At 40.0% G+C, this 144,179-nt stretch overlaps 2 protein-coding genes across 6 annotated transcripts; one reads left to right on the plus strand and one right to left on the minus strand.

The window, feature by feature from the left end:
• Nucleotides 1-15,643: 15,643 nt before the first annotated feature.
• Nucleotides 15,644-22,041, minus strand: TPBG (trophoblast glycoprotein). The gene is given in 4 exon segments (XM_068396408.1): nt 15,644-16,978; nt 17,391-17,486; nt 17,703-18,170; nt 22,022-22,041. Coding segments are annotated over 4 exon segments (1,902 nt in total). The 3' UTR covers nt 15,644-15,660.
• A 31,837-nt stretch (nt 22,042-53,878) lies between these two features.
• IBTK (inhibitor of Bruton tyrosine kinase) lies at nt 53,879-115,533 on the plus strand. Of its 5 annotated transcripts, none has more exons than XM_068408618.1 (29): nt 53,879-54,064; nt 62,233-62,897; nt 66,276-66,372; nt 67,799-67,923; nt 68,928-69,038; nt 70,285-70,455; nt 72,055-72,172; nt 73,991-74,171; nt 74,520-74,643; nt 76,917-77,094; nt 78,653-78,830; nt 79,674-80,270; nt 81,659-81,745; nt 82,700-82,782; nt 82,888-82,925; nt 84,636-84,732; nt 85,123-85,224; nt 86,207-86,324; nt 87,925-87,985; nt 88,705-88,832; nt 90,586-90,698; nt 91,329-91,477; nt 92,239-92,402; nt 94,211-94,303; nt 95,171-95,329; nt 101,887-102,039; nt 108,586-108,654; nt 108,778-108,910; nt 114,155-115,533. In XM_068408618.1, exons 2-29 carry the CDS (start codon nt 62,574-62,576, stop codon nt 114,278-114,280), a joined length of 4,077 nt encoding a protein of 1,358 aa, XP_068264719.1. In that variant the 5' UTR covers nt 53,879-54,064; nt 62,233-62,573; the 3' UTR covers nt 114,281-115,533. The 5 variants fall into 5 exon arrangements, with proteins under 5 accessions (XP_068264719.1, XP_068264736.1, XP_068264727.1 ...); XM_068408635.1 differs by having other exon boundaries at nt 95,174-95,329; XM_068408626.1 differs by having other exon boundaries at nt 78,656-78,830.
• Nucleotides 115,534-144,179: the final 28,646 nt, after the last annotated feature.

Below are 144,179 nucleotides of genomic sequence, written 5' to 3' on the forward strand. Positions count from 1 at the left end.
TTTAACATCTCCACCCTAAAATTTAATGCATGAGTGACTTAAAGATTGGAGAAGATTATCGCAGATGTAAGAATATTTTCAAGCTTAGAAGGCTCAAGTTTTTGAATCCATATTACTGAATTCCCAGCAAAGTGTGTTTTTTTTTTACTCTTGCTTTTTCAAACTTGTATTAGTTATATTGTAACTTTTGCCCTATGGCTGCTTTATCTTTGCTTTGATATCTTATTTGAAACAGTTAGTCTTTGAATCCATAGGCTGTTCATAAGACCAAAGGGAAAGGGTAGCTAGATTGTGATCCTCAGACTAAGTGAGGAGACAGTGAGCCATTATCAGGCAGCAATAAATTTCTCATTATGAATCTGAGTTTGTGATTTCTCTCTCCCCAGTATCAAACAAGACTAGCTTTGCTATTCTTCTTGGCTCTTTTGAGGGATGTAGTACTTTACCTTATATAAAACAGATTAATATTGAAACACATTCAAAATAACCAGTGGAAGGCAACTCATCACCCAACAAAAAAACAGTGCAGTAAGTGAAGAGCAGGGCTGCCCTAAGCTGCTCTGAAGTTCCTCTACTGCTGTGCCACTTTTTATTGAAAGGGACTGCAGTATCACATCCAAGTTCGGAGACTCTGGAGAAGAGACGTTAAGGTCTCCAAACTCAATTTCTTCAGTTAGAAGCATCGGCAGGGTAAAATCATGCTTGTTTGCATCTCTGCTAGATTTATGTAGTCTGAGGTAGAGCAGAAGCATTGCCTGATATTAAGGTTTCCTGTACTACGTCCTGCTCAGCCACCACAGCAAATCTTTCCTTGGGCATTTCCATCACTCCTGGGAAATAAGCAATGTCATCAGGGAGGGAGGTTTATCCTATTTTTTAAAATTATTGCATTGGCCTAATTGTAAGATATGATAATAAATCATACATTACTTCACAGGAAAGATGAATTCCATATTTTTTTTTTCATTTTTCCTGAAAAACACAATATATGGACCTTACGCTCCAGCAGCAGGTTTGCCTCACTCCTGCGGTGACTATAGAAGAGCGTTGGAGGGCATAAAAGGAAAAAACATGCTACACGGCTAATTGGCTCCATGTGGTACCCAAAGAGTGAGACTAATATTGTACGGGAAATCTCCCGCCATCCCACCAGCACCAGTCAGTCTCTGCTGCGACACTGGCAGTAGGGCTCCTCTGGACGGGGACCGGGTATTCCCACTGGTCTGAACCAGCCCTGTGCTGGGATCTGCAAACTTGTGGGGGGGAAATTAAAGGTGGATTTCTGAGTATAAAAGGACTCAGAATTAAAGGGTGGATGGGGAACTGTGGGTCTTCAGCCTACATTATAGGAGAACAGAATTAAATCTTTCTAGCTTTTTGTTGAGATTTTTCTGACCTAAATTCCCAGCAGTACCTAGTATCATCGTTTGTGTTTATGAGTATAAGAAATACCTTCTATGTTATTTTTTTAAGCTGAAGCAGTTCATTGTGCAGTGCACCTGCCAATGTCACTCCCTTGTTAGAAATGTGTAGGGGGACAGCGACAGGTGACACTAAATAAAGCTCTGTGCGTTTTTGCACTTGGAGTACCACATGCTCTTAGTTTCAATCACCATCTGCATCAGGAAACACATGAACTCGCTTCTTTTGTACACATTCAAATGGGTCATAAATTTTTATAGCCAAGTTTACTGAACTTTCTCATACAAACGCTGCAAACAGAATAACAAAGCACACCAGTTCATGTTTCAAAGGTGACTCACACCAGCTAGCAATTTATCATGGGATCTTTTGCCGGCCTATTTTTGGTCTGCTCGCAACGCTCACAACCTTACTGAAGACTCCCAGGTGTTCTGGCTCCGAGGTATGCGATATAGCAGGGATTGCCCTGAAATGAGTGAACGTGCTCATTAAAAATGATTTCTGGTACGAAACGGAGACAAGTGGCAGTTGGAACATCTCCTTGTTGTGACCCTTCTCCTCTCTGTGGAGGTAGAATGTGCAAACGTGGCCCAGAGTAACGATAACTTGTTCTTAGAAAGAATGAGCACGGGCTGGAGAAAGAGGAAGGGTTTTTGGTTTATGTATATTTTTGGTTTATGTTCAATGTATGTATCTAAGTATTTAACTTGCGTAACTGAAATTGCTTGATGATACTAAAAAAATTGCATTTGTGAGTACACAAAAGGAACGGCCGTTGGCTAATCAAATCAATAAAATGCAGCATCTCTGTGGGTGGATTAAAATGTAATTAAAATGGGATTTCTCTTTTGAAACTACTCCTTTTAAATACATGTCTTTAGATGGTAAAACTCAGCATAAATTGGGATGGGATATGAAAATCTCTCCTCAGGATGCCGGATTAAGAGGTGGAACTAAATGAAAATAATTACATTTTCTATTAGGCTTTTTTTTTTACTTTTACACTACGTTACTAGATTTCATTAACTTTTCCTAGCAAAATTAAATAAAGTGGACATCCTGTCATCTGTCACAGATTTCTGTACCAAGTAAGGAAATTCATGCATTGTATATGTTATTTAACTGTTTAAATAGAGATTTTACTGGCAAATAAACGAAAACAGATCTTTTCATGACTTCAAAGTATATCAGAGGTTCTAACTGCCTGCTTATGGGTCACCAGGCTCTGCACTTGAAACATGAGGCTTTGCCTGTCTGGTGGTTGCACTACTCAGTTTGAAACTCAGAGCAAGCTGCATATGATGGAGTTTTAAAAATATTTTTAACAATGTATCCTCCATTCCTGTTTTAAATAGGAATGACTGTTTCTACATATTTTATTGCTTTGAAATATTTTAGTTTGTAGCAATGACTGAGAAAGTCACTAACAAAAATCCCTAAAGCATGATAATTACTGCTAACTTTCTCTGCTTGCCCCTTTCTTCACAGTGTGTTTCTTCCAGTGAAGCATTCTGCAACAAAAAGGAAAAGCCGAAATTTCCTCTCTGGAAGGCTTTTAAAAGGTAGGTTATAAATGTTTTATATTGCATCTCAGGGTATTATGCTGTTTCCCCAGGAGGCCAAGTCTTCAATACGCAACTCTCAAAGCGCTGTAGGTTAGTTACCTGCTTCCTCATTTACTGTCTGCATGATCACAACGTTCCTTACACTAACCACGCAGTAATGAGTGGCAAGGAGAGTAACGTCTTCGGCTGTACGAACACCTCTCTCAGCGACTATTATATTTGCAAATGAAGTGATCTTTCTGCTACTGACATTTTTTTTACATCTTGTCGCTGATGATCAGCGTGAAGAGTCTTTACAGAGAACACACATTTCCATTCTTTTTCCATGGTTATTGTATTTTAAAAAGAAACAATTTTATAAACTAATGAACCTCCTCTTCTCCCTGAAGGTCTGTCTTTCCCCCTCTCTCTTTACAGACACAAGAATCCTAGCAGTTTTACACCAAAATGGCCAAGAATATTATGTATTGGTCAGGTATTAGAAGAAAATGATTTTAAAAATTTTTCTTCACTTTATTTTTTTTCTTAACATTCTACCTCTGGCTATACTAGGACTGACACCACAGCTCCTTCTTGAGCAAAAAGAGAACTTCAAGTGAGTGTATGGAGCTCTGAGTTTATGAGGTTCAACTTGCAGCATATCGTGACAACTTGCAGCATATCAGTCTGCACAGCACTACTGTTTTTTATTTTGCAGCAGCATTTGGATGCTCCTGACAAAGAATAGCAACCCAAGGTGCCAGGCAATGTGGAAATACAGAACATTGTTCCTAATGTATGTAGAACATCTACCTATTCCTACTTTACAATACTTTATTGTTGATTCATAAAGTTATCACCCAACCTCCACAAACTCATTTTTGCAGTATTCACAAGTTCTACTTTGCAGTATCCACCAGTAAAAACAAAGTTGCAGATGAAATCAGGGTATCTTGCCTTTTTCCTCCCTTTTTCAAAGACAGTCCTACGTTTTACTATTTTGTGCTACAAGGAAACTGGCAACTGATGGGCTAAAGAGAGCGCACGAGTGCCTTGTAAAAATTACACCATAGAACATTTTCCCTGTCACCGCTAGACCTCTGCCTCCCTGAGCAAATCTAAATTACCTCTGCCAGGAATGATTTATCCCCCAGGCTGAAGGAAATACCTCTGAAGCTCCTGTTCTCCTTGTTGGAGTGCCCCAGGTCACACCATGGGTCAGGCATTTTTGTGATTTTGGAATTAGGATGCAGTTCTAGTCCTCCCCTGTAATCAGTCTGGTTTGTGTCACTTTGTCTGTACAAAACAGCCACAAAGCCAGGATAACTGGCCACAAAAAGAGCACTGGCAGTGTAGAGAGACCCTCCAATATCCAAAACTGTTCTTTTGCCAGCCCAATGACAGTGCCATGGCCCCAGATGAAGGGAGGCCAAAGAGCAATTACACAATGTCCGACATGGCCTCCTTCACTCTGATGGCTCTTGAGAGTTGTGAGCTGTTGGCATAACGCAGAGGCCTCTCTACAGCCCAGCAAACGAGCAATCCAGGACAAACGCAACATCGGGTCTTAAGTCACCTTTCACAGAGGTGGCCTTGCTCCCCAACTGCAGCGGAGGATGGAGACCCTTTCATGTTACAGAAGTGGGATGCGACACTTGAACAATGCAGTAACCATACCGACACCCTCTCACAAAGTATAAACGCCTGCTCTCCTGTTGCCAAATTGCATTGTCTCTTGGTAATTATCTGTTGGGGTTTTGACAAGAAAATTGAAGAATATCCCAGTCCCTTGCTTTTCTTCTCTGAAGGCATACCATCAGAGACAGAGCTACACACATTAAGGAGAAAAAAAAAGTCTCAAAATATTGGCAGCATTCTTGTGCTGAAGAAGCAATAAAAACAAAGAGAAGGCAAGGGAGTATTTTGTGCTAAACTATTCACCCAGGATAGGCTTCTGTCTGACTGTTTTACAAGTTATGATTTCTAAAGCTACTCACAAGACTTCATAGATGCTAAAAATTGCCATGCTAACCTGCACTATAATTCCTGTTATCCGAAGTGTTTATTGCAAAACTTTACTGCAATAATTAGCCCTAAAACATTAGACTACTTCTTTTATCTAAAAAAAAACAGGGACCAAAATATAAATAGCTTTTAATTAGCATTATTTGTAAAAGCCTGCACATGAGATAAAACTGAAATATTAGTTTCCAGCAAGAAGTGCGTGTCCAGCCCCACCTGTATATAGGGAGCATGTGTTTTCATACATATATAAAATCTGTAAGAATTTTAAAATTTTAAAATGTATTATATAAATGTGCATGTGTATATATATATACACACATGTACATATACAAATCGAAAATGTATAAAATTAATTTTATTTTTTTGTGTCATTATGAGGTGAAAATATGAAGAATAAAACAGTATGGTGATGTTTCCCTTTGTCTTTTCAAGGTAGTGAGAGCAATTCACAAGATGACTAAGTTGCGTGCACATACATCTCCAGTTTACCTCGTATTCCTCATGCACTTAAACCACAAAGCTCAGATCAGCACATGCTAAATTTTGGCTGATGCAGAAAAGACATTAAAACCAACCCTGAGGTGCAAATATTGTGTGTCCGGGAAGGTAAGAGGATTAAATTCACGTCCTTTTAGCTGGAGGGGAGGACCCAACAAGGAGAGGGAGAGGGAGAGGGAGAGGGAGAGGGAGGAGAGGAGAGGAGAGGAGAGGAGAGGAGAGGAGAGGAGAGGAGAGGAGAGGAGAGGAGAGGAGAGGAGAGGAGAGGAGAGAGGAGCCCACAGGCTCTTAGGGCACTCACATTTGAGAGCTTTGTGCATGGTCTGGCCTCTCGCAAAAATCGATATGGTAGCAAACTCACAGAATGGGCCCAATGCAAAAGCGCAAACCTCATTTTGCTGTTGAAACACTTCGCCCTGAGAGCTGACTATATCATAACACCAAGGTTTCTGCTTGGAGCATTGCTCCTGTTACTAGGAGCAGTGGGGATGTCTGCAATGGTGTAACCTTAAGCAGGATGCTTAGGGAGGGACTTTATTTACTGTGATGTAGTTTAAAAACTTATTTAATTGGTAGGATCTTTACTTCTTATTTTTTCACTGTTTCTAAACAATAATTTTCCTATGGATTTCATCATGCTTCCAAATTTATGCACAGCTTATGTTCTACTTTCAAAGTAGAAGATTTTAAGACTATTATATTCCTTTGGAGAGTTGAACATTTAGGACTAAATTAAAGAGGAGAAAAATGTACCTAACATTTTCTCCTGAAACAGACAAAAGGCTTTTTGCACAGGAGACAAAACTTTCTCCAAGCAGCAGGCTTTCCAAAGGAACTTATTTGTCCAGGAATTAGGGAATATCACAAAGCTAATCAACCTTCTGCTTTAAGCACAAGGTGCTTTACCTTGCTTATGACTTCTCTCAGAAACATAAGGCAAGACGGTGCATACACTGTCCCTCAGCCACTGTACATGCTTCCCTTGGGAGGGAAGGAGAGAACAAGTGCATCACGCACAAGGCACAGAGTGCAGCGTAAAAATTCTGGGAAGAAAATGTATAGCACATTCTGGCATTGATATTTTCTGGTGACCTATATTAAACGTTGATGCATGAATTATCTGTGGCTCCAACAATGCAAAACCTAAATAACCTAAAATATAAACTTAAATAACCTGAAACTTCTGAAAGAAACCATACCTTCCTCTACTTCAGCATCACTAATGTTGCCACATCATTCTTCAGTGAGGGCAGAAAGGACTGTCGTCACAGGAGATTTTTGGCTCTGCCACATTTCTTTCTTAAACAGTTTGTTCTGTCAAAGATCCCTTTCTACTTCTCCCCTTCACATGGCAGAATAATGGAAAATTAGACTGGGAGGGTCCTCAGCAGCATTTCTATACTATTCATCGGTCTCTTTGTACTGAACACTGCCTCTGCAAATTTCTGTGTTTACAGTGTCTAATGTATAAGTAACAGTCTTGAAAGTATAATAATGAAGAAACATGTGAAGCCAATATATTTCTATGATCAAAATGTCTTGAATTCTCATTAATGAAATCAGTAACTATTATTACCTTGAGAGATAAGATTTTTGCCCATTAATTTGATTTACATTAACCAGTTGTTTGCTCCAATTTTCCTTCTAAACCACAGGGGAGACATACAGTTTTCTGTGAACTATTACACAACTCGTATACAAGCAAACCTAGAACTGCTGTGGTGGAGGTGGTGCTTCACACCTATATCCAAAACCTTTTGGATATCCTATATTCTATATCAACAGACAAATGATAAGGACAGTTTGTATAACTCTCTACAGTGACTAATACTCAGTTTTGAGTCTTCTCCTGCCAGTTAAAACAACGATTCTAGCTGGTGAAAGCACCAGTACCACCTACTCTAAGCAGGTGCACCACAGCATCATCTGTATGTGTTTGAAATAGGTCACATCAACTCACGTTACTCAGTGTCATTTTTCAAATCCTATCTGCTCTCTCTGTGATTTTGATCAGAAAAATTGCTAAAACTACAAAATCTAGAGAGCTTTATTAAGAACAACAGTAACCCCTACTGGATTGTGACTGTCTCCCTGGAAACCTACGAGATAAAACACCTTGTACTGCTTTGTGGAAAAGGCATAGCCTGCATAACTACGATGAAGAACAAGTTATTCCTCTGCTTGCAATAAATTTCAGTGTCATCATTTCCTGGGTTAAATTGGAAATCTTGCTGCATTTACACTCAAGCTTGCTGAAAGACATCTGTTCCTTGCAAATTCAAATTCAGAGCATTTTTTTGTATTGACAGATAAGTTACGAAACCAGGCTTACACCAGACAGTTTGTTTCTGTGTTAAAAACTACAAGCACTAGAACGTATTTCTTTATGTGCCTGAAAATAAGGGCCTTCACATATGATTAATAATCTACACAAATTACCATAATCTGCTGAGTGCATGTCCTAAACTCGTCCGAGTCCTCTTCAAGCATATTGGGGTGTGTGCAGGTCTGCAGGGAGGAGAACTCGGAGCAGAGGTACCATAAGCTATTGTAATAGAAATCTCTCGGTCTTTTTAAATAGCATATACACCAGTATCACAAATTCAGTATTCCAGTTCTTTCTGCATACGTAGTGTTTCTGACAAATGAAGAATATGTTAGCAGAGCTATTTTCAGTGGCATTTTACTATCCTGTCAGAAAAGTTCGAGCACTGTTTCTGCAAGTTTTTTTCTATATGATTGTCTCAAAGTAAGATCTCCTTTTTTGTTACTGGAAATTGGAATCAGAGAGTTCCTCTGGGCTACGAGAGAAGCTTTCTGGTATGCTGGAAAACTAAACAGAAAGGGACAAACAGGAAAAGAGAAAAGCTGAATGGAAGTCTAACAACAGATAGAACCTTATTAATTAATCTGCTTATTGATAGAAATTCAAGATTTGATTTTATGCATGACTTGTTTCATAGGAATTCTACATTTGCTTACCAACGTGAAGTAATCAAGCTTGGTCACAATAGAAGGGTGATGGAAAAAAGGTATCTGGATTATGGATGATTAAATAAGTGAGCTGGAGAAGAGGAAGGATATTCTGCAGACGGTGTTACAGATCTCAATGAATCTGAGAAACAACAGAGAGCGCAGACTGGGGAATTTCAAAAGCTCTTACAAGTATTTATATTCTCTCTCAAGTATATACTGGACACATGCCTTTTCACACTGAAAATATTTTTTTCCATGTTTAGTTCAATTCACCTTAAAAGAAAAACAGTGTCATTTTCCAAAAGGTGTTCAACAACTTTTGAAAACTGTGGCCATTTTGGAAAATCTTGGCCACTTAGCACCAGTTTGTGCTAACTTGATGCTAATGGCCACACCAGGTGTGCAGCAACATGAAGCATGCCTTAAGTGTTCTCAGAGGCATATCTACTCCATTTAGGCACTTAGGTCCCCTTTCCAATGTGTGGGAAAAAACAGACCCCTAAGCTAGTCAACAGAATGTACTGGAGATACCAGTGTGCCTCGGACTCCTCTTCAGTCTCCTGGTTTGACATTATATGTGTGTGTGTGTGTGTAATGCATATATGTATACATACAATAATAAATCTTGTTTTCTGATGCTTAAGAGCTCTTAGTCTCCTCTGAGCTAACAGAAGCACCCACCCCTGGGAAATATAAAAGCATTGAGGTAAAGCCACTGACTTAAATGGCTTCAGATCTATATGTATCTGCAGGATTCGGCTGCTGTTTGTTCATAAGCTGTTAAGGAGAATGAATGAAGACACCTACCAGAACACGACGACTGTCAATGTAGTAACTACTTCTTGTTTCCTTCTTCAAAACATGCTTAAATTGCTCAAATGCCCCAAAGTCGTGTCAGTTCATGACTGCTTACAGCATTGTTGCAATAAATGGTATTTTTCTTATTTTAATATTTCACTATCATTACTTGATGTTTTCACATTGCCAGCATGAAGTATACACCACATTCTGTTAAAACGTCTATCTGACATTTGATAATGTCAATTTGACAAATGAGTTCTTTATTGCATAAATGCCCATGATTTCACGTAAAGCTACCCTGGGATATGCTAGATAAAATTTCTACTAGAACAAATGGAATATGTGAAGTAGACTGTGAACAGATACTAAGACAGATCAGTCCTAAGATAAAATCTAGGACAGATCAAACCATCATGTGTAAAGCCAAACATCCTTCCATGTTAGGTGTCCTAAGAATGTGAAAAAAACTATTATAGCAAACAACTTTGACACAAGACTAACCAAGTTATCAGCTATGCTCCTGGGACAGCCCCAAAAAATCATTCCGTCCTATTAAAATTTCAGACGTCTGCACTAGCTATCTATGAGAAGATGAAATGTCATCCTTCCCTTTGAATTTCCAATCTAAATATTTGTATTTAAAAAGTTGTGAGAATAAAAGAGTTTGCCATCAGAATGCTTTTTTCTCTGGAATTCACCCTTCATTCTCTGTTTCAACAGTACTTTTCTTTAATAGTTCCCTCACAGTAAGAAAATTCACACCATCAGTAATAACAGTGCCTCTATATTTCATCATGTAAATATGTATTTGAAGACTTCAAAACACACAGTTTGAACTAGTCTTAAAAACATGAAAATCCATTACTGTTAAAATTTAGAATCGGCACTTAACTTGAAAACCAATACCACATGTCAAAAACCAAAAAGCTATCAAAATTATGTCCAAAAAAACACGAACAATTAAAACATAATCCCTTATATTCATTGACTGAATATCTTTCTAAAGAAGTTAATCAGGCTATCTAGATGGAAGTTGCTTTTTCACTATTCTATCATGCAAAGTCACAGCACAATCATCCACTTGAGCTATAAAGAACACAACCACACCTTTAGCAAAGACCTCTATAACTGTAAGGATTTACAGTTATTAAATCAACAGGGTGAACATATAACATTTATAAGCAATCTGGTAAATATTTTATTGTGTTTTTCTTCAGGAATAATTTTTAATTAAGAAACAAAACTTCAATCTGAAAAAGTTACAGCAGCTTCTTGCACATCTCAAATTTCTAGAACAGTGAAACATTCTAGAACATGAAATTTCTAACATTTCATCACTGTATGTACTCAGACAACACTGCTAATTTATTCAGATGCTTTCATGCATAATTACCAAAAACCACAAATCTGTTATTCTGTTAGTCTATCATCAGAAAGGAAAAGCTATCTAGTGAATACTTTGAAAAATATAAATAATTGCAAGTATTAAATTATTAACTGCAACCTGAATACACTGTCTGAAGTACCATTTTAATTTTCTTAATAGTTCCCTTTTTCTATTTAGGCTAACACTGGGAATGCAAAGCCTGATTTCAAGCTTTGCCTACACAACAGATGACTTCTGGCATAGCAAGGTTTTTCCAAGGATGGGACAACACGTAAATTGTAACACTGTTGAGAAAGCAAAAGCCCTTTTTAAGGACATACTTACACTGCAAACCTGTATTCTTACTTCTAAAAGCTTGGTGTGTTTTTTTCCAAGGTGGGAGAGGAGTGCTGTTAGGTTTACTGTATTAGTACAAAGTGCTACTTCTCTGCTACTGCTGTATCAACTCAGAGTATAGAGTACACTTACTTCTGTATGAGCAAAGGATCCTCTGCTCCCACATGGTTTATGTCTCTTTTTAAGCACTGTGAGATATCTAATAAATGTTACACTCCCCAAACGGACTGCTTGCTCTCTTCCTTGGTGGGCTTTCATTGTTTGATTTCAAGCCAAGATCTTTGCAACTAGTAAGCAGCACGTTTGCAAAAAAGAAGCATTAAGTTACAGGCCTGATCTAGTCATCATTAAATCAGCAGGCGCCGAATTAAATTCAGTCTTCTATTATATCCCACAAAAATCTCACAGGGGAAACACCTGCACTACAAATATTATAGGACATGACTCCACTTGTCAGCAAAATGTTTCTATTCATAGCAACAGGAAGAAATTAGAGCTGTATCCATAAAACATGACCAGAACGTAACAGACAATCACTCAGCAATTGTTCCTATTTCCAGCATTGTGATTTCCAGTGCTGACCCATTACAAAGGGGTTTCTCTGTTTCCTTTATAAGCTTGTCCCTTCAACCTTCTCCCACAGAACAGAAATGTCATTTGAAAGCTTGAAACCAAAATGTTTTTCTTACCAAATGCTATTTTCCTTCATCATATTCTGAGAATGAATGGGTCTTCTTGAACATTCAGCTGCTAAAGAGAAAGAAAAAGTGTACATCAAATTTTCATTCTGTCCACTTTGACAAAGGCTCTTTTTCATGTTAAGGCTTAAAGGGAAATGAAGACGACAAACCTCAAAATATAGGTGCAGTCGGACCAATTTATCTACCTGTGCAGATTCATGATACTCCTTTTAACGGATTTCTTGAGCAAATGAGGCGAAGAAGAAATTATACAGATGCACAAAGAGCAGAGTATACCACTGGGAAAATGCTGCTAGAGTAGTGAGAGTTGGGAATCCTAGCGCAGTCATATTTTGAATATTTTGCCATGCCTGTCTTCAGTGACATCTCAGTCAACAACCGAATACAGGTCTGAATAGACTGCTGCACTACCTGGCATGTCACTGGGGATTGTCACCAGTGCTTAAAAGGTAAATTACCCTGAATGAAAAGATTTAAAGCAGTTGTGCAAAACTGCAAATCACTTTCTGGATGTCAGCATTATTGGTAATGTTATGGCTTGCTGAGAACAAAAATAGTCGGATGATCTAATATAAAGCTACCCTGGATAAAGAAAGATTTGGGGAATTTTCTGTTTCTTACCTGGCAACAGGGCTTATCCAAAGTACTTTAGGAAAATATAGTAAAACTATGTCAATTCCTTGTGCTATTCTTGCAAGAAAATTTTAAGCTTATTACAACTAAAACTAGTTTTAAGAAAGCAGTTGAACCTTGGACAAACCATCCTTTCTGCTTCTTAGCTGCGCAGCCTTCCCTGAAGATTTGCCCACTACTTTAGTCTAGATGTTTTCTATGAAACATCAGTGACAACCATGTCATGCAAAAACTTTGGGGGTTTATGTATACAAAACACATTTTAGAGGCATTTAGTACTGCATGTGTTTTATTGGAGAATGAACGAATAAAACAGCCTTGCTAATTAAGCTGCTCTAGAAATGGTAATCAATTGAAATTTCAGGTGTCAAAGCAGAGTAAGATTATAAAAATGTGCTTCAGAAGAAGCCTTAATGTTATTTTAAATGTATACTTTTTAACCAAGTTCTGAAGCACTTTGAGAGCTACTTTTAAAATGTCTTCTAAGTACCACTGCTATTATTTTGTAACAGGAAAGGAAAACAAATTTCAAGCACCGTTTATGGAAGGGGATTTAAGATCAAATGCATTGTACAAAACACCAAAGCACTCACTGTTGGTCAGACACTGTAGGAGAACATTATTCAACACAATACTGACACATGCTAACTGTTACATCCTAATAAATACACATGTAAGCAAATGGCAAAAATTATTTTAAAGTAGCCATCACCAGGTCTCTAATAAAATTCTATTACAATGACTTTCTATGATACAAAAATAATAATAATCATCTTTAGAATAATAGGTGTAATACAACAGTTACACTTGCTCACTGTACAAATACTCAGTCCATTGGTGAGAGACTGCGATTAACGTCGTTGCCTATCCTTACACATCTCTATAAATGCATGGTTGTCACATTAACACATCACGGATAATTGCTTTTACTGTAGTTACTTTAAAGTATCTGTTAACAAAACCCAAGAAATTGCCCAAGAAATGGCCTGGTTTGTACATATTTTATCTATTATATTACAGGAGCATCTGAAGCAGGGATGATGTTCTACTTCTCTTGGCACTGTACAAATAAGTGTAAGTTGATAATCTCCGAAATGACCAATACAACAAAGCACGCTGCATAGCTATTGTAAATTCCAGCTTCTTACATAAACTATCTTATGTATACCAAGTATCAACAGTTTGCATAGTTGCACAGTAATAGTTATTCACACTGGGGTTTTTTTACATTATTCTTAAAACAAGGGCAGCTAACATTCAGACCAGCAGTCTGCTTTTTAAGGATCCACAAACTTAATTCATACGCTGTTAACCAGATATTGGTCATACATTTAAATTACAGCACAAGAAATAGGCTATCACTTAACTTGCACTAATTGTAAAATACACAGATTTATCAAAACATTAATTGTACTTAATTATTTTTTTACTTGAGGGCAAATGTACAAAACTACATTAAAAAAAATCACTGCTATTAAATAAAGCAAATTTAAAGCAATAGAAAATTAGTCTGAACCAACTTGTACTACTTGCTTTGTCTGAAGTTGCAAGGAGAGAAAAGCATTCGAATAATGCTGATGCCCAAAATAGATTATATTTCTTCTGATACTTTAAGGACTACTTTATATTTATGAGCTCTTACCAAAGGCATATATGTATGAGAAAACTGTCACTTTTGAAAGTGGAGGGAATTAACCAGTAATTCATAAAATTTTAGAGATGCTCAAGAGTTTCAAGTAAGAGTGACCATGAAAAAAGCTCCACAGATATACTGATAGATACCAATTCACATCACACTTTTACAGTTGGTGTACTTTTTTCATTAAGAATCTATAAATGGATTAGAAAAAGTGCATTAATTATTGGTGACCATTGGAAAGTTCTTGCTAACCTTTTCATATGTTATCAGAGTTGCATATTAAATGATGCATTTTTGAAGCTTTTCTTTGCATGCTTTATCTATTTACAAGAAAATGCATTCCCAAGCAAGTAATAAGCATGAGTAACATACAATACTGAAATGCACTTGTTATAAGCTTCAAGATAAATGTAAAGTTCCATCAAGTTACTCTATATAGATCACTACAGAACTCCACGAGTACCGAGAGCTTAAAATGAAACAGTAAGCACTTAATGTAATAAGTGCTGTTTTGATTTACCAGCCTGAAGCTCGCTGACTACATGACTGCGCTGCATTTAATTTAGTTCAGGACATGAAAGTGTGGGGTTTTTTTATTTACAATAAACAATTCCATTCAGGTAAAATTTTCTTTAGCTTACAAACTCCACAATTTAATTTGATTTTTTTCTTTTAATTTAGTAGAGAAGATCTTATGAAAATTCTATCAGCTTGTACCTTCGCAGCAAGGTGGAGCCTAGCATCTGTCTTGATGTTTTGCAGTTGTTTCGAGAGAGCAGACTGGGGGTTTTGTGCCAAGTGAAACTGCTCTCGTTGTTGATCGGTGTAATTCTCCTAACATATTTCACAAAATTGTCAAACATTTATGTCTCTAAGCTACATATTTGTATAAAATTTTATTCAGATTACTACTGTAGGGCTATTACTTCGGAGACTATAAAGCTATCCACGTTCTTAGATGTCCATACATTTCTCATCGAACAGCAAACTTCAACACAACTGTTCTCGTAAGACTGTTTATTGAATTTAACAGTTCAGATGGAGTTTAGATGCAGTCTGTATAAAAAAACCTCTCTTTTCACGTAAACTGCAATCAAAAATAACTTTACAAAATAGTAAGAGACTTACTGAGATCGTAAGTTTCCTAACATGTAAAACTATAAAGTATTTGTGCATGCTCACTATTCGATTTCCTTCTTTGTAACAGAGGAGTTGTTAAAAGGATTTTCTTTGTTTTTTTTAAATCTCAAGGTAGTCTATGAAATGGAACCGTCATCACAATTCAGATATACAAGATCAAAACTGGCACAGATGAACATAATTTTTTTTTTCCCAAAAAGTTGAGGCAGCTTTTGTTGAATGGTGTCTGCATCAGTAAATTTTTTATAAACTCTGGCGGCTTTGGAGCATCAGAGAGAATCCTTTTTTTGAGATCTTGAAAAAAAATTTCACACAAGTACAGAGACATAAGGAAGAAAAGAAGTAGCAGCTTGTTTCCTGCATACAGCCCAATGCCATGCACAGCTGCCCAGCGTCTCAAAACAAAACTGAATTTCACGTCACAGGGAGGCATATCCTCCTCATGTTACAAGCACGTCTGAGATTTCTCTGGGGAGAGGGAAGCAAGCACGAGAATAAAGCGTAAGTCTACTTTTCATGCATAGCTACTGTGCACTGCCCCACATCTGCGGCGCTTCGTCAGACATCCGAGTTGGAGCTGAGGTTTGTTAACCTGGGGTCTGCATTGATTTCGTACCTGTAGTGGTAGCCCTCCATGTGATCCCTACAGGCATCTCTGATGTTGTGCATCCACTTTTTGATTCCTTTTCGGTTCAAGTACAAAACTAGAAGGAAAATGGCCCCAATGAGAGCCAACACTATCCCTAGGAAGACGTACGAAGTCTGTAGCTGGGAAGGTACGTCTATGGGCACGGAGCAGTTCAGGTCTGAGCTGTTGATCTTTACCAGGGCTTTGCCCAGCATCTTGTCGGGGTAGGCGCAGGTCAGGGCTTCTTTGCCCTCCACCTGGTCAGTCTCCTTGAGCCAGGTCACCAGGTCCTCGATGGCACAGTCGCAGACCCAGGTGTTGCGGCCCAGGCCGATGCGCCGGAGGGCGTGCAGGCCACGGAACTGGGCCAGGGTGCCGTTCCTCAGCACGCCCAGCGAGTTGTCGCTGAGGTTGAGACTCTGCAGCTGGCCCAGGCCCTGGAAGGAGACGTTTCGCAGGCCCACCAGGGAGTTGTTGCTGAGGTCCAGCTGCCGCAGGGAGGGCAGGGCCGTGAACATGCCGGCGGGCAGCAGCAGCAGCCCGTTGTCGGCCAGCTCCAGGCGGCTGAGGTTGTGCAGGGCCCCAGACTGCAGCACGGCAGCCAGGCTGTGGAGGACGCTGTGGTTGCGCAGGGCCCCGCGGAGGGCGAGCTCCTCCAGCGGGCTACCGCCCTCCCCGAAGGCCTGCGGGCTGAGGGAGACCAGGGGGTTGCCGCTGAGGTCCAGCTGCCGCAGGGCGGGTAGGGCCGCGAGGGCGCCGGCCTCCACGGCCCGCAGGTGGTTGCCACTGAGGTTGAGGGCGCTGAGGTCGGGCAGGCGCTGGGCGGGGAAGGCGCCGGCGGGCAGGCGGGCCAGGCGGGTGCCGGTGATGAAGAGGTTGCGCACGTAGGACGGCAGGTCGGGCGGCACCGCCGTCAGGTTCCTGTTCACGCACTTCACCGTCTTGGCCGCCTCGAAGCACACGCAGAGGGTCAGGCAGCTGTCGGGCTGCTGCGCCCAGCCGCAGCCCAGCAAGACGTGCAGTAGCAGCCCCAGCCCCAGGCGGAGCGCGCCCCGTCCCGACATCGCGACGGCCCGGCCCGGCCCGGCCCCGCACACAACTTTCCCCTCCGGGCGCCTTCAACTCTGGGCGGTGCGGCGAGGCGTGGGGCGGCTCCCGCCGGGGCGCTACCCGCTCCGGGCAGCCCCTTCTCCGGGGGCAGGTGCTTCCCCTCCGGGGCTGGCTCCGCTCCGCTTCCCGCAGCGAGACCTGTGCCAGGGGAGGAAAGGGAGAGGGCAGCGGCGGGGCGGCGCGGCTCCGCTCGCCCGTGCCCACCCGGCTTCCCCCAGCCCCGCGCCGCGCCCCCCGCCCCCGACACGTGGCTCGCCCGGGCGGTCCCGGCCCCGAGGCCGCGCGGGGGAACCCGCCGAGGAACAAGTTTTCCCCCGCTTCCAGCTCACACCGCCTCCTCCCCACCCGCCCGGCGGCTCCGCTGGCGAGTGCGGAGAGGAGGGAAGGATCAAACCCGGCGTCCCCCACCGCGACCCGCAGCTCTCCGCCTGCCGCCCCCGCCCCGGGGCTCTCCCCTCCGCTCCACGACCGGTGCAAACTGCCGCCCGCAAAACCCACCGCGGAGCACAGCCGCGCCAAGCCCTGTCCGGTCCCTGTCCCCGTCGCTCACCTCCTGCCGTCGCTCCCGCCCCGCGTCCGGAGCAAACTCCGCCGGATCGAGCCGCCGACTCCGCGCCTACCCTCGCCGCGCTTGGCCCTGCCTCCGCTGACAGGAGAAACCAACCGCCGCCCCGGCCGGGGGGAGCCGCCGGCCGCGCCTGCCCCGAGGGGCGGCCCCGCCGCCTCCCGCGCCCCGCCCGCCTCCCGCCCACCGCCCCCGCGCCCCTGCTCCGCCGCCGCCGCTGGGAGGGTCAGCTCGGCTCCCCCCGGCGCCCCCTTCTCCCCTCGGCCCCCGGCCCAGGTGGTGCTGCCGGAGGCTCACCTTGCCGCCGAGCGGAGCCGCAGCCGAGGGGACGGGTGGTACGGTACGGTACGGTACGGCACGGCACGGCACGGCTCGGCTCGGCTCGGCGCAACTCCCGGCCGCCCTGGGAGGGGAGAGCCGGCGGCGAGAGCTGCCAGAGCCCCGTGCCCCGCTCCCCGTCTTTGCAGCGCCGTACCTATGTCTCGCCCCCATGCGGCGGCCGGGGCTGGGGGCGTCGCTCCGGAGCCTGGCTGTCGGGTGCCGGTTTCCGCAGTTTCCCCGATCGGCGCGCTCAGGCCGGCAGCATCGGGAAATCCCGAGGGGTTTCCGGGGCGGGGGGCGCCGTGCCGGCGGGGCCCGGGTGCGGGGCGAGGCGAGGGGGGTCCGCGGGCCCCGGCGGGTCTTGAAGTGGAGGTAGGGGCGAGACCGGCCGCTGCCCTAACCCCTCTATCCAGGGAAACAGTTTCGGGGAGGAGGAAGCAACACCTGCCACAAAATACCCCGAACAAGCTCCAAAACTAAAGGAAAAGAAACCCAAACCCGCCGCAATCTTTAGAGGTCCTAAGATAAATAATAATAATCATTAAAAAAAAAGGAGCTGCAAATTGACAGCTTAAGTCTGAGATTTATTTAATATGGTGAGGAAAAAGCCTAAATGTCTATGTGTACATAAAATATTCACCAGTTTCAGTAGCTATAGCTGTCCCAGAGCCACCCGGGCATGGCTGGAGAATCCAGGTGGTACAAATGCTGTTTTGTGGATTACTAACTTCCTTGGGTTACTCCACGGAGGGGGTATTTGAGGAAGAGGTGAATGTGGGAGCTATTATGGGAGCTGTATTGGGCTACTGGTCCTTATGAAGTGATTGAGATAGTTAAATAACATCTAATTAACGCAGAAGACATACCAGTATATTAAAATAACCAGTTTCAGCAATGTGAATCCAAGTGCTTTGGGTCTGTGATTCCTTTGGGCTTTCCTTACCCTTCTGATGACTGCTTACACAAGATTTCCTTCTCCCCGTATGTCAGAGTTATGTTCCTTCTGCTTTCCTGAACAACTAGGCTCCTTTTTTTTTAATAAAGTCAGGAGAAATCTTACAGCTGTCAAAAGCCACAGGGGAAATGAACAGATGAATCCTGTGTGAAGTCTTGAGAAAATCGGCCCCAGAATCTGAGGAATAATGAACTGAAACACTGATTTCTGTAGGATTGTTCTCCTCTCTCTGGCCTGACAGTCGTATTATGGTGCAGAGAAGTCTGTGGTAGGGGTGGCAGGCAGGGGCTGCCCAGCTGATAGACCAGCATGCTCTTTACATGAAGATTATGGAGAAAAGGAAATACGGAGTGGCTGATACAAGCGATACAAGTGAGATCTCGGACTCGAAAGCAGTTCCAGAAGTTTGGGAAGTTACTGCTTTGATGTTGAGACAGAAAAACAGTGGCACTATACTGCAGGCATTTTTAGTTTGTTAAAAGGTTCCAGATCCACATGCCTGTCTTAGTATAATGCTTAGAAAAGCAGATAGTTAAAGGTATACTGCATTTCTCCTAATCTATTAAAATTCTTTAAAAAAGTGAAAGGAAAAAATTGGCCTACTAGACAACAGTGAAATTCAGTGACCAGTAAGAGGCAGTTTCCAAAAGGAGTCGGCTTTTAAAATAGGTAACTGAAAATATTAACAAAAAAACTGAGATAAAGAATAGAAAAAATACTTCTTGAGCATATCCATAACTGTTTTTTTTTTTATAAAACATTTAGATACAACGTCATTTTTAATGGAATAATACAAGTAAGAGCAATCACACGGAACTGCTCATGGTGCTGATCAAAGTTGTCCTACTGGCTGCTGGCTCTCCGTGACTGTCTAGGTGGGTCCGTGCCTCTTGCCCTGCACAGCAGGCCAGCTCTTTGGGCAGGGAACATGGTTTTGTTCCACATTTGTGGAGTGCTCCCTGACAGGTGCTTGCGTGTGCTGCAATAATGCAAATAATAAATAACAAATATTTTCCTATTATTCCAGTAGTAAATTGCACCTGCTTAAGCTTGCAAGAGGAAGAAAAACACTTGTTAATCTGCTCTCTTCTTGTTTAAATAAAATAACTTTACTCAGAGGCATACTCCGAAAAGGAAACAGTACTTTCTGGTGAATACACTTCTACTGAGTGGATTTCCTGGACGTGTTTGCAATCTGTAGTAGTAAAATGAAGAAAAAAGAGCTGATGTATTTTCAGGTCAGTTTTGGTGTTTACGATTGATTGATTTGTGAATTTGCATTGCACAGCCCGTGGAATCTCATCTCATAGTTTTTTGCATAAATTTTATGCAAAACTTCTGACTGAGTTAAAATATAGTATTTGAAACCATATTGTCTTGGCTAAAGGACTGGCTAAACTGGAAGAGAATTTACCATAAGGAAACTGTTCCTGTGGCTGATATTCACAGAATCAACCAGGTTGGAAGAGACCTCAGGGATCATCGAGTCCAACCGTTGCCCTGACACCACCCTGTCAACTAGACCATGGCACTAAGTGCCATGTCCAGTCTTTTCTTAAACACATCCAGAGATGGTGACTCCACCACCTCCTTGGGCAGCCCATTCCAATGTCTAATAACCCTTTCTGAAAAGAAATTCTTCCTAATGTCCAACCTGAACCTCCCCTGGCGAAGCTTGAGGCTGTGTTGACTGAGAAGCTATTCCTACGGGTTGACTGAGAAGCTCACATTAAGAGTGAGGGTTGAGGCAATGCTTCAGTCTCTCGGTGGTTCTGCTGCTCCAGGCTGAGGCTGTGTGATGTGCTGGTCATCTGGTATCATGAAGGAAACTTCTGACCATCCTCCTCCAGAAGATTAAAGCTTGCTTCATGTGTCAGTGATGAGAACTGCTTGCTTTTGAAAATCAGTACCCCAGTATTTCAGCTCCCCCAAAGTGAAAATGTGACACCTACCTAAAGAAATGCAGAGAGTCATAGGGACAACCTGTGGTAACTACATTGCTTGATGTTTTTGGAGTCACTATACCCCTTTTAGGGCTCTCACCTCAGCAAGGAATAAAGTGGCATCTGTAGGTGCTCATGTCACTCCACTGTCCTTAGGAAAACCTGGAAGGTTATTTTAGACACTGAAATTTAAGGCTGTTAATTAATTGAGATGAATCCCATCCTAAATAATCTTCACAAAGCTGGATACTGAACAATGCTGGATGCCTTTCATGAGATTCTGAGTGACCTGACTCCAACTGATGTCCAAGGCGTTGGAATAGTGTGGAGTAGGACTCCATCCAATAGCTATCTTTTTTTTTTTTTAATTTTTTTTCTTTACTGACACTGAAACTTATGTTTCCTCTGTGAAATGTTTCTATGTTGTCTCAATATTGCATGAAGATTCTCAGCACTTCATAGGAAGTGGCCTTAGAAGGGTATTTATGATGTGTTAAAGATTATGCACCAAGTGAGCAGTAGCGCCGAGACCAGAATTCTTCTCTTTTATCAAAAATATCTTCCCACGAAAAGTGGAAGAACAAGCTGCAAGATCCATCTGCTTCCTCACATGGAGAGATCCAGCAGGTCCTCCAAAGGACACCTTCTGTTTCCCTTGGGACTCGGCTTCATCTGAACAAACACCATCGGAATTCTTAAAATGGTGCCATAAAAATACTCTAGGCAACAAAATGCTGCCTTGAATTCTTGTTTAAATGTTTTATTCAGCATTCACATGCTCACACCCATAAACATTCATGTTCTGGTTTTCTTTTTAAGTGCACTTAAACTTATGTATATAGTTATTCATTTTTATATAAATTGAAGCAATACAGAAGACAATCTTGAAGTAACTTATTTTTTAAACTTAGCACTTTGTTCCAGACACAAAGACACTCTGTCCAAATGATCCGCTGGTCTGTTCTGGTTTTCACTGTCTATATGATGAATGCAGGATAAATCCTATGATTGTCTATGCATCTACATGTAAATCACACAGCCATTAATTGCTATACAAGATAAGACCATGTTTCCATTTTCTTATATGCTATCCATTTTTATATTGAAATATCAAAAGTCAGTCTAATATGAAGAATGTTGATTTTTAATACCATGGAAACATATTCAGCTTTCCCAGTACTAACATAAAATGATTTTAGCTAAAAGTAACCTTTTATTTGGGCCTGTAAAACTACATTAACTGGGTATGTGTAATAATGCACTGTTGTAAGTTCTGGGGACTCCTGCATGCCTTAGGTGGAGACTGAAGGGACAATAGGAGGCAAAGTCCACCCACGTGAATATGAGCAACACTGAAAACTGGTGAAACTGTAAAGACAAGCTCTTTACGTGCTCACCTTGTTTCCAAAAAGTCCATCTCTACACCTGGTAGTGGTTTATTGTTAAAACCTGTTACTCAAATGAGAAGGAAATGATGGTGACTTCCTCCAGCGAAGCTGGCTACCAGAGCTGGGGTCAAGAATACACTGAGAACAACGACTTGGGAAGAGGACCTGCTGTACTCCAGGTGCTGCCGTTGTGTGCGCATCCCTCTGTCCGTACTCCAGCTCTGCATGCTCTGACATGTAGAGAATCTGGAACAGGAGCCAAGTTGAATAACTGCTTACAAGTTCATCAGAACATAACTGAGAATTTGACATGCTTAAACAGGTCAGGCTAAACTTTCAATCCTGCTTTTATTCTTTCCTTGCTCAGGAACGATGCGTGCCTTTTACTTTCAAACTGCCTTTGATAGATTGCTATATGGATTTTAAAATGGTATTTTTTCTTCATTAGTTTAATTTTAACAATCTAAGGTTTAGTTCTATGACCTAGACTAAGTTCCATGTAAATTCTACTTAGATTAGTGTAAATCACTACAGCCAGTAAAGCTCTTCCTTCTGCAAAATAAGCCTTCTGATTTTAGTCCTTTTTGAAGGACTAAAGGACCTGCCTTCTGATCACTCCTTATTCCTCTGATTCTCACTGTAGGGCGGCTTATGTGAGCAGGCTTCAGCTGGCGACTTTATATAGTGTTCGTGTCCACTTGGGATGTCCTTTCAAGGAGCAGCAATCTAGAAGTCCAATGGCAATGCTGGGAAGTCGGCAGAGCGGATTATCTGTTGGATTAGTGTTCCTCTCTGCAACAGTGACCTGCCTTGCTGCACACAGTCCCTCTCTGTGGACGCTGAACTCAAAATCCTGTTTTTTGGGCCAGCTTGCAATTTTGTCTTAGTTATAGTGTGTGGGGAAGGCACCTGGTTGGATCGAGGTGCTAGTTTTCAGCTGACATCTGCTACTGGTATCTAGGGGACTTTAAAAAGGTGGCATAGGTTAGGGCGGTCGCCTAGCTACGGTGAGGGAAAGGAAGGGAGAGCTGAAACACGTTGCTTTCCCTGCTGGCTCTGAAAAGCAGAAACCTAGATTTGCAGGGAATCTGGGCCAATGTGTTCCTCACGCTTCAGATGACAGTCCCACTCGTTCCTCACTCCGCAAGCTGTGCTGTGCCGAGGTTTCACAGCCGCTCGCGGTGCCAAGGGTGTTCCCTGGTTTGCCCTGCTTCCTCGGCGGGTAAGAGTGGCTGGCTTCAGCACGCAGGGCTGCGGGAACTCTAACAGCAGAGGACTGCAAGTTGGGAGTATTTCCATGGCAAGCCTTTTTCATGAAAACATGTTTACCTGTTGAAACTGAAAGTCTTTGTAGGGAAGAATTGAATTTGGTGAATTCCCATTTTAAAAAAAAAGGCATATAAAAGTCTCACCAGATTTGAGAACATATGGGGTTTGATTCTCCACTGTCTTACACATTGTGCCGTTGTTTACGATCTGACAAAGCAGACGTAAAATGCAGCCTCACTGCCTGGTTAGGATTTTTCTCCGCTTAGTTACAAGTACGATTGGATACACAAGATTAAAAAGCCTGGTGAATCAGGTCGCTGCTTCTTTTCCTCCATGATCATTGATCTTTTGTTACCTGCTTTTGACCACTGTGACACATGTAGGTTTATATAGTCCTCCTCTACTGAACTCTTCCTCTTTTGCTTTGCCTTCCCAGCCTTCTCCTGCTTTATCTCAAGTCTTTGTATCTTTCTGGGTTACTACATCCCAGGTGTTTTGAAAGGAATGTGCGTTTAGAAATTGGAAGGGGGTGGGAGGAACAGGGAGGACAGTGATTTTTTTTGTGAGGGTTGCACATTCTGTCAGCAAAGAAGGAAGATGATACTTTCCCTCCCCGTTAGCACTGGTGACTACACCTGAAATTCTGCATTCCATTCTGGCATCCTACAACTAGAAAAAATGACAAGAAAGAAGAAGAGAAAAAGAAAAGAGCAGTAAAAATGATTTGGAGACTAGATATGTACTGATTTATGTGGAAAGACTAAATTAACTTTAAAAAGGTATGGTTTGCCCAAGCAAAAGGCCACAGAAGATAACTGCTGTCTGAAAGCAGACTGTAAAACTGAGTGAAGGGGGGAGTTCATTATAGTAATTCAAGGTGGGTAAAGATAATGGGATAAAATGCAGAAAAGAAAAATGCATGCTTGGTATAAAAATATAAGCTTGCCTACACTATAGAACTGTCTCCTTAGTATACTATATTAGTGGTAGTTTACCGTACCTAGTTAAAGAAAGTACTTCAGAATTCATAGTAAGTTCCCTGTGCCGTAATCAGTTGAATAAACTAAAGATGACACGACTCTAATACATACTCATATTTCTGCCATGCTTGAAAAGAGTCTCAAAGACCACAATGGCAGATGGGTGTATGTAAATCTGTGTGTATAAAAGCCAAATATTCGGCTTTTCCTGATCGCTTCTTGTAGCTTTGGGAATCTCTTTCCCTTAGTTCATGGTTGTCAACCCTTAGGGGTTTTGTGCAATTTCTCACTGTTGCTTCAATACAAGAACCTCTCACTCAGGTCCAATCTTTGTATCCCTTGGAAGTCCACTATCTATCTATAAGTCCACTATGGTGAGAGATGGAAATGCAAAGGGAGTTAAGGGAGTGATTGAGTGTTTTGAAAGGAATGCACGTCCTTAGTTTTTCTTTTCTCTGTTGCCGTGACGTTGTGACCCAGAATCTCAAGGTCCTCTGCAATTATATGTAGAAGAAGAGTCTGTTCTGGAACTCTCTTTCTAATAAAATTAATGTCAGGATCGAAATACCTCAGCGTTCTCTGTCCAAGTTTGCATGCTTAAAAATATGCTAGTTTTAAAGATTTAATGCAATAATGGAGCATGGTGTGTGTCATCACCAGCTAGCCACTGAAAGTTAATGCTACTGGGCTTACCAAACTATTTTAGTATCCTTTATGGGTATTACTTGCATTTTACATTATAAAGTCTGCTATAATTATCAGCTTGATGTCATAAATGGTTTAAGGTCCACCCCATTAGGTTTATTATTCCTGAATATAAACTGTAAAGAACTTCAGTGCCAGAAAAAGAGCCAAAGTCTTGTTACGGCATTGGAGCAAAAGTCCACCTAGTCCAGCATTTTGTCTCTTATGGTGACCAACACAGGTTGCTGAAGAAAGACATTAAATTCCATACAAACATGAACACCCCAATATTTTTTTCCAACCTCCAGTGATTTGTGCGTGAGGGACTTCCCAAGCAAGAGCTCGAAAGACCATGAACATGAGTACTCTTAGCTGAAATTTTTCACTTCAAAGATTTCCCATCAAAAGAGTCTCCCTTCGTTGAAATATTCTTCTCCTTTAACCTGAAATTTCAAAACACAATTATGCATCCTTAATGTTGTGAATGTTTTTTAAACAAGTAAAACAGTTAAAAGTTCACAGCATCTCTTTTCATTTTCTAGCTATGAAAGATTTCAATCGTAGGAGACCAAAAGAACAGAAAAGATGGAAGTGAAGCAGCAGACCTAATTAAATCAGTTACACTCTGTGACCAAATAGAGGGAGAGACATGAAAATGAAGGGGGCAAAATTCTAAAATATTTATATTTGTGATTTCTGAACATAAGGAGAAACAGAAAGCATTTGATTTTTTTAAATCTATTTTTGATCTATCTTTCCGTACAATATAACTAACAGGTGACAAGAAAAAGTATTTGAATATTTTTCTGGGAGAAATTTTTTTTGACAAATTGTAGTTATGAAATTCTCTGGTCATCTGAATATATTTATTAAGAAATATTTATTAAAAATATTTATTGATTCAAAACTTCCTACTCTTAAAATTTAACAGATGCTCGAATGCTAAACATGTTAATTTTAGATTTTGATATATTTGTAATGCACTTCAGCACCACAGTGTATGCTTGATGTTGAATGAACTCTAGAAACACACTTGCACAATATAGGTCCTCCAAGTCTTGCAGATGAAGTGTTGGCTTGTTTCTGTGTTTTATTAGGGCCTCCCTGTGCCATATTCACAGAGCAAAATTGCCTTGAAGGCAATAAAATGGCTTTCTGAAGCTCCTGCCCTTATGGTGCAGATGACCTCCACGGAAATGCGGTATGGACATGGAGCACATTGAAGGGTCGTAGTACTGTCAGGGTGAACCATGTATACCTGCAGTTTATTTCATGGTGATTGAGGAGAGCAGAAACTAACTGAGACTGCTCTGATTCACATTTGGGACAGAACAGTCACAGCCTACAGCATAGACTAAGGCTATCGGTCCACATGTCTTTTCACTACTGTTCATACCCCAAAGAGGTAAAAGAAGAAAAAAGTAAAAGAAAGAACTGAAAAAATAGCTTCCAGTTGCTGATAACCTCAAGGCAGCACAAGCACACAGATATAGGGGTTCCCCTAAGTGGAAGAAACCTGATTCTACAAGTTACACACTTTTTTAAAAGACAGAATTAAAATGTTTTTGTTATGAGACGTTGAAACAAAAAAAGGACACATCACTTAAAACACAGCAGAGTGGGGAACAGGTGTCAGTGTCACAACTGCCAGCCTGACCAAGCCTCCAAAGGAGGTGATGCAAGACAATGAAACAGAGGTGTTCTTGCTGAGGCTTTTCTGCTTGAAGAGATTTATGACATGAAATTAGATCCAGGCTGGCAAAAGTTCTTTCTTTTACAACTAGGTTAACAGTTGGACCTGATGATCGTGAAGGTCTTTTCCAACCAAAACGATTCTATGATTCTATGATACTAAGTGGTATATTCTGAAGTTCAGGATGCTGTTACAAAGTAAATAAACAAGACATTTTAAAATTAATGTGGTGCCAGGGAAAATGGCCAGAAAGCAGTTGTTAAGATGGTTAAATGATCTTTAGGTCATACTGAAAAAAAAAAATCCCACTGAAGTTTTCAGTGCTGGATATGTTTTATTGCTTCTAATATAAATTCACTGATGATAGTTATTACTGTAACTGGGAACAGATCACACTGGGCTTGGAGGCCTTGGGTGCAATTAAGCTGGGTTAAATGATACTAGGCTGTGAGTGCTTTCTTGAATGGAAAACAGTTTCAGTATTTAATAGTAATTTTAATGTGAAAAAGCCAATTTTTAGTATTTGCAAAAATACAGAGGCATGGCTTGTCACATTTATATATTCCTAGTCCAATGAATAGGAACTGCGTAATACCTTGGCATTTTTGAGGCTGCAAGTAAAACTTTTTTTAAAATTTTACCATTCTACAGTGACAGAAAAGTAGCTTGCTCACTTTTTTGCACTTTCAGTATTTCATTTATTCCTTAAAGTCAACTTGTTCTTTCCAGCATGCTTAGACAAACTGCAAACTCATGTACCTTTACAGAACTGCTGCAAGCCAGGAAAGAGAACCAGACAAGACAGGAAAAAAAAAAGGGCAGGATGCATTCATTTGTTCTTCACTGTGTTTTCAACCGAAACTCAAAAAGTATTACAAAGATAGTCATCTATTGCTTTTACATAAAGTAGAGGTAACTTTTATATATGCCATCACAGCTGAATCTCCAGTCAGTTGGCATTTTGTCCAGCATCTAGTATCAGTTTGAAAAATGCCTTCACTTTGCCATTCTCACCTTGCCAAGTCACAGTTCAGAGTTGCAAGAGAACAAAGGCAAATTCAATAGCTGGAAAAATACAAGAAAAAAAGACTGGCCTTGGACAAGATTTCATTTAATGCTGCTAGGAGCTCTAGCGCTGGCTAGAACTGTTTCAAAAGCCTGTATTCTTCTGCTCTTCCTTCAGGAAATAATGTTAGCGTACCTCAAACCCAGTGGAGCCACCCAATGGAAAACTAACTATATAATGCACACGCTGCCAGATGCTGTTCTTTGTAGCTGTGGCTACAGATACAAGTATCTCAGTTAACCTGCTCTGAGATAATTCAGGTATCTTTAGCCTTACAGTGAAATCTACAGTAAAGATAAAGGCTCTGCTAAGTTTTGTCTTCAGAACAGACTGATATTAAGAAGCCCAAGTTTCCCAGTTTCTAAGTCTTTTTGATGTTTCTGAAAATTGTACCCATGTTGTAGCAAACCTACCAAAAAGCATGCCTGTTAGTTGGTATGTAATCTATATGGAGGGTATTGGCACTTGGGACAATAATGCACACATTAACATTAATGGCCATTCTTAGATGCTCTGTCCACTCTCCCCACCCCTTACTTTTTAAGAGCAAACATGATTGAAAATTGATGGAGAAAATGGTTTTGGAAAATAAATGACAAGCTGATTTTTAGCTGATCTTTAAGCATGCATACAAGATGTATGCTTTGGAAAATACTTAAGATACAGTCACACACTGATATTTCCAGAGCACATCCATCACTCTCATGGCACATGTCTTTTCAGACCTCTCCTTCATGAATACATCTCTATGATTTTGTGGATACTTAGAATCATTCAAAACATTCCTTTCTCCTATTTGAAGTTAATAAAGGGCTTCAGAAGAGACAGAGAATCAGACTTGTGTCTTCTGGAATCAATTAAGAACTTTAAGTGTCATTAACATCACTGAGGATCAACAGAGCCAAAAAACTTTCTTCATTACAGCAAAGAGAAAAAATGTTGACCATGTTGTCATGGACCTTTCTGGACAAGTCTTGTCTGTTTTAGTGAATTTATGACTGTGATCAAATACAGCTTGCAACCCTTTGCAAGCCCCGTTGACTGACTCTGAGGTTTCACAGACTGCCTGAGAAGCATGCAGCTCCTTGGGCAATTTGACAACCATAATGTGGCATCCATCACTTGCATCCCCTGAAAGCTCTGAGTGCCTCTCAGCTTCACACCAGGATGTTCAACTCGTTTTTTCTTCTGCTCCTTCACATACCTGCATGGCCATAAGTGACTCCCTAGCTTGTGTATGTGCTGTCTGTCCCATGAACAGTTTCTCAGATCACAGCTTGACTTGATTTTTACGCCCACATAGAGGTGCCTTGAATTACTTTTATTTTTCAGGCTGAACAAAGGGTTTGGTATTTCCAAGGATGCTTTTAAAATCACACTCCTTTTCAGTGACAGCATTTTACCACCTTCCAGGAGCACAGGATGACTGCCAGGACTACTGGCCACAGTTTCATGAGCCAAAGATTTTAGTGACTTGGTAGGCAGTAACAGTTCCACAAAGTCACATGGATCACTGAAGCTTGTGCTTTGCCTTAAGTCTCAGCACTTCATTCGGTGTCTCCTAAACCTCTTTGAAAAACCCAAATAAACCTCGTCTGTATGGTGCCTGCAGATGGAACATTACTTACTTACGTAGTTGCCCTGGATGGTGTGTGATTATTTTTAAAAAGTGTTGACCGGTGTAGAAAATAAGCCTGTGTAAGTAGAAAAGGAAAACATATGCTGAAAAACTCTTAAGAAAGGCTAGGACTGGCATTTTAACCAAGATGTGCATGAGAGAGACAATGCTGTAAAGTAGTGAAATCCACAGGTTATGTGACATTCTGCAGATGTTTTTAATGGGAGCAGAAGCTTTGGAGGAATGTTTTCATCTGATTACGCAATTACTTATGTTGCAGGCTCAGAATGAAATAGTTTTCCAATTCAGATAGGACAAAGTAATTCCCAGGTTTTATAGTTGCCATTTACACTGGTGTCCTGGTTTGGCCTAAACCAGGCCAATTTTCCTTTCAGTGATTTTTACTTTCAGCTAAGTCCCCTCTAGGTAACTGCACTTTTTGAAACTAACTGCATGTTTTGCAGACAGTGTCTGCTTCCAGGACTGATAACGCTCGAAGCTTGTAGTTATCGCTGAGGCACTGGTAGGGATGTTATGCAGAAAGGCCCTTGCTGTACTTAGTCTTAGAGAAACCAAGGTCACTGCTAAATTCCTCACTGCTTACGAGTGAAGAGCCGAAGGGGGGTCGCACCTGCAGGGGGGAGTGGACAGGACAGGTGACCCAAAATTGACCAAGGAAGGTATTCCATCCCATAGACGTCATTCTCAGTATAAAGCGGGGGGATCACGAGGGTCTCGCTCTCTTTCTGCTATGGCCGGTGTCCGAAGAGGACTCTGTCCATTTTCCTGCTGCCCCCGATCCCGATCCGTGCATTCCTGAATCCAGCTCTCGACCGTCGCCAGGCCCAGGCTGGGCCTTCCCGGAGCCTGCCCTGCAGTGCCGGTGGTGATGTGGCTGACTTCAGGGGAGCTCGATCTTGGTTTTGTATATATATTTGTATATATTTGATTATTTCTATTATTATTATTATTCTCTTTTTCATTATTATAGTTTATTAAAACTGTTTTAACTTTCCAACCCGGAAGTCTCTCTCCTTTTTCCCTTTTCCCTTTCCCTTTTGCGGGGGGGAGGGTTAACTGAGAGCATCTGCCACAGGTTTAATAGCCGGCCCAGCTTTAAACTGTGACAACTGGTAAAGATAAGGAACAGGAAAGCTAGAACAATCATTTTGTTGTCTCAAATCTTTTTCAGCTTTCTCAAAAGCATGTTAACTCTTCTCACTATTTCTTCCTCAGTTAAGCCCTGTTGTTTGTTTCCTTCAGGTTAATTGATCATAGGCTAATGAATAATTCATCAGTATATGAATTCAGATTCTGATTCTGTGTGAAGATGAATACCTTCATTCAGAAAAAAAAAAACCACTTTAAAAAACGCAAACCTTGTTGTGGTTCCAGGCATTTAATTTATTCATTGTAAGAAGCTAAATTCTCAAGTCAGGGCACTTTTTAGGACTTCTAACTATTCTTGGTTACAGAGATATTCTTGTCCCCAATACTCACAGTTGGTGCCTCTACAAGGTAAATTTATACTGTTTGCAGAGTCCTGATGAGTAGAATAGCACTACTTAAAAATGAAAGTTCTATGTATAATATCAAAATATCTCCCTTGGGAATAGGGTAAAAATGGAACTAGCATTTCTTGTTGTTGCCTAAATTTTCCTATTCAGTCTATAAGGCAAAAAAAATATATAAATTGGGTTACACTTATTAAATCTCATGTCTTACCTTGCCAAATGTAGTCTTAAAGAAGGTTTATTCATTGTTCAGGCAACGATTTTAATAGTGAAACATGAATGGGGAGAATGTATCCCATCATTACTTTTTAATGGCAGCTTCATCTTGGAGAAAAAAAATAAGTGCTGTAATTATTTAATCTAAAATAAAGATAATTTGTAGAAAGCAATAGTGAGTGTGTGAAAAGGTCAAATGTTGAGCTTCGAAAGAAAAGAGATCTAAATATGTCTAGCCATGTGTTAATTGTGTATAGTGGAGGTCTTTAGCTGGATGGGGAAGAGAACTAGTTTTTCATTCAGTTAATTAAAAAAGTAACCTTATCTCAAAGCTTGGAGTAGATTTAACAAATCATCCTTTCTTTGTTTGAATTATGTTTGCTAAAGGCTGAAACTTTTTTTAAGCAGATATGGCAAGTGAATTTTGTGGCTTGTTTACCTGCAGTAATAAAACATTTCTTGTTTTGGAAAACTAACCTGTCTTACATTTACACAATCAGGCTCATTTGTATTTCTGGATTAGTACAAAACTACTTTCTCATGAATGTATGCCGCCTCTGTGTAAATGAGCATGGGACCATGTATACCTCCGTCCTATGTGGAAGAGAGGAGATCCATACCAGAAAGCCTTTGCATGTGGATATCTTAGGCTGTAACCTCAGCCACTACACAGGTTCCTTCTTTTTGTACTAACAATTTCGTCACTGGCAGTAACATTTGCCTACCTGAAACTGGTCCTGATGCATGGAAATGTTGTTTTTTTCTATCTGTAAGTTACATTGGACTGTTCCACGCACTGTCAGACAGCTTTGGCAATTCATGAGGTGACCACACTCTGTAGGTTTTCAGTCAATCAGAACTTTTAATTTTATTGAAAATTCATCACTTATGTTGGCTTCTTTTGTTTCCTATATTGTTTGTTCCTTATTGACCTGCTGTAGCTGTTTTCATATCTTTTGCATACCAGATTGCTTTGACTGCGTTAATATGCTGAGACCCACTATTTTTATAGGAATGGAGTGTAATTTTTTTCTTTTTTTGCTATAAGCATGTCATATAAAATACCTGGCAGCTTGAGAAGCCCAGGGATGCATTATGTGGAGCAGAAGTAAAAAACCTGCTTTTGTTGCAATGGATGGAAATTATTTCAGGTGAAATGTTAAATGCAAATTATAGAATACATTATTTTGCTTACAAGATGGTTCTTGTATAAACACAATAATGTGAAAATAAGGAAAAGGATTATTCTGACAGCTTAAATAACTTGTTTAGTGTTTCTTTTTCAAAAGTTAATACCTTTGAATATTTTCCACTTCTGATGAGGCAGTTTTTATCATATTCTTTTTGCTAAAGTAGCATTTCCCCAACTTCAGATACGGCTCCTGTTACAGTTACGATAGACTTAATTATAGGAAGGGAATAACTCTGGTGGGTCAGAATGGATTTAAAATTACAGAAGCTGCTTGACTAAGTTTCAGTGCTGATCCTACACACAGCTCCATATGTTACATTTCCGTTCCTAGCTGAGTCACATGAAGTGAGTTGCACTCCAAAGTGGGAACCGTCTATACAGAGACCGAAAGACCAGCCCTATATTAGCATTTGTATCAATTGAAATATTTCTACTTGCCTGTTATTCAGTGTAAAAGTAACAGAAATCTAGATGCTTGGGATAATGTGGTGCTTATTTCTCACCCCATGAGAAAATCTTACTTTAGGAAAAGAGTGAATAAGAAAGGACTACAGGTACTGTTTTAAAAAAACCTCCATCCCACTGCTTCCTTCCTCTGGAAGGCACTGATTTCCATACCAGCTGGGTTAGGCTAGTGCTGAGCTTTTTTAATCCATTGCTGTCCCTTAGAAGTTTCTCTCTTACCTTTCTGGACTTTTCTGGGAGCCTGATTAAAGCTATTCACCAGATCGTGTTGCTTAGGTCATGCTATTTTATTACTGACGTAGTTCCTCTTTGGTACTTCGGTATGCTAAATGTGTCTACAACTTCCACGGCTCTCTGATACTCCCCTTATGGACAAAGTAGCTCTTCAGCTGTTAAAAAGCTGCTGTGACGTGTAAAGCATCCTGGAGATGTCCAATGCTTTTCTTTAACTCACCATAAAGAGCAGCCTCTAGACAATACAACAGATGCATTAAGTATTAATGTTTCAAGGTAATCAACAGATTTATGAACCCAGTTGAGTCAGTTTTTGTTATTAACAGTATTTCTCACAGGATAGCTTCAAAACTTACATTTTGAACAAGCTGACAGTGATAACCTTGTGCAAAATTTTTTTTTTCTTCTTTCATTTTTATCGAAATCCTTCATAAGGAGTATTGGGATTTATGTGTTTATCTTACTTTAGAGAATTAAAATGTTGATATAATTGGGCATAGGGGATAGATATAATGGGAAACAAAAAAAGTGTTCTGAGGTAAAACGGCTTGTGAAGGGATCATAGCTGTAGTACTTTGAGTCAGCCCCGTTTGGTTAGCTGCACGTAGAAAGTCTGACTAGCATTGGTGTATATGATTATATTATAAGCTGTATATATGTATGTCTGAACTATGCACAAACACTATAAATAGTGTTTGTGCACAGTATAAATTCATCGTGCTGCATGATTTTAGTACACATATTGGTAAAAAAAGACCAATTAGACATGTTACAGAGTCACAGACCTGAGCTTTTTCCAGCAGCTGTAGTCTTACAGGGAGGCTGTCATGTCCCCCAGGAGGCAAAGGACAGCAAAGGAACGCCTTCCTCTCTCCTCGCACAAGCAGCACGGGCAGCTGTTGATAGCCTGGCTTCCTTATTCAGAAGCATTAATCTTTTCAGTACTCCTCTTGCAGCATGAGAGATGCACTGGGAGTATTTTTTCTTGGACTGAGAGAAGAAATCTGCTCCCTACCAGTTTTTTCAGGTGCATGAGGCAGATGCCTAACGTTTCAGCTATATTGTTATAGGCATTGCTGTGCTTGCTGTCCATAGGCAAATACTGCTAAGTGCCATGTAAGAATGCTATAGAATGAATCAATGCTGTTTATTAGTGACTGAGCGCTTTGTTGAAGGTAACAGGATGACATTGGCTCATATGCTTTCAGGAAAAACTCCTGAAAGCATTTTTATGGACTTGCTTTTATTAGATACCTACATTTTGGGATCTGTGAAAAGCAATTCTAAATGAAGCATCCGGGATCACTGCAGAATACTTTTTTCTGCTTCCTTGACTGATGGGAGAATAATAGTTTTGTTTATCTTCTGCTATCCTAGGCAGCTAGTAATTCCTATTCTCCTTTTCTTGCTAGATTGTTTTTTCCTTCTGCAGGACAGATTGGAACCACAGACCTAATCTTCTCCTAATTTATATCCTATGCAGCCACTTACAGGTGCATGTACAGTGTCACCTTACCAAAATGGCAATGATTTACAAAGAGATAAATTAGAAGGTACAAGTAATATAAAGAGCAAGATAGGAGATAATAAAGTCCCAGGGAGAGAGAGAAACTATGCTTAAGTCTTATACCATCCAGACACGACTTTTTGTGAGTGCTTTTGAGTTTAAAATATCTGTAGGTGGTGAGGCATCTGAAGGTTCAGTGGCATATGCCATTTTTATGTGAGGAGCAGCTGAGTCCCAATTCAGAGATTTATTAGCTGTTAAAGGGAGATGCTCCTTAAGAGACTGGAGCAGACAGATTAAGCTTCTTGCTTTTCAGAAGCTGCCTTTATAAAAGAAGTTTTCTGTTATTTTCATTCTTTCCAGCCTTTCCTTTGCATAAAGTTATGCCAGCTTTGGTGTTTGGCTATGTGTGAGGACAGGGAAAATGCAGTTGTGCAAGGACGCTGCCAGTACTGGTAATACAGAGCTCTTCATCTGAAGGAATGAGAAAAAGCTGGCTGTAACCTGCTCAGGCTGAAAAAGGCTGAGCACAAAGCTTTAAGTCATATAAAAGCAGGCTGCAGAAAGAAAAGGACCCTGAGGACGGCTTGTAACAGCAATGTCCTACAGAGTAACCAGTGAATGATCACATTGACTACATGATACCATTAAACCCAATCTATTTGGACCTGTTTATTACAAAAATTGCATATTGTGTCTCATCCCTTTCACAGCTGTGCAACACCATTCACTTGAAAATTCCTTAGTGGGTCTCTAATCTCAGAATACCACCTCTGACTATCTTTTGCCCCAGCCTTGTTTTTACTGCTTTGGTGGAAGGATAGCATAATGCCACTTAGCATAAAATGTGCCTGCAATGGTAAGAACATAATAAAGGTTTCGTTGTGCTGCCATATAGCTGAGCCAAGACATAAGACAATGCTGAGGTGAGACATTGCTGCAAACTCTTTACTAAGGGAACTAAAAGGTAGACAAAAATAATTTCTCACAGGTCAGCTCATTAAGGATGCTACTGAAGTATGGGGAAAAACTGGCTCCTGAGTTACTTTTTTCCTTTCCTTTTCTCTTTTTTTTTTTTTTTTGGGGAACTGAACCAAATTTGCTTAATGAGCTTTGGCATGAAAAATGATATTTATTTCTTCCTTCCTACTATTTTCTATAAAAATAGAGCTGAGGGAGCAAGGAAGAGTACCTGGCAAACAAATGGGTATGTTCAGAGAGAAACGACCATTAGTGGGGAATAAAAAGTGGCAAAATAGCTCTTCCTACTCTCCCCAGTATGGCCCTCAAGAAAAAGCAAATGTCAGGGCACAGCGGGGCCAGGGGCCGGAGTGCAGAGGCTCCCCTGGGGCAGGCAGAGTCTCACAGCCGGGGATCCCACCACCCCAGACAGTGAACGGGCCTGGGGTTTTCTTAACCGCATCATCGGTGGGTGAACTGATACTCTGCACTTATAGCTGAGAGTTGCCTCTGGTCTTTTTTTTAATAAACATTTTCATCTGTGAATTTTTATTACCTAATCTTTTTCTGTACTATTTTGCAGGACAAAGAGTCTGTGCTCTTGGTGGTCCCTACTACATTTACACTGTTGTTATGCAAAGCAGCTGAAAAGGAATTAGTATTGTGAGCTGACTTGGAGCTTCCTGGCTGTCACAGTGATTCTGAAGTATTTTACCACTTATCTGGAAAATGTTACATACCTCTGCTAAAACATCCGTTTGTGGTCTGGGCAGTATTATGCTAGTGTTTCAGTGTTATTGCTGATAAGAAAGGTGTTGGAAGGATGCTGTGAGCTGTGTAACAGACTATGGTGGTGTTCACAATGTTTTATGCCTACGAAATTCCTGCCTCTCCATCCTTTCCTCTGCCCTAAACATTCATTTCCATGTCTGTGCTGCAGTTTGCTCAGTTGTGCTCAAGTAGGTTTGTGAGGTTCTGCTGAAAACAAGATCTGGTCTGATTTGGATTAAAAAGAGAGTATTTTTAAAATCCACATTACTTCAGGAGGTAGTGTAGATCCAGTGATGTGGGTCTACAATATCTTCACTGACCTGAGCAAATACTTACTGACTTGGTAAAAACTTAATCCAGTCCTGTATGTAATCTGTCCTCACAGGTTTATTCTGTTTAAAAAAGATTTTAAAAAGCATCAAGCTGATAAGACTGTTTTTCAATAAGCAGCAGCCACATATTCTGGAAGCAATTTACTGCTGACCAAACTCTCAAGCAGCAACAGCTAGGGAAGATGTATGCATGGTAAAAAAGACTTTTAAAAATGAAGAATGAATGAATGTCTCTGCATTTTTAATAACTTTTTGAATTTGAAACACTACAGGTGTTATTTCAGTTTTCAAAGTACTGAACATTCACTGAATTTCCACTTACACATTCTGAGCACAAGTCCTTTTATTTCCCTTCCAAATGATGCCAAATTAAACTAGGCTCATGTTTGCTCAAAATGGCATCGTAATTACAGCAGAATGTCACTATTTCTCAGTCGGCACTTCAGGTCATTCTCCCTGTTCTGCTAGCCTGCCTGAGCCTGGAAATGGTCCTGCTGCCTGCAGGTATCTTGGCAGGATCTGAGTAATATTTAGCACAAGGATAGCTGCTCAGATAACCACCGGACCAAACAAATGTGGGAGCATGTGGACACATTCTGCTTCAGAAGGAGAACTGCACATCACTGAGGGATGATTTCAGTTTTCGAGGCCTAGAAATAGGATTGCAAATTTGCTCTAGTCCCAATCACATAGCCGGATGGAGTCCTCCTACTCCAGACAATACCTTCAGCGTAATGAGACTTTTTATTTTCTTCCCTATTGGAAAAAGAAGGGGAAAGAATGGTCCAACTTATGGGCTCCTTTCTTTTTTTTCCTGGCTGTTGGTTTTTAACTGTCTTTCATGTGAGAAGGAACAGAGGTTTCTCAGATGAGCGAGGAAAGCATATATTCCCAGATAAGAGGACTTTGGCAAAACTAGGGAAGAACTAATATTTTTTCCTGGCGTGATTAAATAGAAATCTCACATGCCACCTTCTCTCTCTAATTTTAATTCTGTAATATTTGAATAGGCTTGTGATTAGGTGAAATAAATTCACTCTGTCTCTAAATAGTACCATAATAATTTTAAACAGCTAAATACAAAATGAACTCATTTACTTGCAATAGTCTGAAAAGATTTTTCCCTTGTTCTGCTTCAGGAAACTATATCATATTCGCTAGAAATGTTAGCTTCTTCAATTGCATTTTCCCCTCATGTTTTAAGAATAAAGCTTTTCAAAATGCTACTAACAAATATAACTTGCCATTTTTTAAACTTGTTTTTCCTGAGTACGTTTGGAGAGGCAGAATGGAAGGAGAACAAATGCGTCTCGACAGTGTCATCTAGTGGCAAAATACGTACGAGGCCCTTGAGAGAGCAGCAGCAGCTGCGCTGAGCTGGACAGCTAGCCAGCCCCTTTACACACTGATAATTGACTGATCCACAGATTTGTACCTTTTTGGGAGGCCTCCCTGGAGGCGACTTGAAGACTTTTTCCACCCAGAACAGATGAGGGAGTACTTCTAGCAGTTTGCACAGGAGATGATGAGGCCATCCGTGTTGCTCTGGAGGAAGACAACTTCCTTCCGTGTTGCTTCTGGATGACAACTTCCTTCTCCAAGTGACAGAGGAGCCGACGAGGAGAGGTGCCATGCTGGACCTTGTTCACACCAACAAGGAGGGACTGGTGGGGATGTGAAGCTCAAGGGTAGCCTTGGCTGCAGTGACCATGAAATGGTGGAGTTCAAGATCCATAGGGCAGCAAGAAGGGCACGCAGCCAGCCCACCACCCTGGATTTCAGGAGAGCAGACTTTGGCCTCTTCAGGCACCTGCTTGGGAAAGTCCCTTGGGATAAAGCCCTGGAGGGAAGAGGGGCCCAAGAAAGCTAGTTAGTATTCAAGGACCACCTCCTCCAGGCTCAGGAGCGATGCATCCTGACAAAGAGGAAGGCAGGCAAAAAGGCCAGAAGGCCTGCATGGATGAACAAGGAGTTCCTGGATAAACTCAGGCACAAGAAGGAAGCCTACAGAGGGGGGAAGCAAGGGCAGGTAGCCTGGGAGGAATACAAGGAAATTGTGCGAGAAGCCAGGGACCAGGTTAGGAAAGCTAAAGCCCTGACAGAATTAAATCTGGCCAGGGATGTCAAGGGCAACAAGAAATGCTTCTATAGGTATGTCAGTGATAAAAGGAAGAGTAGGGAAAATGTGGGCCCTCTCCGGAAGGAAATGGGAGACCTGGTTACCCAAGATATGGAGAAAGCTGAGGTACTCAAAGACTTTTTTGCCTCAGTCTTCACTGGCAAGAGCTCTAGCCTCACCACCCAAGTCGCAGAAGGCAGAGGCAGGGACTGGAAGGATGAACCACCCACTGTAGGAGAAGATCACGTGCGAGACCATCTAAGGAACCCGAAGGTGCACAAGTCCATGGGACCTGATGAGGTGCATCCACGGCTCCTGAGGGAACTGGCAGATGAAGTTGCTAAGCCGCTATCCATCATTTTTGAGAAGTTGTGGCAGTCTGGTGAAGTTCCCACTGACTGGAAAAGGGGAAACATAACCCCCATCTTCAAGAAGGGAAAAAAGGAAGACCCGGGGAACTACAGGCCAGTCAGTCTCACCTCTGTGCCTGGCAAGATCATGGAGCAGACCCTCTTGGAAACTATACTGAGGCACACAGAAATCAAGGAGGTGATTGGTGACAGCCAACATGGCTTCACTAAGGGCAAATCATGCCTGACAAATTTGGTGGCCTTCTATGACGGGGTTACAGCACTGGTGGATAGGAGAAGAGCAACTGATGTCATCTACCTGGACATGTGCAAAGCATTTGACACTGTCCCGCATGACATCCTTGTCTCTAAATTGGAGACATGGACTTGACGGATGGACCACTTGGTGGATAAGGAATTGGCTGGATGGTCGCACTCAAAGAGTTACAGTCAACGGCTCAATATCCAAGTGGACACCAGTGATGAGTGGTGTTTCTCAGGGGTCGGTATTGGGAGTGGTCCTGTTTAACATCTTTGTCAGCGACACGGACAGTGGGATTGAGCGCGCCCTCAGGAAGTTTGCCGACAACACCAAGCTGTGCGGTGTGGTCGACACGCTGGAGGGAAGGGATGCCATCCAGAGGGACCTTGACAGGCTTGAGAACTGGGCCTGTGTGAACCACATGAAGTACAAGGCCAAGTGCAAGGTCCTGCATGTGGATCGGGGCAATCCCAAGAACAAATACAGGCTGAGTGGAGAATGGATTGAGAGCAGCCCTGAGGAGAAGGACTTGGCGGGGATGGTTGATGAGAAGCTCAACATGAGCCGGCAATGTGCGCTTGCAGCCCAGAAGGCCAACTGTATCCTGGGCTGCATCAAAAGAAGCGTGGCCAGCAGGTTGAGGGAGGTGATACTGCCCCTTTACTCCACTCTCATGAGACCCCACCTGGAGTACTGCGTTCAGCTCTGGGGCCACTAACATAAGAAGGACATGGAGATGTTGGAGCGAGTCCAGAGGAGGGCCACGAAGATGATCAGAGGGCTGGAGCACCTCTCCTATGAAGACAGCCTGAGAGAGTTGGGGCTCTTCAGCCTGGAGAAGAGAAGGCTCCAGGGAGACCTCATAGCAGCCTTCCAGTATCTGAAGGGGGCCTGCAGGAAAGCAGGAGAGGGGCTTTTTACAAGGACAAATAGTGACAGGATGAGGGGGAATGGTTTTAAACTGAGAGAGGGTAGGTTTAGATTAGATATTAGGAAGAAATTCTTTCCTGTGAGGGTGGTGAGACACTGGAACAGGTTGCCCAGAGAAGTTGTGGCTGCCCCCTCCCTGGCTGCGTTTAAGGCCAGGTTGGATGGGGCTTTGAGCAACCTGGTCTAGTGGAAAGGTGTGCCTGCCTGTGGCAGGGGGGTTGGAACTAGATGATCTTTAAGGTCCCTTCCAACCCAAACCATTCTATTATTCTATGATTCTAAGAGGTCCATGCTTTTAGTTCAGTTGCTAAGAAAGATTTGCCCTTTGCACACCTAAAAATATTTCCTGTGTAGTGAAATCATAAAGGGAGATTGGTATCTTTCAAGAAAGAAGTGTTCCTTAAGCTAGCCTGACACAGAAAGTCAAATTACATGAGCATAAGGACTATGAATTTGTGCTTTGTGGGGAACTGGTATAGTGAGTGGAGAATGTTGTCTCAGTAAGCAAAGCTAACAGGAACAATTCAACAACCAGGATATTTTAAAAAAGACAAGATAGGAAAAAAAAAAATCACACAAACATACTTTTTATGTTTTTCAAATAGCTTCACTTTGCTTATGTTTGAGCTACTGTGCTCTGGTGTGTTCACTGCATTACAAAAATGCAGCCTACCAGTCATGAAGATGTAGATCATCATCTTCGATTCATCATTAGGCAGCGTGAGATGTATTCCCTTGGTCAGAACAGAAGAGAGGAGCATACCTGCAGACAGCACACGTGGTTGCCCAGCAGCACTGAGGAGTTGACAATGAATGTACGTATAGGAACTGGCTTGATCCTTGTGGGCAAACTTTTAGGAAAATGAGAAACAACCGTATGTGGCAGTGAGATACGCCACAGTTGGCCTCCCTTTTTTGGAGGTCTTAATCTCAGGCCCTAGAACCAGGTCATTGAATTAAGTGTCTATTTGGGAAAGCAAGCAGAGGTTCAATTCATGCTGTCTCACACATTTATGATCTTTTGGCCTACAGTTCTGTTAAAACACTCCTTTTTGCTTGCAGTCTGATACTGGGTGTGCACACTGCAGCAACCAGTGCTAGTAGACGAGACAGAAGTCCACTTCAGTTTTCATACCTGAAAGTAAAAAGATTAAATAATAAGAAACAATTACACCAAACTTGGAATTACTTTATCAAAATTTACAATCAGCAGAGTGTATGCAATCAATCAATCAAATATCATGCATCCTCCTTGTGAAACCAGAACAAATCATACAAATAATCATTTCCATCATGACTTCTAATCAACCACTTCACCTAATTTCTTTTTCAATAAGCATTGAAGAGCATATGAAAATGCAATTTTTATATAATGGAAAAATGCTCATAAATCTTCAGTAAACTAAAAGGCCATGGCCACAGTTCTATGGTGACAGGATAGAAAAACAGTGTGAAATAGCGTGCGTTCATGTCCATTAGAATCGCAGTTCATAGATATGCTGCTGCTTGGCTTTTGCTATTAGAATCCTTAGCAGAAACTCAGACAGATGTATCAAAGTTGCAAGAATTAAAGTTGAAAGCTATTAATCAAAAATTCCTGCCTGGAATTCAATGTACATATGCACAATCTTTTTAAAGTGGGCCCAAATGATAGCTGGGTAGGTCGGAAATATGTGAGAGGAAAAATTAACCTTTTTAAGGTTTATTTTTCCTCTACAATTTGGCATACCTTTGTTTTAAAAATTGTAGAAAAAGAAACTCTACTCATGCCTTTTATAGTTTCACTTGCATCTTCATACACCAAAGCAAAAGTGAATCTTAAATTGTAAGTACTGAACTAATTACCATTTCTAATACAGCCTTTCATTCATAGTTTTCAACACACTTTGGATAGCCAGAATCATAATTCCCCTATTTTGCAGGGGAGTCAGTGGTCAGACACAGGCTCATACAAGGGACAACTTAAAGGAGGTAAGTCAAATTCCTATTTTCAGCAGTCCTAGCAAAGGAGCTTATTCTGATTCTGCATGGAGACAGACCATGCTGGGAGTGAGGACGGATGAGTATTTTCCCCACTGCCTCACGCAGTATTCAGTGAGCCACTGGCATAGCTGAGACTGGCTCAAGAGAACTGCCTTGAGTCCTGAGCATGCACTCGACAAGCTCTGCGTGTGAAGAAAACTGCGGTGCTACAGTTTTTTGTTGCAGAACTACTCTGTGAAACCTGCGAGCTGTTAACCAAACAATACGGTGGGGTCGTCTGAGTGTCAGAAGCGTTTTTCGACTGTAGATGGCACTGCAAGGTAAGTGCAAAGGTGTATCTAGTAGCTGTGGAGATTGTATTCTCTTGAAGTTTTTTGTCTCCCAAACACTCTTAAATCAGTGTATGGGAGATTAAAAAACTCAAGAGAAGTTTTTAAAACCCAGAGAAAACCTAGAAGGTGAGGTAAGGCCAGAGGTGACCTGTCCAAAGTGACGTAAAGGGAAAGGCATGTGTCACGGTTTAAAGCTGGGCTGGCTATTAACCAGGTGGCAGATGCTCTCTGTTAACCCTCTCCCCCCCCCTAAGGGAAAGGGAAAAGGGAGAGAGACTTATGGGTTGGAAAGTTAAAACAGTTTTAATAAACTATAATAATGAAAAAGAGTATAATAACAATAATAATAGAAATAATCAAATATATACAAATATATACAAAACCAAGACTGAGAGCTTGGAAATCCTCCTCAGGCAGAGTTGCTCCCCCCAGCACAAGCAGACGGGAAAATGCAGTAGCTCCCCCCAGCACGAGCAGAGGGCAAAATGCAGTAGCTCCCCCTGCCATCACACCTGCAGGCTTTTAACTGGAGAATTGGCAAAGCTGGTACCAATCAGTGGGAGACAGGAGGGCCCCTCCCTCCTGGGCCCCACCTCCAGGAGGCAGTGGGTTAGTGATAAATAGGAAAGTGAGAATGACGTGTATGGGATGGAATACCTCGTTGGTCAATTCTGGGCCACCTGCCCCATCTGCTCCTCCCTGCAGGTGCGACACCCTTCGGCTCTTCACTCATAAGCAGTGAGGAATTTAGCAGTGACCTTGGTTTCTCTAAGACTAATTGGCCTGGTTTGGGCCAAACCAGGACATTCCACCCCTTATTCCATACCATTCACGTCATACTCAGATCACCACTACCTTTTCATTTTCAAATATATATATACATATCACTAGTTTATGATTCATCTTTATGCAAAAAGTTCATCAAGTTCATTTAGTTCAGGATTGTGGGTTTCCATCTGGCTAGCAGTCTCTCAGCAGTCTCTCTGGCTAGCAGTCTCTCTTTTGTCATGGTTCGTGCCCACGGGTTGCAGGTTAAAGATGTCAGACTCGAGGAGGTTACTGGGTGCCACTTGATGAAGCTAGTTCCGGTCTCATCACAACTGTCTTAACCTGAAAGACACTTATGCAGTAACAACGTACACTTCAGAATTAAGTAGTCTCACCCAGAATCAGATCACCTTCAGGGACACATCGGACTTCACCATCTTGCAACATCACCCACCAAGTACATCCAGGTCCCTGAGCAAAAGCAATCCCACGAATGGGTTTACCTTTGCCCGTTGCAGGAAGAATCCAGACAGTTTTTCCCAATAGATTCCTTTCATGCACCACAGGGACTTTATCTCCTTCTACTGTATGTAGAAGGTCTGACCGAGCAGGGCCAGCTCGATTGATAGATCCCCTGGTGTTAACTAACCAGGTAGCTTGTGCCAAATGCTTATCCCAGTTTTTAAAGGTTCCACCCCCCATTGCTTTCAGGGTAGTTTTTAACAGCCCATTATACCGTTCAATTTTCCCAGAGGCTGGTGCATGATAGGGGATGTGATATACCCATTCGATGCCATGCTCTTTGGCCCAGTTGTCTATGAGACTATTTTTGAAATGAGTCCCATTGTCCGACTCAATTCTCTCTGGTGTGCCATGTCGCCACAAGATTTGCTTTTCGAGGCCCAGAATAGTGTTCCGGGCAGTGGCATGGGGCACAGCGTATGTTTCCAACCATCCGGGGGTCGCTTCCACCATGGTAAGCACATAGCGTTTACCCTGGCGGGTTTGAGGGAGTGTGATATAGTCAATTTGCCAGGCCTCCCCATATTTATATTTCAACCACCGCCCCCCACACCAGAGAGGTTTTAACCGTTTGGCTTGCTTAATTGCGGCGCATGTTTCACAATCATGGATAACCTGTGCAATAGAGTCCATGGTTAAGTCCACCCCTCGGTCACGAGCCCATCTGTATGTTGCATCTCTCCCTTGATGACCTGAAGTGTCATGAGCCCACCGAGCTAAAAATAGTTCACCTTTGTGTTCCCAGTCCAAATCTATTTGGAACACTTTAGCAGCTTGATCCGCTTGTTGGTTGTTTCGATGTTCCTCAGTTGCCCGACTTTTAGGTACGTGAGCATCTACATGACGTACCTTCACGACTAGTTTCTCTAGCCAAGCAGCAATATCTTGCCACAATTCAGCAGCCCAAATAGGTTTACCTTTGCGCTGCCAGTTGCTTCGCTTCCACTGCTTTAACCACCCCCACAAGGCATTTGCCACCATCCATGAGTCAGTATAAAGATACAGCCTTGGCCACTCTTCTCGTTCAGCAATGTCTAAAGCCAGCTGGATGGCTTTTACCTCTGCGAATTGACTTGATTCACCTTGTCCTTCTGTGGCTTCTGTGACTCGTCGTATGGGACCCCATACAGCAGCTTTCCACTTCCGATTCTTTCCTACAAGACGGCAGGATCCATCGGTGAACAGGACATACTGCTTCTCATCCTCTGGTAATTCATTATATGGTGGGGCTTCTTCAGCACGTGTTACCTCCTTTTCTGGTGGCATTCCAAAGTCTTTGCCGTCTGGCCAGTCCATGATCACTTCTAAGATTCCTGGGCGATTAGGGTTTCCTATTCGAGCCCTCTGTGTAATTAATGCAATCCATTTACTCCACGTCGCATCAGTTGCATGATGGGTAGTGGGAACCTTACCCTTGAACATCCAGCCTAGTACTGGTAATCAAGGTGCTAGAAGAAGTTGTGCTTCAGTACCAATTACCTCTGAAGCAGCTCTAACTCCTTCATATGCTGCCAGTATCTCTTTTTCAGTTGGGGTGTAATTGGCCTCGGAGCCCTTGTATGCTCGACTCCAAAATCCTAGGGGTCGACCTTGAGTCTCCCCTGGTACTTTCTGCCAGAGGCTCCAGGTAGGACCATTGTCCCCAGCTGCAGTGTAGAGCACATTTTTAACATCTTGTCCCGTACAGACTGGTCCAAGGGCTACTGCATGCACAATCTCTTGTTTAATCTGTTCAAAAGCCTGTTGTTGTTCAGGGCCCCACTGAAAATCATTCTTCTTTCTGGTCACTTGATAAAGAGGGTGTACAATCTGGCTGTAATCTGGAATATGCATTCTCCAGAAACCCACAACGCCTAAGAAGGCTTGTGTTTCCTTTTTGTTAGTTGGTGGGGACATAGCTGTTATTTTGTTGATCACCTCTATCGGGATCTGGCGACGCCCATCTTGCCATTTAATCCTTAAAAACTGGATCTCCCGGGCAGGTACCTTGACCTTGCCTCTTTTTATGGCAAAACCAGCTTTCAGAAGAATTTGGATTATTTTCTCCCCTTTGTCAAAAACTTCTGCTGCTGTATCACCCCATACAATGATGTCATCAATGTATTGCAAATGTTCTGGAGCTCCACCCTTTTCTAGTGCAGTCTGGATCAGTCCATGGCAAATAGTAGGACTGTGTTTCCACCCCTGGGGCAGTCGATTCCAGGTGTACTGGATACCTCTCCAGGTAAAAGCAAACTGTGGCCTGCACTTTGGTGCCAAAGGAATGGAGAAAAATGCATTAGCAATGTCTATGGTGGCATACCACTTGGCTGCCTTTGACTCCAGTTCGTATTGAAGTTCTAGCATGTCTGGCACAGCAGCACTCAGCGGTGGCGTAACTTCATTTAGGCCACGATAGTCCACAGTTAATCTCCATTCTCCATCAGACTTTCGCACTGGCCATATAGGACTATTAAAGGGTGAGCGAGTCTTGCCAATCACTCCTTGATTTTCTAATTGTCTAATTAGTTTATGAATGGGGATCAGGGAGTCTCGATTGGTGCGATATTGTCGTCGGTGCACCGTGGTAGTAGCAATTGGCACCTGTTGTTCTTCAACCTTCAGCAACCCCACAACAGAAGGATCTTCTGAGAGGCCAGGCAAGGTAAACAGCTGTTTAATGTCCTCAGTCTCTACAGCTGCTATACCAAAGGCCCATCTATACCCTTTTGGGTCCTTAAAACACCCTCTCTTGAGGTAGTCTATGCCAAGGATGCACGGAGCATCTGGGCCAGTCACAATGGGGTGCTTTTTCCATTCATTTTTAGTTAGGCTCACTTCAGCCTCCAATACAGATAACACTTGAGATCCTCCTGTTACTCCTGAAATACTGACAGATTCTGCCCCTTTATGATCCGATGGCATTAGGGTACACTGTGCACCAGTGTCTACCAAGGCTCGATACCTTTGTGGTTTTGATGTGCCAGGCCATCGAATCCACACAGTCCAATAAACTCGGTTGTCCCTCTCCTCCACCTGGCTGGAGGCAGGGCCCCCCTAATTAAGGAATGGATTGGATGCAGTGGCTGTCGTGGGAGTGCTGAGAGTCTGAGTAGCTGCAGTGGCCATCTTGGGGGGTGTAGCAGCTGTGGTACAGGCTGCCGAGGTTTCAGTGGGTTTAGTGGCTGTAGTGGCAGTACACACTGTAGGATCTGAGGTGGCTGCATAACACCTACAACTGTCCCTGCACCGATATTTAATCTTATCCCACATCAGAAACACATTCAGGACAACCGAAAATAAAAACATGCCACCTAGACAGCACCATCCTAATTTCGCAAAATCTAGTGGAATCAGCTTGGCAGAAAAGGAGAAGGTGCTATTTCCCAAAGTAAAACTGGAAGTGTAATCATTAACAGAATCAGCTAAAGGACACCTGGAGTGTGCAGATGAAGTTGCTGCTACTGATTCGCGATTAAAGCTGCCCATCATTGTGTCATAGAGATAAGACATCGGAATATTAACTGCCCAGTTTATCACAGCATAAATCAGTATCAAACCCCATACCAAAACAATACATTTCGACCAGCGCCCACTGCTAAACTGCATGTAAACATTCATAAGAAGCAAGCAATAACACAGTGCCCACGGCAGGTAAGGCATCATTGCAATACTCAATTGTGAAAGAAACTCTATAAAAAGACAAGATAACACAGCATTCAAAAATGACATCACCATTTTCACTATCTGTTTTAATTTCCAACCCCTCGTAAATCTCAAAGGAAGAAATCTGATACTCTCTCAGCTGAGCTCTCCGGGTCTCCTCCCACCAGAGCCAGGATTCAACTTATCAGAGCAACCTGTTGGAGCTTCTCTCGAGCCCCACGTTGGGCACCAATTAAATCTGCCACCTGGTTAATAGCCAGGCCAGCTTTAAACCGTGCCAGGTGAGTGTGTCAGATGCCTTGTTCAGGGATAGCACCAACATAGCCCAAATAGCTGCATCCGGGCATGCAAGGACCAGAAAAAATCAGCTGTACTGTAAACTGGATGTTTACCCACTCTTTTCAAAAAGTTTTTAAAAATAACCTCTTTTTTGCTATTATCAGAACAAGGCAAGAAAGGCAGTTCCTCTCTGTTCCCACAAATTCAGAAGTGATACAGAGATCCTCCATGCCTCCTAACCACTGCGATCCTGCCTCTCCCCCTCTCGGAGACTGCCACACGACCGGCAGTGTCATTTGCAATGGCTATGGAGTCCGAGATGTGCACTGGCAAGTCCTTGGGAAACCCAAGAGAACATTCTTGATTCTCATGTCTTTCCATCCATCCTCGAGGCTGAGGGTAGCCTGCAGCCTTGAGCCGTCTATTCAGAAAGATCATGTTGGGAGGAAGATATGCAGGAAAGACAGACCACAAATTGTATTTCCTTGCTGCACTTATACAATAAACTCCCACAGAATAAGAAAATACTTTGTTTAAAATCATGTTCTTCTGCAAAATATTTAACATCATGACAGATAACATCCATTTTACATGTACTCCAGTTTCTGATTGTATTGAAGATTATATACTCCAGTCACTGCAAGTAGCCGTCCCTTGAACAGTTTCTGCACCTTATTGTCTTTTACTACCTAGGGTATGCAAATACCATTTTGTTTTATGTATGTTGTGCTCTTTTCCACAGGTTTTTGCAAAACTTTTTTTTTTTTTTAATATGGACAAAGGTGGCACAATGCTTTCTCCTCACATACACCTCATACCACTTGTGACAAACTATCCTTTCTAGGTATCTAGACTACAATAATAACAGAAGATATACCTTGTACATCAGAAATGCTCTCAAGGTCTAATTAGACAAGTTGGAAATCTTATAAGTTGAAGAAGAGATGTCATGGTATCTGACATGACACAGCTACATGTCAGTGTTCCCAGTCTCGCGAGATGAAGAACTTGCTTTGCTGAAGCCATGGTTTGTTGAGTGAAAGCTCCTGGGTGCTCACTGCATCTCTATTTCCCACTTCACCTTCACAAGGGAACTCTGAAATAGACTGAGCAGACTTCAGGGAGTCCCCATACTTCACCATCCTTTTCCATACTATTTGATCATTGGATGACTTCTCCACATTTTTCTTAGACAGTATTGGTACACTGAATTGAATAACCCAGTCTCCTTGAGTAAGAGGATAGGCTTTCTTAAAGTAAGATGCACATATTTTTTATAAATTTGGAGATACTTTACTGGTATAAAAATGCTTTATTTGAGGGTGTGGCTATCTGCTAAATAAATAGCAGTCTGGTTTTTTTGTAAGCCTTCCCTGCTAAGAGGTGTTACACTGAATCTTCCTCTGTTAGCTCTGTAATACAAATTTCCCAGTATTTTATATTCTTTTATTCAAGTTCATAAAAGAGAAAGATCATGAGGAACTTTTTTAGTATCAGCAGAAGGTAAGCCTGGAGCTGATTAATTTTTTCTTCAGCAGACAGTATTACTGCTGCCAATAAGAATTATTACTCAAGGCTCTAGAGGACACTGGTAATAATTAGGCCAGCTAAGGCACATAAATAGAAATGTGAAGGGGGAAATCTGTCACTCGACACTTAGTATAGCTGAAAAGGAAAAAAAGAATTATTTCATTTTTGATACATAGACTGAACTTATTGATTACTGGCTGATAAAAGTAATTACCATCGTTCTTCAACATTCAGAATCAATTTCAGAAATCTGTTATGAGATCATTACAGTGATAGCATAAAGTGCAGAGTACATTTTTTCCTTACTGTCGCTTCCACCTCCTCTAATACCTCCATTAGCCTGAGTCTGGTGCAGACAAGGCATGGCACTTTACCTCAATATTTCTGCAGCCCACTCTGGATGGTTGGATAGGATCCATTCATCACCAGAAACCTGCCTAATGGGGTAATGTCCTCCCTATAGCCTAGATTTATCTCCCCTAACCTTTAATGAGTATACATATTTGGAGCACAGTCAGTCTATAACCCTTCAACAGTCCTGAATGAACTGAGATGCGTACTAATACAAAAAAATACACCCTGTAGGCTAATTAAGCCGCTCAAAATTGATGTTCCTCCTCAAATTCTGAAGATGGGTAAGTATACTGGTTTTCCTTTTTAAGAGCTGCTCTTTCCATTTTTTGAGGGATTTCTGACTTAAAGTCTAGAGCTGCTATAAAAAGTGACAACGACACTCAGAGACAATTTTTTTTCCTGTAAGATAATTACATGTTTGTTTGTACTTCAGACCTTTTCACAATAGACTGAAAAAGACCATGAACAGTTCACAGAATCACAGAATCAATCAGGTTGGAAGAGACCTCTGGGATCACTGAGTCAAACCATTGCCCTGACACCACCCTGTCAACTAGACCATGGCACTAAGGGCCATGTCCAGTCTTTTCTTAAACACATCCAGAGATGGTCACTCCACCACCTCCCTGGGCAGCCCGTTCCAATGTCTAATGACCCTTTCTGAAAAGAAATGCTTCCTAATGTCTAACCTGAACCTCCCCTGGCGAAGCTTGAGGCTATGTCCTCTTGTCCTATCGCTAGTTGCCCAGGAGAAGAGGCCAACTCCCACTTCACTACAACCTCCCTTCAGGTAATTGTAGACTGCAATAAGGTCACCTCTGAGCCTCCTCTTCTCCAGGCTAAACAACCCCAGCTCCCTCAGCTGTTCCTCATAGGTCAGACCCTCCAGACCCTTCACCAGCTTGGTTGCCCTCCTCTGGACTCGCTCCAACACCTCAACACCTTTCTTGAAGTGCGGGGCCCAGAACTGTACACATTATTCAAGATGAGGCCTCACCAGTGCCGAGTATAGAGGGACAATCACTTCCCTAGACCGGCTGGCTACACTATTCCTAATAGAGGCCAGGATGCCATTGGCCTTCTTGGCCACCTGGCCACACTGCTGGCTCATGTTTAGCCGGCTGTCGATCAGCACCCCCAGGTCTCTTTCCACCGGGCCGCTTTCTGACCACTCTTCCCCGAGCCTGTAGAGCTGCATGGGGTTGTTGTGGCCAAAGTGTAAGACCCGGCACTTGTTCTTGTTGAACCTCATGCCGTTGGTCTCGGCCCATCTGTCTCACCTGTCCAGATCCCTCTGTAGGGCCTTCCTACCCTCCAGCAGATCGACACTGCCACCGAGGTTGGTGTCATCTGCAAATTTACTGAGGGTGCACTCAATCCCTACGTCTAGATCATCTATAAAGATATTGAACAGCACCGGCCCCAGAACTGAGCCCTGGGGAACACCGCTAGTGACCGGCCGTCAGTTGGACTTTGCCCCATTCACCACCACTCTCTGGGCTTGGCCATCCAGCCACTTTTTAACCCATCGAAGAGTCCACCCATCCAAGCCCCGGGCAGCCAGTTTGTCTAGGAGGATGCTGTGGGAGACAGTGTTGAATGCCTTGCTGAAGTCTAGATAGACTACATCCACAGCCCTGCCCTCATCTACTAAGCGGGTCACTTGGTCATAGAGGGAGATCAGGTTGGTCAAGCAGGACCTGCCTTTCATGAATCCATGTTGGCTGGCCCCGATGCCCCGATTGTCCTGCATGTGCCGTGTAATGGCACTCAGGATGATCTGTTCCATCACCTTGCACCGAGGTCAGGCTGACAGGCCTATAGTTCCCTGGATTATCCTTCCAACCCTTCTTGTAGATGGGCGTTACCTTTGCTAGTTTCCAGTCAGCTGGAACTTCTCCAGTTAACCAGGACTGCCGGTAGATAATAGAGAGTGGTTTGGCAAGTTCATTTGCCAGTTCCTTCATTACTCTGGGGTGAATCCCATCTGGGCCCATAGCCTTGTGGGTGTCCAATTGGCGCAGCAGTTCCTAACTGTCAGGCACGTACTACATGCTTCAGGAACTCACAAATCTGACTCTTGGACTACCGAATTAAAAAAGACTCTTCAGTGACTTGTTACTGGCTTTTCATCTCCACCGCCTGTAATTTCTTCTCAAAGGCTTAAAATAGTATATTTTTCTGCAACAACGTTGTAATTTTTCACTGGTAAACCAAAACCAAACCAAAACCAGTAATTTAAACAGAGGCTCCAGTTAACCTGTTCGAGCTATTTTTGTTTTATGTTACCTTATCACCTCAACATATTTCTGCAAATCAAACTATATCATCCTGATTCTGTTAATGGTATTCATTAGTTTGCTGCTTTTGCAGAGGCAGCACAAGATAGCAGGAATTTCTATTACTGATCTATGAGCTGAGGACAATTAGAAAAGCCTGAACAATAAACAATAAGTAAAGTAGTTAATGTCTTATTTTTCCACGAAAATATTAAAAGTCCTGCAAAGGAGGTCAAACTCTTGCATAGAAACCCATTGCTACAGCCTTTGGTTATTCTGTCAAGGTTTTGGCTGACCCGGACTCCATCAGGTCCTATTCAAGACTCAGTATTATTTTCCAACTTTTCTGTGTCCCTTGCTGTAGTTTTCTATTCTTTACAGCAGTATTTTGTATGAAAGACCTGTGGGGCAGTCCAGCTTCTTAGAAATTATTTTTCTCATATAGAATCTATTCATGTTGTTTTGGGCCTTGTTCTACTTTAAGCTTCTTGATCTTTCCACTGTGCTGTTGACTTCTTCAAACGATGCCTGTCCCAGCTATTCACTTGAATTCACTATTGTACAACAAAGCATTGTTTATGGCTGACTTCAGCTGTATTTGGATCTCCTTATCTTCCCAGATAGTCATTACTCTTCTTAGGCCAGCTGGCAGCACACTTGGAGCAAGGCCACCTCTGAGGTATGCTTATGAGTGAATCAGAAAGAAGACATCACAAGGAAAATAATACAGAAATTCATTTCACATAATATGCAGGGTAAGTTACAACGGTGAATGACTGTTGGCAAACCAAGCATTTAAACAGTGAAATACAGAAAGCAGATTGCACAATTTTAACTGGGTCAGATGGCATGGGTAAAAACGCTTCAGATTCACCTACATACAACTTCTACTCAGTCTTCCCAAACTGAACTGCTGCTGAAGAACATGCACAACTTTTTCAACTTCAAATGTTTTGTGGTTTAAAAAATAGGTTGTTTTAAAGTCTTTCAATGCTTGCACCACACAGGGGATAAAACTGTGGCTTTAAAGAAACACACAGATATTCTAGCCATTGGCATTAATATTAATACAACATTAATATACTTCCGTATTTTGGAAGAAGTAATGTGTGATTTTTTTACTCTGTATTTTATGTGAGGTACTGCTTGTCTTGGTTCCTAGCTTCCCACCGTAAAATGCTACACCCCAATCCCGTTACAGATTAATCTGTAATCTGTACCACCTATCACATCATCCAAGACATTAATTAAAAAGTAGAACTGAATTGAGCCCTCATGGATTTTACTTGAAACATACATCAAGTGAACCATAGGTAACTACAAGAGCAATTTTTCAAATCCTTGCACACGCGCCAAGTTTGGATACGCACACCAAGTTTGGTTATGAGGCTGCCCTCCAAGCTGGGCGTCAGAAGCCTCACAAAAAATCAAGCTGTATCATATAAATTAGGCCACTTCCTCTGTCAGAGAGAGAAATTACATTGGTTTAAGAACAACCTGCCTCGACACAGACCTCTCGATGCTTTCTCTCACTTCACTATTTTCTAGAGACCTGCAGGCTGATTATTTAACTATTTCCTTTCGAGTTCTCCTGGAGAGGGATGGCCTTGCCAGAAACCCGCCCTCCTTCTTCACAGCCAGGCACGCTGCTTCTCTCACGCAGACAGACAGAAAAAGGCACTGAAACTCCTCAGCCTTGTTCCCTTCACCTCCTCTCTCCCCGTTATTTCCAGCCCCTTTCCGCGCTCCCGACACAGCCCGCACTACCACGACCCACCCCCCGGCCGCCATTTTGGTTTAACCCTTGCACGCCGCGGGCGGGACAGGACGTCACGGCAGGCCCCGCCCTCAGACCCGCCCCCAGCCCCGCCCTCGCACCCCTCACGCCACCTGACCCAGCCTGTCAGTCAATCCGGGCTCCGCTGTGGGAGGCGGAGCCGAGGCTTCAGTCGCAGCCAATCGGCGTGCGAGGTGCGGCCAATCGACTGATTGCTTCTTCGGGGGTGAGGCAGCTGCTGTCCCTGGGCCCCGCTGTGAGCTGCTGGCACAGGCTGTCGCCGCCGCCGCCTGAGCTGTCGCGGTAGCCGCAGCAGCCTGGCCCTGCCCCTGCTCCTGCTCCGGTGTCACTGAGGATGAGCCCCCGCGCTGCCCAGCGCGCGTCCCACCCTGCCCGCCTGAGTCCATTCATCTAGCGACTGGTGAGGGGCGGGCCGCGACCTGCTGATGTGTCCGGAGCGGGAGCCGGGCCTGGGGGAGGGGCGGTGTCACGGCTGGCCCTGCCGGAGGGGACGGGGCGGGCCGGCGGGGGGCTGTGGGAACGGGGAGAGAGAGCCCTGAGCCAGGGAAGGTAAAGGGCAGCCGGCCACGTAGGATGGGAGAGGACCGGTTTCGAGGTGGAGGAAAAATGGCTCGGCCGCCTGCTTTGAAAGACTTTTCTGTCGCTCGTTGCTTCCGGGCTACGTGGACGAGTGTAGCGAGAATCAAAAGGGCCCCCTTCCCCCGCTGCCTGCCCCTGGCTGGTGGCTGGCTCTTTGAAACACTTCAGGCCTTCCCCCCCTTGACAGTGGCAGCAGCCTCTGCCAGGTTTGCTTAGCTGGGGTTCCCGAGAAGCCTGCCGTGTTTCTGGCCGCCTTGGTGATTCTTGTCTGCGGCTTTTGGTAGCTGCTCACAGCGTTGCTGGCTTTGAGCAGCAGTGTAAGCACCAGAGAGCTGAAATGTCATAGTTAGCTTAAAAGGATATTTCCGTTTAGTCTTCTTAGGGGCCAGCCTGATCTCTGAAATCCGGCCCGTTTTTTGCTGACGTGGTCACTGTAGTTGTCTGTCTTCGTGGAAACTGACCACGACTTGTGATTTACAAAAAAATACTAATCACCCAACAACATCTGATGTGGGTACTCTTTAATAATGTTGTACCAAAAGTTCAGAGTTCATTCAGAAGAGTTAGCTCTTCCTGATATTTGATGTAGTTATCTGGTATAGTTTTAAGTATCGTAAAATTCTGCAACATACTTGTGGTTCATTGTTCATGACTTATTTTTTGTTGAAACAAATAACCTGAACATCTAGAGCAAGGTCCCAGTGTATTGAGGAAAAGTGTGTAATTGCATTCAGTGTACTTCTGTGTATACCATTTTCTGTATTTTTTTTTAATGGTATTAAGTTATTGAACACAAGTAGTTTTGACTATTTCTAGGTAAGCCAAGCACAGTATTTCGCAGGTTACTGTTTAGGTACTTTGATTCCTGACTAGTAGATCCACTCTGATGTATTGTAGCTGAATTTAGCTACCAATGGTACTTTGGTGATTTTTTTAACAGACGTGTCTGCCTTTGGTAGTGCTTGTTAGCACTGTTAGGAGCAAATGGATTAGAGCTGCTGGATCACTGAATGTCTCATCCTGGTAAGGATTATGCTGTTGTTGCTGTGGAGGCGGAGGTTGCAGAAGAGGTTCTGGAGAGAACCTCTAAAGGTCACCTGTGCCAGGGGTGCACCTGTGCCAAGTGGTGGCACAGAGGCCCTGGCCCCGTAAATGAAGCAGTTTGTATCTGCCATGGCCCAGGGGACATAGCGGGCATGGTGGAACCTGATGTTTTTTAAAGCAAGTTGGATTTCATCCGTAGCTTTACTTTTAGGCAGGTCACATTTATTTAAAACTTGAACAGGTTGCTTGTCGTCTAGCCCATTGTGAGAGTACCTGTGTTTAGCCTCTTAGCATTCAAGTTATCATTTGAAGGTACTTCCTGATGTATAATCTTAATCTGTTATGAAATTTAAATAAATGACTACTTCTCCCACCATCGGGGTAAAATGGAGTAGAATTTTGATTTTTCTTCTTCATATAACAGCAGCCTTATTTGAAGGGTCTGTGTGGTCTATAGAAAATGCAGCTGAAGGAGAAAGTAGATCCAGTTTGCTCAGCGTGTACTGGCAGGTTGTTTTGTAAACCTTTTGAATCCTAGTTACTCTTTCCAGACTTTTCTTCTACTTGCTTACTTCTCTTAAAACTTGATATCTGAACTAGCGGTAGCACTCTACCTGGTGTTTTGTGTATTGAGAAGAGCAGAACCCTTGTTTTCTATGCCTTGTATTGCAATGCTCCTTTAACATAGTTGAGAAGAAACTGCTTTTTTAAAAAGACTCTATGTGGGAGCTTGACTGCCAAACCACTATAAGCTGCTGCATAGCTTAGATTTACTCTTTTTCCTTGTATATTCAATCACTTTCCCCCCATAAAATATATTGTATATTCCAATAATATTGTTCAAGGGGTTGAAAAGCCTAGATTTATGCCCAGACTTCAATAAATGTGCAGGGAGTTTCTGAAAAGGTTAAACTATCTGTGGATATGTAATCTTCTGAGTAGAAATTAGTAATCTAGCTGTTCTTTAAAGCCTTGGACAATGTGCTGCTTATAGCCGAAGGGTGTGTTTGCTGTTATTCATCTATGTTTCCTTGAGGATATGTTGCTTAATGCCAGTGCTACATTTATTTTATTACTACCCAGCTTCAGTTTGCTTGTAACATTTGTCAGATTCCAAACTAATAATGAAAATTATTAGTGAAAATTGCTTTTGGGTAATACTACAGTCAACAGAAAATCCTGGAAAATCAGTAACGTTATAGCAAATTCCCATGGCTTTAATTCTGTAAGCTGTAGATTTTTTTTTTTTTTTTTTTTTTTTGATTAGCTTACTAATCAGGTAGTCTGCATGGTGAAGTTTGTTTTGGGTACAAATATTTTCTGGATTTCCATGCTGTTATGGTTACAGGTCTTTTGTGATGTTATGAAACAAGTGTGAATGGACTGACTTGGAGGATATTATTAAATGTCAGCATGGTTGTTTAAAAAACAATCTCCCTTCCACTCCACCCTTTAAGAACTTGCAATACCCTTATAAGTATGGACTTAACCTTCCCAAACTGTATGATATTGCCAGTTATATTGCTCTTCATTTAGCAACTTACTATCAAAAGGAAAAGCAAATGAATTTTGCACCTTTCAAAAAGCCATATTATTTACACCTTTTTTTTTTTTTTTAAAGGAGGGATATTAGGATTGACAAGGAGAACTCTAGGCTTCTCTTATATGGAAAATAGAAACCATTGTTTAGTTCTGTTTTAGGAGAGCCAAATGCTAGGTAGTTTTTCACCAAGTGCACCCTAGATGCAACTGGTATTTAGAAAAAAATCAGTATGACTGAAAAAGACAGATTAAAAAAAAACAATAGAAAACCAGTGAATGGAATGAGGTTATGCCTATAGATAGATCAAATAAGGTCTTGAGGAATATGTTCTTAGTAAAGCAGCCTAAAGCTGGGTTTCAAGGCCTGTCACTTGAGTTACTTTAATGCAGTGCACATGGAAGATGCAAAACCAACAATCTGTCTTCAAGTGGCGCTGAATTCTATCTGAATCTCTTCTGTTTTCTCTTTCACTTCCATACGAGACCATTGCCTCTATTAAGATGAAGAAAACCACAACAGTAGCTACTAGCCACTGCCTTGGTACTGGTATCCACATCCATGTTAGCCAGATTTTGCTAGATCTAGTACTGAGTATAGGCTTTCATCAGGAAGAATCTGAAAGACCACAGATATGAATTCCGGTATCAAATGTTTGCCTCCCAGATTGGCAGTTTCAGTGTATGTTTCTGGCATCCAACCATGTGGTAAGGGTTGGTTGCTGTTTCTCTTCTGATAGCACCCTTGTACCTTTGAGCCAAGAGCACACAACCTCTGTGGAAATACTTTCTAGAAAAAAAAAAAAAAAGAAAATTGGGAATGTGTTGAGGGAGAACATGATTCTACAGATGTGGAAACGAACAGTCTGGTATTTTCCTTCATCTGGTAGCTTGTGATGCCTCTGTGCTAAATGTCAGTGTTCTAGGCATCACGAAAATTTGTGCTGAATATACTGTGCCTTCACTGGACTTGTCTTCTGAAAGACAGTGCCTAAGAAACGGATAAGTACTAAGAGGTCCTAAAGCTGGCTTAATTTTTATGAAATTTCATATTACCAGAATACAACTGAATATATATTTTTTTATCTATTCTGGGAAGCGTCTTGGTTAACAAAAATAGGTAGACAGAACTGCTGGACTTGAAGACCACTAACCCACAAGAAGTCCCTTGTAAGCAGCTTTGACATGCGGAGAGATTTCTGGAACTCCCCAGTGGGAAGCTTCTGGCAACTATGTTCATTTTTCCTGATGATTGAACAGTATCTCAAGATTTAACATCTGCCCTCTGCTGTTTGCAGGAAATGAAATCTACCATCATCACCCATAGTCACTATGGTATTTGTTAGCTTAGTCTTACAATGTGTAGAATCTTTCTTAGTTCAGTGGTCAAGAGAGGTGTGACAACTTTGGCTTTAGACTTTTTAGCAAAAAAAGTGCCAAATCTTTGCCTATTTGTAGTGAATTCTTGAAAGAAACAGAGATTTTTGAGGCAACCACAGTAGGCAGAGAGCTGCTTTTTCAGCTGTAGGAGTTCTGACTCCATAACAACAGATGACACATCTGACATACTCCTTGGAGGGTGTCTGACAGCTGTGGTGCAGTGGAGCTTTGCCTTCTCTGAGGAGAAGAGCCGAGTGAGAGAGCTCTACCTACTCACTTCCAGGAGGCAAGATACCACAAACACTTTCGTGCTAGTTAGGAATTGCTTCCAAGTTGGTTGTAATCTTTTCAGTTTTCCTGGGCTGTGGACATACGTAATAAGTGGCTCATGCCTCTAAGGGAAAATTTAGAAACCCTGCTGAAATAAAACATCTTCGGGATACTCTGAATACTGTTTCAATTCCTCAATTTTTTGTGACTTTTTTTTCTATAATTCAAATGTTAATTAGGAATCAGTTTTTAAAAAGAATTTGAATTCCAAATGATACCTGTTGTGTCATAAAAATGTTTAAAAGATGACAGTCTTATTTAGCTGTTTATGTCTTTCACTAATTACAGCATTAGGAAGACAGTGGTATTATAACATGAATATGATTAGCGCTGAGAAGCCTACAGAAATACCTGCAAATGAAAGTAGAGGCACGTAATGGAAAGGGCACCGTATTCTAGAAATTGAAATTGAAAGTTTAAAAAATGGTGGTGCTCTTCATATTTAATGCATATTTTAGATGCTGATCATTCAGCTGGGACTCCATATCCTAGAAGTAAGCATCTGGACAGCAATCACAAGTTTTTCACAGAGACAAGAGCATCAATTCACAATTATAAAGTTTTAAGGTTTCAGTTAAGAACCTACTTTATATTTAAAAAGTCAGATCTGATCATTAACACTTTTCAGATGTCGTAATAACATGACAGCGTGTGTTATTGGTGTGCCAGTCTATATTGTGGAGGGTTGAAAACTTGATCTACAGCCTTCTGTCCCGAAACTCAAGGTGTATGTATCAATGTACTAATATAGTATCTAGTGTTGTAATGTTTATAGTAGAGGAGTGCTGGGTTAGAATGACTTATAAAGAAATAATTTAGCAGAGTCAGATTTCACATAGCTGCAGTAAATGTCACCATAATGGAGTTAGTGTGAGGTAGGCAGGTTGTATTTCTAATAGCAGACTTTTTATTCTTTTAATGTATGGTTTGTTGTCCACAGTATTTTGGTGTTTGGGGAGGCTAGAGCTCAGGTGCTTTAAAGAAGTTTTTCTCTGGCCTCCCTGTTCCTTTCTTGTAAGGGCACAAGTTTCTTTGGAACCAGGATTTACTTTATTCTGAATAATTTTCTCATGCAATTCAGTGTCCTACTAGGTGTGTATCTGCACAAGGGAAGGTATGACATGGGGCATGGCAGGACTGCTTCCTTGGGTGGTGGTGTAATTTCATACCAGTTTACCTCACAGATTAGTCAACTTTATGACTCCCCTGACTAATTTGTTTTTATGTTCTTTTTATTTTTACTTTTCTTTCCTTGTAGCACTAATAGCAATGTCTTAAAGATGAATTATATTTAAGAAGTGCTTTATAAGACATATATAAAATTCATACTTCTTCCACAGCATAATTTTATTGCCTACTGGCGTATTGATGAAATGTGACAAATTGGTTTCAGGATAATAGCAGTTCTGATGTTTTTCCTATAGATCTCCAAGTACTTTTTTTTAAATTAGTACTATTTAGAAGGGTGTTTGATGCACTGGCAATCTGTGTCTGCTGATAGCAGTCACCTGTGACGTGTTGATTTCTTGCAGCAACAAGTCAGGCTGTGCTCTCAAAACTAGAGCTTTTTTTCGTGCTTGTGACAGTGATTCACTTTTCTTTATAGTCTGAGGCTTTAGAGAAAGTGAAAGAAGAGTTCACACAGGTGTAGGTTAAACTTCTTGTGTTACTGCAGAAGTTTGTATGTTGGTTGTGAAATGCCTTGTATAGTGAACTGAAGCTTGCTGTGACAAATGTAAGCTAAACAGTTGTGGTCAATTTTGGTCTCCGAAATATTTCTGAATGTTACTCCTGGTCAGGGATGAGGGACTAAATTGTAATGAATAAAAACTACTTTTTTTTTTTTTTTCCTTCATTTGCGTGCTGTTTTAAATTGTTTTGAAGGTACATACTGAAGAAGTCTTGATCTATAGATTTCCATTCCTAGTATTTGATCCCTTCTGAATGAGGTGGAAAAATAATTGTTGAAGGCTTTGTCATGAGATGTTTAAACGAATACTCTTGGATTAGAAATGTTTTTTTTTTTCTTGAAAGTTTAGATTCCATTATGAGTGTTCGCTTTAGACTGATTGCTTTTAGTTTGGTGAGAATCTTGATAATTCTTGAAATAGGAAGAGGACTGGGATTTCTGTTTTCTTTTCCAAACAAAGTGGTCTTTCCCTGACATGTCTTTGCAGACAGAGATATTAACAAAATATGGATATACATTCAGTGCCTGAAAAGCAATGGAAATGAAGCTCAGCAGGGTTTTTTGAGAGGAGTAGGGGGCAAGGAGTGGGGTGTGTGCATTTATAGTAACTGCTGAGCTGGAAAGAGCTGGTGGGGTTTTTTGTTTTTGTTGGGTTTTTTTTTGTCTCCCTAGAGGATTTGTTAACATTTTCAGTTTTATTTATTCAGCTTTCACGATGGCATTGTCCAGCTTCTTTTGGAATATTTTACTCATGGGTAGAGCAACTTTAAACTACAGTTTGCATAGCAAGCAAAAGCATCAAGAAGTGTAACACATTTTTGGGTACAACTTCACTCAGTTTGCAGCTTATGCTTGAAAAGATTGAAGCGTGAAGTTTTTGGGGACTGAATAGCAGTTCACATTAAGTTAGGCAGTGTATCAGTGATTTGTATAGTTCACTTTTTCTGTTTTAGATCAGTTTATGTGTGATTTTTATACTGCTGTCTGCACTTAGTGTACTGTAACCCTTTTAAATGCAACTGCAGGCATTTTATAGGCTAGATGAGTGTGTCTGTCAGGCCTTTTTTACTCTTGAGAAAGTGGGTGCCAGAGAAAGACGGATATGCTAAAGATAAGTATGCACAGATAAGGAGAAATGCTGTATGCCCAGACTGTAAATATATTTTAATGAAGAAGAATTTGTATCTTTGCTCCTTTTCCTCCTTCTTCGTCCTTTATCCCTTCCAACCTAGATCATCACTTCTTCCTGCCTGTTTCAGGAGCTTTAGACCTTAGTCCTGCATGAGAGCCAACAGCCTGAATTCACATCTCTTGTACGGGTTGCTTTTCTTCGCTCTGTTGCCATCCTTCTCACCGTTGTCGGTGGCTCTGGGTGTGGTGGAGAGGAGCCTTCCTATTGATTCTGCAGGAGAGAGTTAGTAGGGAAATGGGTAGGCATTCAGGCCAGGGAAGAGAAAGTGGGGCATAATCCTCTTTTTGCAGTGGCTAAGGGAAACTGTGGTGGTCCCACTCTCCTTCTGGGTGTGACTGACAAAGCTTCTGTTAGCCAAGGTGTACTCAACAGCTGTGGAGATTTTTTGGTGGGTGTTTTTTGGTTTGGTTTGGTTTTGTTTTTCTTTTATTTCAGTTCTTGCTTTCTGATCACAAAGTAATGATGTAATTAGACAGTAGACTATCAGGGTCCCAAGGACCCTGAAGCTGGGAAAGCAAACTCTTTTCTTTCTCTTCAGGTGACTTTTTTGGCTCTGGTTTACCATGTAGCCTTTAAGATTTATGTCAAAGAAAGGCAGGAGATGCCTTTGGGGCCTGGGGTGGGGAAGGAGTCATGGCTTTTTAAACTAACTGAATGCCTGAGTGTAAGCTCAGATGGCATGGGGCAGGTCAGTTAACCCTTGCCACATTACTCCTGTACTTGCAAGTGCTAGTTTGATATTAATTTAAATTGGTGCAAATGCTGGGGAAAATAACTTTTGTTTACTAATCTGTTCTAGTTTGTTCTTTTTCAGGTCTCCCTTGCAATTATGGAGTTCTAGAAGAATAAGGTAGTGTGGAGGGGGAATCCCCCTCTCCACACTTGAGGTAGTTCACTGTTGGAATTTTCTATGGACAAGAATATTTGTTATATAAGATGGTGAAATAAGACTTCTAAATATATATATTTATAATTATTTATTTGGATCAAGTGCCAAACATAGCAGTACAAAGATTTCTAATGGCAGCTCAATAAAACTGGATTTACATCCTTGGAATTACAAATTTTTAAGGCACTGTTGTGTACTGAATTGGAGTGCCTTGATATACTTAAGGGTTGTTACCCTTAAGGAGAGGAGCAGCTTTAGAAGTGAAGATGAGTTCTCTCATGCCAGACTGCACTTCAAAGTGTCGATCTCTACAGCATGCTTTGGATGTTATTTCTGTAGTAACCAGAGGAAGTGAAGGCCAGATCAAGGCCTTTCTCTCTTCTTACTGCTACAATGCTGCAACTATAAAGGATGCCTTTGGTAGAAACGTTATACATCTTGCTTCATCTTGTGGCAAAAAAGGTGTTCTAGACTGGTTGGCTGAGACCAAAGGAGTAGATCTCTTGGCGAAAGACAAAGAATCTGGATGGACAGCTTTGCACAGAAGTATATTTTATGGATACATTGATTGTGTTTTGTCATTGCTGAAGGTGAGTGATTTGAAACTGTGGTTTTCGTTGGTATCTACAATTTTTAGAGTTGCATTGGTTATGTAAAAGTGAGTTTTTAAACTTTACTGAAAGCCTCTTGAGGGTTTAGATCACAGTGCGTTGATTTACTTGGCAATTGTCTCTGTGTTCGTAAAAGATGTCTGCCTTTGCCCATGCAGAAATCAGCACTGAGTAAGGGTCCCTGGTTAATTGTGGACTTCCTTGAAGACTGGTTTGTGTGGATGATATCAGGGTCAGGACCTTAAAAGTCGAGAGTGATCAGACTAAAGATACTCTAAAAATAGACTCTTCAGTAATTATACCGATTAGTGTTTTTAGAAAACATAAAATAAGAAAAACTTAAGTGGAGTTATAATTAGAAATGAGTCTTACATTTGAGAGATAAACACTTCAAGATATGGAGCATTTTATTAAGCAAATTCCCATTTCATTCATGTTTTAACCAGGGCTTTTGCTCAGTCTCCCTCATTCCTTTCTTGCAATTGCTGTTTCTTCCCTACCAGTCAGAAAGTTGTGTATATTTTTGATTGCTCTTCTATTCCTCCTGTCCCAAGTATAGCAAAGGGAAGAGCTACATATGGTTGAGATATTCAAGGTCCCTTTAACTACATGAGAAAATGAAATATTTGTGGTTCAGGATTACTGAAAAGCAAACCTTTTAAGGCAGAGAATTTTCTATTTTGAGTTCAGCCTTTTTAAATAGCAGTGACTAGCCATTTGTAAGCATTAAACTCTCTGCTTTCAACAAGCAGTTTAAGCAAAATGGTTGTGGATCCAGCAGTTCCTAATTCTTGAAGTCTGGTAACTGTTAAATATGGATTTCATGTGCTGTACCCTTACATAGTGAGGAGGTTTTCATTAAACTTCACAAAGGTGGGTGTTTGTGTGAGAATTGTACATGATTCTGTTCTCTAGAAAACTGGGAACTGTGTATGTGATGTATGAAAAAGTATTCAGTCCTCTAGTGTGTGTTTCTATCTGTATCTTTGATAATTGCTTACAGGAGGCCTATACAGTTTTCCCCAGACGTATTTTACTTTTCTGTCAGTTGTGTAAATGAGTGAGGTTTTTCCGATAGCTAACTCTGCTGATATTCCATTAAGCAGCAGAATGAAACAGCTCATGGAGAGTGCTCTGCTTCCCAGTTCCTTAAGTGAAGTCTCTCTGCTGTACTGCATTATGGAAAGAATATGTTCTTAAGGTATTATAGCAACAACAGGAAGGGATTTAGAATAGAATTATGAAATAGCTGAGCTAGAAAAAGATCTCTGAAGATTGTCTAGTCCAACCCCTGTGCTCAAGCAAGGTCAGCTAGAGCAGGTTGCCCAGGACTGTGTCGAGTCGATTTTAAATGTCTCCAGGGACGGAGACTCAAACATCTCTGTTCCAATGTTTTAATATCAGTCCAGTAAAAATGTGTTTTAGGTTTAAACAGAATTCCTTATATTTCAATTTGTGCCCATTGCCACTTGTCCTGCCACTGGATATTACTGGGATCGCCACCCCCCGCCTCCAATCAGGTATTTATTATACATATTAATAAGATGTGTCCCCCACCTCTCCGAACCTTCTCCAGGCTAAACATCCCATCTCTCACAGCCTCTCCTTGTGTATCAGATGCCTCAGTCATCATTTTCATTGTCTTTTGCTGGACTTGCTCCTGTATGTCCATGTCTGTCTTGTACTGGGGAGTCCAGACCTGAACCCAGCACTCCAGCTGTGTCTTGCCGGTGCTGAGTAATGCCTGCTGGCAACACTCCCTCATGCAGCCCTCAATACTTCCGCCATTCTTAGCTGCGACGACACATTGCTGACTTGTGGTCAACTGGTTGTCCACCAGGAGCCCCAGGTCCTTTTCTGCCAAGCTGCTTTCCAGCCAGTCAGCCTCCAGCTGCGTTGGTACATTGGGCTGTTCCTCCCTAGGGCCAGGATTTGCATTTCCCTTTATTGAACTTCATGAGGTTTCTCTCAGCACATTGCTCCATCCTGTCAAGGTCCGTCTGAATGGCAGCACAACCCTTTAGCTTGTCAGCCACTCCTGGTCTTCTGTCATCATCAGCCTTGCTGAGGGTGCACTCTGTCCTATCATTCAGGTCATTAGTGAAGATGGTAAACAATACTGGCCCCCATAGCAACCCCTGGGGTACTGAACTAGTGCGGATGACAGACTTCTGTGGTGGGCTGGAGGCAGTCATGGCTTATTCTCAGACTGTATCAGACTGTATCATTTTGCCACTCAGCAACTGAGGTTTGTTTTCACAAATTCAGACCACATGAATATCACTGCAGCCTCTGTTCTGCTTCACATGACTTATGCAGCTGCCAAAGAGACGACTAACCAGGTACCTGTTAAATCATAAAAATAGGTCAATCTTACTGGTATATAATGAATTGATGCGAGCACTGTTGCTAGTAAGGTTCTCTTTATAATTTTGAGAATGTATGTTGTTCTCCTGGCTAGTGTTTTTCCAAATGAAGTTACAGGTTAAAATCTCTCCTGCAGATGTGGCTAGCTGTCCTTCTGTCATGCTTGAATGGATTGTGCTTCCTCATTTTTTGTATTTAATCTATTTACCTCTTAAGTGTGAAGTTCTGTAAGGTTTTCTTTTATATTAGCCAAGAGCTGTGGTACGTAGGTACAACCGTATTATCCATTAGGTTCTGCTTGGGGACATCTGCAGTTCTTCCCTTCAGTGATCTGATAGATGACACTTGACTTCCTTAAAACCAATGCTGGTGTAGCAGTACTTTTTTTGTATTCAGAAAACAGTGTTTGCAGAGAATATCTGCCTCTCTTGAAGTTCTAAAACAACGACCTGTTCAAGCTTCTGAAGCTTCCTTGCTGCTGTCTTGTCTGACTGTGTCCTCTTGCCCTTTCTTAGCAACTGTGAACCACTGTTCCCTGCTTCTTTTCAAAGCCATAGTAGGTTTTTTTTATCGTCTACTTCTCTAGCTTGCCACAACTGATTCTGTAAACATGCAGATATAAGAAAATATGTTCTTCAAAGCTGGTAAATGCATTTTTAGTAAATACTGCCCTTCCTAGATGGCAGTGCTTTATCTTCAAGTGTGTTTCCTTTGTGTTTCCCTGATTACATCTTATTACTTAATCAGTATTCATACAATAAAATCCTTGTTAATAGATCAACATGACGTGTACGTAATTGAACAGAACTGCACTGCTATTTTCAGATCTGCTTACAATTTACTTGAAAGAATCTGAAGATTTTCTTTTATCAATATTAAACTTCAATTAAAGAATTGTTTAGCTTCTTAAATGTTTATCTGGCATGCTTAAAGCTGTAGAGTTTAGTTTTAACTTCTGTTCTTCTCTTTCCCTCCTCTCCTCTCTTTCAGCATGGCGTTAGTCTGTATGTTCAGGATAAAGAAGGTTTATCAGCCCTGGATCTTGTGATGAAAGATAGGCCAATCCATGTGGTCTTCAAGAAAACTGGTAGGAAATCAAGTAGCTTAAATTATATTTTACAAGACGATATGTTTCAACAATGTATTAATGTATGTACCAGTGTAGACTATATTTTGTGTTTCTAGTTAGGACTGTATAAGTTATGAGATATCTGAAGATGTGGAGTCACTAACGTCATAAGACAGCAGGTGCAGAATCTTGGCAGTAGGCACAGGATGCACATGTGTAGAAAAAACGAAGGAATAATGATTGAGGTAAAACAAAAAAAAGGTGGAAGGAAAAAAAAAAAAGCAAGTGATATAATAGGTAACCCAAAGAGGTTGTGGAGACTCCAGCCTTGGAGATACTCAAAACCTGAGAGAACGTGGTCCTGGGCAGCCTGCTCTATCTGATCCTGCTTGAGCAGAGGTATTGGACTAGATGATCTCCAGAGGTGCCTTTCAGCCTCTACTATTCTGTGATTTTTCTCTGTTATCTGAATTCAATTTATCAGAGAGACTTCATTGTCTGTGCATTTGAGAGTAGTTTACATCACTTCTGTGTCTTTTGTGAAAAGAGGGGGAATGTATTCTTGAATCGTAAAAATATTTTTTTTAGGCAAGGCAGCTTGATATAAGCTAGTTACAGTCACTCTAAATGCAATTTCTCCAAATAGGAAATGAGTCTGTAAGAATAACTCTGAGCGCACAAGTTTTCCTTTGACAGGGGAGTAGTTTTTCATGTGGCTTTTATTTTTTATGCTGATTTATACTTTTCTGCCCCCTTCTTTCCCCTTTTCTCCATATCTCCAAGTTCAGTCTTGTTGCACAGTGAAATTTGTTCTTTTCATCTTGTTTCCAGTCATTTTAAGTATTTTTGGTTACACAAATCCTGAGTTTTGTTTTTTTTTTAATTATACCTTGTAAAATATGTTAAAATTCTTTAATCTTTTTAGTAGTAGCTCAACGCAATCAAATACACATTGGTTTCAATTTCTTACTCGTCAGAAAATGGTGTTCAGATATCACTGTAACTGAGAAGTTATTTAAAAAATGTAAAATATTAGTTTTTGGCCACACCTCTGATTTAAAACTGTTTATGGTTTTCATATATGACAGGATAACCTTTTTTTGGGAAAGGCTTATTACTGAATTGAAACAAAGCATGTCTAATCTAAGGTAGTAGTAGTTGTCTTTGGAAAACATAAGTAAATTTGCTGCTGAGGAATGCTTGCATATTCTACAACTAGAAAATATATATAAGTCATGTTGATCATCATCTGTATATTGATGTTAAAATAGTTTGTCATAGCACCTTACTTCTCATAAGAATAAAACTTTTAAAAGTTCAATTTTAGTTAAAAAACAGCTTTCCTCTTCAAATTTTAAATAGAAGCAGCAGGAGTTGATTTTCAAAGTCACTGTGTGTGAGATGGGTAAATTTACAAGCTGCAGAGAATTTGTTTTCATTGTAGATCCCACAGAAGTCTACACCTGGGGAAACAATATAAATTTTACTTTGGGTCATGGTGGCCAACAGGGTAAACATCATCCTGAATTGGTGGACCTTTTTCCTCGGAATGGCGTGTATATCAAACAGGTATTCTGAAAGTATTACATAGGCACGTTTCTCAGTGAACTTGGAGGGGTGTGTGTGTGGGAAAAACTATTGAAGATGTTATCAAGTTTTGAAAATTAGCATGAAAAAAAAAGTTGTGTCTGTGGTGTTTTTGTTGTCTTTGTTTTTGTTTCCCCTCTCTTCTTTCTTCATAGTTATTTCTCAGCAAACAGTTCCCATTGATCTGGCAAGTAGCTTAGAGCAGCTAAGCAGTACTAGAGTAGACCTGCTGTATTATATTCTTGCTGCTTCCCCCCACCCCCCATCACCCTCAATTAAATCATGGTTCTCTATTTTGGTGGGGAGAATGTTTTCTGCTGTTATTTACCTTGGATATATGGCTTGTATGTCATTAAATGAATTCAGAAGCATGATACTTCTGTAACTGTTTTGAGTTTCTGACCTGTTGTTCAACTCCCCTAATGAACTGAAGTGGGACAATGAATCTGTTTGATACATGTTGAATTAAAATTCTTCTTGTGTTGAAAGCAGCATGTGTTGTTAAGCACTCTTCCTGTAGCAGTAGTTTTGTCCCTAATAACTTCTTGGCACTTCAGTTTAGGAATTTTTTTAAAGTTTAAAGTACAACTTGAACAAGCATTCAGGGCAGACAATCTATGCTGTGGTCTTAATATGTTTCCTTCAGCTCTTCTGAGGCGATATTGTTGCCCTTAAAACTCAGTCTTTTGACCTTCTGTTAGCCTGTAGGGCCACACTTGAACTTACTTTAATAAATACTGTAGGTCTCTTCAAGTAGGTTAAAGCAGTACATAACAAATTTAAAGCAAATATTTTGTGTTCCCTGTGACTTGATTTGTCAGTCCTGTGCTTTAATACTAGTATCTTACTCGTATTTTCACGAACAGATCTTTATTAAAGCTGAACTTCTTCACGAAGTAGTTTTGGCAGGTGTTTTCAGATTATCCAAGAAAATTAATTTGTCCTATACTGCTTCCTCCCCACCTTTTTGCCCCTTTTTCTTTCAGGTGGTACTCTGCAAATTCCACTCTGTGTTCCTTTCCCACAAAGGTCAAGTATATACATGCGGGCATGGACAAGGAGGGCGCTTGGGTCATGGTGATGAACAAACATGCCTGGTATGCTATCTTATGCTATCTCATGTAGTTTAGCATGATATTTCTTTTATTTCAAACAGCAAGTCTAAGAAGTGAATTGGGAGTTTCTGTGAGTGTACTTTCAAAACCAATTTGCTGCTGATTTCAAACAAACCCCCTTGCTCCCCACCGAATAACAGAAAAAAAAAAAAACAAACCAACTCTCCAGTACTCCTAGTGAGGTGGCAGAGAGTAGAAGAATGTGCATTTAAATATATTTCAATTTAAGATAACTAGATACTGTGTTCAAACTTCTGTGTAATGGCCGAGTTGTTTTAAAGGCTAGATGATGTCAGATAAGTGGAAGCAAATGTTTTTTGACTGGGCTGGCTTCTTAAATAGGTTTGTAATGACATCTGATGAGTGTTAAGGCTGGCACAAAGGAGACAGCAGTACTGTGGAGCTGTAGTGGCATGAAAAGTGATGGTAGGGTTGCTTCTTACTAGACTTGCACAGCTATTAAGTGAAAACTCACCTTTCATTTTCATTTGAATAGTACATTGTTGCAATATGCAAAAACAAAATTTGAGAAGACTAAGATATGATGACAATACAATTCTTAGACTTCAGTATCTTACCCTGTGGACACTACTTGGTAGCGTGTGTTTAGTTTGCAGCACAATCATTTTTGAAAATTTCTGATATCAAATACCTGGTGGAACTTGATATTATGTTGCTGGATGTTATAGTGAAGACTGGAGCTCAATTCTTACCGCTTTTTAAGAAAAATTCATTTCTATGAAATTAGAAGTTTTTGCAAATTGCTGTTTTGAAATTGGGATGTTACCCAGTTGAATAAAGGAGAGTTCATGTTAGAGTGCATGAAGGGTCAAAGATATAGAACTGCTTCCTTATTCTGTGGAATTTTCTTAGGATTATCCTGTGTTGTGGAGGAAGGGAGAAATCTTTATCGCTCATGGTAATTTAAAAAGAAAAACAAAAGACGTAATAGTTAGTATTTGTCCAGCTGTCCTGAAGATACAGTTTCCAACCTAATTTCAGAGCAGGTAGTTTAAAAATCATCTCCCCTGATAGCAGAGGACGCATTTCAAATTAAAGTAGGTCATCTTCTTGCATTGGATGTGGTAATTATGTTAATGATTGTATTGTATGTACAAACGCATTTTCATATGTAGTTCAGTATTTGGTCATGACTTTCTGTTGGTGTAACTTCAGATTCATAGATGGCTGCTGGTTAATATAAAACTTTTCTTTTTCTTTTGTTCAGGTTCCAAGACTTGTGGAAGGCTTAGCTGGCCATCAGTGCTCACAGATAGCTGCAGCTAAGGATCATACTGTTGTTTTAACAGAAGATGGATATGTTTACACATTTGGCTTAAACACTTTCCATCAGCTGGGAATTCTTCCTCCTCCTACTAACTGCAGTGTTCCTAGACAGGTAAAAATAACATCAGTCAAAGCTTAGTTGTTTGTTTTTTTTTTAACAGAAAGTAAAATGTGAAGATTGTGGAAATAACTTTTAAACTTTCTCAGTACATTAAAGTCAAATATGAGTTCAGATATAATCTTGATTCTGTGTTATCGTACATCTCAATCTTAAATACTTAATGTATCCTATAAACATCTTAGTTTGTAACCTGAACTGTACTAAAGTTTGTAGTGCTAAATATGATACAAGGTACAATTGCCAAAACCCTTTCCTTCCCCAAATTTTTCTGTAGCTGAAATGATGTAAAAGTAATGGGTATGTATTACTTGAGATTCATGCTCTTTGTGTCTTTTGAATCACTGGATGATGGATCTCAGGGTTTGATGGTTGTATTCTTTGCTGGAAGCACTGTTGGTTCTGGAGTCACAAAGCTTTGGGAAGAATAGTGACAGGGAAGAGAGGGTATGGACATCAGCAACTGGACGGTATTTCTATGCTTAACCTATAACTTTTTCAATTTTTTTTTTCTTTTAAGTAAATAAGAGTTACATTACCTTTTATTGAAAAGAAGCTTCATCTAGAGTAGAACAACATTGCACTACCAGTGTTATAAAAGCAGGAAAGGATAATTGGCCAAAGTGCAACAGGATAGTGTTTTGGGGTACAATGGGATGCTCTTCAGTAGTGTAGCTAGCCGGTCTAGGGAAGTGATTGTCCCTCTATACTCGGCACTGGTGAGGCCACATCTTGAATACTGTGTACAGTTCTGGGCCCCGCACTTCAAGAAAGGTGTTGAGGTGTTGGAGCGAGTCCAGAGGAGGGCGACCAAGCTGGTGAAGGGTCTGGAGGGTCTGACCTACGAGGAACGGCTGAGGGAGCTGGGGTTGTTTAGCCTGGAGAAGAGGAGGCTCAGAGGTGACCTTATTGCAGTCTACAACTACCTGAAGGGAGGTTGTAGCGGAGTGGGAGTCGGCCTCTTCTTCCAGGCAACTAGCGATAGGACAAGAGGACATAGCCTCAAGCTTTGCCAGGGGAGGTTCAGGTTAGACATTAGGAAGCATTTCTTCTCAGAAAGGGTCATTAGACATTGGAATGGGCTGCCCAGGGAGGTGGTGGAGTCACCATCTCTGGATGTGTTTAAGAAAAGACTGGACATGGCACTTAGTGCCATGGTCTAGTTGACAGGGTGATGTCAAAGGGTTTGAATTGTGGAATTAGTAGTATAGTGTTCTGCAGTGTGTTTAGGGTATTAGGACTTACAAGCTGAAACTTTTTTGCTGACACTTCTGCAGCACTTGAGTCTTCTTTGGTTCTCTTATACATGTCCTGTGCAGTGGTGTTCAAGATCTTACACATAAAGATAGCCTAAGGAGTTTTGCTTCTGGTTCTGATTAGATAATGCAAAAAGTTTACTTCTTTTTGTCACTAGTGCAATAGTGCCCCACTTGACAAACTTCTGAAATAATCCTGACTTATTAGACTGTGTGTGGATCGATAGTAATGCTTCATTGTTAATGACTTTAGGAGTTAAATGTTGTCAGGAGTTTGTACATGTGAAATTCACCTGTTGCTGCTTAATATTAAGATGTACTTTGGATTTGTGCTTAGGTTCAGGCAAAAAACCTGAAAGGTAGAATGGTGATTGGAGTGGCTGCAGGCAGATTCCATACAGTGCTATGGACTAAGGAAGCAGTGTATACCATGGGGCTGAATGGCGGCCAACTAGGTAAGGTAGAATCGTTCTGAAAGTAAAACCCAGCCATTAAAAGATGTTATTTGTACTAAAGCTGTCATCTGCTTCTTACAGCAGAAGCCTAGTTAAAGCTTTCTCTTCTCTCCTTTCTCTCTTTTTTTTTTTTTAAAAAAAAAAAACCCAGTCTGATTACATCATCCCTTCACACTCCTTTTGAAGTATATTTTTCATTAGTGCCAGTCACTTTCACATTTTGAGGTGATGGGAGCTAGTCAGACCTAGCTCTGTTATTTGAACTCTTCTAATTCTTCACCTTTCATGTATCTTGTGTGGTTCTGCTACTGAAGACTTTCAGGAAACAGAATGTTGCTGTTTCTGTTGCAAATTACCCCAGGGCATGCTTGTCTCCTTCCAGCAGTCTGGCTGGTACTGCCCTTAATAAATTATAAACTACCATTCAGCTCTCCTGCCTATGTCCTTCTTTCACCATGCACTGTGAACATGCTACTGATAACTTTTTCCATACTAACTTTTTAAACTGAAATGCTTGTCTGTATGTAGAATTTTTTTCAACAGCGCCATGACCAGTATCTTCGCTTAATTCAGTAATTATTCTGAAGTGAAGAAAGAACCTAATAAAAATGTATTACCAACTATTGAATGTCTTGATTTGTTGTATGAATGGGATATTTTAATTGCTCTTATCTTTTTTAATAAACAGGTATTGCAATATTGGTTTGGATTTGCATTTCCGCAGTTCTATATCCGTGTGCAAACTAAACTGTTAGCTAGCTCTGGTACTTACAGTTAATCTGCATCAGTTCTGACATCAGGTTCAGACACTTTTTTGTGTTCCTATTTAGGATTGCAAAGGTATGTGAAAAAACTTGTCTTTGTCAGAGAAGTATCTTACTAATGAATATTTTTTTGTGTTTTTTTTTTTTTTTTTTTTTTTCATGTGCACCCATCATGTAAATTTCTGCGTGGTTGCTTGTGTTGTTGAGATTATTCTGGCATGCACATCACCCAGTGCAGTACCATCTGTGATATGGAGACAGTAATTAGATCCTCAGCAGTATAGCTGTGTCAGATGGGCACTGTCATAGACCTGTGGTAATAAACCTTGCCTCTTTAAGATGTTTGGGCACGGCACTACGCTGTAATGTGACGGGGTTGCTTCCAGCTTTAGAGGTAGCTCTGCTGCTTTGTTCCTGGATATTTGTACCTTGAATCCACTCTGTGGTGCAGATGTAAGCGCACACAGAGCAGGCTTATGTTATGGGTAAGATTCTTTTGTGTTAGGTTTCTTGATGCAGCAGAGCAGTAATGGCCTGACTATTTTATTTTTAATATGTTTTCAGAGACCTTACTTTAGAGCTCCAATCTTGTCTGTTCTTTCATGTAACTGCCCACCTTCATGCTTACATGCACTTACAGTAATTTGTAAGACAAGCTTGTTTGGTATCTTCCAATGGCTGAAATAATCTATAGTTTATGCCAATGTGATAGTATTTCTAGTGTCTTGAACTGTAATGTGATAATAAATGTTCTTTGGAGTCAAAGGCAGTACCACTGCAGAGTCTAACCACATTAAATAGCTTTCCCTGTAGAATATGCCTTACTTCATTTTTTGTGTATCAAATCTTGAATGTTTTCTGGTGTTAATGGTGAACTAACAAGTACGTGTGGTGGGTCTCTTATCTGTCTAATGGTTTTGAAGATGGATTATCTAACTACCTAAAAAATCTTTTAGAATTTAAAGGTTCTTCAAAGTAGTGTAGCAAAGTGTCCTTTAAATGCACAATGCGTGGAATGGCAAATAATGGTTTTGGGACGTGTTCTGTTTTCTAGGTTATCTGCTGGATCCTAATGGAGAAAAATGTGTAACTTCACCTCGCCAAGTTTCTGCTCTACACCATAAAGATATCTCTCTGTCCTTGGTCTCTGCAAGTGATGGCGCTACAGTATGCGTTACTGAAAGAGGAGATATTTATTTACTTGCAGACTATCAGTGCAAAAAGATGGCTTCGAAGTATGTGTTACTTTTCTAATTTATCATGAAGAAAAATAGGTGAAGATTTCACTGTAAATAAAATTTATTTATTAATTAATCGTTGTTACGATTTTGAATCAGTAATTTGGGGTCTGTGGATATGATGTGACTTACTTGAAAGCAAATCAAAAATTACAATCTACTAATAGTATTTTATTAGCAGTTATGTTAGTAGTACTGGTGGGGATAAATTAAAGTAATTTTTCAGTGTCACTACCTCAACTGTATTTTTTTACTGCTTCTCTAAATGAAAAAGGTAACTCTGTCGTAGGAGCAACATCAATACACAATGAAGAAACACTAATTTAACCTTTTGTGTTCTTTCAGACAGCTGAACCTTAAAAAAGTTCTTGTTAACGGGGGATGTTTGGAATATAAGGTAGATACCCAGAATCTCAAAGAAAGCGGGGGTCAGAAGATTTGCATTTTAGCACTGGATGAAGCTGGAAGAGTAAGTTGTGTCCCTAGAAATCATAATTACATAGCAAGCTGCACACCAATTAATCAAACTTTAAACATAAAAAATTGACAGGACAAAATCGTACATAGAAAATACCCAATTCATTTCTGTAGAGCTGCTAGTGATTTTTTTTTTTTTTTTTTTAAAGAGCTATGGGAAGACTACCAAAGTAATGTACAGTAGTTTATTTTTAAATCTATGAACATCTAATGGCCTTTCAGTGAAGGGGTAAACTCCTTTACTTTATATACATAAGTGGTTATGTAGCATACATGGTCTGGTCTTTTTTTTTTCCTCGGCTCTCTTCTCACCCCACCTACCCAGTCACCTTTACACCCTCCAGAAATAGTCTCAGAAGTAGTCTCTGGACTTCAAGTTTTAGAGCCTTTGCTGAAAAGCAGCTGTTCTGTAGGTGAGATGTCCCTTTTATTGTTGAAAAATTGCAGCTCAACCTGGTAAATGGCTTAGTATTTATAGTTAAGTGTAGACACTGTGTTGGCTTATAACTGGAATAATACGACAAATTTGTTGTTCTCTTCCATCATTGTTTCATAAGAGTAACAGTTTATAGAACCCTTCAAAAGCCCAGCCTTTTCTAGATCTGCTCACTGGGAGATCTAAACCTTCAGTGCCATCTAGTGGTGTGTACAAAAAGGTTTTGTTACTGAAATGCTGCCTTCTTCAAGAATGTTAGAAACTGAGCTTGCATATCAAAATCGGGAGCAGTGTGGGTGATTCCTTTCTTTCCTTGCATTTGACTGAATTATGTTTTGGGATGATCTTATCTGTTTATTAGCTCATTAGTTGTCTCAGAGATTATAAACTTCCAGTTCAGTATTTGTTCATGTGAGGTTTAGCCTCTAGCATCTGTAGTATTGTTAGTGCCCCTTCAACATCTTTGGGACACTGCTTTAGCGGTAAGAAACTACTTTGTCTTACTGCATCAGTAGAATTATGTCAACCTGCATTTGATATCTTTCCATGCTGAATACTGACAAATGCTGGGATCTTTAGTGCTTTTAGGCATTATAAATTATTGAGTAAGGAAAGGGATGGGATCTTAATACTTGTTTCCTGAATCAGCATTTCCTGGTCTGACTTGATTGTACCGTCTTTAAGAGAGTGCTGTTTAGCCTAGAAAAGAGAAGGCTCAAGGGGGATCTTAACAATGTATATAAGTACTTGAAGGGAAGATGTAAAGAAGATAGAGGCAGGCTCTTTTCAGTGATGCCCAGTGACAGAACCAGAGGCAGTGGTTGCAAACTGAAACAAAGGAGATTCTGTCTGAGTATCAGGAAGCACTTTTTCACTGTGAGGATGACAGAGCACTGGCACAGGTTGCCCATGGAGATTGTGGAGTCTCCATCCTTGGAGAAGCTGTCTGGACATGGTCCTGGGCAGCGGGCTCTGGGTGGCCCTGCTTGAGCAGGGGGTTGCACTAGATAATGTCCAGAGATCCCTTCCAACCTCAACCATTCTGTGATTCTGCAGGGCTCAAAACAGGGGAAAGGAAATAGGTTACTCAAATTCTTTTGTCCCCTCTGTAGTTATGTGTTAACAGACCTGTGCAGGCCCTTCAACGGGAGAAGACAAAAGCCCAACTGTAACACCACTAATGCCACATCTGGGCTTTACCTTGCATGGGATTGTTGCTTCATGCTCGCTTCTTTCAGACATCTACAGTGTATCTTGTTGGCGTCCTGCTGTGCATGCAGTTCTTCATATTTCTGTTGAATGTTTTGAAGTTTGTGTTGGTCATGATCTCCATTCGAAAACCTTGGCTGGCACAGAGAAACTTGAGATTTTTGTCAAACAATTAACAGGAAATGGTTTAAATTTTTGGTGTGCTAGCTTTGAATTTTGCTTGATTTATAAGCAAACTAGTTGACAAATCTGTAAATGAAGAACTAGCTTAAACTTATTTCTTGACTGGATGACACCTTTTGCTGTCCTTTTTGAAATGTCAGTAAAAACTGTCCTATAGGATACTGCTGTGAAGATGTTTAAATATTCAGAGAAGATTTTCAAATGCCATTCATGGGCAAACAGATCTTGATATCATCATAATTTTCTGTTTTTTTACTTGTGGGTTCTTTTGTATTAGATGTCATAACACTTTAGGATATAATTTTGAAGAATGTCTTTCTCCTTTTATATGTAACTTTGAGATGGCATGTTCTTGTGTTTAAAAAAGTAGTGTGTAATATGTAACTGCTTTGATATGATATGAAGATTTTCCCTTTCTCTGAAAAATGATATTATAGGTGTTTTGCTGGAAGTCATCTAACAACTCCATGAAGCAGTGTCGTTGGGTGTATGGCCGTCAAGTCTTCATGTCAGACGTTGCTTTAAATAGGAATGAAATAATGTTTGTCACACAGGATGGTGAAGCTTTTACAGGGAAGTGGCTGGAAGAAGGGAAAAAAATCTCTGAAAAGAAAGGTTAGCTGTGATTTTTTTTTTAATGGTTTTTAAGTACTTCAAGTCAATATAAAAATAATTGAATCTTTTTAGTCTCTAACAGTATTATGTGGTGAGTTCATTCCTTCCTCTGTGGCTAACAGTTGGTAGCATTGACCACTACTGTTCTCTTTCCTCAGTAATACTAAGATTTACTTGCTTTGCAGCCTTCAGTTAACCTTCAGGTGGAGATTTCCAGAAGAAAAGTACTTCTGAAGAGTAATAATATTGCAAGGGAGCAGTGTAATGATCTTCTCACATATTAGATGACCAGTCCTAAGAGACTGGCATTGAACAAAAGAAGGGGCTTGTACTTGCTTGCACTGCTAAGTCCGTGAAACCTTATGTTTCCCAGACCTTTATTTGGGCATAATACAGGGTTCAGAGCAATTTCTGCCTTGTTAACTTGGCTCATATTGCTGAGAGTAGGTCCTGATGGCTTTTTTTTTTTTTTCTGGGAAGGTAGCTGTCTACTATAGAACAAGATTTTAGTTGAAACAGTCAGCTCCGTTCATGTTGCATACTAGTTTTAACTCTGTTGCTACTTTCTTTTATTCTGCACATCATGTAGTAGTTCCCTCATTACAGAGGCACCAAACACATCTTTTAGCTCTGTCCTGGTGCTGGCATGTGTCTGTAGGCACTCTCTTCTTTGTGCTTTTTGCTGTTCTTTTTGTAGTTTTAGTATCTTCAAGGAAAATTTACAATCCAGACCTGTTAAGTGTCTGTTGATGTCTAGTTGATGTTCATCACTAATTTGTAATGAATGAACGCTTCTTGTTTTTTGAAAGGTTTTAGTGAGTGTGGTGAATGGTGTGCATGTATTCAGTTATACAGTTCTTGAAAAATAATCCAGTGTGAAGAGAATATCACTTTTTTTTCGATAGTATTTTGCTAGTTTGGGTATAATTTAAACAGATACAATATGAAGTCTGAAGGCAATTGTATTATATCTGCTGTAATTGATATGACGGGACAAGAAAGCAATCTTCAACTTCTGTATGTCGATGCACAGTTTGTTTATTCCACAAGAGGTTCTGTTGAATGTTAGATGGCGTGTTTTTCCTTATACGAAGAACTGGCAAAACAAAAAAATAAGAAGTTCAGGATAAGGACTCTCCTATATAGGAAGAAGTTCTTTACTGTGAGGGTAGCAAGACACTGGAACAGGTTGCCCAGAGAAGTTGTGGATGCCCCCTCCCTGGCAGTGTTTAAGGCCAGACTGGATGAGGCTTTGAGCAACCTAGTCTAGTGGAAAGGTGTCCCTGCCTGTGGCAGGGGGGCTGGAACTAAATGATCTTAAAGGTCCCTTCCAACCAAAACCATTCTATGATTCTATGATATGTAATGTAAAGTCTTATTCTTAAAACGTCTTCCTGCACTTCTGTTAAGCGAGCTGAAGTCTTCAGCATAATTTAGCCTTATTCAGTGACTACGTCAATGGACTTACAGAAGTCATAAATCTTGCCTTTTTGTTATATCAGTTGCATTCTAATTAGCTGGACCTTTCTGTGTTTTTTCCAATCTTTTTTTTTTTCAGCAGAACTTGTATCGAGCCTTCAGAATTCTTCATGTGATGTATCCTGTGAACATGATACAAACAGTGTGTATGAAAGAATTCGACTTCAGAAGCTTACTTTTGTCCACCGAGCTGTTAGTATTGCCACTGATCCTAACGGTTACAATTTTGCTGTTTTACAGACGGATCCTAAAACAAGGTATATTTAAAATATCAACAACTGTAATTTTTCTCTTTTTTTTGTGTGTGATTGCAATTAAATCATTCTGCTATTCAAAACCATTTTTTGGCTCATACAGAAGTAACAGTAAATGTGGTTATCCATACTGCTAGAGAATAGCACTTGTTAGTAAACAACTGTGTTGAAGTTACCCAAAGACCTCAGCTTTTATATTTGCGTAATTAGTATAGAAAATGTTGATGTTTTATCTAAAGTGTTTAAGGCAAGCATTTGCAATGTATTTCTTAACACACTCTGAGTTGTAAATACTGTAGAAATTCACCCCTTCAGTGATCACCAGTAATCAGCTTTTATTTAAAAGTGAAAAGCAGGTCTTTATTTGTTCGGAAAAAATGTTTAAAGTAGGAGGAGTAAGTAGAATACTGAACCATGCTCCTTGCACTCTCGTAATAGTTTCCAATATATCTGATAAATAAGTAAACACTAGCTTTTTTTTCTTACTGCTTTGGATTGTAATATGAAATACAGTAAACATTTCTATGTTTTCTTGTTGGAAAAATGATGAAGATAAGATAGTTCTGATAATACATGTTTACTGGCTACATTATAAACACAAAATACTGTATTTGATATTCTGAAGCTAGACAGATCTTACATATGTGGTTTAATTGCCTAAAAAACACATTATTAGTTCCTTTTGTAAAGAATAGGACAAGAAGTGTTGAGTAGTCCAGCAATGTAAGAAAAGGCCCAAACAAACCAAATGGAAACAACCTCACAGTCTTCATTAAACATACTATGTAAAATTTTATGGAGCTCGTAAATAGTGGGGTTTTTTTGATGGATTTCATTTTGTTCTAGTCTTTACGAAATTCCAAGTGTGTCATTGTCAAGTTTCGGAGAGGATTTTGGCAAACTGCTAGATGAAACAGATGAAATGGACAGCATCCATGATGTGACTTTTCAGATTGGCACAAGAACTTACCCCGTGCACAAATACATCTTGGCTGTACGCTCTGACTTCTTCAAGAAGCTGTTTGTTTCCAGTGACAACCAGCTAGACACTCCAGACGTCTACCGTAAAGATGAAGATGCTGTTGGATGTGATCTTTATGTAATAGAGAAAGTTCATCCCGACCTGTTTGCATACCTTCTGCAGTTCATATACACTGATACATGTGATCTTTTGACTCATGGTTATAAACCAAAAATTCCGCATAAAGGAAAATCAGAAGAATATCAAGATACTTTAATTTCTAACCTGAGCAAAATGAGTTTTGATGAAAATGTTAATGGAAAGTCTGCATTTGAGATTTATAGAAATAATCAAGTGCAAGTTATAAATGAAAAACAGAAGAGCAAATCTAAAAAAGGCAAAGTTGTTGGTGAAGAAGCTAACCTCATAAAAATGTTGCAAAGTGCTGCAAAGAAGTTTGGACTCAGCAATTTAAGTGGAAGGTAAGCGAAAAGAAATGCATTTATATTCTGGCAAGCTCTTCACGGAGTGTTTTTATGTAAGCTGATCTAACTTTTTTATTAAAGTAGAAGGCTACTTTAATAATAATTAAAATTATTATAATTAAACAATTATAATAATAATTAAACTTATTAAAGTAGAAGGCTAGTTGGGGTTGATAAATTTGCCTTTTTTTGCTTTGTTTGTTGTTCGCAAGTATAAAAGTTTACATCACAAACCATATCATCTCTTTAAAGCAATGTCAGTTTGTTCTTAAAAGAAAGCATGTATGACCTTTTTGAATGTCAGAAGCAGAATTCCGTAGCATGATTATATACTTGAAGCATCATTTTTCAATAGGCTTCTGTATGATGGAAATTGCAGTTGACCCTTGTTATGTCCTAGATTCTCTTGGACATTTGTATTTAAAATGTCCTGTGTATCTTTGAAGGCATGAGCTCTCTGAGACATCGGATGCAAATCATCTGACTTTCCAGAATGACTGTCATAAAACATTAATACTTACTTTGTTAGAGACAGCTGATCTAATTGAATTTTGTATTGATGAATTTCTATGCTGTCGTCCATAGTCTACCAGTTTTTCCATAGACAATAAACATATTTAGTATAAAACAACACAAAGCAAAGTTAAATTCTTGTTTAACTGATGCATTTTTAATGTTACATGGTGAAACTAATGGAATTGAGACCAAATGTCTCTGTAGAACTCTATTACTCAGTTTTGTTTTGTTTTGTTTTTTTTTCTGCATTTATCTTTTCCTTTCAAAGGAGGGAATGAGCTTTTTCAGGGCAGTTTTCTTCACTGTATTTTTCGCAAGCACTAAAATTAATCAGCAAAGATGTGAAGCTGCTCCTAAAACTGAGTTCCCAAGTAAAATTTCCATGTTTAAGCACTTTCCTTTTGAAAGTGTATTGCTTTGTAATCCACCAGCAGCACTCCTGTGTCTTTACCATCCCATTCACAAGCCTTCTTGATGAGTTAGGGTGCTAAAGAAGCGTTAAAGAAGTGTTGAAACATGCATCTCTTCCAAACCACTGTCTTTGCTCAGATAACTGGTAACAATATATATAACTCCTAGATTTTTGACCCTGTGGTGTTGGACTTTACTATAGCAGTGTAGCTTTCATCTGAGGTAATAAATAAGATAGCTAAGATGTGGAAAGAATGTCAGTTACATTTTACATCTGCAGTGAAGACTTTGAAGTAACAACTGCCCCTTTCTAGTTTTCTGTGATGAATGATTTTGATCCTTTTTCATATTCACAATATGAGCCCACTGAAGTGCTAGTACTTTGTGAAACTGTTGTTCTTAATGGTTTGAACTGTATACTAATTGTATTGCTTACTACTAATGTTAATGATTTGCAGGTTGGATGGAGTCAGGTTAGAAAATGGAAAAATTAACGTTGTCAACAAGAAGAATGGGAACAAACCAAAGTTAAATCAGAAGAAATGGTAAACTTTTTAAATCAAGCTTCCCCTTCCCCCACCATCTTCCTCTTATGTCATCTCTTTGCCTGTTAAGTGTAGGCTAAGGTTGATCAGCTGTATTTTAACTTCTGTTGTACACTTGTCTCTTTCACAGTAACTCATGTTTGGAAGTTCTCTGTAGATGCCTATAGACTGATCTATGAATTAGTAATCTGGGATAGATTATGTATGGTTTCTTTTTGCTGTACATTAATGTGTTCTGTGGATTAACTGTGTCATAGAATACTAATACCAGGAGAACAGAAATGTTGTGGGTTATCCAGTGAAAAGCAGTTTGACTTTTGCAAATATGCTTGCTGTGACAATAAGACTATATGGATTGGAAATAAGCAAATATGTAATATTTTTTCTAATTAAGAAAATCTCTGGAATATCTTTCAGTAGAAAAATTCCTTACACTTTTATCAAAGTGATGTTTGTTTTTTAATTCCATTGGTGTGACTGGGTTATTTATACCCAAAGGGTTGAATAGTCTACTTACATAATAAAAGCTACATTGCATAAAAGCAGTTTTTTCCCAGGATTTGGATTACTTCACCCTTAAAATGCATTGTCAAAGCTTATAGTAGCTACTAATGTAAAAGAAATAACTAACTTAGCATAGACCATTTAAGATTGACTAAAATTAGCCGTAATTAATTTATTTGGTCATAGCAGTTTTGAAACAGTAATTTACCATGTTTTGAAGGAAATAATTCAGATGGAATTTTGAGAGCTCAACTTCAGACAAAAAATTTCTCTCTTGAAACTATTGTGCCTGTACTTTTAGGTTCGTTTCATATGATATTATTGAAGTTTAGGTGTGTTTTATTTTAAAGGATAAATCCTAATTTGCTAAAGTAAGCATTTATTTGTAGAGTTTACAACTTGTAGCTATTCTGAATAGTCACAGTTCTGATCCTGTTAAATATCTTCTAGTTCATACCTCTCCGATGTGACCCTGAAATCTTTAGATGGAAAGGAATTCCCGTGTCATAAGTGTGTACTTTGTGCAAGACTTGGTATGTGTGTGTATTTATATATATATATATAAAAATACTTAAGTCGTGTTGTATTTTTTAACTGAAATTTTATTGCATCTTGAACTGAAATGCCTTTCTTTACAGATTATTTTCACAGCATGTTAAGCAGCTCATGGATTGAGGTAAGCTTGCCAATAAATGCGTGGTGGTATGTTTTGTTGCATTAAATAAGTGACAGATTTTCAGTTTTTCCTAGAGTAACATATCCTAAATACTGGGAAAAAGGAAAGGCTGGATTCTTGGATCCTGTTTGCAAGGAAAAAAACCCAACATTTTTGGTTACTCTACATTTGTACTATTGAGATTGTGTATTAAATGACAGTGATAAATGTGATACTTTAATTTCCTTTGATATATATTATTACTTTTGTTTTAGAGATTTATTTTGAGCTAGTTCATGGATTTATAAAAAGCTACTGGACTATTCTTACAGGATACTGCTTTGGATGAATTTTCATTGTTCTGTAAAAGATCTTACAATTTAAATAGTATGCAGTATGGAATAGCTTTTCATATGTACTGAGTGAAAGATACAGCGGAATCGAGAGTCAATGTGTAGAATCTCTAGTTGACTTTTACTGTTGATGAAATAGAGGATATCAAGGACTATTCCACTTAGTCAGCAGATGCTGCTTCCAGAGATGCAGATCTTTTATTTCTTTTGGTTACTCTTTGCTAGATGTGTGTCAATGCCGTCGTTGTTCCTGGACATCGTAATTTCACTAAATGCCTCTGTTTCAGTATGTGAATATTATTGACAATACTTGTTGAGAGGAAAGGTGTAAATGGAGAACCATTTTTCAGAGACCGAAAGCTGAAGCACTGTGGAAGAGTTTTCTCAGCTTTCATAGCTTTTTGGCAATATGTAAATCTAAGAACCTGGCAAAGTACTGGCAGTTCTCTTCTGCTGCATAACAGAACTTTACCTGTCCTCCAAGTTACTGTGCTGCCTTTTCCTCAGCTGTCACTGAGGAAACATATCTGAAACACTGTGAGAGAAGTGATTGATTTATTCTAAGTGTTGAATGTCCACTTGTATCATTGATTGCTATATCAGTTGTATGTAGTTAATAAATTATCATTTCGTAAGTAAATCTAAATATGTACTAAATTCATAAGTAAATATTTTGTGAATCAAGTACTCTAGATGTTGTATAAAAATCTTAATGTCTATAAGAAGGTTTTAAACTTCAGACGGGAAATATGTCAGTACCAGTAGCATGTTATAAAGCAAAAGAAATCTTTTAGCATGAAGCTTTGCTTCAGTACCACCTGAAATAAACCAAAGTTGTTAAGCAACGATGTCACGTAAACTTGAATGGTGACAATTACATGATTGAATGCCTAATGTTTGCTCATACAAAAGCTTTGCCTTAATGGTTAATATGGTTCTTCAAATGGAGGACCTTGTTTTCTGAGGGATTAACAGTAATGGCTACTTTTGTTTTATTCTTGCATGGGAATTTGTGATTTCACTAGATCTTTTGCCTTGAAAGGAAAGCAGTTCAGTACTGGCATAGGGGATTCCTGTAGTTCTGTTTTTAAACAATTATGGGTGAAGATGCTCAAACTGATGTAACACTGAACTGTTTCATGGGTATTTATTCAGAAGTTTGGGCAGATTTTAATTGCTCTGCTTCAATCAATTCTTAGTTGAAGACCTAGAACAGATTTTGTGCAAATGCTTAAATAATTGTTTGACTTTGAAAATGTGACCCTTAGTCCGAGTCATTTGCTAAATATAATTGCTGTCTTAATTTTGTATTTTATTCCAAGTAGTCAGCTTTTTTTACTCTTTGTTTTTTTTTTTTTTTAATCCTTTCGCCTTTTAGGCTTCCTGTTGTTCTGCTCTGGAAATGCCAATCCATTCTGACATACTACAGATAATTGTAGGTTACCTGTATACAGATGAAGCTCTTGCGATAAAAGGTGCCATTAATATATTTTCAACGCAACTGTAGCTCCTGTAATTTTTATATTTTTAAAATAGAAATTCAATACTTAATATGCTTCCGTTGAAGTTTTATGTAGAAAATCCAATTTTTTTGTGACTCTTGCTTTAGATTTTGAGGTGGTAGCTGTACCCCAGACCTTTTTGTACCTTTTCTTTAGTTTGACAAACTGCATTTTTCCTTTTCCCTCCTTCTCTTGCTTAAAAAAAATGACTGTGCTCTTCTAAGCTCTTCCTTGTGCTGTGAAAATCCCATGAAAATTTGCAAAGCTATTATATTTGTCCTTTGGTAAAATCTCATTGAAGCTGTGTGTGTTATAGTGGCTTTTGACTTTCCCCCAGTGTACGCTTGATGCTTTCTTTTCCAGATTCTCAAAACGTGGAATTCGTATGTAATGTTCTTGTGGTAGCAGACCAACTTCTTATATCCAGACTCAAAGAAATCTGTGAAGTAGCCATTGCAGAGAAACGTGAGTTCTTCCAATTCTATTATAAAGGGTTAGAGAATAAAAAAATGCCTTTTTTAGATGTTAATGTTTTTGTCTATTTCAGCACAGAATTATTTGCTTATATTCCTTTGCTCTGATTACCTTTTGCTGTTCGTTGCATAGCTGTTAACAGTTGTGTCTTTATGCTAACCTAGAACATCACCCAGACTAACCTTCCATTCCTTATGCATTGTTGTCATCATCTCATGGGCTCTAATAAAAGAAAAAACAAGTAAAAAAAGCAAAAAGCAAAAAAAAAAAACAACAACAAACAAACAAACCCAAAACCACTACAACAAATAAACCACACTTTTTATAAACCTTTATTTCATTGAATTCAAACTTCTTGTCTTTAAAACATGATGAAATGAATTCTATGTTTCTCTTTCTGTCCTTGTATTTAGTTCTACTAGTTCTTCTGTTGTTTGACACAGTGCTGTTTCTATGTGGCTATGAAGATCTGTCTCTTCTAGAGAACACTAAGTGTTGTATGCTGATTTCTTGTATGAAGCTAAGGAACAATTTTTGCTTGGCATTTCTTAGTGACTTCCATTTTTCTCACTCTCTCCCCCACCCCTTCACTCCCCCTTTTTTTTTTTCTTTCTGCCTGCTAAAGGGACATTTGGAGCTTTAAGAACTGTTTATGATGTACATGAAACTTGCTGTTTTTAACTTTCTTTTTCCCCTTTGTTTTGGACTGCTGGGTTTCAATATATTGAAACTGATAGGTTTGTAGGTAGGGCCTTTGTATTTCTGTGAAGCAGCCATTGCATTCAAGCTGCTACGAAGTTACGTGAAGCTTGCCGTAGTTTATGGCCATTTGAGCATTAGCATTTTTACTATAAATGCAGAAGTATATGATATATTTCAATAACTAGATCACACTGTGCAGTAAGTCTTAAAAACTGCTGCATTATATTGCAGCACGTTATCCGGTTTGGTTTGTTGTGTGTATTCTTTGCAGTTACTTTAAAGAACGCTGCCGAGCTGTTGGAGTTCTCAGCGATGTATAATGCTGAACAGTTAAAACTGTCCTGCTTGCAGTTCATAGGACTCAATATGGCAGCTTTGCTTGAAGCAAGGTAAGGAGGAATGCAAATGTATTCATGTACTAGCTGTTAAATATAAACATCCCGAAAAGGAAAAAGGGTTGGAAGAACTAATAGGAGCAGTTAAATGTTTTAATGCAACTGAATGCTGCTAGTTTAAAGGGAGGGTCATTTTTGCCAAACAGGGAGAGAGAAACTAGTTAGGTATCTGTACATACTGTACCAGTTCTGTAGTACAAAACCCTATGTTACAATCTGGCATGAAGAGCCTGAATTAAGGGAAAAACCTCTCTTGAATTCAGTGGGCTTTGACATTAGGCCTAATATTGTTTGGGGTTTTTTTAATTGTTTTTTTAAGATGCATAAAACTGCTGTGTTTTTTTGTTGTTTGTTTTTCTTTTCTTTTTTAACATGATAGTTACTATGCAAATTGAATTTATTTTAAGTAGGTTTATTATAGATGGTGCATTTTCCTGAGAGAATGGGCATGCCTTCTGGTAGTCTCTTTGGTTTAACTCTCTGCAGTGAGGGCTGGACAAATTAATTAATTACCCTTGCTTTCCACAGTGATTCAACTAGGGTTCTAAGAAGTTGAAGGTGTGTTCTGGCCTTCCTCCTCTTGGTGCTTTTGGACAGGGCTTCAAGTTGCCTTCACAGTACATATCATCTTCTCAGGGCAAGCCTTATCAGCACTGATCGAACTTCTTTTCTAGCAAAGACATAAAAAACTCCCAAAAAAAACAAACCAAAACGAAAAAACCTCATCTCTGTTATTGGTCCACTCTGTCCACTCCTAGCCTTTCTGCTATGCTTCCTTTTACCTGTAGAAGTTCTTAGAGATCTGAACCACTTGAGAATGCCAGCGTTTCATTGCTGTGTCACACAACTGCTCTGCTTGTATCACAGATACAGGAATCCATTCATATCACATCTTTATAAAGTGTAAACATTTTAACCTTTGATTTTGGAGAGGAGTAAAGATCTAATTCTCTTAAGTATTATTCTGAATTCAGATTTGTTTCATCCTAAGCCTGAAAAGGACATGCAACATTTTACTACAATTAAGACTGTATCTGCATTTTAGTGAAAATCTGACAATGTCATTACTGGGTAGCAAGACTTTTAATCTGAGACACCTGAGACAGACAGAACTTAGTCATGACAGCTTTGTGTGAGGAGAGCTGCTCACATGGGCAAGACAGTTGTATTGTATAAAGTTTCTTTCTGTAGTAGTATTTTTTGGCATAAATGTCAAGGGATGTTGTGCCTGAGTTTTATAGAAGAATTTGCATAGGCTTGGAGTATTAGATACATGTCAGGAAGACCTGAAAGTATGCAGAAATAGGTAAAGTAATGACCAGTTCACGGTAACTTAACTGTATAGGCCTATATTGGCTGTGGCCTTAAGTGAAGGTAGGCTATCTGGAAAGCCTGTGGGTTTAATCCTGCCTTACAACAAGGGCATTGACTAGTTTAGATTTTGTGTTCATTTTCTTCCTTCTGACTCTGTGGCCACCATGAATAGGTAATAATGGCTGTAGGTGAGATTAATCTAAAACATTAATTTGAATTTTTCATTAATATGATTTTTTTTTTTAAGCTGGTGAGATAAATTTGTTTTTATTTTTTTTAGGACTCTGGATGTCTTAAGTGATGAAGTTGTAAAGGATCTTTCTGTTTATTACAGGAAAATGGTAAGTTGTACAACTTGAGTGTAAGCTGATTAGGTTTAAAATGAGAACAGATGAGTAATAAATATATACCTGCAGGGTCTGTAGATGACAGGCTAAATGTGGAACATCTGACTCAAAAGCTAAGGTTAGCTGCTGCTCATGGAGCTCATATTTCATTTTTCAGTAGCTGCTGCTGCAACAGTATTGTGTCCTTTAATTATACACATTAAACACATTAATGTTCTGTCATTAACAATTATTGTGTGAAAAAACATTAGCAAAACCTATGGAAAAGAGCATCTGTTACTTAGAAGAAAGGAGAAGAAAGCAAATTAGACTTCTCCAGTGTAAAGTTCGGGGTGATCATATAGATCTTAAAAGCAGTAAGAAAAATAATGTTGAAGTTGAACTTTAATGCAAAGGGGAAGACCAAGACACATTATACCAGTATTCTTTAACTGTACAGTAGTAAAAGATGAATGTTTACAAAACCTTGAAGCATTTTTTTGTCAGGAGTTATAGGCAGCTGAAACATATGCATTCTGAGTCTGTCACTTAAAATAATTCTCCTGTCTTGCTTAAAGTTGTAGCTTCAGTTTATAAGCTGGTTAAATAATTAATTACTTGATCTGTAAAAGTTTTTTAAATGGCAGTCAGTTTTGGTGCTTTTACAAGAGATCATATATTTGCTAGCATACAACTTAAGATAAACTTAGTGTTAATGGCTTTTACAACTACAGATTCCAGCTATGGTCAGGAGAGTAATTACTCCATATCCAGATGGACCTGACATAAGTTCTTTTGAGCCTGAAGATGGAGAGAACTTTGTCTTTCTAAGGGAAGAAATGAACGCAGAACAGAATTCTCAGTAAGAATCTATTTTTCATTAACATTTTTAACTAGGGAAGCTGTATATATCGTATTTATCCTCCTTTGGATGGTGCCTGACTTCCTTTGGGTTCAGAACTGAAATATTAAGAAACGGGAGAAATGGACATTTCAAAAGTCTGTTCTCAGTTCCCTTAAATATTTTAAAATGTTACAGAACTGCAGTGGAGCACTTTTTTCAATTTGTAAGTACCATGTGAATAAAGGTAGCAAAACAAGCATTCACAGTAATGTTTGGGAGTTGTGCATGTGCTGAGATTACCTCTGTGTGTATGAGACCAACTGTGGAGTTCATTGAACTTCACTGAATTAGGAGAACTCAAAAGAGAAAAAAATAGACTTTAATGTACTATAGATCTGTTTGGAAATTTGTGATAATCTACATTTCTTAATATGAACAGAATTGTCATGCGAAATAAGTAGTTTTGTAGCATGAGTTTTTAATCTGTCATTTTGAAGTGGCTACTGTCTGGCTGTAGAATAACAAAACACGTGACCTGTGTTTAAGAGGTGTTAGAAAATGTGATCCAAACAGCTGTAGATCAAGTAGTTTGGCCTTGGTGATTTTGTGGACTTGTGGTATTCTGTCTTCGAACATCTGTTCTGAAGACAGAGGTGAGAGCAATAGAATCTGTAAAGTCTTGTTAGACTAACTTAATATGCTGCCTTTCTCTGACAAGCAAATAATAAAAGTACAACTGCTTTTTCTGGCAGTTTTTAAACTGGAGAAATTGACTATGACATCACAACTATGAAAAGCTAATTTGATAGGATAACATGCTTCCAAATAGTGAAATATGATGTCACTGAGCAGATGAGACGTCACCTGTGGTATTGTGTACTGTTTTGACTACTTGTGTCAAGAAAAGTTGTGCTAAATGAACTAGTACAGATAAGGACTAGTAGATCAAGGGAATTGAGAGACTATTTTATATTAGACTTCAAGCCTTTCAGTGTTTTTAAAGGCTAGACGGTAGTCTTTAGGGAATAGGGCAGTCCAAGGATTAAAAAAAAAACCCCAAACATTGTAAGGTTACAGTATTGATGCAGGAATGAATAAGTTCATATATAGTTAGGAAATAGCGTTACTATAGCTGTGACTCATACAATTCTGAATTGCTAGTAGTTTTGTTAAAATGAAAGATGCCTTTTATTTGATTCCCCTCTTCCTAATATTGAATATAGGAACACGTGACATTTTGGTAACATGACCATATACCTGCTTTATTGTAGAAGTAATATTATCTTGGTGGCAATATTTGTGTTGGGGAAAAATGAGACCAACTGTGGTGTTTATTGAACTTCACTAATTTAGGAGAAGTCAAGAGAGAAGAAAGTGGAGAACTGGATGTAGTTTGCTTTATGTCAGTTGCTGTGTAGCAGGTTTAATCTGACCTAGGTGGCAGTGCCAGCCTATGCAGCTGCTGTATCTTCCATTGTCTCAGTAGAAGACTTTGTGCTGTGTACTAGACCGGAAACCAGATCTAGATTGGAAAGAATTTTTTCTTTTCCTCCTGGATTTTTTGTCCCCCCAAATCGTTTACTAAATAGTTGTGCCAGTGCATAAGCAGAGCAGGAGCAAGCAGCTAATGACCGCTGGTGGGACCAGGTAGTACTGCTTGAAGTATAACCACTGCTGCAGACTGAAAAACTTGACATTAACACTGATAGTTCTGAGGCTCAATTTCTTTGGCTTTACTCCATCTTGGTGGGTTTTTTTTTGTTTTTAATAGGGAAGCCCTTTTCAAAAGAGCAAAAACTAAGGCAAAAAAGAAGCCACGAAAACGGTCCGACAGCTCTGGAGGATATAATCTATCGGATATTATTCAGAGTCCAGCCTCTACAGGTCAGTGGGAAAGGGGTTCCTTTCAGGTATAAAAATAGAACATAAAGTTTAATATGCAATGCCATATGATTTCTATACTTCAATAAGGAAATCTTGCAAAGATTATTTCTTTTCTAGTGAACACTGTAGTTGAATTTGAATAGTGAATTCTTAATCTTAAGTTTTGTTAGAAAGGATGTTTATCATATTAATCTTGTGCCCAAAGTTCAGATTCTGTAAAAGCATGTATTTTATCAAATAAGTTAATAGATGATTTCCCATGTGGTTTCAATAAGTGGAACATTTCTGCTAATGTGTTGTGTTTTTTTTTTTTTTTTCTGAAATATAACAAATAAATTAGTTAATGTTTATTGAAAAGATGGTAGAAGCATTCTTTTTCAACAGAAAAGTGTCAGTGTTACTTCCTAAAACTGTGTATTGTGAGATGGAGAAAGAAAATCTTATTCTGAAAAAGTATTTAAGATAGTCTTAAATTTGCTTATACTTATTACAGTCTAGTATACTGGACTAGGTAAACTTCTGGTTATTTTATATTCATCATATGGAGTTGGATAACTTTTTTCTTTTGTTAAGCATTGTTTAGTCTGTCTGCGTGATTTAATAGTTCTACTCTCCTTTCTTATTTCTTAGGCTCAGTAAAACTGGATAAAACTAACTCCATAGAATCACTTCCAGAGCTCTTAACATCTGACTCTGAAGGTAGTTATGCAGGAGTGGGTAGCCCCAGAGACTTGCAGTCCCCTGACTTCACAAAAGGATTTCATCCAGAGAGGACTGAGGTTGGATTTCTTTGTTCCTAGCAACTTATTTCTTTGTGTTTATCTAGTCCATCAAAGCAGAGCTTGTATTTTGGAGTGCTGCTGAGAAGCTGTTGTCCTTAAAATGGAGTGGGCAACTTTAAGTAGTTGTTGTTTGTCTCATAAAGCAAATAAAAACAAGTGTTCCTTATTAAGTCTTCTAAGGGTAATTTATTCATGTGGTACCATAAGAACAATTTTTATATGCTGTAGTGTTCAGAAAATTTCAAACTGAAAGAGCAATTATGTAAAGTCTTTATCTACTTCATTTAAAATGCAAATCAAATCTGAAGTTCAGAAGCCAAAAAAAAAAATTGGAAGCCAAAAAACTCCAGGAAAATCCTGCTGTTCTTCACTTGCTGTAGTTCGACAGATGTATGGTCCAGGATAACAGGCATAACTGGCAAAGAGAAATAAATTGAGAGAATTGTGCCTATGTTAAGTGTTAAAGCTTTAGAAGTGTACATCTCCGAGTGAATTTACCACTATCAAGATGCATAGTTAGACTTAAATGATTCAGGGTGAAGTGTGAAGCAAAAAAAAAAAAAAAAAAAAAAAAAAAAAGAAAAAAAAAGGTACAAATAGCAGGCTGATCAGGGATTCACTACATTATTGCTATTTTTGAGGTATCCTTTAAAATCTTTTCACTTATATGTCATTCAAGTTGTTTGTAGCATCACATTTTTTTCCTCAATGAAAAAATGTGAGAATATTTATTCAATATTTTTCTGTCTTTTTTTTAGATGAAGGACAAAGCATGCAGTCAGGGTATAAAACCCTCTCAACCTAGCAAGGAGATGAAGTCATACAAGGGATCATCAGCATTGACACAGTCTGTTCCACAGTCCGTTCCCAGTACCAAAAACAACTCCGCAAGCTCTCCCAATTGGGTAACAACCAGTTTCAGGTGGAGTAATACTTGTGGTGCCTACCTCACTTACACTCACTGTTCTATACATGGTAGTGAATGCTAATAATAGTCTATTCAGACTAAAAAGCAATCTGCTCTTCCAAATGATCATACATTACTTGACATGTGAATTAAAGAATTTGGTAGTTTAATAAAACTGGTACATATTTTAATTATTCTTTGAGAAAAGCAATTGCTAGATACTTTTTTTTTTAAGTGCTACTGGTCTGGACTTTTTTAGAAGGCCTGCTTGGTTAACACTTTTTAAAATACTTGGCAGTTTTTTGTAGAGTCAGACCATGCTTGAAGCCATTAGAAGCACCATTGTACTTTGACATTTTTTAGGCGTGCTTTTAGGCTTAAACGGTCTGTGAAAATCAACACCACAGGTTTAACTGATACTGTTAATAAAAAAATGATTATTAATTTTTTTCTGTAGTGCATATGAAAAAGGACGAGTAGTGTGATAAACTGAAGTTCTGTCTTGTCTGGTGTCCTGTCTCTGACAGCTGTCAATAAAGGTTGAATAGAGAAGAGTTTAAGGATTTAGGGAATCATATAGCGATAATTTCCCACAGTTTTCCCAGGCTCTCTTGGTTTGTGGCTGATGGGCTTTGTTAATACAGATGATACAGCTGTAGAAATTGGAAGCTGCAGCTCTGAAGTATGTAGCTTGGTGAGCAGGGTCCATTAGAAATCTGTGTTGTGTCTTGCTGTGTATTTCTGCAAGCCTAGTCTATGCAGAGAGGGTAACACACCCCACAGCCAACTCTTTGGTCTTTAGATTGGTTGACCTTTAGAAGGTAGACTTTCATCTGCTATCTTAGAGTTCTTTTCGAGCGTTTTTTTTAGAGGATTGCATGGAAAGGGAACAAATGAAACCATAGGTGTCTGTTGTAATGTCCCTGTGCCTTTATGGTTTTCCCTTGTACTCTTTCTTCACTTTTTCTAGTATTGCTGGTACGATGTCAAGAAAAAGCAGGCAGCACTGTTGTGTAGAATGTTTGAAGGATTAATACTGTAGTGTATCTGGCTGAACTACTGTGGAGGAGCAGTGACAACAGGGTTTGGTGTGATCTCCCAGTGGTTAATTCACTAGTTAGTCTATGGCAGTTGGGTTTCTGTCGGGAGAGACAGAGGGAGTGCTGCTTATATTTTTCAAAGCTTGTCCTTGAATCTAGTTGTGACACTGCTTAGTTTACAAATGCCTTTAAGTACATGGGTTTTAATTTTCAGTTTTATTTAAAGCTTGGAAATGTCTGGATTTAATTCATGTTCATTTCTGTGGAAGTTTAAAATCAGGTCATTTATGAAAAAGAAACTGATTCCTAAAGTTTGAGAATGTTATTGGTGTTTGTACAGAGCTCTAAGTTTGCAAAGAGTGTTCTGTTTGCCATGTGAAATAATTTTAATCCTGTTCTTCAAAGAAAGACCTAATTCAACCTTCATGAAAGAGCTGTGACCAATGCCTCTCTAAGACTTAGCATGAGCAGTTGACTGCTAAATAATTATCCTGAATTTAAGTGTCTAATTTTTTTAAAGTAATCATAGTTCACATCATCTTGTTTCATAGTATAGTGAGTCTTCAAAGTATTTTTATAGTGTGCTCTTAAATATGTATATATTTATAAAAGTTTTGTCAGAAACATTCTATTTGAGGTTTGCCATAATTGAGGAAATAGACATAAATTATACATCCGGTTACCAATCTTATGTATGATTTAGAGGATTTCAGTGAAGGCAGGAACAGTGGAATGTAAGTAAAAATGAGTGCCTTGTAAGGTAACTTTTTATTTTTCATTTAGCCCTGCCAGCCCTCCTGCTATGGATCTAAGAACCATCATGGAAATTGAAGAAAGTATGCAGAAATGTGGAACCATGCCAAAGGCAAATTCAGGGTTGGTAAAAAACCAAAATCTATAAAAGAAAAGTGTGATAGACCAGGCTGTTATGAATTTACTCAGTGGTTCAGGCAGTTTGGAGTTCAAAACAAGCAGGAGAAAAGTTGCCCTCTTTGTTTTTGAATGGCTTCGTTTACTTCAGTCTTAATATTGACAATTCTTCCTCAGACAGAAGCAAGAGTGGTTCTTGCTCAGAGAAGCATCCCAAAGACACAGGGAGATAAGTGTACATTTTCAGGAGGCAGTGAATTAAACCTAGTGTTTCTTGACTGGCGACATATGGAAGAAAACTGGAGATGACTTTCATGACCTTTGAAGTGTAGCATTCTCATAAGTAGACAGTAGTCCTGAAGCCTAGTAAAGGGTTGCTGGCTAGGTAGATTCAGAAGCTGTGAACAAAACAGCCAAGACTGAAGAATCCAAATAACTTAGAAAACTATTAAGAATAGAAAAAATGGTTATGTTGTATACATTTCTTATGCATGAATATTTTTGGTTTAAGGGAGCTAAGCTTCTGACAGTCTCTAAAAAGTCACAAAATTAGAAAATAGTCTTCATCTGGTGCTAGTCCATATCTTTTGGAGACTTGATTCCTACTCTACATGTTTTCATTTGTGACATCTTATGTGAAGAATGTTTTATTATGCTATTCTTTTCTTGTCACTCATGGTATTCATTGACCCTCCTTTTTCTCCCCAGCCATCCAACCCCTCCCTGCTACCTATACTCCCCTTTTGGCACTCTAGACAAAGTTATTTTGGTCTAGGAAGGAAGTATTTCTGAGTTTAATTTGCAAGATTAAAGGAGAGTCATCTCAAAGGACACTGATCTTACATCTTCTCTCTTTGCAATATCAATTCACAGCAGAATGGCGTCTCATGGAATCAAGCTTTCTCAGAAGCAAAGGAAAATGATTGCCCTGGCAGCAAAAGATAATGGATCAGTAACTAGAAGCATGGAGCCGACTACACTAATAACCACACCACTCCCACCTATGAAAGTTGCAAAACTAGGGAATGCATGGTATGTTATAAATCAAATACCACTTCTTTTTCTTTGGAGGGTTTTTACATTCAATAGTCTCTTAGAAGCAGTTTCTTTAATGAACAGAACCTAGGCCATTTTCATTTAAAAGACTAGCACTGAAGTATTTGTATCTACATTTGGTAGCAATCTAGAAATTAAAAAGGGGCAGGGAAATGCAGTGGTTGCAGTTTAACAGTTCTTTGAAATTTAGCTATAGTGAGTCAGAAGACTGCATCCCATCTGGTTCTTGCCTGTGTGTGATGTGGTATTTGCAGATGGTATCAATGTGAAGTATAGAAAAAGAAGGTTGAGCGCAAGCTCTGAAACTTAGGAAGAGGTTATTGAAAACCATTATGAGTGCTATTTTTTTCCTGTCAAAAACATAAAGAAAATTATTAGCCCTTCCTGGGGGAAAAGGGCTAGAATGACTTTGGAGTAGAGCAAAACCAGACTGAAATTAGAGATAACAAAGTTATCTAGGTGGCTTGGAGCTGGAGGGAGTGACAGATGCTGCTAAGAATTCTTATGGTGGAAGAATGCATAATGGGTTTAGAATGACTTAATGCTGATTACACACAATTTAAATGTTCAAGTTAGTATCACTGTATCGAATAGAAAAATGGTTTATGATCTGTTCAATGAACTATGTTTACAACAATGAATGTAATGAGGTGCTAGCCTGATTCATGCTTTGTTCTTCACATTTACAGCTGGTACTGGATGAAAGCATAAAGACATGACTGTAAAGTTGCAAGCTATGTAAATTTAATGTGTTTAATTACTACAGAATAAATACCTCTGTGTGTGCTCTTAACTTGAGGTAAATGTTGGGCAGTTCTCATTTCCCTGTTCAAGAAGGTCTAGACTTTTATTGCAGCTTGCTTTTGTACTGGTACCCTAGAAGAATTGTGAGGCAGTCTCCTCTCTATAGAGCTTACCTGTTTGTGCCTCAGTGGGAGCAAAGCTTGCTGCATACCCACCACAGTTACCCTGTTTTAAATGAAGTCTTTTTTAGACAATTCAGCTGTTTTAAGTGTTATTGTAGTAGTTTTCCTTTTGTATTGGATAGATTTCAAAGTGAAATAAGAGTCTGTCTTTCAAAGGATAGGTTTATTTTCCACAATTAGAGCTGTCTCCCTCTTGTGTCTTTTGGCTCTCTTTCATTTGATCTCTTATAAGAATTGGTTGCGCCTTTCAGAAATATGAGTAGTAAGCATCTGCTGGAATCTTTGCCTTTCTGCTATGCTCCTGTAAGTTCAAAACAGACATGTAGCCTGTTAGCTATTTAATGAGTGTATGGAGAGAAAATCACATCACTAGCTGGCTGAGGAAAAGGTAGGCTGCTTCCTGGCAGTAGTTGCTTCCTGAGAGGCGATCTGTGTCAAAAGGTTTAGGGTAATATATAGAACTGCTTGCTTCTCTGCTCCATTTCATGTATCTCATCTTTTTTTTTTTTTTTTTTTTTTTGATGGATGCTATTATGATCAGCATCTTGAGTTTGAAGTGCCTTTAGATTTATTTGAGATTCCATATAGGTCTGTTGGTATGCTATTATCTTAGTTTAAGGCCATAGTAATAACAGTAATATCCCAGAATATAACAATGGTAAAATAGAGCTGATGTTCAAAATATTTATCAGTCATGTACAGGAAAAACTGAGAGTATTTTGTAAACATCTCAAAATCCTGCGTTATAAATCAGATAATAATTGATTCTGAAATAATATTCTGCTTCCATTTATGACACCAGAACAAGCTTTGCTTCTCTAGTGGACACCATGCAGTACATTCAGCCTTACAGTTAAAGGGCTTTAGTATTTTACAGGGCCGGTCAAAGATCATGTCAGTCTGATCTGAGAGGGGCAGTTGTTTGGTGAATTCAAGGTAGTGTGGCATGAAGTGCCCTTCAAGAGTGATTCTGACAGTGATGGCTGGGATTCCTCCAAGGGTCAGTGAAAGTAGGGACAAGAAATCTTCTCTGTAGACATCATGGGTTGATTATAACTAAAGAATAGTTATATGCCATGCATTTCCAGTGTTCAGCTTACAAGCTATAGAGGTATGTTACTACAGTAGTTATTTACAAAAATGAACTGCCTAAGATGACCTGATCTTAAAAATATCCAGCAAGTGAATCTAAGAAAAGGTTGAATTCTTTTGTTTTGATTTATACAAGCAGGATTTAAATATCTGTCTTCTCAATTTGTCTTCAACCATGTACACCTAATACCAAAATTCAAGGTCTCATTTATTGCCCCAGCCCCAAAAAGTTATTCTGATAGAACATTGGGCAAAGCCCATGATTTTGTCTTAAAGAAATTGAATGAGTTGCTTTTTAGCTAAGGAGTCAGACTCGACCTGACCTCTGAACTGTAATTGGGACCTTCATGATAGAAGAAACAAGGTTTGCAAGATTTGTCTTCTGAATTCTAATGAGTGGATGAATTTCAGAATTCTTAACACTCTCCTCTCAAATGCTCCGAAGAACACGCTACCTGCTTTACACAGGTGATACTGCAGGTCAAGCAGCAAGTTAGTTATTTGGCTTAGCTACTGAACGTGTCACAGGGCACTTACAGCTCTGAGGCTTAAAATTTGCTAGGAGAGACTGACGGTTGAATCAGATGGTGACCAACACAGGAAATACTGAGTTATGCTATCCTTTATTACATTAAAAAATAAAAATCCATCTACTATTTCTAATCTTACTACTAATGTTATAATTATACATAAACACTATGTAACCTAACATCTACAATGATGATATATGCAGTCTTACATACACAAATCACACGGGCTCATTCACACACTAATTTATGCATTGTTACAAACCCACCACCTTTCTACCCCTCAGTGACTCTGCGTGGCAGCACCAGGGAAGCCACAGTACCGGCTGGGTGACTAAGAGGGGTGTCCATGCTGATGTGGGAGGACAGCTGCAGCTGGTAAGGGGTGCTGCTAATGAGGTGGACTGAGGCCTACATGATCCTTTTCCTCAGGCATTCAGGAAAGTCAGAGACCTTTCTGTGGTCAGTGATCACAAGTCTGTTTTCTCTGGAGTCTTGAAAGGAACTTTCCCAGACCTACCATGCCATGGCTTGGGCTGTTGTTAGAGGTCACTGGTGTAGCCATTTCATGAGTATTTTCCACCAGTAACCTTAAATGTCATCAGTTAATTTCCTTTTTTGTTTTACTAGCCATTTTCAAGCTGCAGTTTTATATACTTGGCTATGACAGACTTTGGGTGACAACGGAAGGGCCTATGAGAACTCCTTCTCAGGAGGATGTTTGTATAGGATGTGTGTCTTTCTCCAGCCTGGTCTTTCCCTTCTACCCTTCATACACAACTTTTAGGTACAACAAAGCCTCAAGCAGGTTTTGGAGGACATTGTGTTGCTTATCTAGTTCTCTGGGCTTATTCAGAAGAGTGGGGTTTTTTTGTTTTTATTCCTGAAGTCCTATTTTTCAGTGTGAGATAAATGGCTCTTAAGAAGTATTTGTACTGAATGACTTGAAGCATCTAGTTCATGTGCTTTAGTTAAATGATTTACTTCTTAATACAGGAAATAAGATATTAAGAAAAGCTCTGGTAAAAGGCATATAAAAATATAAGACATAACTTCCTTGGTCTGACATCTGAATAGTTTGACTATTTGTGCTATTCATCTACTCTCTGATAGATAATTCTTTGCCTATTGGATGTTATTTAATTTTAAACTACCAACTACCTATGAACTGTTCCTTGCATTTAAAAAGTAAGCATGGACTGATTTTTGAATATGCTTAGATAACTGTCTCTAGAAAATATATTGTGCTCTTAAGGTTCTGATGAAGCAGTTTTTGAAGTAGCTGGGCTCTACTATGTTACACAAACCATCTTACGTGGAAAGGCGGGGGTATTCTTCAGGAGGATGGAATCGTGGAATGCGTGGTCACCACGCATGATTCTGTACCTTCCTCTGACTGCTGATCTGGAAAATGCTGGTAGCTCAAGAATTCAAGCAAAGAACCAGTGGGAAGTATACGAATATTTAAAATTATGCTTAGCTGCTGGAAGAGAATTTGTTGAATAAACTTTAAGCTGCTTTAGGCAAGCCATCAATTATTTGATTGCCTCTGCTGGTTGTTCAAAGTATTTTTGTATGTGAGGTAGAATAGCAAGTGTTACTCATCTGCTCTAATATTATATTTGAAAAGTTATATTCTGTAAATTCACAATGGACTATTAGAGTACATTTGGCAACAGATTGAGCTTTCCACGCGCGCAATATAGTCAAAGCCATAGAACTTGTGTTCCAATGAAATCAGATATTCATCTTGGATGTGCATTGAGCACGCTTGCCAGAAGGGTGTGGGACCTTTCAGCTCTTTTTTGGTTGACTAAAAGACAGAGTCTATCATACACAATATCCTACGTTTTCCACCAAAAGAGACCTCCAGTTTCGTAGTTTTGGGGGGACTGAACCTGTGTTTCCTCCTTTGAAGAAAAATGGAAATGAGAAGGGGGAAAAAAACCCCCACACTAGTAATACTTTGAGAATATGTCATGCAGGAAGCTGGATGTTAACTTTGTTAGTACTCCAAGCCTACTTTGATCGAAGGACGGGGGTGGTGTTTATTTTTTTTTTTTTTTTTTTTTTTTTTTTAAGCTCAGGAGAGCCTATGGCTTTTCAAAAGTGAAGACATAAAGTTTGAAGTCTCTCTTGCAATTGTGTATTTTAATGTCTAGGTTGTCAGTTTATTGATATTCCAGTTTATACTGAAACATCAACAGCTGTTTTGGAACTTCATGCTTTGATTTTTTGCAGTTATAGCTTAGAGAAATATAGTCATATTCCACTTTTAAAAAACCGTATAAATTAGTTTTTCCAATTCTACAAATTGGATAGAAATGATAATGTATCGGGAGCACAAGCCGAAATTTAGAGTTGTTACTGTTAGGCAAATTTGCACCAGTTTAAGCCGAACCATTTTAAGACACTGGTAGTTGTTTTGGATAGGTTCACAAGCTGAGAATGATGCAGAGTTGGGTTTTTTCAGGGGTTGTTTTGGGGGTTTTTTTTGATGCTGTGTTGCAAGTGGGTCTGGTTGCAGTACAGAATTTTCATGAAAATGGGTAGGTTACGTGAATTGTTAGAAGAAGAAGCAGCTCGTGTGACAGCAGATCCCAAGGAAACCATTTGTCTGCGCAGTGTAATAAGTTGGGGGAAATTCTTGTCAAACACTTGCCCAGACTCTTGCGTGCCAGCTGGTAGTAGGAATAGAGGATGTGCAAAATGTCTCTGAGCCCCTGCATCTGGAGGTTCCCATTCTGCTTTCTATACCTCTGCACTGCTTACGCAATATTTAAGAAAAAAAAAAAAAAAGAGAGAGAGAGAAAGAAAAACGACAACAAAAAAAGTACAAATTTAAGCCCGGGTGGTCTAGCATGGGGTTCAGACATCATATATAACATTCAGATGCTTTTGTTGCAAGATTTCAGATACAATGTTGCAATGTTTGAATTCCCTCGTGTTATCTTAAATTGTATACCACATAGATGTAGTTTGAAAGTCTTTGGCTTCAAATGCTTCCATTCTTACGGTAACTGCACAAACAATTAGCATTGTATAGAAAGCTTGTTTTGCTTCAGTAGTGTTTATAATTGAACTCTTATTTCTTCGAGCAGATAATAAGCTGAGCTATTCTTCCAATATGTATTTTGTATATTTGACAATGAGTGGGACTGCTATGCTTAGTAAAGTTAAACGTAAGCAAATATATGAAGAATTAATTCCAAACTCTTGATGGGTAAAGGAAAGACTAATGGTAACTGCCTTGAATTCTGTAAATAAAAAGGCTTTTGGATCAGAAAGTGTTCAGAATAGCTATGATGCTAAATTGCTATACTTTCATACTGGTTTATTTTTGAAAGGTAATATGCAGGCTCTAGTTGAGGTAACTGCCCATTATACTTGGGCAAGTAAAAGAAAATTAAATATATCAGTTTTAAGAATTTCACTGTAGATTAAGTTATTTATAGAGCCTCCAGCAGGTATGAGTAACTCTTGGGGAAGGAAGGTCAGCTATACTTGACTTTCATGGTGGTAAACTAACAGTATTAGAATAAAAGTTGTAGAGCATTGTGTGATTTATGAGAACGTGTTTTCAAGGAATAATACCATTAGAAAAGGTACAGCTTGTCTAAGACAAGGTGTCTGAAAACAAAATTGCTTTTTAAGAGGATGAAGTAGGGGGGGAATAGATGGAGGGGTGGTTTATGGGTTTTGTTTTGGTTTGGTTTTTTTTCCCCCTTCTAATGAAATTTCCATACTACTAGCTTGTTCTGTTCTCATAGGTATTTATTTTCTGCTGTTTGCCTATTTGACCCAAAGTGACTTATTTTAGCAAATGGGGTCTAGCAGGCATAATGGTGAGAATCAAAAGCTAAGTAATATTGTATTTTTATTTTTCATAACTGAAAAGGCCCTCTTGCTATCTTAATCATGGAACGATATGGAGCCTTGGAAAGCACAAGTATAACAGGAGTTGATCTTTTTTTTTTTTTTTTTAAAGGTCATCTTCATTACATTCTGCTTTGCCAAAGTCATTCCGTGATCTTGTAATGGAAGAAGAAAAATGTATGAGTGCGAATAGTTCACCTGGTACTGGTATCAAAAGAGCTGGATATAAAGGAACTGAGGATTCATCAGTCCAAAACACCATAAGGTAAGGGAGTAGTCTTTTCATATTTGATCAACCATTATACAAGAACCACGATAACATGTTTAAATTCTGCTGAAATAAAAAAGGATAAAATTTTAATTTAAAAAAAAAAATCCTGTAAGCATTCTTTTAATGATTCTGTTAAAGGATTTTATGAATGGAATACTCATGAATAGGAAGCTTAAAGACTAAAGCGATTTAATGCCACTGGTAATATTTTGTTTGAGGTTCAAAGTGTTTGTGTCCATCTGTCTGGACATGTGTGTGTGTATGGGTATATATGGACATAAACACTCCAAACAAAATATGTGTGTGTGTACACATTTGTATATATATGTATGTATAAAAATGATAAAACTATATTTTCTAACTTCTGTAGAAAATTAGATATTCTTTAGCATTCAGATATGGCATGCATGAAACAAAGTTTGCTTAGAAGTATTTTTGTGTAAACACTGAGTGAACAAAATCAGTTTATTCAAACACAGTTCTGGCATTTCCTGATCTGAGTTTTCTTATAAGCTGACTTAATTGCTTAGGTGCAATTTTTCATGGGTTAAGAGGGCTTACTGAAATATTGATACATTGGTTATGTCTTATGTATTATAATTACTGGAGGACCACAATTCTAAGGACAAAAATAACTTGTTCCGAGGTGCACATGAATTATATGTCTAGTTATTAGACAGCGTTGCTCTTTGATCAAATTGTTTTAGCCACACATCCTCTTGCTACTTCCAATAAAACCTCTGTGTTGGGTTAAAATAACTGTCTAAGTGGAGGAAAGAAATCTCAGCCTTATTCCTGAAGGTCTGTATGACTGAGTTGCCCACCCACCTGCATCTCTTCCCCTTGTCATCAGTAACTTCGAATGCTATGCATTTCAAATATATTTGTGGGACAGAGGGCCTGAAAATCTTACACTGTCCCATCCACCATCTGGAAGCAGCGCAGGCCAGCTGTCCTGTGGTGGTAGGGGACTCAAGGGTGACAGCAGGACTGGCTGGGTGGTGGCCTCCCTGGCAAGGGCACAGCCCCACTGTGCCGGAGTGAGGTGAGCAGGGCAGGCTCTGTGACAGAGCCACGGTCAGTGAGTGCAGACCGTGGGGGGTGAGGCAGGGTTGAGGTCAAACCTGTAAGTCAAGTCAGGGTCAGGAACAGCAAGGCTGGGCTTGGGCATAGCTGCAGCATAGCTCAAGAAAGGCCTAAGACTGAGGGACTGAGCTTAAATGCAGCTCCTGAGTAAAGACAGGGAACCCCCATGACCCTTGGCACAGCTCTTCCTTACAGCTCAACTCTGTTCATAGCAGACTGACTTAAGTTTACACAGCTGCGCAGAGGGAGAAGAGTTTGCAGAGCCTGTTGGTGCACAGGGAGACCTGACACCCATTACCTTCCAGTTTTTCTTATGAACTCCTGTTCCATCCCCCTCCAAAAGCTTTCCCCTCCATAAGGAAAAGAAAGTTCTGCAGGGCCTCCCTCTTGGTTGCTCAGCTTGTGTAGAAACTGGTGTTTCCCTAGGACAGAGTAGTATGTGTCCTGTTGGTAGATAAAGAACAAAATGAGGGTCGAAATATAGGAACATTGTGTGTGGGATGGTGTTAGAGGAGAGAGGTAGCAGGGATTTGGAGAGTGTGTGTGACGGGTGGGCATTCTTCAGGAACAGAGGGATAAAGCTGAAGTTATTAGGGTGAGTGTAGATGTAGGGATACGAAGCCCAAATCTGCAGAAGAACAGGTATCATTAATTTAGTTGCTAGCAAAATAATAAAGCTTTTTGTCATATGGGAAATGGCAAGGGCTGGTGGAAGGGGATTTGCACTGGGTGCTATTATTAACTTTGTCACGCTTGCTCTGTGATCTTCTTAAAGTAATTTCTTTTCCTTTTGCCTTGCTCTATCTAGTCTGTGCAGTCTGGCCAGTCTGCACAGTCTCAAAGTGGATTATTTGAGCTGAATCCAAGCCTAATAAGTTAGCTGTCTAAAAATGATACATTAAGCTAGTGGGAGCCTAGACGACTAGATTAACTATAATCAGTTGGAAGACAGCACTTCCAGGGCTCTTTCAGGTGGTTTTGAACTGTGTCTGAAGATGATGATTTTTTTCTATTAGGTGTAAAGAGCCTAGGTGACTAGTTCATCCATCTGAAAGTTAGGAGTTGAGTTTCTGGTTTGAGGTAATTTTATTCTTTGACTGTACAGTTCCTGTCACAGTAGGCTCTGATTTTTGCCTGTAGCATTCAAGAGCTATTTCTGTGAAGCTTAATTATCCACACTCTTATCTCTTCCTTTTTAAGGAAAGGAAATTGCATGTGCGTAGCGCATAAGTAATCCTCATCTGTTGATGTCAGACTAACTGATGGGACACTGAAGATACGTGCGTGGCTACTGTTCCTGCTTTGTCTTTTTTCTTTGGATAAACTGTGCAGTAATTAAACTTGACAAGTTTGTCTCTGGATGAGTTTTTTTGGTGGTTGCATAAACACTCTTCCATATACTGTCACCTGCCAATTTATGCAACCCAGAAATTTTCTGTAGATGAACCATGTCATGAATGTGAAGATGTGAACTGGATTCAGTCCAGAGACAGATCAGCCCAAAAGCTGGGCTGTGTGGATGTGGCTGCGTTGTTTCCAGGGACAGCTCAGCCTTGGGAGTTATGCTGTACAGCTGTGCATGTGTAGCTCATAGTCCAAGCTAAAAACATAGACCTGACATGACTTAGCTTTGTTGTGGCAGCCTGGGTTGTCTTTGCTGTGTTACTCCAGGGAGCAGTGAAGAGTCTTAGTGGAAACAAGTCTTTGTGGCTTTGCGTGGGAATGGCCTAGTTCTGGCGTGGCTAATAATGAGCTAATAAGCAGTACATGACTCAAATAGTACAGCAGAACCCAAGAGATTCTGCAGGAGACCAGGCTTTGTGTTCCTTTTCTGAGAGCAGTCATTAGATCAGGGAGGCACCGGACCTGAACTGCCTTCAAATGAACAAATCCTTCAGAAACAGTGGGGAGCTGAGTGCTGGGACATCTTGGTGGCTATGCAGGAGTCATGGCAAGTTCAGCCAACTGAGTTAATCAGGTTGGTTCAGTACTGATGATACTTGGCTGGTTTGTTTCCATGCAGAACCACATACGTCTCTGCACCAGTCTTTAATTTTCAAGACTTCCAGGTTTCCAAGTTCTATATTTTTGAGGCTTTTTTTCCATTTTTCTGTATATGCTAGCTTCCCATTTCCCATCTGTTCCATTTCTCCTACTTATTTTGATGCCAGCTGAGGAATTAATCTAGCATGTTGAAATATCTGCAGTTGATTTAATATCTGGACTGGGTGTCTTGCTAGCAAGAAACACAGATGTATGTATGTACGAACAGCTTCAAAATATCTGAACTGCTTCCTACATTTTAAAGCCACATTTAAGTTGAGGGAGATGACACAGGTATTTAAACTTATCTTTTAATTGATCATTAGAGTGTACTGTGACACTGGAACTATTAATTCTAGTTTTTGGAAATTTCTGTTGGTTGTTGTTGGGGTTTGTTGGTTTGTTTATTTAGAAGTGTTACTGTGGAAAGAACTTTTTATCTGTACAGAAACAGATTTGTGAAGTATAACTACCTACTTGGATTCATGTATAGTAGTGCTGTGAGTTCTTTCGATTGTGAGTGGGAAGAAGAGCATAGCACTCAAATGGGCTGGATAGGTGTCGCTTACTGTCAAATGGGCAGGAAGGTGAGCATTATTAAGGCAGGTGGAAAAAGAGAAAAGGTTGAGAGATGACACCAGAATAAAGGCATCTAGTAAGTTGTACAAACATGCTCTTAATTAAACAAACCAGAAAACAAAAAAATGCCTTCATCTCCTCTTCTCCTTGCTTCCTCTTCTGATTTTTTCCTGCTTCTTATTATATCTTTCTTAAGTGCAGTAAAAGCTGGAAGGTGATTTATCCAGACTTCAGCTAAAAGCAGTCCCCTGCTGTTGAAATCATAGAATAATTTAGATTCTCTAGTTCAGTCTCTTGCTCAAAATAAGCCAAACTAGATCACGTTGCTCAGGATCTGGTCTGCTTGAGTTGTGACTGCTTCCAAGTATGAAGATATCCCAACCTTTCTGGACAACATGTTCCAGTGTATCATCCCCATAGTGGGATTTTTTTTTTTTTATCTTGTATCTAACTGGAATTTTCTATTTTGCAACTTGTGTATGTTGCATCTTATTCTATCACTGTGGACCTCTAGGAAGATTCTTGCTGCATTTTTTTCTAACCTAAGGCTAGGTAGTTGAAGACAGAAATGAGATCTCCCCTTTGCTGCCTTCTTTTAGGATTAACAAAACACAGTTCTTCCTCTTGTGTGCTCCTGCCCCTAATCTTGGTGGCCCTCCACTGGACTTGTTCCAGCCTGACAGCATCCTTCTTCTATTGAGGAGCCCAAAACTGGATATGATACTCTGTATGTAGACTAACAAGTACAGCATAGCGAGGAAGAATCACTTCCTTTGTCTGCCTGGACACACTCTTGCTAGTACAGCCCAGTACGCAGTATGTTAACTTAGTTATATTTCTTTTAGTTAAATTATTCTCTAAAATAATGATTAACCTAGCTGTGAAGTAACTAATTAGCTAGGTAGGAGAGGTAAAGAGAAACTTTAAAAAAAAAAAAAAAGGTTATGTGGCACTTGATTCAGTGTCTTACAGAATTCCCATGTTTGTTTATCACATTTATCTGGCATGACCCGATACCTTTTTAAATAAAATAGGATCTCTAACCTGTGATTTTTACCAAAGATAAAACAGGAAAAAAATTTACAAGATACTGATTTTCTGCCTTTTTTCCATTTTTAACTAGTCTCCAACACCTGTTGAAAAAGCATTGCATATTCATGGGGTCAAAATAAAGGAACTGCAGCTATATAGATACTCAGTCTGAAGAATGGTACAGCAGATCTGACCACTCGTGCCATGGAGCTGTTGTTTCGTGTGTCAGTTCTTTCAAAGCTCTGGAATAGTGGTTATCTGGAAATGTCCACTTTGGAGAATACCACACCTTCTTGGTTTCCTCTCCATACAGTGTACCACTGGCTGTCCTGACAGTGTCTGATGTGATCACCATTACTGAAAATGGGAGGGAAGGATCATCTTGACTAATATGAACTGTACTTTCCCGGTGGAAACACAGAAGCAGTATGACCTGGCAGAAAGTTTAGCTGCTGGGTTTGATTCAAGGGAGTGACACAGTAGAAAGCCTCTTTTGAAGTCCAGTGTTATGTCCTGGCAGCTGTTGCTGCAGGTATCTATGTATTTTTCCCTGAGCAGTTGAATTTGTGTTCATTCTGTTCTTTGAGTAGTTGGCTATTTGGTGGGCAAAATTCTGGTTTGTGACAGAAAGCTGGGCATGGTTCATTTAAATGCCACTTTTGATGACTGATGTTGCATTTCAGATTTTTTGAGATCTTGCCCTCATTGCTTAGCAGTAGGAATCATGGTTCTTATTGTCCTTGGAATTGTGTTCTGGGGAAGATATTCCAGGCAGAAAACTTAGCAGTTACTGGAATTCTTTTAGCTGTCTATAGATTTTTCCTGTTTTCCAAGAGTTTGTGGACACTTACAGAGGATTACCAAAGCCTTAAGGAAAATTGAGACTGATTTATTGAAATGCCAACACCCTTAGAGTTTTTTGCAATGCAACAGAATAATTCAAAAAAGTCTGCTAGCATTTCATAGTATGCTGTAACACTTTTTTAGAGTTCTGGAAATCACACAAGTTGCCAAAGATGGGTATTAAATAATGAGGATAGGTTCCTCTCTTCCTACTGATGTAGGATTTTTTCTGACAAATATCCTTTCTCTTAAGGCACACAGTATACCAAATGTGACTACTTTTTTTGAGAAGTTAGCATTTTGCAACTGAATAAAATATCTTCCTGTTGGGAACTCTATTGATATTTCAAGAATTTTTTTTTGTTTTCAATTCTGTTAATTCTAGTTTTATGCTATTCTTATGAATGTGGGAGGTGGTTGCAGGATATGTACTGAAAGTCCATAATTTCTGGGCTTACACTTGAGGAAATAATTTACTAGTGCTATTGTAGCACTGGTTCTTTTACATGAAATGCTTAATTTGAATACAGGACAGTTTTTGGGTGTTTTTGTGTGGGTTTTGTTTTTTTTTTTATCTTGAAGCCATATTCTTTTCATATGAATTGCAAACATTATAGACAATACCCTTAGTGCATAACTCAGTTGACTATTTCACATGTAAAAAAGCTTTTTTTTTTCTTTTTTTAAAAAAAAAGCACCTTTGTTCAAATGCTCAAATTAACAATGCCAGAATTAACACCCAACCCAAAAATCCATTAAATTCTGGTAGTCAGAAATGAGCATCAGGGTCTCTTCTAGTCACAGTATCAGACTTAAAGACAAATTCAGCATTATGTCCTAATGCTTTCTTCTGGAAAAACCCTACACATTTGTAGTTGCCTACTGTAAATTTGTACTTCACAGTATGATGTAGGAGAAAGCTCTGTCAGTGACTTTCACTCTCCCACCTTTTTCCAGGTGCACCACTAGAAGAAGCACAGGTCTGGAAGACCATGTTTTGGATTCTCCACAGCTGGAGAGTCATAAGTAAGTTTGTTAGTGGCTTAGATTCTGGAGCTTGTTTTCTGTATGTGTTGTGCTGACCTTGTTCTTGATGTTGCCTCATAATGTCATTTGTTTTGTTTGTTGTTTTTTTTTTTTTTTTTGCAGTCCTTGGTTAGCAGCATCACCAGCTAGCTCTCCTGTGATGGCACCTGTCATGTTTTCAGCTATTGTAGAGGAAGAGCTCCAGCAAGAAGCTGCTCTTATTAGGAGCAGAGAAAAACCTTTGGCTTTGATTCAGGTAAAAGTCCTGAGTTACTGTAGCTGTGAAGTAACACAGGGAGTTTCCAATGGCTGTTTCAGAGATCAGTTTTTAGAATTGATTATGTATTGGTACACTTAGTATCATTTACATAATGATATTAAATATAATTTAATAATAATGTCACATTGCCGTTTGATAAGGTAGGCCTATATTAAAGTCAAATTGACTACTGGGTCCATGAATGCATTCACAGCATCAGAGAGTGGTTGAGGTTGGAAGGAACCTCTGGAAATTGTCTAATCTAAACCCCTGCTCAGAGCAGGGTCAGTTAGAGCAGGTTGCTCAAAGCCATGTCCAAGCAGCTTTTGGATATCTGCAAGGATGGAGACTCCATGGTCTCTCTAGGAAACATGTTCTAGGGTCTAACTACTCTCACAGTAAAAAAGATTTTTATATTTAAATGCAATTTTCTGTATTTCAATCTATGCCCATTGCCTCTTCTCTTGTCACTGGGCACAACTGAGAACAGCATGGCTCAGTTGTCTTTATTCTCTCCCATCAGATGTTTATACACTTCAATAAGATCTCCCTAAGCCTTCTCTTCTCCACACTAAAGAACTGCAGTGTGCTCAGCGTCTCCTCATGTCAGACGCTCTAAGCTTTTAATAATTTTTGTGTCCCTTCACTGGACTGTCTCCAGTATGTCCATGTCTCTCTTGTACTGGGAAGTCCAGAAGTGCGCCAGCACTCCAAATGTGTCTCACCGGTGCTGAGTAGCAGGGAAGGATCACCTATCTCAGTCTGCTGGCAATGCTGTTCCTCATAGAGCACAGGAGGCTGTCACCCTTCTTTGCCACATGAGCACATTGCTGGCTAATAGTCAACTTGTCCACCAGGACCCTGGATCCTTTTATGCCAAGCTACTTTCCAGCCTGTGTACTCATGCTTGGGTTTATTCTTCCCAGGAGCTGGACTTAGCATTTCCCTTTGTTGAACTTCATGAGGTTCCTCTTAGCCCATTTCTCCAGTGTGTCTGGGTCCCTCTGAGTGGTGTCACGGTTTAAAGCTGGGCTGGCTATTAACCAGGTGGCAGATGCTCTCTGTTAATCCTCTCCCCCCCCACTAAGGGAAAGGGAAAGGGAAAAGGGAGAGAGACTTATGGGTTGGAAAGTTAAAACAGTTTTAATAAACTATAATAATGAAAAAGAGTATAATAACAATAATAATAGAAATAATCAAATATATACAAATATATACAAATATATACAAAGCCAAGACTGAGAGCTTGGAAATCCTCCTCAGGCAGAGTTGCTCCCCCCAGCACAGGCAGAGGGGAAAATGCAGTAGCTCCCCTGCCATCACACCTGCAGGCTTTTAACTGGAGAATTGGCAAAGCTGGTACCAATCAGTGGGAGACAGGAGGGCCCCTCCCTCCTGGGCCCCACCTCCAGGAGGCAGTGGGTTAGTGATAAATAGGAAAGTGAGAATGACATGTATGGGATGGAATACCTCGTTGGTCAATCTTGGGTCACCTGCCCTGTCTGCTCCTTCCTGCAGGTGCGACCCCCCCTTCGGCTCTTCACTCATAAGCAGTGAGGAATTTAGCAGTGACCTTGGTTTCTCTAAGACTAATTGGCCTGGTTTGGGCCAAACCAGGACATTCCACCCCTTATTCCATACCATTCACGTCATACTCAGATCACCACTACCTTTTCATTTTCAAATATATATACACATATCACTAGTTTATGATTCATCTCTATACAAAAAGTTCATTAAGTTCATTTGGTTCAGGATTGTGGGTTTCCATCTGGCTAGCAGTCTCTCAGCAGTCTCTCTGGCTAGCAGTCTCTCTTTTGTCATGGTTCGTGCCCACGGGTTGCAGGTTAAAGATGTCAGACTCGAGGAGGTTACTGGGTGCCACTTGATGAAGCTAGCTCCGGTCTCATCACCACTGTCTTAACCTGAAAGACACTTATGCAGCAACAACATACAGTTCAGAATTAAGTATTCTCACCCAGAATCAGATCACCTTCAGGGACACATCGGACTTCACCATCTTGCAACATCACCCACCAAGTACATCCAGGTCCCTGAGCAAAAGCAATCCCACGAATGGGTTTACCTTTGCCCGTTGCAGGAAGAATCCAGACAGTTTTTCCCAATAGATTCCTTTCATGCACCACAGGGACTTTATCTCCTTCTACTGTATGTAGAAGGTCTGACCGAGCAGGGCCAGCTCGATTGATAGATCCCCTGGTGTTAACTAACCAGGTAGCTTGTGCCAAATGTTTATCCCAGTTTTTAAAGGTTCCACCCCCCATTGCTTTCAGGGTAGTTTTTAACAGCCCATTATACCGTTCAATTTTCCCAGAGGCTGGTGCATGATAGGGGATGTGATATACCCATTCGATGCCATGCTCTTTGGCCCAGTTGTCTATGAGACTATTTTTGAAATGAGTCCCATTGTCCGACTCAGTTCTCTCTGGCGTGCCGTGTCGCCACAAGATTTGCTTTTCGAGGCCCAGAATAGTGTTCCGGGCAGTGGCATGGGGCACAGAGTATGTTTCCAACCATCCGTTGGTCGCCTCCACCATGGTAAGCACATAGCGTTTACCCTGGCAGGTTTGAGGGAGTGTGATGTAGTCAATTTGCCAGGCCTCCCCATATTTATATTTCAACCACCGCCCCCCATACCACAAAGGTTTTAACCGTTTGGCTTGCTTAATTGCGGCGCATGTTTCACAATCATGGATAACCTGTGCAATAGAGTCCATGGTTAAGTCCACCCCTCGGTCACGAGCCCATCTGTATGTTGCATCTCTCCCTTGATGACCTGAAGTGTCATGAGCCCACCGAGCTAAAAATAGTTCACCTTTGTGTTCCCAGTCCAAATCTATTTGGAACACTTTAGCAGCTTGATCCGCTTGTTGGTTGTTTCGATGTTCCTCAGTTGCCCGACTTTTAGGTACGTGAGCATCTACATGACGTACCTTCACGACTAGTTCCTCTAGCTGAGCAGCAATATCTTGCCACAATTCAGCAGCCCAAATAGGTTTACCTTTGCGCTGCCAGTTGCTTCGCTTCCACTGCTTTAACCACCCCCACAAGGCATTTGCTACCATCCATGAGTCAGTATAAAGATACAGCCTTGGCCACTTTTCTCGTTCAGCAATGTCTAAAGCCAGCTGGATGGCTTTTACTTCTGCAAATTGACTCGATTCACCTTGTCCTTCTGTGGCTTCTGTGACTCATCGTATGGGACTCCATACAGCAGCTTTCCACTTCCGATTCTTTCCTACAAGACGGCAGGATCCATCGGTGAACAGGACATACTGCTTCTCATCCTCTGGTAATTCATTATATGGTGGGGCTTCTTCAGCACGTGTTACCTCCTTTTCTGGTGGCATTCCAAAGTCTTTGCCTTCTGGCCAGTCCATGATCACTTCTAAGATTCCTGGGCGATTAGGGTCTCCTATTCGAGCCCTCTGTGTAATTAATGCAATCCATTTACTCCATGTAGCATCAATTGCATGATGGGTAGTGGGAACCTTACCCTTGAACATCCAGCCTAGTACTGGTAATCGAGGTGGCAGGAGAAGTTGTGCTTCAGTACCAATTACCTCTGAAGCAGCTCTAACTCCTTCATATGCTGCCAGTATCTCTTTTTCAGTTGGGGTGTAATTGGCCTCGGAGCCCTTGTATCCTCGACTCCAAAATCCTAGGGGTCGACCTTGAGTCTCCCCTGGTACTTTCTGCCAGAGGCTCCAGGTAGGACCATTGTCCCCAGCTGCAGTGTAGAGCACATTTTTAACATCTTGTCCCGTACAGACTGGTCCAAGGGCTACTGCATGCACAATCTCTTGTTTAATCTGTCATATCAGCCACTCCTTCCAATTTTGTATTGTCTGCAACCTTACTGCAGTCTGTCCCATCATGAGGGTAATCAATGAAGATGTTAAACAGTACTGGCCCTAGTCTCGGTATTGTTGCTGGTGACTGGCCTCTAGCTGAACTTTGTGTCACTGATCACAACCCTTTGAGATCAGCAGTTCAGCCAGTTTTCAGTCCGTCTCACTGTCCATTTGTATTGTCCGTACTTAAGTTTGTCCACTTAAGCTCTTATTCCATACTTAAGCTCTACCACTTTCCTAGGGATCAAGATGAGGGTGACTGGTAAGTAGTCACCCAGATCCTCCTTGCCCTTCTTGAAGGTAGGAATGACATTTGCTTCCTTCCAGTCCTCAGGAACCAATCCTTATCGCCACAACCTTTCAAAGATTTTGAGAGTGGGCTTGCAGTCATATTGGCCAGCTCTGATCTCAGGAGCCTGGGATTGCTAAAGGCTATCTTACCACTAAAGACCAAGATGAAGGCAGCTGTTAGTTCCCCAGCTTTTTCTATGTCCTTTGTCATTCAGCAGTGGGCCCATGTCATCTTTTTGCTACTTTAGAAGCCTTTTTTGTTGCCATTCATGTCCCTTGCCAGATTCAACTTCAGATGGGCTTTGACTTTTCTAATTCTGTTCCTGTGTGCTCAGACGGTATCTCTGTTTTCCTTCTGGGTCACCTTTTTCTGCTTCCACCTCTTGTATGCTTTCTTTTTGTTTGAGTTTTGTCAGGAGCTCTTTTTTCATCCATGCAGGCCTCCTGCCACTCTTGCTTGTCTTCCTGCTCGTTGGCATGGACTATTCTTGAGCTTGGAGGAGATGATCCTTAAAATCAACCAGCTGTCCTGGACCCCTTTTCTTTCCAGGGCCATATCCCATGTTTTTTTTTCCAAGCAGATCCCTGAACAGATTATAGTCTTCTCTTCTGAAGTCTTAGGTTGTTATCCTGCTATTTGTCTTGTTCCTACCTCTCGGGATGCTGAGCTCCACTATCTCATGGTCATTGCAGCCAAGGCTGCCCTCAGTCATCTCATCCCTGACCAGGACTTCTTTGTTTGTAAGTATGAGATCTAGCAGAGTATCTCCCTTCATCACCTCCTTGATCATCTGTGTTAGGAAGTTTTCACCAGTGCAAACCTCCTGGCGTGCTTGTGCCCCACTGTGTTGCCTTTCCAGCAGATATCAGGATGGTTCAAGCTTCCCCTGGGGAGCAGGGCCTGCAAACGTGAGGTTTCTTCAAGTTGTCTGAAGAAGGCTTCATCTCCTACTTCTTCCTGATTAGGAGGTCTGTAGCAGACATGAATTTAGGACCAGTAAAGCCAGTTCATAATCATGCTACTGATGTAAATGTAGATCTGACACTGACGTACGTGTTCTTTTTTCCCTTCCAGATCGAGGAGTGTGCAATTCAAGATTTATTAATCCACTATGAAGCTTTTAACAACCCTGATGAATTTGTCACTGTTGAAAGGGCTCCGCAGGGACCTATAGCAGCACCTATGTGGAACAAGCACTAATTCGTACTCTTCACAGTCCATGTTGCATGTCCACTTCAGAAGTTCTAATTCTTACTACAAGTAGAATGGGACTGGAAGAACAGGAATCATGTAATTTTTAACATCAGCATTAAAACACTGCACAGAATCACTAGGTATTTGTTAGAGAGAATGGAAATAATTTGTTCACTGTCCTTTAACCACAGTATATATTGTATGTATGTTTTGAGAGAATTTCTTTAACAAGACATATTATTAGTAATGTTACATGAAGCTATAGATTGGAAATGCATTTGCTAATCTTAAATTGTGACCTTTTTTTGTTAAATTCACAGGTGGCTGAAAAGCGAGTGCTTATTTTGTGATTTAATGTGGAATTGAATGTGCAGAATTATAAATCTTTAAAGTCTTGGGGGGCGATGTTCTTCAGAGCTTTCTGGTAAATTGGGGATATTGGTAAAAGTTTGTGCTTGAACTTCATATAAAAATACAGTTTGATAATGCAGTTTTCCTTAAGTTATGTGTGTAAGTACTGGTTCTCTGATTCTTGCGGCCAGTACTTTTTACTGTCATGCTCCACGATGAACCTCTATGCTGTACCTAAGTGCCCTGCCATTGACTGCTCTCAGTTCAGTTGTGCATGTATTTTCACTATTGTGAGGCTGACCTTTGAGCAGTCAGCTCTATTGTGAAGTAAAGCACACAGTTGAATAGAACGTGGTGGCACTTAATTAGCTCATCTATAGTTTATTCTGGTAAATATGGTACAGTTTTAGAACCACTGTGTTTAAGGTACAATTCACTTGAAGTGCTGAGGAAATAAAAGATCCATGTATTCATTGTTAAAGCTATAGGGATGAATGCTTGACTGTGGAATTTACAAACACTTAACCTTCAAAGATTATCATAGGTGGCTTTCAGTATTGTGTGTTCCAAAGCTCTGTGCCTGGTTTAAGCAAATTTATATATAAAAAAAGGCAAAAAAAAAAAAGTAGCCTTATCTGCAATATTCTGTCTAGTTTATCTGTTTATATAGGTGTGTTTGGACTTGTACTTTTTCAATCATGTCAGTACTCACGAACTCTGGAAAACTGGAATTGCAGAGAGCTACAGAAGATGAATGTAGAGAATTGATCACTGTGTGATAAAAGAGTTGAATCTTGAAAAAACCTATGTAGATATGCCTAATGGTTTCAGGTCAAGCTACACCAAAAAATCTCCCACAAAAATTGTAAACAAATGGCAATAAACCATAAAATCTTGATTTACACAAAGTTAGTATACTTTTATGTGCTGTCTGTATATAATCAACACTTTAGGTAACTACAGAGTAATCTAAAAGTATTTCTTTTATGTATTAAACAAGATCTGTAGGCGTTTTGAAGCTACATAGGCAAAGGAAGATGTAGCTTTTAATTCTGTTTTGAATTCTACTGGTGATTCATTCACTATACTGATGAGAATACTTGCATTAAGTGCGTTACTTGGTGCACTGCAAGGCCTTAGGGCTTGCTGAAACTATCCTTCTACATTAAAAGAAAGCTTATATACTGTGAGAAACAGCTATAAAAGCAGTGGGCCTTTCTACGTATGAACCCAAGTTGTTCTCAAATATAAAATTATTGTAAAGTTGCTAATTTGCATTTTGATTTTTTTTTTTTCCAAATTGATTAGAAAATGCTGTTTAAAATGTCATTCTCTTGTCATTATAAGAGGATTCATGCTTCCACAGTGCCACTTTTTTTTGACTACTTTTAAGTTCTGGGTTTATTGTCACAGTTTGTTTATGCATCATCACTTAATGCATAAGTGATGTACTTAATGCATAAGGTTGTACTTAATATTCACAAACAAAAGTGAGGAATGATCAGTGTACCACTCTTCTGAAATTGAGAACAGTTTTTAAACAGTTGTGTTATAACAGCGTAAGGTTAAGGCTAAAATGTGTCAGAAAGCTGTGTAAACTTAGAGATTTCATTTTTTTTTTAATCTTCCTTAAAACTTGGAAATTAACAGAGTTTAAAATGTCTGAAGCATACTTAAAAACTTGAAGTTATAGTGGAAATAGAAACAAAAGTTTCTAAATCCCTGGATCCACTCTGGGGTTAGCTTGTGGTACACATGAAAATACAAACAAAAATCCAGAACAAAGGCAGTTTCATCAACAGATGTATATGTCTTTCTGTGGAAGTGGAAAAAATTTAAATTTTCTTCAGTTGCATACTTTGCTTTGACCAAAAACTATCATTTCCCAGTATTAATGTGAGGTCAATCTATATTTTTTTGTATAGACCTGACAATTGCATCATCATTGAGATTGAAAGCAACCTCTAGAGATTGCCCAGTCCAACCCCTCCTGCTCAAGCAGGCTCAGCCAGAGCAGGTTGCTTAGGCCCTGTCTACTCAGGTTTTGAGTATCTCCAAGGACAGACTCCACAAGCTCTTTGGGCAACCTGTTCTAGTGCTTGACCATCCTCACGGTAAAAAGGCATTTTTATATTTAAACAGAATTTCCTGTATTTCAGTTTGTGCCCTTGCCTCTTGTCCTGTCACTGGGCACCACTGAGAAGAAATTGTCTCCATCTTCTTTCCTGCCCTTCCATGAGGTACTAACACACATTGTAAGATCCCCCTGAGCCTTCTCTTCTCCAGCCTGAACAGTCCCAGCTCTCTCAGCCTCTCCTTGTCTGTCAGTGCTCCAGTTATCTTTGTCATCCTTTGCTGGGCTATCCAGTATGTCCATGCTCAGCATGAGTGTCATTTTATCAGATGTCTTCTGGAAAATATTTAGGGGTATTTTAAGGGTTTTAAAGCCTAAGCAAGTCCGTTTTTGCATGTTTACTATATAATAGTAGATCAGTATTCATCTAGGGAAATGAGTTGAGACTTGCGACTCACTTCATTCAGTGGTAAGTGGGTATCCACTGGTTTTAATGATCTTTGGGAATGTGTCTATGGACATTACACTGGCTTTTTCTCTTAATGGATTTTCAGATGACCTCCTTCAAAATGCTGTCTTTTTTTTTTTTTTTTTTACAATCCTACTTTTTTTGTTTTGGTCTATTACAATTCCTAAGGCCAAAGAATATTAATAACTGTATAGGTAGATAGAAGTATAACTATTAATCTGGCTAGAGATCTTATACCTGTCAGCTGAGTGAATATTCATAGTTTGATTTCTTCTGCTTATCTTTCCCAGAAAAATAAAAGTCCCACAGGGACGTCTTTCTAGGTTACAATAGGGAAATAATACAGAAAGTGACTCTTCGAGCTCTTTTGACAGTGCTCAACTTGAGAAGTTCATTGATTGTTCTGCTATTGAAATCATGTTCTGCAGCCCCTTAGCAATCTGAACTTCCCTTGCCTGAAGAACTGCTTGCTCTAATGTAACGACAACTTAGAACAGAACACTAGATACTAGATCTTATTCTAAATATAAAGGTGTAAAAGATTCATATTGGAATAAAGTAACTTTAACCCTTAACCCTTGACTTGCATGACATCATCAGAGAATGGCAAGGTCTTTTTGAAGACCTTTGCAGTAACAGGAAACTGGTTAATGAAGGTATCAAATGATCTCAGAATGGATTCCACCCATTGTACTCTTAAGTCTGTAAAAATCCATCAAAGAGCCTGTTAGTTAAACTGAAGGGAAAATTCTTCCCTCTGACATCTAATGTGCTTGACCCTGGTCAAGTGAGATGTTCATGAGGCATCCAAAAGGGGAGTCCCTCCTGTCAAGGTTCTAGCTGTGGTAAACTTCAGAAATGCCGAGAGGGAAGGGACTAATTTTGTAGTGTTGTTTTAGGTGTCTAACCTTGAGAAAGAACTTATTAATTGTGGAAGACCAACAAATTCACACGCATACAATATATGTTTGAAATGAAAAAGGTTTTAGTAATGGAGCAGCAAAGGAATTCTCTGAGTTCAGGGAGTACCTCTAATGGCTTGTGTGAGGTTTTTCTTGGACAGGAGAGTGGTGTCTCACAGAAACTCTACCTAGACATTTTTTGCTTTCCAAGTGACTGTTTCCTGCACTATGGTGTATATTACGGCACCAGAAAAATACCATTTTTATAGCAGCTTTCAGATACCTGCATGGACTCATGCAGCACTAGGAGCCTCGAAGGCCTTGCCTGGAGGAAGGGAGTTGAGTGTGAAGAAATAAGAATCTCCTGGAGATGAAGCTACTCCTCAGGTGAGCTATCTTCATTCTTCCAGCAAAGATTCTGCCTTTTTTTTCCCTTTTTCTTTTTTCAGGAGCACATATAGAATGCTATGTCTTTAGCATGGCCTATCTTTTTTTCCCCTTTTTGGTCTCTCATCACTTCAATAAAATGAGAAAAGAAATTGAACAAACTTTTGCAAGGGATTCAGGTGAGGATTAACAGGTACTAATACCTAATACTAATACAAGTTGAAACTCTGCTCTGTAGGTCAGCCTTGAAGAATTTACTGAAGTTTTATCAAGGTGTTGCTTAAACCATGTTTTGTTTCCTGTAACTTGAGTGACTGAAATGCTAAGTTTTCTGTTTTGATGCAACGTGTATGGATTTCAGCCAGAGCCTGAAACCTGAAATTGGGCCTCAGGGTAGGTGCTAGAAGACTAATCTCGTGTTACAGTCTGTAAAGCATTAGGCAATCGAGTCAAGGGAGTGTGAAGATCCTGGAGCAGGCTCCTGAGGACTGGTCAGTGAAGTTCTCCTTAGGCTCTGGTGCCTCCCTTGGCGGGGTCTCCACCAGCTCCATTCAGACCTGAGACACTTGGCACGTGAAGGTGCCTGAATTTGCATGTCTCAGCCTTAACAAAGAGGTAGAACAATGTCTTGGTTAATGTTTTTATGGGAACACCATCAGTTTGTCAAATGCGTAAGCTTTGTGCAAGTGCATTGCCTTTGGGTGGTTCTTCAAGCAGGATGCTTTTGACTGGAAAAATCCAGTTAAAACCAGGCCCTTCTATAGGATCAGTAATCTCGCGGACTGGGAATTTGAGCAGGGAAAGCAGCGTTCTTGTTCAACTGCAGCTAAGGGTTTTGAGGGGAAACATGATCCAGGAAGATTACGTGGTCTGAGTTAAGTGATGGCTCAGAACAGATAATCACACTCTTCTCCTTGGTCTGAATTTAAATGAGTTCTTTGTATTTTACAGCAATTCTACAGACCAATATAGTTTTAGTATTAGGGGTCAATTCTTCCAAATCTTGCATGAGCTTTTCAGACAGCAAAGGGAATAAAACTGTTAAAAGCCTGGCTATGGGCTTTTTTTTTTTTTTTCATTTCATTTGCATAAAGGATATCACATGCATGAAAAACTGATAAGCAAGCAAGCAAACAAAAAAAAAGCAGGTTTATGTAAGAGCACACTTAAACAGCCCACTGCATTTGCCCTGAAGTAATAATGTATGGCTGGGGGAAAGCCAAGAGTCAGCTCCGGTCTCCTCTCCTAAGAAAAAAAAATCATCATTTTCATGAAACATTCTCAACTAAGAAAGTAAGCAAGGAAAACTGACCCAAAAGCTTTTTTTATTGTTCTCAATACTTTAAGATTTCTTGCCTTTTTTTTTTTTTATTCCTATCCCTTAAAAGTTTATTCCAGGAAGATATGGAGATTGCAGCACTTGAGGTTGGATTCTCAACTAATTTCTCACAGTGGTAAACCATTTCTAGATATCTGTCTCCTCAGACTGAAATGCCATTGAAGTAGGAGATGTGTCTGTCTTCCTCATCTAGTCGTTTCACCATCCTGTAATTCTGCAGGAATATGTCACGTACGTTTGTCAGCCGGTGAACCCTGACTACAAGGAAATAGCTGCCTGTCTCATAGGTTATGTGATTCGAGGTGGGAGGATGCCAGCTGCCCTTTGCTTTAAGCACAGCAGCCATATCTGCTATGTGAGTCTGGCTGTAATCCCTGTGTGGGAGGTGAAGAGGTTGTGAGAACTGCACGGGGAATACAAGTTACCTGCTCCTGCTCAGCTCTCTCCAGTCATTGTGATTCATCAGCCGTGACTCTCTTGCAGTGTGACTGAGCTTCTAGGGGTATTTTCTGTCTATGCTATAGGTTTGTTCTGAAGAGGACCCTACCACTCCTGCTATAATGTCATTGATGGCAGCACAGCACTTCATTGAGAGAACTGTGCTCGTGCCTTCTGGTGACACAATGCCTGAACAACAGGTGATACATTAGCTAAAAAAAAAAAACAAAACATAAAGAATGTATTAAGCAAAAAGTTGTCTTGTGTTTTCCTTATGCACATGTACAGATATTTTTGTTTGTCCTGCCTTCTATGTGCTGCCTTTATTGCTTTAGAAGGGAAAAATATGCAGAATCTTAGTCCTTTTCCCACTGTGTGTAGTTTAAGATGTTCACAGGACACACTGCCCACGTTCATGCATACTGTGAAGATGAAATGGAGATGTAAGGCTATGAATGCAGTGGGGTTTTCAGGATCACATCTTTGTATTGCACAAATAGCTGATAGCATCAGGGCTGAAGGAGAATGTGGGTGCATGCACGTGTGTGTTACTGTAACTCTTCATTTGATTTGTTTGCAGTTGTGGAATTGAATTATATTGCACCACTTCAGCAAATAGAGTTAACGTGTTATCTCTTCTCTCCACCTGTATGTACTGAGTGGTAGTGAACCTTTTCATCTGAACTTTATCTCTGCTTTGCAAATGTTAACAATTAAGCCTCACTTTATTTGTGAGGTAGAATGACTGTGAACTGTTATCCAGCTTCCAGGTGGTGGCTATCAACACATGAGTAATGAGTTGGTTAGTCTAAGGTTAAGGAGTAAATTTACGGTCATGTCCTGGAGGAGAATCTGGAAGTCTCTTCTTCCAGTTGCCCATTCCAGCCCCATGTAGAGCCTGTAGCTTTTCTGGGATCAGCTATATAAAAATTCCTTTCAACTAGGACTTTTTCCTCTCTTCTGCTGACCCTCTTTCTGAAGCGAGTGGCTCTGCTGCCAGAACATGCTCCTCTGGGCTGCCTGTTCCTGTTGTGAAGGGGCTGCAAGCTCTCCACAAACTGGTCAGGTCATATTTCTCTTTTTGTCTCCATGTTCACGAGAAATTGCTAGTCTTCTAAATTAATGTTGTAAAAAGTGCTTGACCTGCTATTGGCAAGTCTATGATGATAGTTACCTGCGAGTTTTAGTGTGACCATTTCACTCTAAATAGAGGTTAACTAATTGAACTGGCAGTGATTAATTCCTTGGAGGAAGGCACACTAATGTAAGGCAGGAGCTGCAGTAAGTAGCCTGTACCACCTGCTTGGAGAAGTGATGGGCCGACTGTGATGTGCCTAAAGGTGAGCTGCAAAGAGAAGAAAATTGAGTTCATGTCCTCTGCAGTTTCTCGTTAATGGCATAGTAGTAGTTTCTAGTACGTCTTTTATATATTTCTATGCATCTTTTTTTTTTTTTTGCATTACAAGTTCAGTACATCTCTATGTTAAGCACATTGTATTATCCTACTATTATCAAGACAAGAAAAAAGCAAAGAGAAGGTGAAGATTTTAATCACAGCTTGTATTAAGCTCAACATGGATATTTCCTTCCAGGTGTTTAACAGGCAGCATCTTTCAGCTAACCGGTAAGAACAGGCAGTAAGTATCTTTTGAGTCTCTAAAATGTCCTCTAGTAAATCTAGGAAAGTTCTGACCTGAAATTCCTATTATTTGAAGCAATAAATTCAAAATGATTCCAAATAGTTAAGCTGGAGGGTGGGGGGCAGTAGCAGAGAGAGGGAAATGGCAAAACAGTACAATACAAATAAAAAAAGCATGAACCTAACTTGGTTGCTTGGGGGGAAAATAGGTATATGGTTGCTTTTCAAAGCATGTGATGTTACTGGAAGTGTGTGAGCTTTCACAGCATCCCATCAGGATTGGGCAGCAACACAAGCAGACAGAGGTGGAAACTGCACTCCCAGGGTTTGCTCTCTTCTGGCTGATGGCATCAAAAAGGAGGTTTTGGCTGGAATTCTGAAAACGCATTGTGAGTTGCAAGCTGCAATTGTTTATGCTGCACTATATTCATTCTCATCTTACAGTTTCCAACCTCTTCTTTCCTAGAAACAATAAATCCAGGTTTTACTCCATCCTGTTCTCCTTGCTCCTTTGCAGCTAATAAGTGAAGGTGTAGTGTTGATAAAGCTTTGGTGGACAAGGAGTTGTGAAAATGTATGTAACACTGTGCAGTGCAAACTTATTCTGTGAAGTGCTATCAGATATGTTAGAAATGAACCAATTGCTGCAGAAATTGTAAGGCTTTTGCTGTAAGTGTCAATGACAAAATGTGTATGCAGTGTTTTGGTTTTTATGGAAGAGTGGACTCGGTATAAGCAGCACCCAGAGATTAATAATGTTCCCATATGAAAGACTTCGCTCCATACCAGTCATTAAGCTGTGCTTTTTTTTAAAATGTTGTTCAGAACCTGAAATTACCACCTTAATTTCAGTAATGTCCAAGTTCATGTAGTTCTGAAGCTGAATTTAATTTCTCCTGGGCTGTGCTTTTATACCTCATGTAACTTAAAGCACGAGCAAGTCTGCTTTGATGATAAAAATTTAGCTCATAAAGGGGATGAGGTTTAAAAATTCCTCCAAAAAGGAGCTATATGGAGTAAGATTTACACTAAGTACTGAAAAGGCTTTATGAAAACACTAGCAAAGAAACGGCCAGATCAGAGGCATAGTAACTATGTACTGGTTCTCAAACACACCTTTCTCCTTGTGACTGTAGTGCTGATAGCCTTGGCACAACGACTGCGGTGCTGGATGGTTCAAATTGGCTCTGACAATTTGTGAATGTTTTAGTAGCTTTCTTCTGAAAGCTATGATGCTTTCAATCTTAAATACAGGAGGTGCTTGCTGATTCTCACGGGAATGAGGCAAAGCGATCAACCGAGAAGCATACTGGTACATCAAGGGGCAGCTCCTAACTTGGATATAGTGGAGTCCATCTACACCACAGCTTTATAAACGATATTTTTTCTATTTTCTTCTGTCTCAAGTGATATGCAGTAGTGGTGGCATATTGCAACAGAGGTTTTAAGTCCATTGTAAAATAAAGGTAACTACTGACCTGGTGAAAACTTTTTCCCAACATGAATCATAGAATCATAGAATCATTTTGGTTGGAAAGGAACTTTAAGATCATCAAGTCCAACCATCAACCTAGCACTGTCAAGTCCATCATGAAAGATGTTGAGGTGTTGGAGCGAGTCCAGAGGAGGGCGACCAAGCTGGTGAAGGGTCTGGAGGGCCTGACCTATGAGGAACGGCTGAGGGAGCTGGGGTTGTTTAGCCTGGAGAAGAGGAGGCTCAGAGGTGACCTTATTGCAGTCTACAACTGCCTGAAGGGAGGTTGTAGTGAAGTGGGAGTTGGCCTCTTCTCCCGGGCAACTAGCGATAGGACAAGAGGACACAGCCTCAAGCTTTGCCAGGGGAGGTTCAGGTTGGACATTAGGAAGAATTTCTTTTCAGAAGGGGTTATTAGACATTGGAATGGGCTGCCCAGGGAGGTGGTGGAGTCACCATCTCTGGATGTGTTTAAGAAAAGACTGGACATGGCACTTAGTGCCATGGTCTAGTTGACAGGGTGGTGTCAGGGCAACGGTTGGACTCGATGATCCCTGAGGTCTCTTCCAACCTGGTTGATGCTGTGATTCTGTGAAACCATGTCCCTAAGTACTTATATGTTACAAGTTCCCATAGATACATCTGTACTAACATTCTAACACCTTGCAGATTTCTTGGGTATTTCTGTGCCTGTGCCGTAGCCCTTGGTGCAAATTTCATTATCTACCCCTTGCTGAAATGCACCTGCTGTAAGCTAAGCCACAATTACAAATGCTGTTGGAGGGTATGGGCAGGCTTAGAGCCACCACAGGTGGCTCAAAATGCTGTTGTTATTTGTGATATACTGACATCCTGCTATGGCAATAGTATTGAGTAAAATTACAGAATGACAGAGTGGCTGAGGTTGGAAGGCCCTTGGCTGGACACTCTCCAGTCTGTCCTTGTTTCTCTTTTACTGAGGAGCCCAGAACTGGACACAGCACTCCAGGTGTGGCCTCATCAGTGCTAAGTAAAGGGGAAGGATCACCTCCCTTGACCTCCTGGCAACACTCTTCCTAATGCAGCCCAAGAGGCTGTCAGCCTTCTTTGCCACAAGGGCACATTGCTGGCTCATGTTCAACTTTGAGCCCACCAGGGCCTCCAGGTCCTTTTCTGCCAAGCTGCTTTCCGGTCTGTCAGCCCCCAGCCTGTCCTGGTGCCTTGGGTTGTCCCTTCCCAGGGGCAGGACTTTGCGCTTCCCTATGTTGAACTTCATGATGTTCCTGTCAGCCCATTTCTCCAGCTTGTTGAGGTCCGCCTGGATGGCAGCACAACCATCTGGTGTATCAGCCACTCTGCCCAGTTTTGTGACATCTGCAGCCTTGCTGAGGGTGCCCTCTGCCCCATCATCTGGGAACCTCAAGGTGAACCTCTCATTTGTCTTCTGTTTCCAGATGTGTTGAACATTTCTGTGACCTTTGTGGAGATTAATTTTTGATTTTTTTTTTTTTTTTATTGTAAGCTGAGTAATAAAAATGCTGTTCCTTGCATCTAAGGAAGAACTGAGGCCTCCAGCCTCTATGTCTTGTCTTGTTTTGACAATGGTCAGTGTAGGGCTGTCTTCTCCTATTACCTTTCTCTCACATGGTGCTGACAGTCACAATGGCCACATCTGTAGTCTAGAGGTCCCTCTTGGCAAACTAGTTATCTCGCCAAAGGAAAATTAAATGCCTGTGCCTGTGGACAGCCTAGGAACTTTTAAGGGGCAAGCTTTCCAGTTTGGGTGCTCAGAGGCTGCAAACAGTGGGATCTTTGAAGGCGAATGGTCCTAAATTTGGGGAAATACACCAGTAGAACAGGTAAGTAGAATATAATTGATTCTGTTAGTCTTAGTTCAACTGATTCCTTTTCATTTGCTGAGGAGAGTGTTCCCTTTTATCTCTGTTTAGGGGATGTACCACCTTGCCTTTTCCTCCCCTTCGGTTTGGATGGGACACCACTGTTGGATCAAATCTATCTTTACTGGTTGTATTCACCTGAGGCCTCACGACCTACTTGCCTCCGTGTTTCTCTGTTAGTGAGATGTTAGTTAGGGGGAAAGCTGTCAGAGTTCACTTACTGCTGGTGGCTTTGCTCGCATGTTTCAGCCGTTTCATGAGTGAGAAAGGAGCTTTCTCTGTTCACCACCTCCTCCCTAATCTGCATTTATATGTCCTTCTCAGCTTTGCCTAATGGAGTTGTGGCTATGGAATGTTGACGCTGTCAGAATTATCCTTAAACTGTAGTTTAAAGCAGATTACCAAGTCATTAATTGTATAACCTTGTAAAATATGTATTGCTACTACTGTGATACTGTGCTTACAGTGAGGCCTTGACCAGATTCTCAGAAGCCTTTACTGCAGAGAGAGAAATGCAAAAGTCTAACAAGGTCTTAAAGCTTTGTTAGCACAAAATGCGTTGAATATTAAATAGGAAAGGAAATTAATTTATGAGCTATTGAAGGCAATCTACTTCAGGAAGGACTTATCTTACTAGTGCTATTGTAAGATGAGTATACTGGAGATAAGGAGCTCTGCAAAAGGGATTTCTGCATCAGCTATTTTTAGGCAAGGAAGACACGGGAACTTAATCTCCCCATGTAGCCAATGTAAGGAGGTGGGTGTCTTTGAAAGGAGCAATTTAGTGGACTGGAAATCAATGCTTTATCACATTTATACTTATTGCTGCTTCTTTGTAGGGGTTTTGTCTTTGCCTAACTGGGTTCTTCTGAAGGACTGTAAGGCTGTTTGCTTTAGTAGTCTCTGGCTACAAAGTAGAGGGATATTTTGAGAAATCTTTTTTTTTGGTCAAATAGTTCTCTGTAAAACCTAGCTCCTTTAGACTACTGCTTCACAAGCTTTTTTAATGGAAACATCACGATCAGACCCAACCTACGTGGTAGTCGTGTGACTATGTGGAAATAACAAACTTATAAATTCTGCTGTGTAATGTGGACCTGTAAACTGTGGACTGCTTATCATGGCCAGAGAGAACACCGACATTCACTAAACTATGATGTATGGATCATGACTTGTTTTTTTGGGTTCATGACCTGTTTGTTTTGTTTTGTTTTGGTCCCTTCCTGTTCCTTCCCTTCTTTCCCTCCCAAATGAAGTAGTGAGAAACGAGGGGTATAGAGACATCTGCTTTGGTTAGGGTTATGTATTGGCATTTGAAGAGTCTTTTCAGTTCAGTCAAAGGAAAAATTTGGTTAAGCAGGAGTAGGATTGAGTTATGCCTTGCATTATTATTATTTGTACAATTATTTTCAGCAAGGATGATGGGATCAAGTGAAAACTGTTGGCAATATCACTCTGTTTCATTTTTGTCAGTTCTGGCATTTGGGAAGAGACAGGAACAGTTCCATGTTTTCATTCTGGAAACATTACTAACAGCTCATAGCAGTGGGTAGCACAGGAGAGTGCAAACACATTGCAATTGAAAGATTTATCATAGAATAAAAGCTGATGATCATTTATTTATTGAGAACTAATTAATAAATGTCCATTCTGGAAGAAGGAAGATTTTATGAATAGGTATTTAGCATTTCTTTAATTAAGTCATTAAAAGTAGCATCACTAAGCTCAGGGTTGGATGTTTGTAATGCTGCTTTGGACTCTGGAGCAATATGTTGACATCCAACAGATTCAAGAATTGGCTTTTTGACTTTTAATCTTGTCTAAATATTTCTAACGTCTGTAATAACGTCTGTAATAACGTCTTCATGGAGAGAGAAGCTAAAGCTTAAGTTCTGTGAAGTTCAAGTGTGAACCACAGGTGGAAAAGGAATCCACAGAGTCTTATGTCGTCTTGAGCTATACACATAGAGTATTTCTCTTGCAGCTTCCCAGATTCAAATCAGATAGCAGCTTACCAGCCCTATTTTCCTAAAAGTATCTGTGCCTTGAAAATCTCCAGAAAGTATGGCTGCTTCTTCATGTACTCTTCTGTGGTGATGCAGCTGTGATACAGTTCAGCTGCACTATGGTTGTAGGTGCAGTATGTCAAGCTTGAGCCTTTGCAGCATTCCTGGCATTCTGTTATCAGTTTAACACATTTTGCATCAGTTTTAACACATTTTGGATTGGGCTGAGTGGCAGAAAAAAAATCAAGTTGCATGTATTTTAATGCATTACACAAGACTGACTGAAACACTGCCTCGCAGTAACAATAACAATACCAAGGACTGGGTTAAGGTTGTCTGATGATATTTTGATAGCAAATGTAAATTATATAGTACCAGAAATCTTGCTTGAATAGAAAGGGAAAAAAAATCAGAATTATTTTCTAATTAAACAATTTTATGTTGACTTAAGCTCTCTAACTGCATCCACTTTACAAAAGGCTAAGGAATATTTAACTAGAATGAGCTAAAAACAAAGAAATGGAAAGAGGAAAGTCATGTTCCACTTGATTATTTATACTAGCTCTTGGTCACTTGACATGGAGGTTACAGTAGCTCCTAGATAATGATATGGAGATATAGGCAGCTAAGCATAAAAGAGCAGGGTGGAGAGCAGACTGAAATCAGGAACCGATTCCCTTCTCATATATCTTCACACACTCACATCCATGACAGAAAATGCTTCCAAATGAGTGTGGTAAATTCCAGGCAAAATTGACTTGATCTCCTGTGGCTAAAAGCATTCAAACAGATAAGTTATGCCATAGACTCTTTCAGTTTCCTCTTGTTCTGTGCAAGACAAGAGTGAGACACAAGAGTGCAGTGTCCTGGTCCTGTTTCCTCTTGCACATGTGCTGTGCTAACCAAGTAAAAAGTCCTGAAAGTTGTTTCCAGTTTCTTTATGTAAGATCATAGCACCCTGTACAGGGAGACTGTGTAACTTGTCCCTCCATCATATTTGTTTGAGACAGTAAATTTAAAACCAAATAACATTGTTAGGGCAGATTAGCTGACTTAATTTTGTATTGACAAATATATAATCTTTAACCTGAAAAAAACACAGTACTCTCCAAACTAACGGTATTTCACTGAAGTGCTCAGTCGTTCTGTGCTAAAGGGAAATTAGAAAGCAGCTCTTCCACAGAAGTAGAAATTTGTCCCAGTGAGAAAGATTGATGCTGACAGAGTGTTGTTTGTACTTCCAGCAGGCCTGGACTTCCTGGGCACTGTAGATCATGACCTTTGCAATCACCTCTCTTCTGGATGATCAGTCCTACTGTTGTTGCTGTATGTAGACATGCTGGAGCCAATGAACTCCATAGATAATATACATTTGTCTTGATATCACATGTTGAAATAGTTTGGCATTAATGTTATTGAAGGAGCATTTCTCAACCCAAAAGTGCACTTTTTTTCTTTCAATTTAAAAAATGCATTCTTTGGGATTTTAATAGATCTGGTTTTCCTCCTTATGTGATATGCACATATTTCTACAAACTCACTGCAATACCACAGCCTTTTTGTGATACTGTCCCATTGAAATGCTGGTTTTTTTTTTCTTTTTGTTTATGTAAAGATTTCTCTGGGACCAGCAATACTCTAAATTCTCAATTTTGATTATTGATTCATATTATAGAGCAGTAGATCCATGTAATTTTACAGCAAAATTCCATTTCAGTTTTGTTTCATGACCTCCTGCTAGTGCTACGAGCTGTCATTATCTCTTTGCCACCTAGCTTGACTTCTGCAAGTATCATGACCACTTACCCCAGTGTCCTTGGCTGAATTTGGCAATTCTGGCTTTTCAGAAATAGCCTTCTCTCTGACAGTGACTCTGACTTTTGACAACACTTTTGTTCTCAATGATCCACTTTACATTTTAAGTAACGCTTTCAAGCTGGCTCAGCTTGTCTCTGTGGTTCTTGTCTTTAAGAGCACAGAAAAGAACTCTTCCCCCCGCGGAGTCAGCCTGACAGAATAACTATTACAAGCACTTGGATACGTACCTCTGCTTTATTTTCCTGTTTCCTTCAGTGCCTGCCGTAAAATTCTCAATTAAGCGGGGTGGCTCTCACTTTCCATTTGATTGTGAGTTCAGTGTTCTTGTTCAGTTGATGTGTTTTCATATAGCAAGGCCACTCTGCCTCAGCAGTTAGCTAGCTACCTCTCAGTCACTTTAGTGAAGTTTGTGTTTTGATGGAGATATTTTTTGTTAGAGACAAACAAACAAACAAAAAACCACACCGAAACTCCCACAATCCACTAATAATTAAGTGGAGGGGTGGGGGGGGAAAGCCTTCCCTCACTGGTTATTATCCTTTGCTACTAGTTTTTACCTACTCTTAAAAATTCTGGCTAGACTTTTTTCAAGCAGACAATTGTTTTAAAATGTTCTTTCCAAGTATTTCTTGACCATCTGTTGATAATGAAGCTGATGTGCAATCCAGCAGCTCACTGCCTTTTGCTGGAGTGGTACTTCTGCTCTGCCTGGCTGATCTCCTGCTGTATGCTGATTGCCTTTTCATTCAGCACTTTATTTTTCAGGATGTGGTAGCTGGCTTCCAGCTCCTATCAACATTCAAGTTACAGTGTGCTGAGGCAGTATCCTGTAGAAGTTTACTCCATTTGTTGTCTCAAGTGGTGAACGCACTTGGAGGTCTTTGAGAAAGTATCAGACAGTTTAAAATCCTAATGATTATTGCACTTATAATGCTAAGGATGGGTATCTGCGGTAGCATTTTTACTTCTTCAGGGTCAGTGATAAACAAATGTTTCTCTTCTGAACTTGTGACTGACTCATAACCATCCTTTTTCTATTCAATTTTACATTTACTTGTTGTATGTCTTAAGTTTAATGCAAGTAAGTTAATTATGCACTTTCTTTTAGTTGGAAGCTGTGACTTTTCCACCCTCTGTGAAATTTCAATCTTTATATCTTTTCATGTGTCTAACTGTTGTTTATAATAAAGAACCCAGTCTCATCTTATTGTACAGTTTTAATTTGCACTATTTAGTACAGACTTTAGCATGGGGAAAAAAGTGTTGATTTTCTCTCTTCAGCTTCTGATTTCCCATTCGTTTATTGCTGTCTTGTTTTTTACTTGTGGCTGACAAACCTGTAATTGTTATTTTTGCATTTCATTAATGTTTTATGTGAGAAATCTTGAAGTCACTGACAGGTGAATTTGTTTCTGAAACCCTTGACATAATGATTCTACATATGAGGTTTTTCCATTAAGCTTTCTACACAGCATCACTGGTTTTCTTCTTGTATTCTCTTTTCATCGTGTGCATTTGGTATTGGCTGAGTGCTGGTTTATTTTCCATGTCACTTCCTTGCCCCTTTCTCCTCAGTGTATTCTCTCTGCCACTGTTTAATTTCTGACTTGCGTTTGCATGTAAGCTTGTTTATCAGGTTTGTGCGAGTCTCTACTGTTTGGTAGAGTTCGCGTCAACTTTCTGTGCTTTCATTTCAGCTATTGCCTTTTCCATTTCTCTTGCTAGTGCCATCTGTTCATCTCTGGAAACTGGGTAATTACACAAGTCTGTTGTTCTTTGTAGCTTGGCAAGATATTATTGTGCAGTCCCTTCAACTTCTTGATTACACTGTTCAAAAATGTTTTTCGTACATGTCATTTTTTGTGGATTTAAATGGCTTTTGGAGAATTCCCAGGATTTCCCTCCCTCACCCCCTGCAACTTCTGTGTTATTTAAATGCTGTGGCATTATGTAGCAGCATTTTTTAATTGCCACTCCTTGTTCCGCTGCACTTGGCTCATTTTCCTTCCCTTCCTTTTTCTCTCTTACTGCAATTTCAGTGTCTCTCATTATCTAGGGAAACCTTACTTATTAAACATCTTCCCTTTAAAGCCAGTCTGCTTGGAAACAAGAATCTGATCTACCAACAGACTCTCATTGGTTATATTTTATTTATATATTCCTTTGCAATATTCATATTGTCTGATTTCATGCCTGTTTCTGGGACTTCTACGATGTTGTACCTACACCTGTTTCTAGCTTTGCTTCATCATGAAGCCAGAATCACCCTCCAGGTTTTTTTCTAGCCTTTTTATTAGATCTGGACGCAAACAGTTGTCTGTCTTTTTCAGCCTGTATTAAGGTTTTTTTTAAATACGATTTAGAAACTGGATTAAAGTTACAGAAGACTGTAAAACTGCAGTCAGACACATCTCTGGAAACAGTTTTCTACTCCCAGTCTTTTGTTAATCGTTAGCCAGCACATTGGACAGTCAAAGCCATTTCATACCCAGCTGGGATCCCCCTTATCTGATACACTTTAATGTACTATCTCATACATAAATTTTCAGCAGTTATACTCATGTTTTAAGTAGCTTATTTAAATATCTGTGAAATCAAATTAAGAGAATTGAGAGTTGAGTAAGATAAGGTAAAACAATAGAGGAACTCTGCCAGCCCAGGAAAATAATATAATCTTTCAGCTATTTCTACCAGCAAATCGCCAGTACCAAGCCTCATTCCTGCATCCTGACTCTTGTACAAACTGATGTAATTTTGGAGAAAGGGGATGCAGGTTTTTGTTGTGAGCAGATGCTGGAGGAGCATGTGTAGAGTTTGCTGTTGGAAGGACAACAGCACATTTTTGTCTCAGGAATAGTGTCTGGCCATGCCACATGCAGAAACGGGCAGTTCAGGGGAAGGTCTCTGCTGAGTTTTCTCTTCTTGTGGGCCTGACTGCGTGAGTGTGGTATCAGAAGAGACTTTCTCATGTGCTCTGTGATGTTTCAGAGGAGGTCAGAAATGCTACTTGGTGTGGTATGTCAGCACGTTATTCCAGTCCGAGAAGAAATAGAGAAGCACAGAGGACTGCAACAGGTGAATGAAATGAGCACTAATGAAGCTTTATGGGTGGTCAGCAAGGCTCATGTTTGAGTTTTATTTGTGCTATAGATGGAGGGTGGAGTCAAATCCTATAATGCTTTTGTTTCCTCTCATCCTTGTTTTTTAATTACTCTCTACTTAGTCAGTATTTTTGTATAAGAAAAAAATCCTACTTTTCTTGTGATGAAAAGACTGGAATTGAATTTCTCAACTTGAAAATGTCAGTGGCTCTTCCAATATAAAACCTCATATTCTTACCTTCCTTTGTTGCCCTCAAAAAGAAAAATGCAGTATATTAAAATTATAGACAGACAACAACCCAGTGGGTTAAGGATTTCAAAACTCAGCAAGTTTGGAAATTGCTACATTAAGCTAATCAAGTCTTGATATAAGTATACCTCCTTGACATTTAATGCCCACAGTCTACCATCTGAAAGTCAACTGACAGATCTATAGGTCTAGTGAAATACTCTGAGCAGTCTTGTGTCCTTCACTAGTGGATTGAATTGACTTTGAATCTTACTCCCTTAGCTTCAGCTTCCAATCATTTGTCTCAATACTGCTTTGTCTGCAGGACTTCAATGTGTTTATAATCCCAAAGTATGTAATTGAGTAAATTAATTCTGAACTAAATATGCTGGATTCCTTTGATGCCTCTCATCATTTAGTTATTTTAGCAGCTCTTGTTTGAAACTTTCCAGATTATTTTTTTTCTTCTTAAAGTCCTCTTTGAAGTGTGAATATTTGGGTGGCGTGATCTGATACAGCACTCCACTGAAGTCATAGTAGAACCAAATGCTGAGATACATAAAGTTTCCCTGCTTTTCTCATCTGACTTGTTGATGTGCACAAAAATCCCAGTAACCCTTCAACCTAGTTGCATACTGAGTGCTTATGTTCATCTCATTATCCCTACTTTTTCCATTGTCGCTGTTTTCTTGGGTAATACCTCATACTGACATGTGGCATTCATTTTTAACACTATTTATATGATTTTACATGGAGTCATGTATTAAGTGCTTACACACAGGTTGCCTGTTGCATTCAGAGGTCACAGTGAGCTTTTGGAGCACCTCCTGCTATGTTTTTGCAGTAAAATGATACCTATGGCTGCACTTGCTTTCCTGTGCAGGTTTCTGGCTGAGATGGACACGTTTCCTACCAAGAATCTTTTCAGGTGTAGGAAATTTCTCCACTGAGGAATGACTGGAAAAATTAAAGTTGTTTAGCCTCAAGAAAAAAATAATAAAGGGTCTTCCAAAGCAACAGGAATACACTGCACAGGGGGAAAAAAACCTGCCACTGCTTGTTGATGTCTATGGTGAATAAGGAAGAAATAAGCTTGACCATGAAGGACTCAGCTTAAACACTCGAAAAATCCTTATAATAGCAAGTATGCTGAAGGCTCGCCATGACTTCCCTAGGCAGTCTTAATCAATGAAGTCTTTAAGAACAGGCTGGATGAAGGCAGGTATAACTAATCCCAACTCAGGATAAGGTGAATTAGGTACCAATCCAAGCCCTTTCTTCCATTGCTCATACAGATACCCTTCTGCTTAGTAGTTTGCCCGAAATCATGACCAGCATCCTCCTAAAAAGGAAACACTTTCTGCCACTGCTGACATCTGTATGAAACAGAGACCTGTGTATAAAGACAGTTATTATAAGAAAAGGTTCTGCATTAAAGGCTGTTATTACTGCAATGAATTTTTTATATTTTTAGTGAGGAGTTCTTATTAACAGTTGATATTCATGAATCACGCAGCTAAGCACGCAGACTTGCCGCTTATTAAGAGCACTGACAATTTTTTCAGGACAAATTATTTTAGAGTAGTTGATAACAACCCCAGAGAGCTATCAGATCTCAGCAAATCAATGCATGAAGGGAAAACAATTAAAGAACTAATAGATATCAAAACATAAACCTCATGTGCCATGGCTGAATAACAATATTTGACTGACTATCAATTTTTACTGCTCTGAAATGACTTTTATTTAAGCATAATCAGAATTTATTTTGATTATTTCAGTTTATTTCAGCAAGGGCCTGAAACTTCAGTGCATCTATGTACTTGAAGTGCCATTCAAAGCAGCTTGGTGGTGTCTCAATGAAAGTAACATAGTAACGCAGATATGTCTGTGTGACTTTATGTAAAGCATCCATTTTTAAAACCCATTATGTTCTTAGAAAAAGGCGACTGTGATTTGGAAATTCTGGTAACTGAAGAGAGAGCCAGATGCTTTTATCTTGGCAATCAGATGGATAAGTATAGCGCATACGTGCCTGGCTTCTAGTGGAGATGTACAATAGCAGTATGAATGTGCAAGTGTGTATGAAAAAGTAAAGCAGGTTGATGCAAATACCTGATTGCATCTGCTCTATTTTACATGGTTTATAGTAACTGCATGATCTCTTTAGTCCTGATCTTCTTCATATGCTGTCCCTAACCCCCTCAGTTACTGAACATTAATTATTGGAGACCTTCTTAGCACCTTCTTTTGTGTCAAATCATCTACGGAAGCAGAAATTAAGCCATTCTATGAAAAGTGCTCTGGAGTGCAAAACCTCTTAATTAGGGATAGTAATTGTGGGTTTCAGGTTAAATTAATCTCCCCCAAGTAAAAGAGAGGGTACAAGACTGTTTTGGCAAGAAATTGTGAGATCTTTCAGAGTTTACACTTACAGAACATAATAGTTGACTTTCTAGTGAGCTTTGCATGAAAACAAACAATAAAAGAAAAACCTTTGTTTAAAACACAGTGATTGAGTCCCAATCAAACTGTATTATAATATTTTCAGTGTAACTACATTTCTTGTGGTGATGGTTTCCCAAATCTTTTTGTACTTGTTAGCAGTTATGGTTAGCTCAGTCAAAGTAACTGTAGCCTGGTTGATTTTATTTTATGGTTTTTTTTTTTTCCCCTTTTGAATGCCATTAAAGAGGTGCAAAAATTAAGTCTAAGTGAAGGAAATAAATTGATGTTTCTTGAGAAAAGCAAGAGCGAAGCTGAGTAGGCACCGAAGAAATGCACAGTTTCAGTTTGAGATTGCTTGGGCTAGACACCATTGCAAGAGGAAGACAGTATGCAGCACCTGAATTTAGTGCCATAGGCTCAGCTTTTATGTGTACAATTAGCATTAGCCCAGCATTATGTGATCAGCTTGTGCTTGGTCTCAAAGTGGATGGTGGGGATACTCATGTTGCAGTAAAGAGAGGACGTTTAGACCTCTTACAGTACAACAGAACATTGTGTTGGTCTATGGACAAGGAAAGTTTTGAATAACAGGAGTCGTTAAACAACAGGCACAAACCAAAACAGTTTTGGATAAAAAGCAAACACTACTGTAAAAACATCCTCTCCACCTTGAGGAAAACTCTTTTCTGCCTTCAGACCTCTTGCCCTCTCACCCCATTTAACTCCAGTACATTTGAACTTGCATCTTCCCACTAAGAGTATCTCCCGTGTCTGCACTTTGTAGACCTGTTGTGTTTTTTTTTTTTTCCTTTATGGTGAGAGTTATACCCATTGTCGAATCTGAAAAGATTTATTTATTTCCTGATTTATCTGATGAAGATATTTGTGAAGAGCGGTTATAAAATGTGGTTTCCCATGCTGCCCCATCATCTCTCTTGTGCCTCCTGTTCTTGTGAGGAGATTTAGCAGCCTCTGAATCAGGAGCCTCTACCAATGAGTTTTAGTGGTGAATTTGGAGGTAAACCACCACATAAGATGAAGAAGAATCTGGGGCTGGGGTCAGAGCAGGGATCCTGTGAAGGATCTGAGTCTCTTTGTGCCAACACCACTGATACACACTAGCAGGACTGAGGGATCAGAATTTTCTTTTAAGGGGCCCCTTTCAATTAAGCAAGGTTGCCTTGAAAGCATAATGATTAAGCAGGGACTTTTTCAAACCAGCAATGGATCACACTTGCTCTTTGGCCTCTCAGTTCAGTGCCGTAGGACTTTTCCTCTGCTAATCATGCCTACACAGCAGGTTTCTTGAAGTTATGCCACTTGCTGACACAGGGAAGTAATATGAAAACCAAGAATGCTTAAGGCTAGACATTTCAGAAATGCCAAAGGTGAAAATCCCTGCCATAACATAACTGCTTTTTATGGCAATTTAGCAAGTGGAAATGAGGAGGAGAGCTAAAAAGCCTTTAACAATATAGGTCTCCAGAGAACAAAAACAAGCAGTGTGTTCTTGGTCTGTAAACTGGAATAGAGACTGGCTCAGACAAGCCAGCCCAGAACAAGAGCTTGTTACTATGCTTTCCCTTGTTATTCCTCCCACCACATGCACACATGCACGCACCTCAAAAGCCACCACTATAGTTAACACCTGACCATTGGTAAAAAGTGCAGGCTTAATTCATAGTCATACCCTCTAAATCAGCAAAGGAAAGATCCCAGATAGTCTAGTAGTTAAGATGTGGGTAGTGTAAAGAGGTAAGACTCTGTGTACTGGTATTAGAAACTGTTGGGAAGAAAGCTAGCATAGTTTTGATCATTGTGGATGAACAGGGTCTGAATACATTTTGCATCTATTTCTGTTTTAGCCTGACCATGAACATTACCTCTGGGATTTAAACCTCTCACAGTTTCTTGCAATCTGAGTTATTGACATATTCCCTCCTTTTTCCTCCTGCTGTATTTTTTCCTGTCTCCTTCCTATGTGATGCCTTTTCTCTTACAATTTCTTGTCATCTCATCATTGCATGAAATGCTTCATCCTTTGTTTTTAGAAATGTGTTTTAGAGACAAAATATCCTGTAATTTTTGAAGGTCCCTCCTTGCTTTCTCCTTGCTGCTTTTCTGCTTGCTGTATCTCACATCTCACGTTTCCAGTCCCTCAGCAGGTACATTTAAGATCTTCATGTTTATTTGATATAACCAAAGTGTTTTTACCAAGTCTTAGGCAGTCATTTAGAACAATGAGGATTACAGCAATTTTGTGGTGTGTACAGAGACCAATGGTAGTTGCTCTGGAAAAACCTTATTCTCTGCGGAGCGCCTAAGGGTATTATTTCACAAAGTGTACACCTACTCCAGAAATGCCAGGGCGTAGGGTAGCAGCTGGAAGCCGTAGCACGTTATGACTCTTTCCCTGCTCGGCTACTCTGACTGGTGTGTAGGTGGGGGTTTGCAGCCACTTAGCTTACCACGCGTATGAAGCAGTTTGAGTGTCTGGGGGAGGAATGTTCCTTCTTAGTTTTTTTTGCCAAGTGGAGTGACAACATCTTCTGATTATGTTTATGCCAATTAGTCCCCAGCTGCGAACTCAAGGTGAGCAGCAGCCTCTCTGCATCTGCTGATGACTGCATTTCTCAGAAGCATGGAGTGGGCAGGGAAGGTCCCAGGAAAGGATGGACTTGTCTTTGGTACATCCCTGGCATGATGTACCGAGTGCCCCCATCTCTAGCTCTGGTCAGGAGTGGCCAAGTTTGGGTCTGAAAATAAAGCCAAATTTCTGGAATGTTGTGTGACATCTGTTGACTTAAACCAAACCAAACTGTGAATCTGAAAAGTACAGAATAAGAAAATATTCAACAGATAACATCCAGGCCTGAAGTTCTGGTTGGTTCCCTTGGGCTGCCGAGATGTTCAGCTCTGAGTTTATCTGTTAGCTCTACCACATAAGGATGTCTTAGCTGGTTTGCAGTCCAGCTATCCTATTTACATCAACAAGGTAATATCCTGTCATTCACTTGTGTGGGCTTTTATTAAAATATGCATTTCTGAAAAAATAGAAATACTGAGTCATACCCACCTACAGTGTTCATAAAATATGCATTTTTTTACTTCTTAACCAAAGTTTATTTTCAGTGCTTTATCAATTGACTGATGAAAGACTAATGTTCAAGTAAGCTATGCAGCATAACTTTCCTCGCTACAATATTCCATGTAAATGAGTACTGAAATAGCATTGCTTGCTTTGGAGTCAGATTAATCTTGCTGGAGCTCATGCAGTAGCAAGCCATCAAGATCTCTACATGAAATCACTGTAGGATTCCTACTGCTTAAAGAGAAAAGATAGAAGAAGAGCTTCACAATTTATGGGAGAGAGTTTGTCCTCCCACATGGAAAGACTTGATTAATGTGGTAAGTATGCTTTGAGAACATATCTTCCTTATGGATATTAGCCTTACTTTAGCATGAAAGGTAAGAACACTTCAGGCCATGTATTTGCAACCATTATCTCAGTTAATTACCCATCCAAATGGAAACATTTAGAGATAATCCCCATTTTGTAATTAGAGAGATTAAACTGTCCTCCTACTTTTCCTGCAAAACACACAGCTCCTAGATTCCTTTGAACTTTCTTCCTAGGTCTCTGTCACACAACTTAAGAATGTCTTTTATTTCCATATCATCATATTTAGTACCATGTGGGGAAGTCTCTGTGTATACATGGAGCGAGTGCTTTGCAGTTGGGTGAAAGTGTGCAATGATAAATTACAGATCAACACTACTGTTGATAATGCTAGTGGAATGAGTACTGAAGAAAAAAATAATCTTCCCATATGAAGAAAAACCAGTAGAGCCTGAGGAAAGGTGTGCAATTGGCAAACATGTGTAGATAACATCTGCTAATCTCCTTTCCAGGTCTATTATAGAGTTCAACACTTGGTAGTGTCACATGGAACTGGAGGTATCTTTATATTATTCTTCCCCCATCAAAGATGTCTTAAACTTGGTTGTTTGGTTCCTTTTTCATAAGGCTGGATTTCTCTAATGCCTCGCATTCAGATGCCACCAAATAACTGTTATTTTTACTGCATTTAAAAGGTCCTATTCATTGTCAGTATTATTAAGTAAAACACACTGTGAAATGAGTATCGTGCTTTATTCTCAATAATGAGCTTAATGTTGTTTTGATGTTTTGCCATTGTCTGCAGAAGTGCTCACTTTATATTACATTATTCAATAGCTCATATCAGTGGTGACTGATTCAATGTGACAAGATGACAGTCAGTGGTTTGCTCCCTACCAGCCAGCTTTACCACTCGTGAATGCTAATAACATCCCTGTGAATTGACTTGTGGAAGAGGGGCTTGTGTACAGCCTGCATTGCTGCAGGCATCTCTAAAGTTATGATTTTTATGAGGTTGCTTGGGAAGTGATGAATTTCAGGTGCAAAGGATATTTTAAAGGGCATTGCTACTAAAGTGTGCTGTGAGATATTTGTGACTCTCTTGATTGCTTTAGGGCTATATCTAATATCGTGAGTCACTAACTTGAGTGTAGAATGTTCTAATGGCATATTAACATTAATGAAAAAATACTGGGAGATCTGAAGACAGCCTCAACACACCAGTAATTCTTCTACATGTAATTTTGATGAGGTAATGGCTAACTGGGCGTTGAAAGAGTGACAATGAGACAGTAAAATCCTCTTTTGTGGAGTAAATGGTTTGATTTATTGAACACTTTCTGTAATTTGAATTTTTTTAAAAATGAGTAGATCCTATTTATTCACTCTTATTTAAAATTTGTTCTCATTTTGATCTGAATACCTCTGTATTCTTCTAACATGCTTACAAAATCATGGCAGCAAAATAGAGAAAATTTAAAAAAAACATATCTTATTATTAGAAAATTATTTAAACACAATTACTGGAGATGTTACAAGCTATTTGTCATAGAAAATATTCAGCCTCTCACCTGAGACCCCAAACCTGGAAGTCTGACCCTATTTTTATTCTTAAATTAGATCATACTGCCATTACATGCAACTGTGGTATGCACGTTTGCATAGAGTTTACAGCTCAGTTGTGTTAGCTAATTAGTACATTCCTTCTCATTTATATGAATTTTCTTCTGGTCATGATGTTTTCAAGAAAATTCCGATATTCTACATATCATATCTTCTAAAAGTTTTACCTAGATCTATCTATATTTTTAAAAATCTCTGTAATAAATGAGGAGTTCTTTAAAATGTTTTTCAAATAAGGGGATAGACTTTCTTCAACCACCTAGTCTTCCTGTCAGCATTCAAGACCTAAAACCTGTCTGCCTAATAAATGAATGTCCCTGTCTGTCTGAAGATATACCAGCATTGAGAGGCAATGGCACAGGAAGGCATCATAGAATCATAGAACCATTTTGGTTGGAAAGGACCTTTAAGATCATCAAGTCCAACCGTTAACCTAGCACTGCCAAGTCCACCACTAAACCATGTCCCTAAGTACCACACCTACGTCTTTTAAATGCTTCCAGGGATGGTGACTCAACCACTTCCCTTGGCAGCGTGTTCCAATGCTTGACAACCTTTTGATGAAGAAATTTTTCCTGATATCCAATCAAACCTCCCCTGGCGCAACTTGAGGCCATTTCTTCTCATCCTATCACTTGCTACCTGGGAGAAGAGACTAACACCCGCCTCGGTACAACCTCCTTTCAGGTAGTTGTAGAGGAGGAGCTCCATTTCAGAGGCTAGATGTCTCTGAAACTGATCTTTTCCTGGTCTTCAGAGCATCCTGGCAAATTGAACTTGTCAGGCAGAACAAACATATCAAAAAAAGGCTGTATCCTTTGTAGAGCATCAGTTGCCTGTTTTGAAAAACAACTACGTTTCTGAGATTTCCAAAGCACCTCTGTGAGTCTTGGTTCGTGTTCTGAATGCTCCTCATGTGGCCTGGTCTTCCAGATTGGATGCCTATTTCAGAAGATCATGTTTAAGGAAACCTTTATGGGCTTGGATTTACGCATTACAATAACTGGTAGGTGGGATCCATGTGGGTAACTGTGGAAAGAATACAGAAGGGCTACTTAACCTACAGCAAGCAGGCTTTTTGAGAAGCTTTGTTTGTATGGATTAGTAACTCTTTTCCTTGGTGTTAAATCCCTGTGCTTCTGGGCTCCTTGAATCCTGAAGGAACGGGGTAAATGAGGTATTCATATGGGGCAGGACACTCCTTTGGGCAATGCCACAGCAGCCCAGTCTTACTTGCCTGAGTTGAATAAGCCCCAAAGGGTAGAATCCAAGTTAACAATTCACCTTAAATTTACAGAGTTACTATAAGGTAAACATTTATTCTTTTTCTTTCTTTTTTTAAATTTTATTTTAATTTCTAAACTCCAAAAGGTTCCATGGCAAAAGAAGAGCAACCAGACTGCTTATGAAAGCAGTCAGGACCACGTTAGACTTGAGCCTGTGAAGTGTAGCTGGGATTCTGTCAGGGCCATGATGCTACCGTACGGCATCTGTGTGTGGCTAGAGGACTCTACATCATGTGCACTGTGGGCCCCCATCTCAGTCCACATTCAGCACAAAATCCTCTGAAAACTTGCACACACAGCATCCAGGACCTTCTTGTCAATGGCTGGAGAACTTTACCCATTGCGCCAAAAACGCCTTGTGGTAATAAAAAAAACATGAGGAGTCACTGCAAGTGCCTGCAAAGGGCAAGACGTGGTTTGTCACCATGATTGCTGGCTGAATAGACTTAGTGAAGTTGTGAGTCTAGTAGAGACCATAACTTTTGGAGAATCAGATTTTCTCTGGAGTGTTCAAAGTTTTATAATTTCAGAAATGCTTGTGGGTATTTATTTAGGTAGAACCACCTGTCCCTGCTGTTGCATCCATCTACATCTAGGTGCGTATTTTTAAAAGACAAGTCAAGCAATTCAGAGGCTAGAAATCCAGGTCAGTTGACATCTGTGTAAAAGACTTCATTTGGTCCATGAAAGATCACACACCGTTTTGGTTTAATCATCAGTTTTCATTGTGGTACAAAAGCTCTGTTTGTTCTGCCTTTCCCAGTTCTGCTGGTAGCTGTGGTCTTTGGTGCCTGCAAGTCTGGGAAATTATGTTAATATGACACATTTCCTATTGTGATGTATTTGTTTATTATGTTTTTTTTCTGAAGAACTGTAATAATTGTCTATTAAATAGCCAGCAACCATATCTGGCTAATATTCTTTGACTTTTAATCAAGAAAGGTAATACTTATGCAGGGGAAAAAAAAAAGTCATCCCTTGTTCTCTGTGTTGGTCCTCTGTGTTGGTCCTCACTACTGCTAGAGACTGCCTATAATTTTGTTTGTTTCTTAGGATTTTGAACTTTAAAAAATGAGTAATGCAAAACTTTGTGTGTATGTCTTTATGAAGAGACATGAGAAGAACTAAATATACTTAGTATTTTATTGCTTGTTTGGATCAAATATCTAAGATTATAATATGTGAAAATGCCCTATGAAGAGCCCATTTGAACAGAAATAAATTTCTGTTTGAAAACAGTACAGCCATTCATTCATAAGAAAAGTTTTAATGGCCTCATAGTCTCATTAGAAAAGCTTTGTCTCTAACCAGAATGCTGAGCTCATCTAACATAAACACAGTTTACGATGACAAAAGAACAATTTTGCTGGCAGAAATTCAGGGCATTGCAAGTATACACTAAATAATACATAACCGAGGTACTTCCCCCCTCATGATATAGCAGAAAAGACATTATGGTTTTGTCACTTAAAAAATAAATATATCATCCCACCCACACCCTGCAGTACAGAACTGGTAAAAATTTCTAGTGCAGACCTCAGGTGATACAGTCAAAGGAAAACAGCTCCACGGTATAGAGGCAGATATACTAGTAATAAAAATACTTTTTTGTCTGTATGAAAAAACTCTTTATACAGCTTTAAAAATATACAGGCAAGAAAAAAGTCTTCTTAATTTTCTTTTTTTTTTTTTTTATTTTAAGCTATATCTAAGCTAGTTTGATCTATAGCTAATTCTTTGAAAACACTGACAAAGATGTGTTTTTGTTGAAGGATATTTGGGACAGCCATTACTTGATTGGGATTAGTGGACCAGAGAAAGCTTTTTCAGCATGTACCAGACAGGATCAAACTGAGATCATTAAGGAATCTTTGTGTTACCCATAAACCAAAGCATAATGAGGTGAAATGTGTGTGTCTCTGTACTTATTTACCGCTGTTGTATGGTACGAAGAAAGGCCCAAATAATGTTTTCCCTGGTCTAAGAAGTAGCTTTATTGTCCTTCATTGGAAAGTTCATGATGGTCCAGGAAGCAGGATTTGGACTTCGTTTTGTTAGAAAAACATGTTTTATTGCATTCTGAGTAATTTCCGTTGGCGAAAATTATGCTTTTGAAAGAAGGGTAAACAAAGCTTTGTGGAGCTTCAGCACCTCTCAGGGGAAACCTGTCTCTCTCCATTAATTTATGAAAACATAAAGCTAGGAAATGTAGCTGTTGTTTATGCGTGGATTGTTTAATTATTGTGAGTACTGATGCTACTGTAGCTCTTAACAACTGTCAGCTTATCTCTGTTGATTTAAGTTGTTATACCACCATGCTTTGGCGACTGAAGCACTGAGATGGGGTTTGAAGTGAACTGCTACTCTGTGTCAAACAGGAATCGGCAGATTAAAGAGGGAGTAAATCCAGAGAGGAGAAATGGGTCGAGCAATGCAGTTGTCGCTCGAGTCTGCGAGAGGCTCTGTTGTGTGCTACTGAGATCCCCAGCTCCCACTGGGAAGAAATGGAAGCAGAGAGGACAACTCAGCCTATAGTGGGATAACGTTTTCAGATGAGTTATAGATGTGTTGCTTTAATGTGTCTAGCACTGGTATCACTGTTTGTACTAACTCGTCTTGCATTTAGTATTGCATACATCTCGTAGTGCTACGTAAGCACAAGGTTGCTTGTGCTGCTCTGAGGACCCTCATTACCAAAGGAAGCAAATTAGAGATTAAAAGATTGTTGACATTTTTAACAAAGCCATGTGGCAGGAATAAGTGCAAGACGTATGTATCTGGGCCTTGACACTGTACATACCCTGCACATCATGGAAAATATTTTTTTATTCAAAAGCAAGAATTAGCAGAAAGTTACAAGCCACCAAAAACAAGGGTTTAGATTTTAGATAGGTTAGCTACTGTGAAGCATTAGTTGCTGACGACAATTTCCACTCCTGGTCAACTATTTTCTTTTAAAGTCAGTGAGGGAGTCTGACAATGGAATAATAATTTCTTCTTTATCGGAAAATGTGTACACTTAGGAGATTATTATTTATGAAGTG

This window comes from Nyctibius grandis, chromosome 1, assembly GCF_013368605.1.
Source record: "Nyctibius grandis isolate bNycGra1 chromosome 1, bNycGra1.pri, whole genome shotgun sequence".
In the NCBI taxonomy this organism is placed as follows: Eukaryota; Metazoa; Chordata; class Aves; order Nyctibiiformes; family Nyctibiidae; genus Nyctibius; species Nyctibius grandis.

Excerpts from the sequence above, each read along its gene's own strand:
- IBTK (XM_068408618.1), top strand. The coding sequence starts at position 62,574 with ATGAGTTCTCTCATGCCAGACTGCACTTCAAAGTGTCGATCTCTACAG. Across the intron at positions 85,225-86,206 it reads AGTAGCCATTGCAGAGAAAC|TTACTTTAAAGAACGCTGCC; the intron begins GTGAGTTCTTCC and ends TATTCTTTGCAG. Across the intron at positions 92,403-94,210 it reads TGGGTAACAACCAGTTTCAG|CCCTGCCAGCCCTCCTGCTA; the intron begins GTGGAGTAATAC and ends TTTTTCATTTAG.